The 144,179-nt window shown below is 32.3% G+C and overlaps 1 protein-coding gene across 1 annotated transcript; it reads right to left on the bottom strand.

Moving 5' to 3' along the window:
- Positions 1-49,773: 49,773 nt before the first annotated feature.
- Smp_133250 (putative discoidin domain receptor) lies at positions 49,774-138,339 on the bottom strand (the record flags this gene model as incomplete). Its single annotated transcript, XM_018793423.1, has 13 exons — positions 138,122-138,339; positions 121,655-121,772; positions 103,671-103,821; positions 92,124-92,210; positions 87,498-87,648; positions 82,974-83,312; positions 76,006-76,275; positions 61,558-61,740; positions 59,477-59,828; positions 59,118-59,266; positions 54,495-55,007; positions 51,392-52,108; positions 49,774-49,793 (listed from the first exon to the last, which is right to left on the bottom strand). The coding sequence occupies exons 1-13, from the start codon at positions 138,243-138,245 to the stop codon at positions 49,774-49,776; spliced, it is 3,174 nt and encodes a 1,057-aa protein (XP_018647937.1). The 5' UTR covers positions 138,246-138,339.
- Positions 138,340-144,179: the final 5,840 nt, after the last annotated feature.

Below are 144,179 nucleotides of genomic sequence, written 5' to 3'. Positions count from 1 at the left end.
AGTAATAAATTAATTTTAGTGAACATGTCTTATGAAATAGGTCTACCTGTTAAATATGTTCGATTAACTAGAGTGAACTTTTCAAATGAAAATAAATTCCAACACATCATAGATTAGTGACATGAAACTATTTTTTATTATTGAAAGACGTCTATTCATGAGCTTGCTACTTTAAACATACTGGTATTTTTCTTACTCAAACGGCTATTGTATCTACATTTGATCTAGTTCAGTCTTCTTTGATTCAATTTCATATGCATAGACTGATTAGGTTGTGACTAGTAGTGAAATCCTGGAGGCGCGTTTTGCTCTGCTTACAAGTATTTATTTATTTTTATTTATTTGAACACATAAATATTGGTACAAGGGGGCACCAGATATATATATGCGCCACACAAATTATGATTTCATTTTAATTGTGTGAGGGCTGTGATACTGTTCAGGTCCCCAGACCGAAGCAGGTGGTTTCCTTAGGGAGTCACACCCCGAGCCTTTGACCTAAAGGTCTGACCCACAGGGCAGTGGAGCATCGTGAGGGGATGCGGTTCCATGGTAATCGACGACCAACGATTGGTTCATACGCCATTTGTTCCCTCACGATCCTGGAGCCCATGTGCACCATTGGTTTGGAATCAAGGACTCACCATGTCCACCTACGAGAGTTAAAGCGCCGGACATCCGCTTTTCGTCTTCTCAATTTCGTAAACAACAGTAATGCCACGAGAAGGCAGTGAGTAGGACTTCCCTGGAAGAGACTGTATACACGTGGCCGTGTGAGAGCATTTCGTGAGAGAAGGCGGGTCCTTAACACTCTCGGCTGTACCAGAGCATTTAGTGGCTCTGGTTACAAGTACATACAGCCAATTAGCTTCAAGATCTCATGGCTCCATATATAAATACCATTTAATAATATTTTAATGTTTGAATAAAACTATCTACTTGTCTTCAACTTAACACAAGAATATTGACTTATAAAGTGGATATCTATTCCTATCTTTAATTTATTCTTTCTATATAAGTAAATATAACATTTTTGATAGAAGGAAAAAGTGAAATTTAAATAACTTAATTTCTTTTCTTTTTTTTCTTTCATTTTATTTATTTCCATGTGGTCGGTCGACTAATTCAAGTTGATAAATGAAAAACTAATTTTTTTTTATATTTTCAATATAATAATAATGATAACCGAAATAATCATTCAATACAAGAAACAAACAAACAAAATACCCAAACTAAATCAAATTTTGTACTAAACTATTCAGGTCAATAAAGGTCATTAAACGGATATGATAATAAGTGGAATTTATAATCAAACTAATAAGAACATCCATTTATTTTATCATTGGTAAAAGAATTTTAAAGAAAATAAATAAAAAAATAATCTTCAATACAAAATGATTACCTTATTGAATGTAAAGATGAGGAAAGAAAGAGAGAGAGGAAAAAGAAGTCAAATTTTGATTTATCAATGAAAGTTAATTATTTTTCAATTACCTATTTTATTTTTACACTGATGTATATTGGGATAAATGACTTTTCTTTGATCTATGCCATTTGTTTATCAGAAGCGGTTTTTTGTGGATATTTTAGCAATTTTAAAAGTTGAGATCATGAGTCAATTGGGGCTAGGCCATTATTGAAAATCTGAAAGCACTGGAAGGCTGTTTCGTCCTAGTACGGGACTCCTCAGAAGTGCACGTCCATGATCCCGGTTCACGGGATTCGGACCCAGGACCTTCGGTCTCTCGCGCGAACGCCAAACCTCTAGACCGCTTAGCCGACTGGCATCTAACGGTTTTAGTGTCTAGCTTCAACTAATCCACGAAATTGAGAGACAAACCCACCATTGTCTTCAGTGAGTCATTATGTCACAACGGCCATATAGTGCTTCCAGGCTTTCCACGGTGGTCTAGCTTCGATTGACTCATGATCTCAACTATTAAGATTTAGTTTAGTTTAGATATTTATCATTACTGACATTTACTGATCATTTATTATATTAATGATTATGATCTAATCTTTCACAAAACGATAGAGAAATAATGTATATAAAGACAGAGGATATCTATTGACTCATATTCATGATCTGGTAAGATTACCGATTTCATGCATCTTAAATTCCTTGTTTTAAAATATCTAGAAATTTGAATTTTTCCAAATTTTTAATTTTTTTAAATTATAATTTTTGTCTGCAGACCCTATTACTAGTTGTTGAATTTTTTATCAAGACATTTTAGACGAAGATGGGTGATAGCGAGCAGTGGAATCCAAGATGCACGTTTTGTCCTACTTAGTACTGGACAGCTGAATGTACCAGTATCCCAGAGTTAATGTTTATTCAGAGACAGTTCACTTCAAATGCCATCACCTTATCCACTTAGCTACTAAGTCCAGATCCATATTTGCCTTCATTATAAATACAAACAAACTTGTTGGTTATTCATGTGAGTTCTTTCCTCTATCGTTTTGCTTCCATTTTGTAAATTCATCATTGACTGAGTGTTTTGTATAATAGTAACTAATGATCAAAAACCAACAAAAAGCATGGTAACTATTGTGTTCCGTTAGTAATACCTTTTGTAAGTGATTTATTTATAAACATTGATTGTACTACTAAAGATTAAATGTCGTTAGCAATAGATCCCTCGATTCCACTGTATCATAATGGCTTTTTCTAGGAAATCCGTACAGAATCCACGTATGCCAAGAATGATGAGACTTAAGTTTGAAATCTCAACAAAAAGATAATCCAAATTATTACAAATTATACTCGTTACACCATTCAAGTTACTGATTGTTTTTATCGGCAAATTAATCATTTTATATTACCGTAGTTTACGCATGTTCGAATTCGTTATTAATGCTGTATTTCATCAAGTAAAGTTACTTCAACAGAACAATGCATAGAACCATAAATTATATAACCAATACTTTAATATTTTATTACATGATTTATTATTTAAGAATAATTATTAAGATGGACAACCGAGTACAGATAATTCAAATGATCAGGTTTCAATAGCAGAATAGAGTTAAACTGTAACTTTTGGCATGAATTGTCTATGGAAATCTTTCTATTTTAAATTTATGTTACTTGAATAATTATTTTCTTTTTATGTACTCTTATGTATTTAAAAATGCAAACCACATATTACCAAGACAGTCACAACGAAATTCAAACAGAACCACTACAGCCGTCGATGTGTTTTTTTATCTTTCTCTATTCTTTGAAGAAAAGAATGGAGATCGCCAAGGAATTCAGGCATCCAGTGTATGATGAAAAAACTGATATAATAAAAATAAAACCTCTGGAAAACGTCTATGGATGAAAATGAATGGCTACTTACATCAATTCAAAGTCTTTTTCACAAACTTTTCAAATGTTCATATGTTGAATTTCATTACGGCACTAAATATTCTAAGCTGAGAATTCATTTAATTTGTTCAAATACATGTTACTAAATAAACCTATAGTCATCATTATTTGTAAAAACTAGTTATTAACTTTTGAAGATAACTATTCACAACACTGTAAGAACATGAAGATCAATATTATCAAGGATGGAAATTACAAGAGTAACATTCAAAATCAATTATCATTTTAAACATTTGTTTCGTCGTAACTTCAAGCTCATTTCATACCAAATACATATATATAAATATATATATCATCAGAAAGGGGTTTTGTGGATATTTCGGTATTTTCATAGTTGAAATCGCGAGTTAATTGAAGATAATTTTGTAATTAAATATCTGTCATATGTGGTATCTAAAAAGAAAAACAGACGGAAAATGCAAAATTATGTCAAATTTGTGAAATTGAATAATAAGAATTTAGTTATATATATATATATATATATATATATATATATATATTCTTGGTCAGCCTTTATCAGATCCAAATTTTGTACATAAAATAATCTGTTGTATTAGGGTATTCTTGATAGGATTGTAAATTTGTTAATATAGGGGAAGCTTTAATTAACAGTATCTGCTAACACCTTCACTTAGGCAACCTTTTAACAAGTTGCATTACACTGTTGAATCACTGAAACTAGTAAACATATTACAATTTTATAAAATAAAATAAATTTAATTGAAGATCAACTATGGTTCAAGCAGCTTAGACGATAAATTTCAGTCAGTAGAAAAAATAATTAAAAGTTGTACAATATCCATTTATTTTGTAATATAAAGATAATTTACATCATTAGCTGTCTTCAACTAGATGGTTAGTAACAACGAGAATAGGCTTAATGATTATGTCGTTTGGAACTGACTGGAACTGACTGACCCGCGAGTGCGGGATCGTGGATGCGCGCTGCTGAGGAGTTCCATAATAGGATGAAACGGCCGTCCAATGCTTTTAGGTTTTTCCTGGTGGTCTAGCTTCAATTAACTCGCGATTTCAACTATGAAAATATGTATATACTTCAAACCAAATTATTCATCTAAATTTTAAGCCGATGAATCAATCGAGATCTAATTATAATTGATGAAACTAATTTTTCTTTTTAGTCATACAAAATCTAACAAACAATCTAATTACGATTTTCAAATGTGATAAATAACTAAATTCTTATTATTCAATTTCACAAATTTGACATAATTTTGCATTTTCCGTCTGTTTTTCTTTTTAGATACCACATATGACAGATATTTAATTACAAATTTTGTTTATCTGTAACAATCTATTCACATTAAAGTTACTCGAAATACCGTACTAAATCAAAATTCAAGAAATTCTTACACATATTTACAAAATTTCATTTATTTATTATTGATTTCATCCGAGGGAAACAATAATGTTTTTTTTAAAAAAAACATGTTTAAAAGTTGAATTGATAAGTTGATTAAAGCTGGACAACCATGGGAAACCAGGAAGCACTGGATGGCTGTTTCGTCCTAGTATGGGACTACTCAACAGTTCGCATCCACGATCCCGCCCGCGTGATTCGAACGCAGGATCTTTCGATCTCGTGCGTGAATGCCTAATCTCTAGACCACTGAGTCAGCATTCAACGGTGTTAATGTCTAACTTTGTTATATCCCCCGGTGAATTACGAATGGTAACTTTTAGGTCTATTTATGGATCAATGTAATATGCCTATTTCCTATTGTACAATTATTACGTAACTGAACTATTCATATTCGTATTTCTCTTATCATTAGCTTTATTTTGACCTTGACTTATTATCATACGACTCCTGAGTTATAATCAGTTTATTGATTACTTTGGTTTGTATAAAAACCCAATGTGTTTGTAAATAATGATTCATACCACTGAGACTGTTATTGGTGTTTTGGGCTTAACTGGTTGGGCTAGGCAGATCTCAGGACCGGTTAGCACTCTAGTCTGCTCGTACGGGTTCCGTGTCACTGTTCCAGTCGATAATTCGCTGCTCCCTAATTGGCGGTCTTATCGCGTCACACATTAACTAGGAATCCACTTGTCCACAAGTATAACAAACTTCAATCAATCCACGAAATTACGTCACCATCTACCGTTGTGTAGTGGTTAAGCATTCGCACGCGAGATCAAAAATCATGGGTTTGAAGCTCACGTGCGGCATCGTGGGTGCTCACTCCTGAGGGGTCCCATACTAGAACGAAACGGCCATGGGGGTCTAGTTTTAATCGACTCATGAATTCAACTATTAAACTACTACAATTTCCCCAAAAACTCCTTTCTGATAACAAACATTTTTAATCGGTTAGTTACTTTATCAACTAATATAAATATATGTACTTCAGTCAGTTTAATCATATCCTGTTCAAACACCAATAAATTGATGATTATTATTATGAGGAGTGGACAATAATAAAAGTAGTTTTGCATGACTTACAAAACAAATGATTGCAGTAAACTCAATACTGAAATTATTAAGGCCAAAATATTTATGAATTTAGTTGAAATCAAAGGCAGTTTAACGAATTTTTTATCTAACAGATTGTTGCAAGCCAATGAACTTTGGAGAGCTGTTTAGTCTTATTATGATTAAAAATATCTGTCTCTTGCTTCGATCTTGATGAATTTCAGTTATCGTGACCTAACACTAGAATCTTAAGAACTCTTCTTGGTCAATACTGATTGATGATTATAGAATATCTGGAACTTTTCGAGTTACAGATATGAGCCAATAGTCGATCTCTGACAATTATATGAATAAACACTTCCAGTCGGTTCCAAACGACATAATCATTAAGCCTATTCTCGTTGTTACTAACCATCTAGTTGAAGACAGCTCATGATGTAAATTATCTTTATATTACAAAATAAATGGATATTGTACAACTTTTAATTATTTTTTTTACTGACTGAAATTTATCGTCTAAGCTGCTTGAACCATAGTTGATCTTCAATTAAATTTATTTTATTTTATAAAATTGTAATATGTTTACTAGTTTCAGTGATTCAACAGTGTAATGAAACTTGTTAAAAGGTTGCCTAAGTGAAGGTGTTAGCAGATACTGTTAATTAAAGCTTCCCCTATATTAACAAATTAACAATCCTATCAAGAATAACCTAATACAACAGATTATTTTATGTACAAAATTTGGATCTGATAAAGGCTGACCAAGAATATATATATATATATATATATATATACATGTAGGTATCTTACCAAGTCTCAGCTAAACAATCTAGAAATTTACCGATCGAAAAACAAAATACGATCTCTTAGCATATTCTGATCTTTTGTTCGCAGCTGGTTTGTTTCTTTTGTCTAGGTGAATTAGAATTACATATATAACTATCCAACCTGTATTTTATTTTTTTAGCCACAACAAGTCAAACTACATATAAATAGTGATTGATGAATTGATTATGAAAACATTGAATTAAAATTCTTCTCTCAAAAATTTTAATTTAGTCAACTTTTGTTGTTTTTGTTTTCTTTCAACAACAAAAAAAATTTTTCTGATCTCTTTATTTACATATTTTGTTTTTCTGATTTTAATTAACACAATTAAAACATTGAATACTTAGTCAGACAGTTGAATAATTATGATGTTTTAAGTTGGTGTTTTTTTTCTCTTAGAAAATGGTTCCCATTTCATGAAGATTGGAAGTTTAGTTAATTTTAATTTTTTTTTCTTTTTTTTCTTTTTCTTAAATTTTAAATCAAATTAAAGAAAATAATTAAGTAGTATGTCTGTGAAGTTTTTAAAAATTTTTCATTTTTCACTTTCAAAATGTAGACATTGTTTAAATTGAATAAAGTAGTAATTAAACTTACCAAATGTTTATTATTTAATTAAAAAAATATTTATTTAACGGATTAGATGTAGACATTTTGTTTTCATAAATTACTCAGTTACTTATGCCTGTTACCCCTCTCGTGGAGGAGCATAAGCCGCCCACCATTTTCATAAATTATTTATTAATAAATGAATAGCTATGGATGAACATAAGAATCACATTTTGACATGATTAATGATTTAAAGGTCTTAGTATTTATATTAACACTTACTGATTCTCTTTTTAAGAGGAAATCATTTCATGTATTTTATTAAGTTACTTGTTTGAACAGTTTTAAATAAGTTCATACATTTGTGTTATACTTATTATAACATTTCTGAGAAATATCATATGATTTACAGAAACCGGAATCTTTGATTGTGTTTGTGAATAAGTAGATATTTAGTGAACGAACACTTAAGTGGAGACAATTAGTTTACCGTTTCATGCCAAATTACAAAGGTCTTTAGTGAAATGTGTAAACCATACATCAAATGCTTTATTTGCAAACATTTCATCAATTGTCATTAAATTATTCATGATTCTTTCAATTCTTGATTCCTTTCTATTTCTTTTAGTTCAATCTTCTCAACCTTCTTTTGACATGAATTCTACTTCTGGTTAGTGTTATATACTACTTATCAGTCAAAATAAGTAGGATACGTCACAAATATCGTGTTCAGAAAAAAAAATTGCATGATAATTGACTATGTGTTCTGTTTAAACTCTAATGCTTATACTCCCACCGACACTTTAGTGTCATAACTTCATAATTTATATTAAGTACTATTTTAGTTAAATTGATATAGACTGCTTTTGTCTCTTTTGATCTCTCATTTATGATAGCTGGCCAGTTCTGGTTAGTATATCTGAACTGAATGTACTTTTTTCTGGTTCATTGTGTCCATTACTGAGTATTCTCAACCTGGTACGACAAAGCGATTTATTCATAGGATAAATGAATGGAAAATAGAACGTTTTATTATGAAAGCAACTATCCCAGTATCTATTCCATTTTATTGCTTTATTTTATCCAGGTTACAAACATCGTATGCTAGTATGAAGATCCCTATTGATTAATTTTCAGTAACCAGTACTTAAATGATTTTATTTAACAAATTTGCAGTTAAATGTAAAATAATTTTTAAAATATAACGATTTTTCATCTAGGTCTAATCGTTGTAAAAAAAAATAGCTGACAAACAGCATACACTTAGTTATCAATACTTGTAACTAACTATTTATCTATCAAACAAAATAATCAAAGTGACTGTCAGTCTCCAATGTATAAAAATCATTAAGTGGAATTCTTTTCTTTTCTTGTAGATAAAAATGAATGGCAGTGTATTTAATTTACTTATTATCACCATCGAACTGATGAAATTCTTCTTTGTGATAAACAGATGGTCTGTTATCTAACAAAATCAGTATCAGTTTATCACCTCATTTCTCATGTATGAATAAACTAAGGTCAACAGCTGTTAATTATTTACTTGATTTAATTCAGAAAATGAAAAAAAATATAGAGCAACTCAATGAATTGCACCATTTCACAGTAAATGTTTAAAATTTTTCTGTTGATTTTCAAGACTGAGCATCGTGCTGGTTGAAATTGTTAGTGACCATTTGAACTCAATAGGTTAGTGAATGAAGCTTTAGCGTTTGAAGAGATAGGTAGTGGGTTAAAGTTCTAATATAAAAAGCAACATAGGGATGTGACCGATGAGTCGCGAATAGGATGAAACTATCGTTTTAGATTCAATTGTTTGCTACAATTCATTTATTGCAAATAAACTCATTAAATTGACCTTAACCAGTATGTCGATATTTCTTGTGAAATTTCACATCTTCTCCACTACAATATAACAAAATTTTAGAAAGCTTACCTCTGTTTCTCTCTTATAGAGAAAATATTTTCCTAATAAATAATGTGATTCTTGTTCAGTAACCCCTTATTAAACCTTTTTTCATTTTCTTGATCAGTTTCTTTCCTACAAATATATTGCGTTAATGTTGAAGATGATATGTACTCATTAGTTGTTAGTACAACAATCTGACACGTCGTTTTATGTCTTTCCACTACATATTCATGAATACTCCTGAAGTAAAACATTCTTGAAAGTGATAAATTATCCTACTTTACACTGTTTTATTCTGATTGATTTATGAATTAATGTGATCGAATCAAAGGAAAATCATGAAAAGAATCATATCGAATCATAAACCAATTTCAGTAAATGTTAAGATTTTTTCAATACTTGACTTTCAGACTACATACTATCTTATTATTCACTTCTTATATAATAAAATTATACTATTCAGGGAACAAAAGATACCGTTTCTCTCTAGCGTGTTTAATAAAGGATGATTATATGCAACAATTTCAATCTCATGAATTTAGTTTAATTATAGGGATTGTTGGAAATATTAAATGTCATGTAAATGAACAAATATCAATATTTGAACGAATAGTATGACAAAAACTAAGCAGTGATTATATAGAAGACATTATGTGTAATAATTATATGTAAAATAATCTCAGAAACTAAAATTGTTCTATTTATTACGCATATAATTACAGGCTCATATCATTGATGTATCATATCATAAAAAACTGTTACATTTTATATTACAAAACAGACTAGAAAGTCTTCATTGAAAATATTTTTTGTTATATCACGAAGAGAATAGTGAATGGTAACTGCTCGGATCCACTTATGGTCTAATACTATATATATGTCTTTATTGCATAATTGTTAAGGAACTAAACTATGTGTATTTATATTCCTCTTATTATAAGCTTTATTTTCACCTATAGACTATTATTATACGATTTACCCAGTCTAATAATTAGTCTCCTATATTCACAAACAGTTCTGGCTAGATCTTGTACAAATGTTATTTTTCTATTTTATGGTGCGATGTGGTCTGTATGTTTTGTATATAAAAACGCAGTATGTTTGAAATACATGATTCCTATCGCCGAGGTTGAGATTGGTGTTCTGGACTCAACAGGAACAGCTAGACAAGAAGGAGGACCAGTACGAACTCTAGACTGCTCGTACTGGTTTATGTGTCATTGGTCCGGTCGAAAAGTCACTATTCTCTTGTTGGCGGTATCATTACGTTATATATTGATAGGGTACATTACCACAAGTTATAACAATTTTCTTTACAAAGATTCACTGTCAAAATAACAATAGTTTTTCTTTACTGATTCTCTTAAATGATAAGCACACAAAGTGTACAGAGCATGTATTAAAAATTATTTGAGTATTAGTTCCAGTTCAGTAGGCAAACATTAATTAGCATATTTCTTTGTTCAACAATAGCATGTATATATCAGAATAATTTTGAAATATCTAACCATACTGATCCAATCTGTGTTTCAATATCACTAGTCAAAATGTTGAAACAAAATTATCTTTACTTTTTTTTATTCGTTCATGTATTTTCCTTTTCTATTTTCTTGGTTGTCACACTGTGAAATGTAAAACTTGTATTTGATTATTTTGATATTCTTACTGTTTCTATTCTGTTTGATGGGACATTTCACTTTCATTACCACTCACATGATATATAAATATATATGCACAAGATTTTGCATGGTAATTTGTTCTTTTAAACCAGTAACTGTACAAAACCGAAGGTAGAATTTAAAAGCCATTTTAATGATGACATGTTTTTCCGAAACTGCGTCATGTTTACTATTGCCATGATCTATTTCCAATGATTGTTTATCTAAAAAAATTATTTTATATACAATAAATTTTCAGTGGGTAAATATTTCATTTCTTTCAATGAACTAAAATATTAACTAACTAACTAGCTTCAATTGACTGATGATCTCAATGGTCTATCGGTTAAGTGCTCGCGCGCGAGACTGGTAGGTCCTGGGTTCGAATCTCGTGAGGCAGGATCGTGGATGCGCACTGCTGAGGAGTCCCACGATAGGACGAAATGGCCGTCCCGTGCTTCCAGGTTTTCCATTGTGGTCTAGCTTCAATCGACTCATGATCTCAACTATATAAAATTACTAAAATCTCCACAAAACCCCCTTCTGCTATTAACTAATAGTGAAGTTTTATTGAAATATATGATTAAATTTTGATTCTATCATTATAACTTGATATTTTTTTAGTAATACTTCATGAAATGTAAATGATTTTGCTTATGGGTAATAGAGAGATCCATCAAGACCCACGTTTTCTTGTATTTAATGATAATTCAGATAGATATATTTACACTTAGACTGTTGTTTTCAACAAGACTAGTATAAAGTAATTATTTTTTCAGTCATGTAAATCTTACTTTTGAAGTTACAAAGTCAAAATAGACCACATGTGTATGATCGATGGTTTAGATTTTGAGAAATTTGATGATCCTACCAATATTATCAACAAATATTTCCATCAGACTCAGGTTACAGATGAACTGTTTGGATGGATGTCTCGGTATTGTCTTCATTTACACACTGATAATATTTTGAAGACTGCATAAAAGTGGAATCAATGATAAGCATCCCTTTTTACTTGATATTTGTCAAATCCATCCAATAAATGATTGCTACATTGATTTGTACATGTTTTTATTTTACCGTTAATATTAAGGTATGCAATTTATTATTGTTGGCATGTGTGCATTCCCAAGGGACTGTCTTCATGTTATCATATATATTTACAAGGTTTAGATAAAGTTGGGTAATGATTGTCAGTGCAATCCAGGATAACCGCTTCATTCTTTTTGGGACTTGTCAGGCGTATGCACCTCCAAAACTCATAACTAGTACCTTTTACTTCGGATATCAATGCTTTGACAATTTCTTCCTCTGGGGATAGTTACATTGAGCCGATTCCATCATTGTATTTCAGAACACAGCCGTTAATCGTCCGACAAAGAACAATATGAAGCTTTAGTAATCCATATTTAATTCATACGAACCACCAAATCGAAACAAAAACAACTTTCAGTTTCATGTACTAAATCTCTTTTGACTTCCTTTGTCTCTAGGTACCACCTCCTGCACACAGAGGAAGTTATAGAAATTTAATGAAACAAACTCAATATTTTCATCTGGAAAACTTTCATTTGATCTCAGTCTTTCTCTCCCCTGCACATCTTACTAATTTCAAACCAGTCCTTTATTCTTTTTCTCTTTATTGTCATGCAATTATTTCCAACACTTAACAGTTTAATAATCCAATCTTCCGCTTATACTTGATTTTCCTCCATCTTTTTTATCTTATAATCATTTCGAATAACTAACCTAAAGTTACACTAATGATTTCATTTATCTATCTTTTTAATTTTTTACATCATTCCTATCTAATCAGTCTTAATAATCAACCAGTTTGCTTTCCATTTTATTAGTAATACTGTGTGAATTTAATTATCACCATTCTATTGGTATTGATTTTGGGATTCAAATGTAAATTTCTATATTAGTGTCGAACTAACTGAAAAAAATTCTCTCGTCCTCAGATTGTATTTTAAATATTTTTGTAGTTTGAATGCAAATGATAATCCTGGATAGGAAACCCACACTCGGAAGAAACAGCTGCTCATTGCTTACAGGTTTTCCATGTCCGTTTACCTTATGTGTTCATGACTTAAAACTATAAACATAGTACCATAAATTTGTAAAAACATGAAAAAGTCAAATTGAGGTCAACGATCGGAAAAAACAAACTATAGTGCTAGACGAGCCTCAAAGTGGCATAGATCTAAACAATGTAAGGAAGTTAGAAAAACATACTCCTTTGGCGAATTTCCATTCACCATGTAAACGACCGATAAGTCTATTTAAGTAAAACGAAAGCAGTATTAACACGATTATTTCGCTTCTTAGGCATTCATAATCTTAAACCGTTTTTCAGCTATCTGAAAAACTATGATTCTCCCTATAAAACACCAGCACATCATTTTTATTTTCCACAAACTATGTAATGGTTATATTTACGCCCGTATATGTATGTTTATATATATATATATATATATATATATATATATATATATATATATATATATATATATATATATATATCATTACTATTACTTATTCCATAATGTCAAATAATTCATTTAAGGCTTAATACAATAACACTCAATCAGTTATCAACTGTCAATGAAGAAAAACATGACAGTTAACCTATTAACATTGGTTACTAAATTAATAAGTTCTACACGAACAAAATATTGTGTAAACAATTCATAAATCTGACAAGTAGATAGATAGATATTTATTCATTTATTTATATAATAAATACGTTAAACTGTTATGTAAGAGAATATATATTCATTTACATCATATAACTAAACTCATTTTGACTTGATTGAAACTAAAAACCCTTGACGATGTAGGAGAAGAAGAGAATATGTTAAAGAATGGAAATAAATTTGTTCCATTTAGTGTAATGAAAACTTATAACCAGTTGCCATAAGAGTTTATCTCTTTAACTTAAAAATGTTCATCCCTCCATAATTCAGGTGATTTAAGAAGATGGGGTAGTTGGTATAATATGATCTGATATATCTTCATGAAGTATCAAATAATAGGTGGTCAGTTGCAAGCGGTAGTAAGCCCTTAAGCTAGATTTCTTACTTGTCAACTTTATTTACCAATACATATCTGCAATAATAAGGGGATCAATACTCTCCATACTATTCAGACTAACTTACTCCATTATTACAATCTGAGAAGTTATGATCGGATAATTAGAAGGTGGCTGATATCTTTATTGACTAGTATATTCAGAATTATGGATCGATAAGTAATCCTCAAGGTTATCCATTTTAATTCTTAGAGCTATTCAAAACTGGAAATATACCTCACTAGCAAATATAAGACATTACTTAGACTATTGACTGAATTTCAACTAGGTATATAAAATGCAATCAATACTATGAACCAAATAAGTGAGATATTGATTTAATTTGTCATGGTCTGGATTACAAATTAATTTAAATTTATTTTTATTGCACAAGTGAGTTGCTCTCTGGACTCAGTAACTAAGTGGATAACGCGTTGTAGTTCAAAGGGAACAATACTAGGTTCAAGTTCCTGAGTACTAATCAGCTCCGTGATGATTACATTCATTTGACAGGTCTCAAATAAAACAAAATACATGTCTTTTATTCCGTTACTAGCCACATTCCATCTATTTCACATAAACTATGATACTGAATTTTAGTTGGTTCAGGATAGTGGAAATCACAACAAAATTTGTAAAAAGAGTAAATATTCAATTTGAACATAAAACTATAATATTTACCCATGAAAAGTTAAAATCAGTTAAATATATGAGTATTAATTTTTAATCAACCTCCAATTATTTATTGCAGGATATCAGCTATTAATATTAACTAATGTATAATCAATAAAATACATAACAAAATATTGATTAGATTTTAAACAATCAATTTTAATCAATACATTTTAAGTAACTTTTACCCTTATTGTTTAATTTATTTACAGAATAAAATACTTTATACTACAGGCACCCATATATGAGTACATTGTGCTGTTAACATGCATACTAATTAATTAGAAAATGTATTACAATATACTCAAAGTCGTAAATTAGGTGATTAGGTCGCCATCATTGTGAATGACATTAAATCTTTCGTTAAACATGTTGTTAATATGAATATCATACAAAATAGCAAGAAACGATTTTTTTAAAACATTCAGCGTATATGAACAAGATCAAATGTTTGAACGCGTAGACATTTGAAGATTAAACGTTGATAAACATCTTTAAACCAAGAACAATATCAAATATACATTCATAAGTATAAGATGTTGAGTAAGATTTGAAGCTCAGGTGGATGATTTAGGTGTTTTTTTCTCTATTCTGAAGTTTGTACTGTTAATGTTGTACAAAAGAACAATGAAAGCTCCTAGACCAAACCATTCAACTCAGGGAACAAAACTCCATCTAAATTAACGAGTATAAATTTTTCGACGAAATTTCCCTATCAAACGAAGTAGTGATAATTTACTTAATTTTAAATTAAAATAATTAAACCATTGTATCAATTAGAACCAATTAATACAATCCACTAATTAGTAAGTTTACATATTAACACTTATATTTTGATTCATTTACAGTTTTCTTTTTAGAATCGGTCTTCAATCTGAAATGACATAAAAAGGAGAACCAATTGAATCACACAAGCTACTAGACAGATATGACTTTCAACCTAGAGATTTCCCAGTTATGCTCATCTATCACCTCAACATGATAGTTAAATCAAGACCTCAAAGAAGCAAAACTCTTTTATATAGAAAAATAACTAAGGTTATAGAGTTTCAATTACCTGTCACTGATTTGATTGATTAGTAATGGTTGTGTTGGTTAAGTGGTTTGATTGTTATTTCTTCAATCCTCTTTAAAATTGTATGTAGTGGTTTGTGGTTGAGATGTTTTAACAAAAAGCAGTTATTGAGCGCCCTGTTATTGTCGATTGTTTTCGAAATGAATTCAATCCATGATCACAACTCATTTCAAACTGAACAATTATTCACAAACATATGATTAATATAAATCTTCAAAACGTATTAAATTTGCTGGAATTTCATAAAATATTTACCTATCTGAATGGCAGTTGGTGATGATTGTTGTAATCTCAGTAGTTGAATTCATGAGTCAATCTAAGCTAGATCACCATTGCTGAGGAGTCCCATGCTAGGGTTCAAAGGCCATCCAGTGCTTCCAGGTTTTCAATGGTAGTCTAGCTTAGATCGACTCATAAATTCAACTATTGAAATTTACTTATCTATTTTGCAAAAACATTTAAGCTGAATTTCTTTTGTTCTATTTTGAAAAATAAATATTCTAATGTATTTTTCTTTAGAGCGAATGGATTACGGCTAACAGGGAAATCAATAGAGCACATTTTGCCTTACTTTGGACTCGAGAACTAAAAGTACCTGTACTCTAGTGATGATGTTCACGTTGAAACTCAATCAGAATTCATTCCTGAATATCAACAATGGAACAACTTAGACTCTTAGTAATAACGGTTTTAGAAATACTTTTTTCTAACTTATCTTTGTGTTCATTATCGTTTTCCTTATTTTATATAGTTGAGATCATGAATCAATTGAAGCTAGACCACAATGGAAAACCTGGAAGCGCTGGATGGCCGTTTCGTCCTATCGTGGGACTCCTCAGCAGTGCGCATCCACGATCCTGCCTCACGAGATTCGAACCCAGGACCTACCAGTCTCGCGCGCGAGCACTTAACCGATATACCACTGAGCCAGCATCCAACGGTGTTAATGTCTAACTTCAACCAATCCACGAATTTGTTTATCTTACTGTGATGAAATGACCAAGGAACATTGGTTCCATCAATCAATGCTTTATCGATTACCATGTCATATGAATTGTAGATATTTCCTTGCGGTTTTTTTCTTTTTGAAAATCATTTAATCATTCAAGTTTTAGTTCATTGACATATTTGATATTGGTATAATAAACAATCAACAAAATATTTATGCGATTAAATGATAAATAATAATTTTAACACTGATTATTCAAAGTTTAGTTTAGCTGATAACTTTTCACTTCGAAACAAAATCTAAAATTAGTCTCATCGATACTAAATATTTTCACAAATAATAACTGAATGCGCACTGCTGAGGAGTCCCACAATAGAACGAAACGGCCGTCCAGTGCTTCCAGGTTTTCTCTTGTGGTCTAGCTTCAATTGACTCATGATTTCAACTATATGAAAATGATTGAATGTGTTTACTTTCGTGATGTTTTTTTAAACAAAAGTCTTATTCTCTTAGATATACATTAGTGATCATTCAAATTTATAAATATGATGATTATGCATTTTTATTTTAGATAATGTTAACTATTAAATAATAAAAATTCTACCAATGAAGTAGTTTCAAATTACCACTAAACATATTGAATATATATAATCCCAGAATCTAATAATAAATCTATTCATGTGATATCCTAATGAAAGGAAAATTGTAAGTCACGAAACGTCAGAAATACAATTTTCTTCTCATTGGGATATCACAAAAATATATTTCTTATTAATTTTCTGCCCAATGCTCAATTTATTTGAAACTATCAAGTCTAACCTTGTCATTGATACCCACAATCCTAGAATCTATTATGAATATAAACTTCAGATTCATTTTGAGAAGTGTTATGAACGAAATTCAAATATATCTCATACCAATAAACAAATATTTGGTTAAAGTAAGTAATTCTCACAAGATGCATCTGAGGTATTTCGCCGTATATTTTTTTGTTCTTTAGCACTTCTGTAATGAACTAGAATTATATTGACTCATGTGGAACCATACTTAGAGTTATATCGCTCAGAATGATTAAAGACTATTTATTCTCAATAACAACCGGTCATAACCAGTTTGATCCTTGTAACTTTTTTTTCACCACACCTAAATTTTCTAGATAAAATATTGTATGAAATTTGTATAATTTCAATGTAATTGAATCAAGTTTTACCAAACGGTATAAAAGATGAAAATATATCGTCAATGATGATCCAGTGTTGCAATAAGTCGTAAACTGTCAATATGATTGTGTAAGATAAATAATTAGTTAAATAAGCATAATGAATTTGAAATATGAAGCCTTATTGCAAATGTTTTTGTTACGTCTGGCCGATTGTGAACGCTATATTCGCTTCCCTAAGCTAGTTCCGTACCCCCGAGCTAGAACTATACACCGATTTGAAGACCAGAGAAAAGGCACAAAGTGTGTGGGAAGCACTTTACTACAGGGTTCCTTCATGTACAGAAAATATAGGGATTTTATAGTAATTTAAGAGTCCTTGAGTTTTTACTGAAAGTTCTAGAATACTGCTAAACATAGTAGCAGTGTATAAATCAGCCAATCAGGATCTCCACATGTGACTTTTCCATTTTCGTTATTTTAGTAACATAACTTCACATAATTTCTAATTAATCGCTGATTGGTTGAAATGCTCCTTGATGACCCCTGAGCTTGTCATGTCGCTTGCGAGAAAAATGCAGGGTCATCCCAACAGTTTTCATGATTGAAATAAATCAGGGCCCCTAACACCGCAGTAGTCTACAAAAAGATAACAATAAAATATATATTTGCTATTATCATACATATATGAACGGATATTAATTCAGAGTCACTTATCATTTTTTCGCTTAGGAGAAGAATCATATGAGTTTAGACACTAACTTGCTTATTTATAAAAGTTTCTCAACTTAAATTTTCTTGATATAATTTTTTTCGTTTTATATTGTCAACTGGAAAATAATTCAGTAATAATTACAAATACATTATGGTATTCAATGGCAGCTAAGTATGCAATTTACGACATTAGTACGAATGTATCGGTTAGATAAGCACACACCCAAATATCATTACTTTCAATAAATGACCTTTAACAAATAATGATAAAAATATATGTACCATCGTTTTTCGAAATTATAAATATGTTACTTCTATAGATAATGGTTAGGTAGAGAATCTGAGACACGCATTTCCCCCAACATGATACTAATCAACTAGACGTAACCTAATCCTAATGGAGATGTCGTAATTGTGATTCGGATCTAAAATACTTGTGGTATAGAATCGTGTATTGATGTGCACCAGACGAGTCAGCAAAAAATAGTAACCAACTTGTTTAATAGGTATGATTTACTCTTATTTACTTGTTAGTGGTTTAATTTTCCCGTTGATTGTTTAGCTTACCCTTCAGGGTAATGAGGCAGTGTTTAAAGTAATGAATGAACATCAAGGTGATGATGTATGAACATCAAGACCATTATATAAGCATATCCAGTAGATAAATCCCATATAGGTGTAAACGTCTGTGCTATATTTCACTATCAATCATTATGCAATATATGATCAGTATTTTAGCTTGAAGTAATATTAATGGATAAATCCGCCCTCAACACTTCAAGAGTTACTGCCGTTCCCAAGCTCGGATAAAGCAGGAGATTTAAGCATAGGGTCGGCAACCCCATCTCGTAGAAAACAACCTTCCGAAAAAAACACTAACCAGATTAAACAAATTAAACTATTTGTACTCTGAGCTGGGAGTTGAAGGATCTTCTTTCAGAAGGATTATGACACCTCATAGTGAAAGCCGAGATCCTTCAGAAACCACGAAGCCGACACCCCTTTCAATAACCACAGCAACAAATAATATAGGTAAACGGAATGTCCGGACGATGTGGGAAATCGGGTGGATCAGCCAAATAGCAACGGAAAGGAAGAGATACAATTTGACGATGTTGAGAATCAGCGAAACCCACCAGCTAAACAGCATAAGCTGGATACAGGAAAGATGCTGCTGTGCTCTGGTCATGAAGAAGGAAATACTCAGCACACTCAGGGAGTTGCACCGATTCTGTCCAAAAAAACACGTAAAGAACTCGTGGGATAACAGTTTCGTGGACCAACAATTTGGTTATAGGTGGCAAAATATTACCACACAAACGCATACACAAAGCTACATGGGTTTCACAGAATCACACTACAGAGAGCCAGATAGATTACATTTGCATGAACAAAATATTAGGAAGATCCATGGAAGAGGTGAGTACCAGGAAAGGAGCTAACATAGCTTCACATCAAAACCTGGTGGTGACGAAGTTGAAACTGATTCTAAAGAAGCATTGGATAACTAGACAAACAACATTACAAAGGTTCAATATAGCTTTCCTTCAACATCCTGACAAAGTCAACGAACTCAAAATAACTCGCAACAACAGGTTTCAAACATTACAAGATCTACTGAAAGAAGAAGAAACTACTATGGAGAACAATTGGAAGGCGACCAAAGAAGCACTAACTTCAACGTATCAGGAAGTGTTGGGCTCCAAGAGGCATCATCATAAGGAATGAATCTCCATCGAAACCCTTAACAAGATTCAAGAAAGGAAGAACAAGAAGACAGCTATTAACAACAGCCGAACAAGAACAGAGAAACTCTAAGCACAAACTGAATACACAGAAGTAAACAAACAAGTGAAGAGGAACATTGGATCTCACGAATAGAAATATGTAAAAGAACTAGCAAGGAAGGTGGAAAATGCTCCAACAGAAGGAAATATCAAACAACTATATGACGCAACGAAGAAACTGTTAAGGAAATATGGTAAACCAGAGAGACCAAAAATAGACAAAGAAGAAAAGCCAAACACTGATATTCACGAACAGAGGAACAGATGAGTAGGACACTTCGAGGAACTCTTGAATAGAACAGCTCGATTGAGGCCACTGGAAACCGAAGCAGCACATACAAACTTTCCTATAGATGTCACTCCACCGATGATCGAAGGAATCAGGATGGTCATCAGACAAATCAAGAGTTGGAAAGCAGCAGGACCTGACAATATACCAGCGAAGCACTCAAGTCACATATAGAAGTAATTGCAAACATGTTCCACGTGCTATTCAGGGAGATTTGGGAGGAAGAACAAATGCCACTGACAGACTAGAATGAAGAACAATTCATCAGGATATCGAAGAAAGGAGAAAGTGTTGCTGAACCGGATGAAAGATGCAGTACACACACAACTTCAAGATCAACAGACCGGAGTCTGCAAGGATCGGTTGTGCACAGATCAAATCGTGACACTACAAATCATCTTTGAACAATCAATTGAATGGAATTCGTCACTATGTATCACCTTTGTTGACTATGAGAAGGTCTTTGACAGTGTGGATAGGAAAACATTATGGGACCTTCTTCGACACTATAGAGTACTTGAGAGAATCTTCAACATCATACGGAATTCACACGACAGACTACACTTCAAAGTGGTGCATGAAGGACAGCTGACAGATGCATTCCAAGTAAGGATCGGAATCAAACAAGGCTGCTTACTCTCCCCCTCTCTCTTTCTTCTAATGGTTAACTGGACTATGAAGACATCGACATCTGATAGGAAGCACGAAATAAAATGGACAGGCTGGATGCAACTGGACGATTTGGATTTCACATATGACCGAGCTCTTCTGTCCCATATACAACAACAAATCCAGATCAAGACATCCAGTGTACTTACAACCATAGACATTTTAAGCCTTTTCATTAGAACAATATTCTGAACAGTACTAGTTAGGTGTATAATTCACAATTCATGCCTTTTCCCATATGAGATTTGTCGGTTAGATATGTTTTTATTCTATAACTGTTATTTATACTGTTACTCAGTATCTATAAACTCAAACTCTTAGATCATTATTCACCAGATTCACTGACAAACAATAGACATCAACTTTCTTTCCCAGAGCACATGGTACTTCCTTATGACCAATAAAAAATTTTAAACGTTTTTCAAGCTAAAATTTTTATACCATTTTGAAAATTAAGTTTCCAATATGTTGATCAAAATTTTCCATTTTGAATATGAAGTTTATTTGATTAATAAGGATTTTATGAAACCTAAAAATATATTTCATCTCAGTAAAATATATTACTGTTTTTAGATTTAAATCTATGTAACACATTAAAACTAAAATTATTCACACAGAGTTACATAATTAAGTAAAGCTTTATCTCCTGGTACATATTTATCAGTAGTATGTGAAAAAAAAGTTAATTTATCATTCTACCTTCGAATCATTTTAAATACTGTCATGATCTTGATTAGAATTGATGAAAAATATTAAATATGATTTAAAATTAAAGTTCTTTTCAAAAAACGATGGATAGTGGCTAGCAGTGAAATTCAGGACGTGTGTTTCGTCCTATTTCGGACTCGTCAGCTTGATGTGCCTGCACCTCAGAGTTGATATTCACTCTAGGACTCAAACCCAGTACCGTTCGCTTCAAACGTCATCGCGTTACAATACCAAGTGGATTTAAAGTTTCTTTCTTCTCAAATAAATTGTTTTTTGTGCATTTGTTGTTAAATAGTACTATTTTTTCTCAATGAAATTATAACATGACATTTGTTTAAAAGTCAAATTACAAATAACTTTTTTTTAAAAAATGATCAAGTTTAGACATTTGGATGAATTCATAGTGTCAATTGTCAAAAAGTAAAATGTAAAAGAATATGGAATTTGTTTCAATAGAATATGACTCTTTCATTGAAGTTCACATAATTCGGGTTTTTATTTGTCAAAAATAATATCCACTTATCATTACTACTATTATTGTGTGTGTTTGTGTATTATATGAGTTTTATTTGACAAAGTGACATAACTCTTCTCATTGTCTCTTTGTAGTATTTAGTATAATTAACCAAAAGGAAAACTTGTTCAGTGTCTGTTTTCGAAAAACTAGTTAAATATTGCGATAATAGTAACATTAATCGTAGTAGCTATGTAAGGAAATTCAAGAATCTAGGTTCACGTTACTAAAGACACTGAATGATCATGGTGTGCCACGAATTGGTTGACTATGGTGCTATGAACCAATGGATGCCAACTTAGTGATATAAGTGTAATAAGTCTGTCTCAAGAACTGAATGTTTTCAGTTCAATCTCTAATGAATTATAGTCGGATCTACTAAGGAGTCCCAAAGCACGACAAAACAGCTGTTCAGTACTTCCTGATTTACAGTGGTCCCTACTTGACGAGAACTATATTTTTAAATGTTAATTTAAGTGAACACAAAATTATCTGCCAAACGCTAGTTTAGCAAGGATTCTATCACAATTCCATTCTTTTTTAGATAAGTTTTATTTTTAAAATTAAACTGGTCAACTGCAACTTGTCAAAAGTTCTTCTTGACGAGTTAGTAAACTCATATTTAATGCACGTTAATCGATGTAATTAAAATTACAATGAATAATCTTGTTAAGGATACTTCGATGAATAAGAATTTTCACCAAGCATTAACATGACTTTCCTAAAAGTATTATAATCCCATGTGCAAAATGAAATATATCATAAATAGAGTAATTTGATATCCGTTCACCCCCAGATTATCTTCAATATTTCATTCAACCATCAGGGTGTATGAGGTAGTGAAGAAAATCAGACAATATTAAGAACCGGAAGGCGGTATAATTCATACCTGTAAGCTTTACATAAACCAACTAGACTGTCAAACCTAAGAAAAAAGCATAAACAAGATATAACCATAGGGAGATTAGTTTGACAACTTCTAATGGTGGTTTTTCATAAATTATGATTTCAAACTTAAAATCCAACCAGAAATTTTTAGTTTCAAACATAATCAGTTTATCAGCATACGGTTGTGGAGAATGTTTACTTTAGTGGTGCAAAATCACAAATTCCGTTCCAGCCAACATAAACTTGTCTGTGTTCTCTCTTATCGCATTGGAAATTTGGATAGAAGAGTGTATGTTCTGGAGTTAATATTGTCTTGGCTTCAGGTCAAGGTTAATTCTACCAGTCTAAGTTTATCATCGTTCCAGACGTAAGATGTTAATCAATAGTGAAGTATTACAAGATCGTTATCGCTGAACCACATCATGTGATATCCACGAACATTCTCAATCATATTACCATATAGTCACTATTTCATAAGTTTGGTGGAAAGCTTGTCGTACTTTTTTATATAGTGAAAATATACGCACTATGAAATTGGCCGTATAAAGCGCGCATTTGTTAAATGAATATCCGAGCATTACCCCACATGTTTATCCAAGAGGGAATACAAATCAATTAGTCTCTAACTTCTGAAAAAGACGGTCGATTCCGGTCATACCCCAGTACGTGAATCTTCGTTCCGAATAATCTTCAAAGTAAAAAATAACTGGCTTCAAAAAGGTTTGGATGAGGAACTTATTCACAGCTGATGCTATAGCAATTCACCATTTCAAACCCGAAGTCTGTGTGTAGAAGAGTCACGTATAATCCCTTTTTCTCTCATGGTCTTAACACCCCTTCGAATTTTAAAAATTATAAGTGTCAATTATTATTATCTTCTTCTCTTCCTCTACTCAATAGACAATTGTCTTTATCTTTTATTCTAGAGAGCATAACTTTTTATTACTTTCAAAACTACTACATAAGATAATCTCTCGGCGATTTCTGATTACTTCGCTAAATGATGGAATTCTTTTCTATTCAATACTTTAAAACTTCAATTACGTTGAAATAACACCCTTCTAATTATAAATTATTACTTGAAATACTTGAAGACTTTCATGTTAATGACTTACACTTCGATAAGCTTGACTATCTTTGATAACTTTGTGAAACTCTTCTATTTTACTGTAGACTTCCACATGTAAAAGTTTACCCTTGAATTGATTGCCCAGCTTCAGAAAATGGTATCGTCAAGAAAAAATTTCCTTCACTGAAACGTCTTCATTGCTTTTAATTAAATAAACATTATTACTTATGTAATGGGATAGGTTTGCTCTTATCCTATATGTAGATTACATCCCAGGGGAGTATACAGAAGCAGTGTTTGTGAAAGATTCTGTAATGGGGAAAAACAAAAGAAATATTGGGTAAACAACTCAGTGAACACATAGTTTATTGATCAAATATTAACAAAAGGTTCAAGATTTCAATAATCTGATTATTGAAACTGAAAGTCAGTAAAGTAAAATTTTAAAGTGATTATACTAACTTAACTTTACAATGGAGTAAATGTCTTTTTATTAGAACAAAAATTTTGCTTTTAGTCTCAATTTATTATAAATCAAAGAAAAAATCACATCAAATTTATCCATAATGATAATAAATTAAGAAAAACATGTGCTAATGAAAGCATTCATTGCAAACTGATTCCTGGATAAATGAAATGTTATCTTGTTTTCTTTTTCTCTCTCTCTCTCTCTCACACACACACACGCAGCGTAGAAAAAATATTTAGAAGACAAGGTAACAACAAAATAAATAAAAAGGATAGACTAAATGTTAATAATTATTGAATAATCAAATAAATAGTATAGGAAAAGAATAATACAGTTCTATTTGGTTATTCCTTTATTATTTTTGTTATGATTATTAAACATACATTTTTAATTGTTGTAATAATAATAATAAGTATTATTACTATTATTATTATTATTCACATTCTGATAATTAGAAAATACACAATGCAATTATACATGTATTTCTTGAAGAGAAAGATAGGGAGAAGGGAATGGCAACATCTCGGCAACCATTACAACCTTTAACAATTAGAAATCTAATATTTGTTTAGTATAGTTTCAAATTGTTTTCAATAAATATAGTAATTAATGTGTACAAGTGAATGAATATAAAGGATAATAAGGTATAATAAAAAAGTAAGAAAAAACACGTTCATGTCAGTGTTTATTTAGTCATTGGAGTTTGTTCATATATATAGATAACACTAAAAAGTGTTCAATTCAAAATAAGACTAATTAAATCATAAAAATGTTAATAAGATGAAGAAAGCTGCATCAAAGGATTATAGTTACATTTATCCTATGCCCACTCGGGTGAAAATCACGATTAATACCATCCAGTGTTAAGTTAAGGAAATTAAATTAATTGTGCAAATGACTTATGTGTATATAAGTTTGATCAAATTTTACTATAAAGTCTCTTATGTTGGGTAGACGGCGACTTAAAGATATCAGAAACACATTAGTGCTTTTCTAAGGTTGAATGATAAACTTATAATGATTTTTTGACTAATACCCATTAGATGATTCCATACTGTAATTATAATTAACTCCCACTAGATTTTTCTTGCCTTTTTGTGAAAACGATGCGGAACTTGTTAAAAGTTCTCTTTACGAATTTATCTACTGACAAGTTATATCTCTGAATGTAATTAGACGCTAGTAGAAATGACAAGAAATCCAAACGGGAAATAATGTCTAACCAAGTAATCATACTTAGTTAAGTCATCAGTAATAGTTCAACAACCATATCTTCTTTAAATGTTATCCTTCAACATATATGTTTCTTGCTTACCATAGATTTATAGCTTCTTAACTAACTGAACAGTTTTCTAACTGTTATTGTGATGTTTGTCGTCTTCTAATTCATGTATATAAACCATAATTCTATGAATGCTATGTGTACAGTATACTACTATCGATGCTACTCATACTACCATTACGACTACTGTAAAACACAACAACAAGCAGAGGGCATGTACGTTTATTGAGTGAAGTTACAAAGTAATTACCCAATACATATTCATAGCCTTCAATCACCGATTTTCATCTTTCGGTTTGTTCTGTCATCTCAACTGTCTTGTCGTTTGGTCTCCAAGTGTTCTGCCAACGTCATGCTTATGATGCAATGAAGGTCTTCACAACTGTTACAACTTCGACTCTACTTTCAGGTACACACCACTTGCAAACATCCTTTTAAATAGCATCCACTACACTATTGCAGCACCAAGTACTACTATTACTATTACTATTTTCACGAAGCTAAAAATAAACAGGAGCAAACGCTAAATTTTTTTATGGTGTTGCATGTTATGTACCTGACGGTTTAACTATGAGGCTTTTATTGTATCTCTGGTCAATATCGCCAGCGCCTAATCCAAGCAGAAATAAACTTTTCGAAATTATGTATTGTATTAAATTCATTTCTTTCAACGATATTGTTCGTGACAGTTTGTTTCCGCTTGTTTTATTACTGTATTATTGGTTTTTTTTTCAATAACGCCTTTCCTTCTTTTTACGCTAATTTTTGAAAATATACTCATCAATCATCGAGTAGTAGTAATCTTGATTTTAAGTCACCTAATCTAGTGACCATTTTGTAAATGAAAACGAGTGAATTTCACTAATATTAACATCATGACAGTATCAAATCTATGATTATTGATAGGAAGCAATCGGTCAATGAAACTTACTTGAATAACATCAAAATCACACTTGTAGCAATCTTATACTGAATTGTATATAGTCAAAAATAAATAACTCCCAATTTTTCTTTTAAATATAAAGTTTCAAAACAACGAAAAATCACTCAATTTACATTCCATTCACAGGTAAACAATTATGGTAACAAGTATCTAAAATTGGAATAGTGATGGAGTAGAATAAAAAAAACAACAGGAAGAATGAACCAACTAAGTAAACAATTCACAATGAGTAAACGAATAAAAATAAACACGTTTTAACACAATTCATTTTTGTACGTGTGTTTTCTCTGAAATTCTTTTTTCCACAGTTTATAAATGAATAACCTAAACTGATTAGTGTATTCTTAAATATTTATGATTAATACCAATAATAATCTCCCTAGTTCCCCTTTCTTAATATTGTTAATGTATGCAAGGTAGAATACTACTACTGCTAGTACTACTATGTGTCATTTATATGACAAGATAACTGTGTACATAAATTAGTATACATCCTTTTTTATTGTATTTTCCGATTACTCTTTAATATATATATATATGTACATTTAAATAAGAAAATGGTATACTTCCACCTGAATGCATTGATTAATCAGTAAATAACAAAAAAGAACAAAAAGGACAAGTTTTAACGGAATAACAATAATAACAACAAGTCGATGAAAAAGAACCGAAATAAGAAAGAAGAATAAAGGAAAAGGTATAAAAACAAACAAATTTGATGAAATGAAATTGAAAATAATGAAAAACACTGAAATCTTTTTTATTTAATTATTTATTATTCGCTTAATTTATCTTATTTATAAAATTGTATATATCTTTTAAATCGTTTTGTTGCCAAAACATTCGATGTTATCAATTGATGATGATGATGATCCCGTGTCGACACGTGAGATGAATCTTTTATATGATGAATAGTAATCAATAGTTGTTGTAGCTGAATTGGGAGAAAACTTTCGTGATTTAAGAAGAATGATAGATACTGACTGTTATAAGCATTAATAAATTACTTTTCTGAATAATTACGACTTTAATGCACGTTAAACAGTGATTTATCGAGATTTCGCACAACTGCTGTTAAGAATCCTTTGTTGTTGCAAACTTTTTTATGTGTTGAATAGGCCGATTATTATTAAAATTATTACATAGCCTTTCTACTTTACTGGTGATACATTTTGCAAGTATTCTAGTTATCATCAGCATGAGATTTATTGGTTTCATTAGTTAATGCTGACTCGACTTTTACGTGTATTTCCATGTTATAATAGTTACAAGATTCATTTATAACTGTAGAGCATGATAATGAAGTTATTGCAAACAAATATCATAATTTTCATACTCACCCAAGTATACGTGATTACACACAACTATACATCACCTTTGACCTGACAGACATGACATTAACATGATCATACTTGTTTTATTCACTCTTAATATTTTGATTTGTTCTTCTGTACTATTTTAACGTGTATTTACTTTAAAAGGTTGATCATTTTTTGAAGAAGCTAATTAGACCAGATTATCAGATGTCAGATATTCAATTTGCAACTAAATCGAACATTACAAATATATTGTTATTTAACCATGATTATTGGAAGTATTTATTTGTTGAAATATTCTTTAGTCATTGTATATTTTTTCTAGCCAAGGACCTATGTATAACTGCGGTAATTCACTAATAGACTAATGATACTTTTCAGTTGATCATTTTATCATGACTTTAAATTTAACTGCTAAATTAATTAATATCTGAAGGGGTTTTATGGAGATTTCAGTATTTTCGTAGTTGAAATCATGAGTCAATTGAAGCTAGACCACCATGGAAAACCTGGAAGCACTGGACGACCGTTTCGTCCCATTGTGGGACTCCTCAGCAGTGTGCATCCACGACCTCGCCTCGTGAGAACCTACCAGTCTCGCGCCAGAGCACTTAACCGATAGACCACTGAGCTGGCATTCCATGGTGTTTATGTCTAACTTCAACCAATACACGAAGTTTAAGCAACTGTTCACCAATTGTCTTCAGTGAGTTGTTATCTCACAACAGACTTGGTTGAACTCCACTGATCACTGCTTCTCACTAGAACTCCAGGACATATATCTTGAAGTCAGTCACTATCTAATTATCACATAGTTTCTTTTATTATTTTCTTCTATTTATTCATAATAATTCAACAATACAATCTTATAGGATATATATATTGAATGGTTAATTAATTAACTCATTAACTATCAATATAATTGTATAGCTTAAGTAAATGAAATCATTAAAAAGAGAATTTTCTTCGTTAAAATTATCTTTAATTCATATGAAATAACTAGTAATTACAATGTTCATATTCATTGTGATTTCATAATTATAATATTTTGTTTAAATATATCTCTCTTGTTTGATTTTAGAAATAACATTTTTATTCAATGTGTTATTGAACAATCTTCTCGATAAACTGATCTAAGTTTATGACATTTGTAGTGAATGAGAGTTCAGGTAGAGAAGACTAATTTAATATTTAGTGCAGAACCATACAATGGTTTACTAAAATGTGAAAATCATACATTACGAACCTCATTTGCATATCTTCTTTGAACCGTTTCTTACAAATTTCATTATTCTTTCATCCCTGTTGTTATGTTGATTGCTTTTAGTTTTTTTGTCTCTTCTCTTCATTTCAGTCTTCTCAAACTTCTTCTTGCACGCTTTTTACTTCTTATTGATCGTACATACTACTTATGTCTGTCAACATCAGTAGCATACACCACACATTTGAATCGATAAATATTTTGGAGATACTATATATATATATATATATATATATATTCACCACATAGAAGGTAGTTTAATATTCAAAAACAATGAGTATTTAAGTGAATAGTCATTTTCAACAATTTCTCCATCAGGCTCTACAGTTATAAATCCGAAATTGTTATTATTGTTGTACTACAACAAAATATTAATTTTGAAATAATTCATGTTATAATAAGCAAAGATAGATAGTAGCTATTGGTGAAATCCAGGACACACGTTTCGTCCTATTTGGAACTCAGTGGCTAAGTGGATAACACGATGGTGTTTGAAGCGGACGGTACTGGGTTCGAGTTTCAGAGTGAATATCAACTCTGAGATGCGAATACATCCAGCGGACGAGTTCTAAATAGGACGAAATGCACGTTCTGGATTCTACTCCTAGTCACTATCCATCTTTGATTATAATGTTTCTGAATTAAGGCAATATCGAGGCATTCGCACAGGATGCACATATGCCAACAAGAGACTGATCAATTTCAGTCCTAAACATCAATGGAAAGATACAAGTAAACAATACCACGTGAATTTAATTCATGTTATGAGTTGAAAATAGTAAGTTTCATGTTGAGTGAGCTTGAAATACAACAAATTACTAACAAGACAAAATAAAAATGTGAATTTGTGGAGATTGTAGTAATTTTAATAGTTAAATTCATGAGTCGATCTAAGCTAGGCTACCGTTGAAAATCTGAAATCACTGGACAATCGTCTCGTCCTAGTATGGGACTCCCCAGCAGTGCGCATCCACGAGACTGAAGGTCCTGGGTTCGAGTCCTGAGTATGGGATACTTATTTAGAAATAAAATCATCTCAAGGTCAAATATTACTTATGGTGGCTATAACTTCAATCGTGATTGACTAAAATCTACTACGAATGATTGATAATTGACGAAAAATCCATGTTTATCGATGTTATCCCTCAGTGAACGGACATCACAAAACAGAATAACTGATCACCGTAATATGCGTAGCTTCATTTAATAAAATTATTTATATCTATATGATAAGTTACATAAAATAAACATGATTAGAATTCATTCAAAACGTAAATGATGATTGAATTGATATCTAATAGGTCATTTACCAATCCATCAAGTTCGAACCTCATCAATAAGCTTAATCATTTCTCGCCATATCAGTATTAGAAAGAAAATAAGAGGCTTTTTTAATATCTCGATGAAGTAACTATATTTCCCAATAAACAGAACAGTATGTGAACAGATTCACTCTGATCAAACGGTGACTTCGAAATAAATCGAAATAAATTGACCAATAACAAAAAAATACTCTTTTTCAAGTTGGAATCATCAGTAGTATATACATCATCGAGATATATTTGAAACCTTCGAGTGATTTTAATTGGCCGATCAAAATTAAGAAAATAAATCACCATAGAATTATCACTATAACAATAGTTTATAAATATGTTGTCAACACTTATTAATTGTAGTGTTACAGTAATTATAGGTCACGTTTATATATGTGTTGGTTACCTGTATTGAGAAAGGTTCAGAAAACGTATGTATTCTATCCTTTCCTCTCTTTCTTCCTTGAGAGTTCTTGGATAAGTACCAGTTACATGATATCCAACTTAGTTGGTTATTAGATAACTAAAAACAGATAAATCATTCTATAAACCAACAACAAGGTTAAATAATATTGGACAGATAATGAAGACGTTATTGAGAACATAGTACTATTTGAGAAGTACAATGTATTTGAAATTGCAAGTAATTCACGTATTGCATTTATGAAAAAAAATCTCAACAGTACACTTGAATAAAAATCTTCTATAGTTATCAAAAAACATTTAAAGTGAACTTTATTAAACCCCATATTTTGATTAGATTGTTTACTATTCTACAATGAATTATCAATGCTTAAATGGATTTTAACCACAACTAGTCACTGATAACATCTTTTCTTTTCTTTTTTAATTTCTAAAACCAAACTTTATATCTATTTTCAATTTATCCATATTAGTTCAAGAAAACAAAGTAAATAGTCAATATTACTTTACTACCGTATTTTGTTGCTTTTTTTCTTGTTTAAATTAAATGTTAAAGCGTTCCTTTGGATTTTATTAAATTGACAAGTCAAGAATCAATTATATATATATAAATTCATTTGACATAAAATTGGCCTCAGATATCCAACATGTCAAAACATAAAACTAAATTTAGGACACTGTCATCTAAATGTTTTTTTACACATCATCGTGTAAAAAGTACCATTCAACCATAACAGAAAAATATTGGTTTTTCTATAAGGAGAGGCCTATTTCTTTTTTTTTTTAACTAGCTTAAAAATGATCCTGGGTTAAAATAGAAATTTTTGATGTACACACTAATTAATTGTATAAAAATAACAAATGTGAATATTTATTTATGAATGAAATGGGAACAAATTAAAGAGGATTGTTTGTGCATCGAAACAATGAAATAATTGCTGACAGCATATTCGTTAACGTTGATGTTTATAGTTGAATTACATTTTAAACATAGAAATTCTTCTTTTCTAATTGTAACTAATGTTTTGGATCATTTCATGAACGAATAAATGCACAAGTTGAGTTTTTCTTTCCATTTGCACATCTAATCTTATTATTCAATCTTCACTAGTTTGTGTAAATTAAGAATATTTACTTAAGGGATTTTATTGAGTTGAATTGAAACATTGAATTGAAAAGTTGACTTGGCGAAATTCATCCATAGATCAGTTAATTTTAGATAGAGAATAAATGAATAACAATCAGCATAAGAGAATCTTTTTAATTATGACATTGATGAAGTCTAGTTTTATGCCATGGAAAAAATCATTTAGATGATGATATAGCGTAATGTTGTAGCAAATACCGATGAAAATATAAGTCTATCTTTATTCATTAGCCACAACTATCTGGATGACAGCATACACAACAAGTAGCATTCTTTACTAATTAACATTAGTTGAAAAATTATTGAAAATCAACGACTATTTAACAGTTATATTGTTCGTTTTTGTATTGGTTGTTTGAATCTTCTCACTGGTGTACATCCAGCTGACAAGTCTCAAATAGGACGAGATGCGTGTCCAGGATTCCACTGCTAGCCACCAACCATCTGTGTTTATAAAGCTATATTATCCATGTTTGAAATTATACATATGCAATACAACCTAAGACTTTTGGGTCATTTAGCAATCAAAATACTTCTTTAAATTATCAAATTCAAAAGCTGCAATTCATGCTTTAAATTTCTGTATGTTTATCAACTTTTAAATTACACTATATTTCCATCAAATTATTTCAGTTAACTCTATTAAGGTGTTATTTTATTAATTATTCCTTTTTTAATTATTTTAATGACAGTTAACACTGAATGCATAATATTTTTTTCGATGTTCTTATGTAATTTTACATTCATTAATTTAACATCGACAAATTAAATCAAAGGTTCTATATATGTATCCGAAGTTTCGGACCATGGACCAACTTTGATTAGATAACTTTTGAACACTAGAAAGCAATAGATAGTTGTTTCATCTTAGCATAGAGCCCGTCATCAGTGCGTATCCACTACCTAACCATGGAGCTTTATAGGCATCTCTCGAAAACTGCTGCGAAATAATATCATAAGCTTACAACTGTAAACTCACAAGAATAGGTTAGTGGGAAAACTGGTTAACTCAAGTATTCAAGATTTGGAACTAATAAACTTTAAAAAACGATAAGAATTGATCTGATCATCATTATGATGAAACAATTCAGTTCACACTAAAGGCATAATTCATTACAAGTAAGAAGTTAAACAAAAGTCTACTGAACTAAATTCTAATGTATTTAATAACAAATTATTTTCATTAAAAGACTAATAATCATTTTACAAGACAAAGCAATATATTTATATTGTCTACACTGACAAACGGAAGAAAATTATAGTTAAAATTTGCATTGTGATGGTTTTGAATTTTTCTGAATCTTCATGTAGAATAGTACTTGTTATTTGCTTGTATTAGCATTTCTATAACTCAAATAATTTAGTTCACTTCCTGTCAAAGTACCACTGCAACAGAACTATCTAATTTTGTTCGCCTTTATTATTTTTTTTTATTTTAACCATGCAACTCTAAATTCCGATAATATTTCTTCCATTGATTAATCACTCAGTAATGGTCAATGTTATGCTTCATTAGTCCTTAGTGTTGGTCGGATAGATTCCAGTTGCATTGTGGCCATTACATCTAGGTGACTCAATATTTCATACAGCATGTCTTGATGATAAGTGATTAGAAGTAGTCAAGTAAGAACTTTGGATGTAGATTTTGTGCTGTTCTGTATTTGGGATCACATTAATACCTGATCGATAGAACTCAATCAGCGCTAACGGCCTGACAAACATAATATTGGTCACTAATCATCGGTTAATCAGTTTAAATATCTCAGTCCTACCGGAGACCATTTACAACTCAAAGAGTTCAGTGAAACTGGGTGATCGTTTCAAATTCCAAAGAGAACACCAGCTCCCTCATACTGTAAGTATCCCTTACTGATAAGAACCAACTATCAGTACCATTCACCTTCAGCCACTTAATATCAATGTCTCTCACAACTTTTTAATTGTTTGGTTACATATATAGTCTATTAAATAACTCTTCAATAAAGAATATGCCCTTAGATAATGTCTCACATTATTTGATATTAAAATAATGTCTGAATTCGCTAGTCTGCCTTTTCATAAAATAACTCAACTAGTAATTCATACATCATTTTATACTGCATTTAGCTGACTCGTATTGATATTGTTTCTTTTTCACTAATAATTTTACTTGAAACATACGTTTTCACGAGTACAAATTTTAGCACCAATAAAACAAAGAATATATTCATGTCTGAGGCATAATGAGTAAATACTCTGCGAAACAAATAATACCTAGTTTCAAATACACGGTTGTTTACTGGCCATCAAACAACCCATTTATGCATCAGGAAGAGACAGGAATGAACAATAGTCATTATATATATTCATTGATGTATATTCCAGAAAGTATATTGAGAAAGTTTTCTTTAACAACAGTGACTATCTATCATATATTTTTCGAATGCCAATGTTTTATAACTACCTTTGTTTTCAACAACTTTTTTCATTGCTTAATCTGTATCCGAGAAAAGGCATTAAAAATAATCTGTATTTTGCCCATTGTATAACAATTCTCATGCGTCTCCACTAACTCCTCTGTTACAGAATAGATTAGAAGAATAATTTTGAGTTGTCCAATACTTTATACGCCTATAAGTTGTGACAATTGTATACAGTCACGTGAGTAGTTAGTAGTTACCAGTTAGCCAAAACAAAATGAAAATGCATAAAACACACAGTAAAATCGGCTGGTTGTTTAATCAAAATATGTTAAATTTCGAACTTGAGATTTAGTTACTGGACCTCGATTATTAAAGTAACCTTCCTACTTAGTCTCTCAATAGCACCTAGTCTTTAAACGTTTACATTAAACCCATTAAGGATATCCAAATCGAATAATGCATTACAGTAATCTAATATGTAATCACTTATTTTCCTAACTCTTCAGTATGTACGAAAACTGATAATTATTATCATTAGTTTTATACTAGATTAAACATGATTCCTTAAAAACAAAGATGGATAGTGGCTAGCAGTGGAATCCAGGACACGCGTTTCGTCCTATTTGGGATTCGTCAGCTGGATGTACCTTCATCTCAGAGTTGATATTCACTCTGGGACTCGAACCCAGTACCTTCCGCTTCAAACACCATCGCGTTATAGGACGAAACGTGCGTCCTGGATTCCACTGCTAGCCACTGTCCATCTTTGCTTATAATGCTTGTGAATTAAGGCTATATCGAGGCAATACTCACAGTATGCACATATGCCAATAAGAGACTGACCAGTTGCAATCCTAAGCATCAATCGGAAGATTCAAACAAACAATACTAAGTGAATGATTTCTTAAAGTTTGAACTTTAAATACCTTTCTAATTTCCCCTTCGGTGAATAAATATATAATAAATAATCATCATGGCATTTATAGGATCTACATTTCATTTATTCCAAGTTGAGTTCATATTACAAAAAAAGGATGTCATAATCGTTTTAGTCTTCCTGGAGTACTTCTCTTCAATAAATGAAAAGTTTTACTTACTTATCTACTTTACTTTCTCATTCTTTTTGTTAGCTTTAGAGAGATAATAAATCAATTCATTTCCTAAATGAGAATAATAATTCTTTTTTTTTGTTCTGAATAACTTTCATGGTATTTTTATTCTAATATTCAGAAATTTAAAGAAAAATTTAGGTGATAAATATACATCTATTATGACATATTGAACAAATGATGACAGTCACGCAAAATCCTCATATTCATTATGTATTTTTCTTATTTATAAATGATACCCAAAATAGTCTGTGATAAAACAAAACAAAAAAAGGTAGAAACAATGTATATTCAACATAGATCTACTTAATGGATTGTCGTGTGAAAAGACTGACACTTGTAAATGTAATTACATAAAGTAAATATTAAAAATACAGAAATAAAAACGTGTCTACTTATTTTACTGTAGATTAATTGTAGGAAAACTTCATTCGATTTATTTCATGAGAAGATTTTAAAAGATGACAAAAATTGAAATGATGTTTCGATAAGTCAGTTAATTAAGGAGTTGGAAAATTCTCATATTGTCTAAAACTTAGTGTTGATTGAATTATAGTGATTATTTTACAATATGATATCGTGACGTATGATGAATAATGTTTATTAGTCCGAAACTTTTCATAAGAATCTCTTAAGTTAGATTTCGTACTGTTTGACTTCTATCATGAAAGGGGTATTTGAATTCGTGGTGTAATTGATATCCTCCTTGTGATTCGAACATATTTGACTTAGTATTACAATCAGTGATATTAACGTTGGAAATGATTATGAGTGCCCCAAATGTCCTGGTACGGCCGAGAGTGGGGAGAGTCCGTTCTCCCTCTCGAAATGCTCTCATATGCTCACGCGTATATAGCCTCTATCAGGGAAGTCCTACTCACTGCCTTCTCGCACCAGGGGTGTTGTTTACAAAATTCAGAGAACGTAAAGCGAATGTCCAGCGCTTTAACCAGGTTGGTGGACACGGAAAGTCCACTTAGGGGAGTTGGAAAACCCTCATTCCAAATCAATGGTGCACATGGGCTCCAGTATACTGAGGGAACAAATAGTGTATGAATCAATCGTTGGTCACCGGCTACCTTGGGACTGCATCTCATCACGATGCTCCACTGCCTTGTGGATCAGACCCTTAGGTTAAAGGCTCAGGGTGTGACCCCTAAGAGAACCACCTGCTTCAGTTTTGGCACCTGGGCAGTATCCAAGCCTTCACACAAACCAAATGAGATTTGTGCGACGCATATATATCTGGTGCCCATTTGTACCAACATCTATGTGTTTAAATAAATAATAATAATAATGATTATGAGTACGTAACAAATCAGTTTAACTACATTAGTTCTACAAGTGTTTAGTAGTTGGACGAATATCATAGTTTACGGCACGGACCCACTTCAGAAAACCACCAAACACTAGACTCCTGTTTCGTCCTAATGTGAGACTCCTTATCAATAAATATCCATTACGTTACCGCCAATAAAACGGTATATTATAATTCAACTGTAAAGGTTTGAATCCTCTTGTTGTTTGTATTAAGAACTGAAATTTATCCCGTTATACAAACTGATGGTTATCTAGACTCATTAGCTAAGTGGATAACATATTTCCATCTGAAATGAAATGCCTTGAGTTCAAGTGCCGGATTAAACATCCATAATAGAATGTATTAGGTACATCCAGCTGATGAATTCCAGATAGGAAAAAACTAACATCCTGGATTCCTTTGCTAGCTACCAAACAACTCTGCCTAGAAATTAATTTGTTATTTTGAAAGAAGAATGTTATAAATTATTGACCAACCAACAGTTAACATTGTGGTACCATGTATCAAATATGTTAGTGAACAGATATTATTACATGTAACATTCAATAAATTCTCCTTCTTCTTTTTTAATAAAATAAAAAAATGATTGCATTTTCATTAGGAATTTTTATTTTATTACTCTTAAAGGTTTGATACATTTCAAATGGGATAATTTGAATCTACCTACATTATATCCTTAAAAAATTCGTTTATTAATAATACTGTATTGTTATTTTATTAGATTAAAAAGTATACTTTTGTAATTTATGTATATTGAAATAACGATGCAACTATTAACGGTTAAATGATATTGAACAATTCCTCGTTTGATATTCACACATGTTTAATAGAAAGCACAATTCACATATTTTATATTATCAAATATTCATCATTTCACTGTCTTTATATGATTATTTACAAGGGATTGATGGAGTCGAGTAAATAGTTTGACAAGCTCTGAACTCAAAAACTAACTATACTTTCCTCTGTATAACTTTGCAATAAACTAAAGGAAATTGTGAGTTCTAGAGATATTATCCTACTACCCATATTGAATTAGGTAAGATGAAATGATACCTGAGGCCACATTGATTGATAATTCAAATACTTTATTGATCAGTTGATTGACTTGATGCTGGATTGAACTAGCTGAATAAACTATCATGCGTCGATACCATTTTCCAACCTTATCATGTGAGTCTGGTGCTAATATACTCATTGCCCCTCCCCACATACACACACTTAACAAGCTAGAAAATATCGCCTTAGTATATTTCCATCTCTAAACTTGTTAACTGTTCTCTCAAGTTCAATATCGCTTTCTTTTTCATTTATGATCCTCCAAACGTATGTCAAATTTTGATGCATAACTAAATGAAAGTTTGTTATCTATTTAGTCAGATTCCGTCGAAGCTACTTCTTCATAGTTGTGTTCATATTTTAAGATGTTGATTCCTTACAATATCATGATAACAGGTAGGTTTAAAATGATCATGGAATAGATTTTATTCCAAAGATATTTCTTCAAATTGTCCTAAATGAATTCATATTTAATGATGTGATATTAAGGGAAAAACAAAATTAACTATTCATTGTATCTCATTGTAAGAAGCGGAACCAAAATTGGAAATAGGAAGTTGGTTAGTTTTGGACTAGTCAACTGAAAAATCAATAAGATGAACAAACATAACTGTTAAATAAAGCAAAACAAAAAAACACTGATTCACATAAATTTATAATGACTTCTCATTTGAATAGCTTAAGGTGATTTTAGTTCATACATTAATGATGGTCTTCATTCAGAGTTAGGAATAGTTTGAAATTGCATTAAAGAAATAAAAAAATAAGTGAACATTTATTTATTCTTGGTTTCAAACTTTTCAGTAATATCCGATCACTAACCGATGTTTAACATTGCAGAAGTAATAATGTATAATAACAGTGAGACTTTGCTTTAGAAGCCTAAGATCTACCGTTTCCAACTGCTCTCACTTTATAAATCACAGGAGATTTTCATTTAGTATTATCAGTTTCCAACTGTGTCACAAACTGTATGATAAACTTTTTTCTTCAAATAGTAATTTTTACTCAAAATCAATTAGCTATGACATTATAGCATCGATCAGTTGGATAGTCAAGAATTATATAATGTCTTTGAATAATAAGGGTTAGAAGTCAATTATCAAATAGGGATTTCATATTCGTCGTTAAAGATAAACATGTAATCCAACTTACAGTGTTACTAGCAATCTGTCAATAGTTAATACCATAACGCAGGAGGTCAAAAAGTCCAAAGGTAACGCCTGAAATTGTAAAGCTGTGTGATATGAGTTTAAATCCTATAGAGTTCATCAATTCTTTCAAGATTAAATATACGCTTTGCTGACGAGCGCCACGTAGCACAAAACCTAAGTTCACGACTTCATTACGCTTACCTCTAATCACTTAACGTTTTAACTTATTATTTAAGATGTTTTTAACATTTAGACTAGTAACTACAAAGCGACTCACATCGGCACTAAATAGCTAAACAAACATGACATTGAACACCATCCAGTGATTAATCAACTGTACACTTTGTGATTATTCGAAAGAAATTCTTAGAAAGTATAGCTGGCTTTTGTAAGTCACATATTATCTTCTATGACATTATATTCATACAGGCTTAAAGTAAATTTTTACATCATTAATTCCAACACACATTCTTTCAATTTGGTCAATAATTTAGTAAACTTGGTAATAAATAAAAACTGTCTCTTTCATCAGTTAAAGTTATTTCCCAGATAAAGAAGAAAATTTTTTAGGAAAATAATTCATTATAAACATGATATTATCTTGTAATTTATCATTATGATTTTTTGATTCATCAAAAAAATGTTTAACTTCATCCCACACATTAAACACTCCTTCTTCATATTGAGATACGGAAAAGATATGAATTTAGGAAAAACAGAATGGTTTATATGATTTTGGCTATTAACTTCTTATCATAACTTTAAACTAGTTTATATAGTTGATTAGGTTTTATTTGATAAATTTGAAAGCTTTTGTTTTTGAAGTCAGTTACATTGGATGCATAATTATGTAAATTTATCATTACATTTTTTGAACATTACGGTAATTCAGATATAAGCAATAAGGCTAATAAAAAGTTTTACTAAAGTTTATGTAAATCTAGCTTGTGAAGTTGCTATTCTAATCTGTCCTTTCCTTCGGAAATCGATCTTTCATGTTCAATGGAATTTATGAAAATTCATAAAAATAAGCCAAACTTATATATGCATAAGAAGTTTTTCCGACTTCTTTTACCCTACCCATTTGCCAGATCAAAGTGTTCTTTGTAAAGTTATGTTTACATTATTCATTCTTTATAGTTATATTCACATAATCATTTTCAATAACCAGTCGAATGACTGGTTATTTTATAGTTAACATCAAAAACTGCCCTTGTTTAGACAACTAATGAAAACCTGGAAGCACTGGACATCTGTATGGGACTCCTTACTAGTGCTTATTCATAACTTCATTGACAATCAAACATAGGACATTCATGTCTTATTGTGCGAGCTTATTCTTCAGACTACTGAGCTGTCAATTGATGGTTTACATTACTAGGTGCCTCAGCCTCGTGACTTCCGAAAAATTTCGGCTTTCATTATGAGGCATCATGATTATTCCCTCAACTCCCAGGGCAGAGTTTAAATGGTTTGAATAATTTTTTCGGGTTAGCGTTTTTTAGCGAGTTAGTTTTTCTACGGGATGGGGTCGCTAACCCCATACCCAACCCTCCTCCTTCACCCGGGCTTGGGACTGGCAGTAACTCTAGAAGAGCTACAGGCGGAGTTGGTTTACATTACTACCTTCCATCAACTTGAGATATTGAGCAGTCATCTTTCAATGGTTGATACCTGCCTTCTCATTATTTCTTCTGTAGATACCATCAAGTTAAAATCCATAAATACTGTTAATCAACTCCTAATTACTTTTGATTTACACAATCAATTATAAAGCCTATCTAGTAATTATAACGTCACAATTATCAAATAAACACTAAAACAAAATGTTATTTTGTTTTATTTACATTCACTTTTTGCGTTTTTTTCTCGAATACTACTTAATATTGTTCATTTTAAAAATCTGATTTATTTACAGATAGTTTCATTCAGCAATGATTACAAATAAAAAAGGAAGCAGTTCAACCATATCATTTGTCCTACGGTGTGGGCTACTTATATCCGCATAAGTAGTATACAATGATAGTCAGGAATAGAATGTATTTCAGTAGAAGATCGAAAAGGAAAGGACGAAAACGGAAAGAAATTGATATGGAAATGCAGGAACAATGAAATCTGAGACGATTGACTGATATTTACAAAAAGAACAGTCAAGTTAAAGACAATTGATTGATATTTTGTAAATGAAGTATTTGCTGCATGATTCTCAGATTTTTACTAAGACGTTCTGTAATTTTGAATTCAAATACATTAGACTGTCCCCACTAGTGTTCATATTCACTACAGTTCTTTGTCGTGAACGTTGAACATCCTAAAGGAAAGCATATTAACCCTCTATGGATTCTGTCAATGAAATTTACTTTCATCAACATTCTACCACTCAACAATATATCACTTTCCCCAAATTTATTCAAATATGAGTCGATAATGGAAGTTAGAAAAATTTATTCTAAATTTCACCTTAAATTATCATTCAGTATCATATTTTTTCCATATCTATTCAATGTTTTCCAACTTGGCGATTGATCCATAATTCATCTTAAATTCTTTCCTCGTTCAGTAAAATAATCATGAAATTTTTACCACTTTGACTGTAATTTTGTGATGTACAATTAAAACTCTCTTCATAAATAAAAACAATATATTAAAAATTTTATTCCTATATTTATATGACTGATATTACTTAACAAATACATGCTGAAGAGTCCAACAAGAGGACGAAACGGCCGTCCAGTGCTTTCAGGTTTTCCATGGTGTTCTACCTTCAATTGACTTATGATCTCAACCAATAAAAATACATTTTGAATGTTAATTATCATGACATGATTTAAACAAATGACCTGTACAATATTTGAATTACAGTCTTTTTGAAAACGAGATAAATTTTATTATTCACCTGAAAAAATGTCAAAAATATCTATGAAACAATTACACTCATATGAAATCGTTAATTACATAGTTACCTACTTACTAAGGCCTGTTACCCGTGAAGGAGGAGTATAGGCCACTCACCAGCATTCACCAATTAACTCTGTCCTGGAAAAATCATTAATTGTAGAGTAAATATTGATTTGCGCAATAATTTATGATTAGTTTCTTTTTACAAAAACTATACAGAAGAATTGAAAATCAATAGAATATTAGTATTCTAAACAAGTATTGATTACAGTTTCTATATTTAGATCACATTCAAATAAGTTAAAATTTTATAAAACGATAATAAATTAATTTTAAGATTTTATTCTTCATAGATTGGTATCAGATAAGGTGAGACTGAAAAGCAAGAAACACAGAACAGTTGTTTGATTTGAATACGATACTCCTTAGTAGTGTTTACTTATGGCTATAGTAGGAATCAAGCCAGGGACCCTTATGTATTGCAGAGAATCTCTAATCATTAGAGTTAATGGGTCGCTATTCATGATATTATACAGTGAAGACCATCCAGTGCCAATAGCGACAAATGTTTTACTTATAACATCATTGGATTCCATCAGCTATGGCTTTACATTCGAAATTTATTTCCACTAAAAATGTAGCAACATTAACACTATCGCCTTGTTCACTGATGTTTTTTCATCTACAATTCTGCATCGATGAACGAATAGACCTCCAGGAAACTCATTACCAGGGGAGTCTGGCTGTATTCTTACATTTTGAGATACAACTATACATCAATAATAATACCTTTTTCATTATTTCTGGTTATGTTGGATTGATTATAGAATTCGACGAATCAATTTGTTTAAATGTGTACTCACGTTGATACAGGGATATGTAAATATATATTTCTGAATCTATAAATTAACTACGGTGCAGATTTACTACTTACTTACTCACTTACGCCTGCTACCCCTCGTGGAGGAGCATACAACGCTCACCAGAAATCTCCATCCAACTCTATCCTGGACATTCCTTTCCAGTTGGTTTATAGTTGCTATTCATTCTTTTATTGTCTGACTAATTCCCAAGGCCATGTGTTACTTGATCTTCTTCTCTTCCTTTTCCATTCAGTATTCCAAGTTAGTGCTTGCCTTGTGATGCAGCTTGATGATTCCCTCAATGTGTGTCCTATCCACCTACAACATTTTTTTCTAATTTCCTCTTCAGATGGAAATAGGTTAGTTCTCTCACACAGTCGGTTGATGTTGATGGTATCCGATCAACGAATATTGAGTATCTTATGTCGAAAATTGTTTCCATTAAAATACCCGTACGTTTTTGATGATGGTTGTAGTGGTTCTCTGAATTTCAGCTCCGTACAGTAGAACTGTCTACTACTCTACAGATTTATTTATTAACCTCTGTGATCCCAAACATTAACCGTTCTACTAAAAGGATTTAATTTATATGAGTAGAATGAAGGGAATTATAAAATAAATGTTTCCAACTTAATTATAATTCGGAATTCAATAAACTAATCAGTTAAATCATCATTTCACTAATAAATTCAACTAATGAGTCTATTCTCACCACTTGTTTCAATTAATAAACATTATTCAATGTTCAACGTTTTTAATTTTAATCCTATAAAACCATTATAATAAAAACAATATGTTTTAAGCAAAATAATAAATAAAACTGCTGAACCATTTAATATTTTTAGGATGAATAGCATTGTGAGCAGAAAGCGTCTCCGAAGGATTGCTGACATGCAGTGGCAACACCATGTTAGTAATGCAGAGGTTCGGCATCGTGTGTTTGGGCACAGAGACGATAATCTGATTGGTGTCACCATTTTTAAAAACACCAACTTCGGTGGCTTGGACATGTTCTACGAATGTCGTCCCAGAAAATTCCACGTCGTGCATTATTTGCCAACGCCAGGACTGGTTGGAAAAAGCGGAGAGGTGGTCAGTGTATGACATGGTGTCGTGGTATGAAAGAAAGCTGCAAAGGGCTGGCTTCTGTTAGTCCTTCACGATTCCCTGGCTGGGGTCCAAGAGATGGTGCAACACAGTGGCTAGAGACGTTATCAGATATGGCTCAGAATAGAAGCCAGTGACGAGCCTGCTGTAACCTTCTTTTACTTTCTTCATAAAGAGTGGTCATAACCTCCTTAACCGAAAGAGTTCTTCTGGTTGTACATTTCAGTTTCCCCCATCATTACCCTTATTTTTTTATATATGGATCTTACCCCTTTTCTCTTCCCATTCTCATTGTTTTGTGTGGCGCATAAATATCTGGTGCCCTTTTGTACCGATATTTATGTGTTTAAATAAGTGAATAAAGAAATTTTAGGATGAATAAAGAAATAGTCCAATTATTTGTAATTTCAAAAATAGAAAATTTTTGTTTTTATTTGTGATAAAATTCATTTTAACTTCCTATAAGTGAAAATTTTTTTGGAAAACAGCAAACCTTTTTCCCCTTAATTTCGAAAATATCAACACAAAAGAGAAAAACAACCAAAAATATTTATAATTTAGAAAAAAAAAAGAGAACAGGAGTATGTGACAGACACGACACTCGATCATCTATTAAAATTAATTTTAAATATCACTATGTAATGTATGAGGATTTGTTACCAATTTATGTGTGCTGTGGTTACTGTTAGTGATATCATTGACGTAAATGGTGATTGTCTACTATCCATTACATACTATCTCTGACATTATTGCTGGTATGTACATATTTAACTGTATGCTAAAATAAAATGCTGAGAGAGGGGAAACAAGTATGCGCATATAAAATGGGTAAATAACCGTAAAATATTGCAATAATGGAAAAAAATATTGTAACTAGTACCAGATGGCCGTTTTCAACTCTTCCATATGACAAGTACACAAAATATGAACACGATTTGAACGAGAAAAAAAACAACTTTCGTCATACCTTTCAAATGTGTATGTGTGTGCGTCTATATTTGCATTTATGTGTATGTATATACACATTTCCTAGAAAAAATGAAAAATTATTTTCTAGTTAAAATGTGTGCACCACTATTGTTCTCAGTTTTTCTTCCAAAGATAACTCTGGTGAAAAATCATCTCACTTCACAGTTATTTCATTAGTACACAGTGTTTTTTTTTGTGAAAATTTATAATAAAAATTACCCTATTCTTATGTCGATGTCGAATACGTCGATTAATATGTTGGCACCAATACTATGTTTTACTTCTTAGACATTGAATAAAATCTGTTGATAGTAGCCATTCTACTTTATACTGTCCTAAATTCCTTGTATAAATATTGAGTAAAATAATTTCATTCTGTTAAGTTTGAACACCATTTGTTTGTAATATTTCCAGTGTGGGGCAGTCAGATATGTTGGATGAAAAACACAAATAAAATAAAATTCAGCTACTTAAAATTAAATTCTAATATTCAGTATTCATCAACTACACAAGTGGACAAATGACTGTAATCTCTAGGTATGACGCAAATAGTTTATATGGCAACATTGAGTGTTACTCAATCCATACTAAATTCTTAGATGAGTTTTAGACTTCCGACACTTAGCAAATATTGAGTATTAAATAAATAAGAAGACAGTCAAATGATAGAAGTTTTACTTCGAAGATATTTCTAGACCAGATACAAACAACCTTATAGTTCTGAAGATTTTTGGCATGGTAAAAATCAGTAGTGACTTAATGTTATTACCAAGCGAAGAGACGTAAATACGATAACTTATGTAACTTTTATGACAGCCAACCACCCATACCGTGGATCAACGCATGACCATAAACCAATCTTCATCTCGTAGACTTAAATTATCCCCCGTCAATAAGAAGGGCTCCTTCTTACTGTTGATAGCATTCCTCGTAGAGTCTCTTATTAACCAGGATTGCACTCTGACTTCGAAAAACTTCCAGTGTACCTACTACCTTATTGATATAACCATAAAGGTTGTACTTAATTATTTCCCCCTGTTATCAAACTTTCTTTTCTTTTTCAAGATTGGTAATAAACTAATGTTTATTTATGTAAATTCGTTAATTTTTATTAAATTACATTGTCTTCTATCTGTCTGATTAGCTGTTTTTTGTTAGCATCAGATAGAAATTTAATCTCATTGATATAATTAAACCATTAACCGACATAATAAACTTCATAGGTATTCTTCAATTACAGTTTACTGTATACATGTTTTATTTGTACCCCTTTATATCTAACCGTGGGTATCTGTTTTCAGAAAACTTTTTTTAAACAGAAAATAAAGGTTTATAATTAGGGAAAAAAAGACCAAAGGAAGCAAAAGTAATTCGCCGTTGATATGAGATAGAGTTGCACAATCTAGCATCCATTTTAGGTTATTTGATATTATCTTATTGGAAGAAAATTCTATATTTAATGTAAATTAACACATTCTACTGTTGTGGATGGGTGATAGTATTCTGTCTTTCTAGTTTATTTCAGTGATGCCACTAACAGGATATGTTGTATAACGACTAATAAATCTAAAAGCCAGCAGTTAGCACAAACCCAGGTTATACTGATGCTGTAAAATAATAAGTTGATTATATTTTATGATCTATAATGATAAATTAAAACGTTGTTGGAAATTCCGCATCATTAGGCCTCAACATACACAAGGCAAAACGTAAGACCCTAATATACAACACGGAGAACACCAACCAAACCAATCACATTTGATGGAGAAACTCTGGAACAGGTGGAAACACTCACGTATCTGTGTAGCATCATCGATGAACGTGGAGGATCTGATGCAAACGTAAAGGATTGGCGAAGCAAGAACAGCATTTCTACGATTGAAGAACATATGGAATTCAAAACAACTCTCAACCAATATCAAAGTGAGAATCTTCAATATAAACGTCAAGACAATTCTACTGTACAGAGCTGAAACTTGGAGAACTACCACAACCATCATCAAAAACGTACAAGTATTTATAAACAATTGTCTACTCAGGATACTCAATGTCTGTTGACCGGATACTATCAGCAACAACCTACTATGGGAGAGAATAAACCAGCTTCCAGATGAAGAGGAAATTAGGAAAAGAAGTTGTAAGTGGATAGGACACATATTGAGGAAATCATCAAACTGCATCATGAGGCAAGCACTAAGTGGGAATCCTGAAGGGAAACGGAAAAGAGGAATGCTAAAGAACATACTGCTTCAGAAATTGGAAGTGGACATGAAAACGATGAATAGCAACTGGAAAGTATTACCCAGGAGGGAATTGAATGAAGCATTCTGGTGGGCGGACTATGCTCCTTTATGAAGAGTAACAAGCTTTAGTTAAGTTAAACGACCTATATAAATGATGGATATCTTGACAGCATTGATAACTATCAAATTTATTTTGTATGTGTTCAAAGATTTATTTAAATGATATGCTCTCTATTGTTCAAATGTACTGATTATTACATGTACAAGAAAACAAATTAATTAAACTGGACATAACCTCTTGTACTTCATTCTATATGAAATGATCAGCAATAGGATAAGTCAGTACAATGTTAGTCAATGAGATAACAATTGTTCTGAGAGTTCAAGTCAACCCCTTCAAAATGGAAGTTTAACAAGTATATTTCTTTCACTTAAAGTGTTTATTAATTGACCTTAATTGATTACCCATTGTCTACTGAAGTTGTATTAGTATTTAGTGTATATGTGGTTGCTCTCAAAAACGCCGTCTTAACAAGATTAGTTTAATACAATCTTGCAGGGTAGATATTGACCCAGACAAAAAGGTTTATGTTTCATGGAAAGTCAAGTTGAATCATCATTTTATGTGATACATAAATCTCTAAAATTTATCTTAATAAATTATTTTCAAATGAACTGAAAAGCCTATTTGATTGGTCTTGCATTAGTCACATGTGATAAAAGAATCATTGAAGAACATCACATGAATTTGCATTTATTATTCAGTTGTATTTTTGGAAAAAATTTTACACTTGATGAACTGTTCACAACAACACATCTATTTGTTAGTACTAATTCCGATCAAAATGTAGTTGGACATTTTTCCTCTGTGAAGACAAATTTTCTAGTTCTGTTTACACAAAACCAATCTTATCAGCATTTATGTGGTCTCGTCAAATAGAACATACGTAACTAAAGGCTCCACATTGAAAAAGTTATATTATTCATGATTATACTGGCATCCAATTTGTGAACATATCCTTGGGTTTAATAATGAGTTGAAGCTTGCCACTAAATTGATTTTTACTTGAACAAATGTTCACGATTCAAACAGTTAAAGAATAATGAGACTTCAACAAACATTGCATAAAGAATTATTGATTTGGTGCTAAGTGGTTGTAGTTAATAACTCAAAGGGCCTGGCTGGTTGACCTAGGCCGTATCTTTGTTGACATGTGAACCTATACCAAGGAAGTTACCACCAGGAAGTCCAGGTCACAAGTGGCCCCCTATAGGATTACGATGGTTACACAGAATGATCACTGAGTAATAACCTACCAAATATTTGTTCAGTCTGTATTGTTGAGTACCAGCTTCGGTTCGGGCACCCGGGTAGTATCACAGCCCTCACACAAATCAAATGAGATTTGTGTGGCACATATATATCTGGTGCCCCTTTGTACCAATATTTATGTGTTTAAATAAATAAATAAAATTGTTGAGTGGATTCTGTCGATCTAGTTTCTTTATACTGCTATAATTCATTTGAAACAATGAAACTGGGTGACACGACTTAGTATTTTATCGACAGTATTAGTTTCATCAAGATTCCAAATACCTGTGCTTAGTTAACAAGTGTCAACTAGTACGAAAAACTACGACTAAACCTTTACCCCCGACTTCTTCAAACCACCCGAACAGTATACGGAAAATATGTCTCCTATTCATCTAATTTTCATTAAAATACATTGGAATTCATTTTACTATAAGAATTTATTTATAATGAACAATGTACAAAGGAATAATACAATACTGATCCCGATTGACTTAATCAGAATAATGATAGTAACAATAATAATTATAATAATATAAATCAATAACAGCCTTCATATTCTCGCGTACAAATAAAAAACCCGTGGACTGTTCTATGTGTGAGTGTGTGTTCGTCACAAAAAGCTAAGAAGATGATAAAACAAAGAGGACGGTGTAAGAAGAAAAGCGAAACGGGAAAAAATCTGTCAACAAGTGAATGTGTTTATTTGTTGCTTATTACCTTTGAAAAAAGAAAAGATAATATAAATAAGTAAGCATACAAATATTAAATATGAACATATGTACGTATGCATGTCTGTCTATATATAGATATATAAATTGTTTTATATAGCAAATCAAGGCGCTCAATGAGATATTTATTCATATATTTGAAATTCTATAGGGAAAAAAACATAAAGAAGACGGGTAGCAGAGAAGAAAAAACAATGATAATAACTGAATGGGACACAACAATAACCAGAGAAATAAAACAGAAAACAAAACAGATAAGACGAAGTTAACAGGAGAAATTACACAGGACGAAACTGAACAAAATGTATCAGATAACTATTTGGCATATTCTTAATGAAGAAATTATCGACAAATAACGCCCCACAATGATATTGAAAAAAAAGTGACTAGTCAAGGAAGAAAGGAGTAAAAATAACTTAGTATACAATGAGATGACTGTAAATTGGTCCATCTCACCTACCTCTTCGGTTTTTTATGCATAAAAAATGAATCTGAAATAGAAATGAATCTACAAAGAAAAAACCCAGGAGTACAATATAAGTAGTGGGAATTAATAATAGCATTAGTCGATTCAGTCTACACCTACCCTCCTCCGTGTGTAAGAAAAAAACAGAAGAGAAAAGGTAAACAAAAATCCCAGTCAGTAAGTAAGTAACACCTTCAAAAGTTCGTTGTTTTATGAAACTTAATTGGTCTGTTCACATTATAATTAAAAATTCAAAAAAAAAAGAAACTCGGTAATCGTAAATAGAACAACTCTAATTATATAAACGTATACATATACAAAGATTGTATTATTATAATAATGTAGGATAATGAATGTGATTGGATATGAAATGTACATGACCGAAACATATATATATTCAACCAGAGTTATTGTATATGAACATAAATTACATGACTATTTTTCTGAGAGGAGGGCATCATAAATACATGAGTGCACTTGTGATATGAAGATATTATTATTATTATAGCTGTTGATATTTTGATAAGATTTACACAATTACATCGATCATTGAACTAACTGATCATTCAGTAAACACGTACACATCATGAGGATCTAACAATAATTATACTTTTCTTTGCGAAAAATTTACACAAACAATAGAAAACGCAATCTACAGGACTTGATTTGTTGATTATTTTCATTATGTATCACACAAATACATTATTTATAAATTTTGATAAGAAAAAAAACAACTTCAGTAACTAAAAAGTGGTGTTTACAAATTAGAAAAGACATATTTTCTGGAGTCAAAAAGACAACAAAACGACGGTAAAGTTTAGTTTTTCTGGTAATCATTATACAAATAATAATAGGAGATCACACTTAAAATATGTATTGTGTGTTGTGACTCCTATGTGTGTGTGTGTTAAATATTTCCATAACAATAGTAACGGTAATGATAATAGAACTATAATCATCACAGGGAAAACAAATTAGAATTTTGTCAAACCAATCAAAAAAGTGGATGTATTCACAAAGAGAACAATATATTGAACCGTACATATGTATATTGACTTTTCAAATTTCATCATTCATATGCTGAATCAAACAAACGATAATTAAAATAAAAATTAAGGGAAACTCCAACCGTAATAACAACATATGATCGGTTAACAATAGAAAAAATTTCTGATCATTTAAGAAATATAGGAAGAAGAACTTTTTCTACCTATTTGGGGTGATAGTGGTTGTTTGTTGTATTGTGAAATTGTTTAAATCTTTCATATTCTCATCACCATGGTGATGATAAAAGTGATTTGGACTAGCAGGAGTAGTAGTAGTAGTCAGAGCAGATTGATAATGAATGTTGGATATTGAGTTATCTCTATTCGCCAATATAATTCCGCCACTAGCTACACTATTGCCAGATCGTAAGCCGATTGTTCGAATCGGTATTAAATGTGTTCCCAGTGGTGTTTGCAGTGTTGCTGCTGTTGTTGCTGGTGAAGTACCACCACCAGCAGTAAACGGTAAAAACACTGTAGGATTTTTATGAATTAAATTTGGAGAAATGTTGTCATTATTATTATTATCGTCGTCGCCATGTTTTTTATGCGTTAAATAATACATACCACTAGAATCTAAACTCTCTGAGAGATTTTCATTATTTATACTACTACTTTGTGTATTGTTATGAGTACTATCAGATGATGTTGCTGCCGCCATTTGTACTGTCCCTGTGATAGGAGTAGATAATTTAGGAATACCATTAAAATTTAGCTGACGCTGATTTGGATCATTATTATAATTTGATGGCCAAAAACATGAGTTCATATGTTGTGGTACACAATAAGTTTCCATTAATTGCTTATATTTATTTGTTGTATCACAACAACTATCAAAAGTAGTTTTTGAGATGACAGAATTTCTAAGATCATTTGGACCTAAACTTATTGTTCCACTTCCCGTACCACTAAATAATGAAGCACTTGCATATTCTGGCATTGGACTGTCTATAACAAAGAATATGAGAAGAGAATAGAAATTAAAATGTGTCCATGTGTGTTAAATAGTAAAAAAAGTAATTATCATGTTTTAAGCATAACTATTTAGTTAGAATAGATCGATTGTGGCTATTCGTGGAATCAGATTCCTGTTTTGTAATATATATGACTGATCAAACGGATGTATTATCGTAAAGACAGTGTTCGACTTTTAATCTCTTCCTAATTTAATTCCACAACATCGTGAGTCCTAAATTTATACAATAAAATTATTCTTATATCATATGGATAATTAGAATAAGGTGACATGGACTCGTACTTATTTACGTCAACTGTGAATACCTGAACTAATAAAACTCAGTAACAACTCAAAATATAACTTAAGAAGGTTGACATGATGAATAAACAATTCGGTCAAACTAGCCAGTTCGTCAGTAGTTATCAACAAAATAAAGCTAAAAACACAATTATATGTTCAATGAAGAAATATTTTTACAATAATACATAATACAAGAAGAAATAGTCTGCTTTTAAGTATTTTCATTTTGCCTTAGATCCGAATTTTCTAAATTCTTTGAAAATTCTTTTCATTATTTCCCTAATTTATATTTTCTTCTCGACTTGTTTCTTTGATGTCTTATATTCCCTATTCCCAATAATACAGTTACTAACTCTATTACTTCAGAATTCTCCCTGATAATTTAATTTCTCTGTGTTAATGGGTTATAGTAGCTTGAGCCAGTGTACACATATGTCAGGTTCTATGTTGCATTTGATTAACTAGATTTGAAGTTTAGAACCAATACATACATACAGAGTGAACATTATAAAATCAAACTCAATACATAATTCATGCAGATTTGATGAACCTATATGGAACCTTTTTTTACCATAACTTACCATTCATTACAGAATCGTTAAAAACTATTAAGGAATGGTAGAGCGACTGTCAACCTATTACTCTAAGTATCTGTAGAAATATAATATTATTAAGAGCATGAATCGATCGATGTTAGACCATCATTGAAAAGTTGAAAGCACTGGACTGCCCTTCGTCCCAGTTTGGGACTCCTCAACAGAGCGCATCCACGACTGCGAACGCGCCATTCGAGTCCAGGGAACTCTATCTTGCGCGCGAACTCTTAACCTTCAGAGCACTGAGACGGCAGTTACTCACTGAAGACAAAGGTGGATGGTCGCACAATATCGTGGACTGGTTGAAGTTAGACATTAACATCATTGAATGCCGGTTCAATCGTCTAGAGGCTAAGCGTTCGCGCGCGAGACCGAAGGTCCTGGGTTCAAATCCTGAGTATAGGATCGTGGATGAGCACTGCTGGGGAGTCCGGAACTGAGACGAAACCGCCGTCCAGTGCTTTCAGGTTTTCAATGGTGGTATGACATCAATCGATTCATGATCTCAATCAAAAATTTAACAACCTTCAACAACCCCATACTGATAATATTATTAGTCAATCATCTTAGAACATTCTAGGTATCATAATTACTTAATTGTTTAGACTCATTCAGCTTTCAGAAAACTTCCAGTCATAATACAGTCATTATCTAGTGTCATTGATGAGTAGCTATTTCATTCTCCACTTGATTCTCTTTCTCTCAATATATAGCTGTTTCCAGTCCCCTACCCGTATAAATAGAGAATATCCATCTCAATTATTATTTTTATCCTTATGGACCTTATTTTACCCTTCCAACTCTTATAACGTTAGTGTATTATTATGAATACTATTATCATCACCAATAAGTGAGAATCCATCTTGTGAGGATTGCTTCAACATTCCAATTAAGTCGCAAGCATTTTGAGCAGATATAGATGGTAGCTAGGAATGGAATACAGGACACGCATTTAGTCCTGTTTGGGACTTGTCAGTTAAATGCACCTGTATTCCAGGGTTGACGCTCATTCAATTGCAATTCTAAACATCAACCAATATATATGAATTATAATTCACCCCATTGCACAAACAATTGGCTATCTGGACTCAGTAGCTAAATGGATGAGCCGATGACTTTTGAAGAGAACGATACTGGGTTCCAGTCCCGGAGTGAACATCAACTCTGGAATGTAGATACATCCAGTTGATGAGTCCCAAACAGGACAAAGTGAGAATCCTGGATTCTACTGCTAGCAACTACTCATCTTTGCTTAACATTTAACGGTTGATAATTTCCACCTGAATATCTGCTATACATGTCTAGAGAATTTACTTGATAGTAATGATAATGGTGACAATCGTGATTATTCCACAGTATTCTACAAACTCAATAATTAATTTTTATGTGTAAATAAGAGGAGAGCAAATTATAGTATTACACATAACACTCATAACTAAATATATGGATAGATAGATATCAATGAATAGATATAACATACCTATGGATAGTATAAAACTATTTTCAGTTGGATATGCTTGTGAGGCAAATGAGGACGATACAGCGGCTGCGGTAGCAGCATACGGAAAAACAGACGACAATGATGTGTTAATCAATAGACGATTGTTTGCATTATTCGAATCCGATGATAAATTCGGCAAAGGCGGTAAAGGTTGATCTGGTGGAGGAGGTGGGAGTAACGATGAATGAGGGGCAACAAAAGTAGTATTCATTATACCGTTGTTAACATTATTATTACTGTTTTGTGAACAGAGTAGATTACCTTTTAGTTGAGGTGCAAAATTACAACTTGTAGGTGGTAAATTTATACCGATTACTTTATTATCTGTTCCTAGTGTAACCATTGGATGTACAGCGAAAACACCAGGACTATTGTTATTATTACTACTATTGTCAGATAATCCACGACGAGCTAATGTCAAACTATTCAATGCAGAAAAATTTGATCCAACCGTAGGACCATGTTGTAATAATTGAAAAGCTAGCAGACCATCTAGAATGTTTGTTATTTAAAAAAGAAAATATTAACATTTTGTAGTTCAAAATAATGTAAGAAATTTATAAAGTAACTCTTTTTTTAAAAAAACTTTTCACATTACGGACTGGATCTGATTAGACAACTAGAAAAACACTAGACAGCTGTTTACTCCCAGTACGGGACTCCTCAGGAGTGCGTGACCCACAGTCTCATCGAGGATTGAATCCAAAACCTTCAAGCCTCGCAACGCATATTTAACCTTCAAACGAATAGTTTATATTCTTAAAGTCATTTATTTGCTATACTAGTACAAAACAGCTGTCCAATCCCCCTCTAGTTTGCAATGTTTGTCTAACCAAAAACAGTTCGCAATATGAAATCCAACAATCTCTAAAACACCCTAAAGTTAGAAAAAAAGTGTTTAAAGTTAACCGGCAAAATAGAAAGTTGTGATTTCATGGTTGCTAATATTCCTTTTTAAAACTTTGAATGAAACCCATGCTTTCTTTCAGGTTGGATTTAAAATGCACTACTTAAAAATTTAAGTCACAGACGTTAGCTGTAAAGTATTCAGACTTCATATACATTACAGCCTCCAAATGCCCTGGTACGACCGAGAGTGGGGAGAGTCCGCTCTCCCTCTCCAAATGCTCTCACATGGCCACGCGAATATATAGCCTCTGCAAGGGAAGTTCTAATCACTGCCTTCTCGTGGCATTACTGTTGTTTACGAAATTGAGAGGACGAAAAGCGAATGTCCGGCGCTTTAACCGGGTTGGTGGGCACGGAAAGTCCACTTAGGGGAGTTGGAAAACCCTCATTCCAAACCAATGATGAACATGGGCTCCAGTATCCTGATGGAACAAATGGCGTATGAACCAATCGTTGGTCACCGGCTACCATGGGACTGCATCTCCTCACGATGCTCCACTGCCTTGTGGACTAGACCTTCAGGCCAAAGGCTCGGGGTGTGGCACCCTAAGAAAACCACCTGCTTCAGTTTGGGCACCTGAGCAGTATCACAGTCCGCACACAAATCAAATGAGATTTGTGAGGCGCATATTTATTTGGTGCTTCCTTGTACCAATATTTATGTGTTGAAATAAATAAATAAATAAATATACATTACAAGATTCATAATGTGTTAGTCATCAGTATTGATAGAATCCTATTGATTAACTTGTACAATGTAAATGGAGTAGATCATTACACGTAACACTTTCTCAAATAGATAAATAGATTTTATCTACAATCAAAGGAGAAACAACTGTCTTCTTCGGGAGTTATTATTATTAACAATAGAAATTCATTAGCACAATAAAGATTATAATCCCGATAAAACAATGTATACATGTTATCAACTAATCAAAAAACACCCACTACTGTATTATCTTGGATTACTCAACTACGCTAACAACTAAAATACTATGCCAATCCAATACAACACACACTAGGCTCTTATCACAGAAATAAATTTATAATACGCATAACTTAGGAGTAATTGAAGAAAACTACTTAAATAACACATGTTGACTTTAATTGTTATTTCCCAGTTGAAAGAGAAACATTAATGATTGTATTATCATTATTCTGTCTGCGATTGGGGCATTCCTAAGTTAAAAATCCCATCAGTTAATTGTGAACCAATACTACTGCCACTAACACAACTCACTGACTCACCATCTCTCTCTCTGTGTCTGTCTGATTGTTAGTTAATAACCCAATCCTAATTATAATTGTCATACTAACTGATAAATATTATCTTGGATACAAGAATAAATAAGTAATTGACCTACTACTACCAACATCGCCACCACCCCATGTAGGCAGAACCAAGATATTATTTTCTCACATTATCAGTAGGATTTTTTATGATTGCAAATATTTATTGAGACGTTTAAATTGCTAACAGGCCAAATAATATAATTTGTAAGGCAACCAAATTATAACTTAGACAGAATTCAAAAAGAATACATTAACACGTGTGTCTCTATGATTGTGTATACATATATAGGTAGACATGCATGTACTTAACTGGGAATGCTTTATTCATTCAACAATAAACTTATTTATGTGGAGATAAATAAATTTACAAATAACCAGACTAAAATAATCTCGGTCTCATATCATTTTAAAAATACCCCGCCCTCAATCTCCAACCCGTTTATAGTCAATCTTCTGGATGAAAAAAGAACTTCTTATGCTAATTACTAATACCACTATCAAGCTATATATATATATATCACAATAAAATGTGTTTTACTTCTTAATTAACTTGTTATTCAATGAAAGTAATAATAATAAACGATGTAATAAACTATATAGCAGTGAAAAGAGGAAAACAACCAATCATATGACAGGTTTATTATGGAGCCACAATACTTAATAAATCAACAAAGGCAGACAGAAACCAAGACGAGATAATACCAACAATAAAAACGACAACAACAGAAGAAGAAAACTCCTTCGAGTCATTTGTAAAATTCGGTCGGTGAAATAGAGTTCATCACAAACGTCGAAAATGTTCATTGGGTATGCAACAGAGTGCACAAGATATAACTATCTCTGCTAATATGTAGGGAAAAAGAGCATGGGACGAATCACGATTGATTATTGAGGAATGTAGCTCGGAAAGATTAAATGTAGCAAATACAATTTAGACCAGGATTCAACTAATCAGCACCTCATAGTAACTATATTCAAATTAACAATGTTTGTATGCCTATCATCAAAACGACTCCTATTACATGGAGTGAGAACAACTAAGTGATTTACAGGTAAATATCAAAACATGTCTTTTCGTTTTACGTAATAATTGGAGACTGTAAATTTTATGACTATAAATCAAATCATCGTAAGGTTACTTCCTTGTATGTGATTAATAATAGTAATAATAATAATAATAATAGCAATAATAATAATAATCTCAACAACTTATTTACGAAATGTGAAGGTGCCACTAAGAATTTAAAAAGTTCGTCACACGTGTCAAGTCGAAACATTTCATTTATGAGATATGATAGTAGCAGTGGTGGTAATAAAATAATCCATCAGGGAAGTTAATCAGTGTTTGCCAATAACGAAGAACCACGAAGATCATGTACTTCACTGTGACAATATGAGTTGCAATCATCCAACTTGTAATATCACGATATATTATGTGGTAATGATTTGTGACGTATTATCCAATATTGTGTATCATTAACAAAACTATCAACTACTGTACGATAATTCGTTATTATTATTACATGAATGTGGAAAGTATTAAGAACTAGGCCTGTTTAAAATTTAGGGAAAAGGGGAAATTAAACTGATTGGGTAGCTAAGATGAAATATCGATTAGGGAGAGAAAAAGAGGGGTAAATGATCTTCGTAGTTTGTCATCTTTTTTTAGACTGAGGTGGTCCGCAATGTTTTCAATGTTCAACATGTGTCTATTATCCTGTACTTTTCAGTCATCTGCCCGTCCATTTAGTGAATGAATCTTTCATACCATAGTAGTTTTTATTAAACTTCTGATGGTGTTTAAAACCGCATATAATGATTATGTCAGTGTAGCACAGACCAATATATCAGATGAAAAATACAAATAACAGTATGAAAGTCTAGATTTGAAATGAAATCCTCAGTGAAAATTAAGCTCCAACATGAACCGTTCATTCATTAAATGAACGGTAAAATAGCTGAATGGCTTACTTGACCTACCTAGACCATGTTTATTGAGCACTAAAAACATGACTCATAATGTCACCATATAGAGGAAGGAAATCCTAATGAAATGGCTTAGACACATACAAAAAGGACTAGGATTTGAAGCTGACTAAAGTTATTTTTTATATCAAGACTGATTAAGATAAACGCAAAAATACCATTTAGTCGGATGTGTGTCATTATGAGTCATTAAAAAAAATGCATCAAATCAGTGACAAGAGTAGAACACGCGATTTGTAGAATAAATGAGTCAGTCACAAAACAAATGACAAACTAATCACAATGCGTCATTATCTATTGTAAATTGAACAAAAATAAGTGTGACAATGACAGTAATGTATAAACAACCTGAACCCATATGGGAATGAAGTTAACAGTTAAACAACCACAACTTAATTGTCGTTATCAGATTACCTTGATCAATTCCATTAGTTGAGTATGGAGCACAAATTGTTCCAGCTGGTTGATGATGAGTCAACATTTCAGAATAACCTTGAGATAAGGCTCCAGTCAAATGATTATAATTATTATGCATATCCATAATCGTTGGAGTTTGTAAGAGGCTGACAACATTGGGATGCACCATCTTATTACTATTATTGTTATTACTATGAATATCAGTAGTATAATGATTCCCATTAGACAATTTTAACTGGTTATATTGATGTAATGATGATGTGTTGTTTAAGGCAGGAATAATGCTAGGAATAGAAGTTGGTGCTGATGTAGATGATGATAAACAAGAAGAAGAAGGAGGAGTAGACAGGGTAGACGACAAAGAATTTTGATTTTGTCCCGCTGTTGTAAGAAGTAAATGTTGATGGTGCATAGATGATTGTTTATCTAAAGTATGTGGGAGTTTTTGTTGTTTCTGTAATTTTTTTAAACGTCTTCTTCGATAACGCTTCAACCGAAATATCATAAATGCAAAAAAGCATGCAAATGCAAATGAGCCTAAACAACAACATATAATTGCAATGATATATGGTACATTTGATCCTCTCAATTTGAATGTTGCGCTAATCGGTGTGTCAAGTGGTGAAGACGATGTTGTTGATGACGCAGCTGTGGACAATGTAACTTGTGCTAATAATACTGATGATGGTGGCTTCTCAATGTCAAGATCTGTGAACAAGTCAAAAAAGTAATAGAAAATAATAACTGAGACGACATATAACATTTTCACTGAGTACCTCTGTAAAGATATAAAATAACACTGAAAGTATAGTCCTAATGAAGAAATAGATACGATCTGTGTTGGGATCGCACAGTTATAGTCAATCAATGAAATGTTCAATGTATTTGTCACAACGAACGAACAGTTAGAAATGTATTTGTATCGTTATAGGTAAGCATCATAGAGGTCAGGAAGTAAATTTATGTGGCCCTATATCTGACTTCAGTTAAATCGTATGTTGATTATCATCGAAATATAAATGTCACCAACCCTCGTATATTTTTCGTCGACTCAAATCGTGATAGTGAATAACGGGATTAATTAAGTCAAATACGAGAATGGATTTTGAATACGCATATTTCATACAATCGTTGATCTGAACAGACAATCACAGAGAAGGGGTGAAGGGAGAGAAGCGGGACGAAACGAAGTGACGCTCAGTGGAGAAGGCGAGTAAGCCAACTAGTTTCGATCAAGCGTGACTCAATATTTATAGTCAAACCAAAAATAAGTTACAGACACAATGAATATGATAAGCAATAAACACATACAATCATATAAAAACAGGGTTAATAAGTGACGAGGTCAAAATGTGGCTTGAGAAGAATGAATAGATTGGTCTGTCCATAAGCTAGAATACTCTATGTGGGTTTGATATAAAAACAGCCGCTACAAAATCTCTGCGTGAAATACTTGTGTTAGTCAGAATACACATTGGTACTGATTTCTAGTTTTAGCCTATTTACCAATTACAGGTCTTATGTTAGGCCGTTGCAGGAAGTTGACAGAAAATCTTGGTACTAAGTTTCGTGTTTGTTAGCACTCTTCAGATAGGCGTACCCATGCAATCATGCGGGGATTGATACTTCTTGTGAGATTCAAACACGCGTCATCATCCAGTTTTACATTTTCAGACATTGCCACTAAGATTTTCGGGTTACAAGTGACCCCCAGTAAGACCAAAATGTCTCTACATGTAGTTAATTTCTGAGTAGTAATTAAAGTAGTGTCTAATCATTTAGTGTTAATCGAATTCTATCGATAAAGTTGGAATGTGACCACGAATGCGAGAGAGTATAATGCTTAGGTCCAGAGTCTTTTGTTAACTACATCCACCTTCTAATATCTCAAAATAGTGCACTTAATGCCAAATCAATTAGATGTAATGGCCTACTGTAACTTGGTCGACTGAATTCGATTAACACTAAATGATTAGAAGGGGTTTTGTGGAGAATTTAGTATTTTCATAGTTGAAATCATGATTCAATTGAAGCTAGACCACCATGGAAAACCTGGAAGCACTGGACGGCCGTTCCGCCCTATTATGGGACTCCTCAGCAGTGCGACATGACATTGATTACTACTTGGTGATCAGTTATTTATACATGGTTATATACACGGTTTTGAGGCACACTATATATGTGAAGGTGTTAATAATACTCGATTGTCTAAATTGATTTAAATAGAGAGGGGTTTTAACCTATGATTTACTTACTACCATTAGTTGACGGTCGACTGCTTTACACACGCAACGATTCATTGATAAACTGTAAGTAAATGATCATAATTCTTGAAGTAGAAAACAACTACCACATTTATCAAACATACATCGGTGCAACTGCTACACACCACACATGAGACATCTCACTAAATATTATGCTATTTTAAACATCTTACCTTTTTGTACCGAAAGTGAATTCTTCACTGATAAACTTTGTGCTTGATCAGATGATGATGGTTTCGACATAATCGATAGTCTTTCCGCTTCTGAGTCAATATCACTTGAATCAAAATCAGCAGTCTTTTGAATAGGATCATCAGATTGTTCTGTATGTAAAACAACTTCATTTGATAAATAAGCTGAAATAGGTAAAAAGTTATATATATAGGGAAATTATCCCAATACGCAAAATATGATTGGATGTTAATTAAATAAACAAATTGTGTAAAAATGTATATGTTTTATTACTTAATCAGTGATATCTTTCTGCAAATGATTATACTCATGTGTATATGATATGGCGAACAGTGAGTAAATCAGTCAGTTAGTCTACAAACCCAGAACCTGGAGCATTTATTTACTGCCTCGAGTTGCCTCACCACATTAGCACAACAATATGAAATTATCAAGATAAATGCCAGAATGTTGGGAGCAGTAACAGTAGGAAAGATTAGGTATAGGCAATAATTAAAGAATAAATTCGTCGGATAAAAAGTCTAGTTTTTACAGTTCAAGATCTAAAGGAAGATAAAAATGAACGAATCACGAGGGCCCTGACCAGATTAGTTTGCATATACTTACATAACCAAGTTCGATAGTCAATAACTACGTGGACGGGTTTTGTTTTGACCACCGCTAGCTTTCTTCCAAACTAGCCTTACATCAGTAACATCGTGCATCAAGGTAAGAGTTTTTAGGGCATACATGATACATATCTCAACCAGTTCAGTCGATGGAGATCCATCTTTGTCTATTATCCTGTACCTAACTTCAAAGTTTTTCATTCCATATTTTCAACCTACGCAGAAAATGCTTCGACTGGATTAAGTGAGTATTGTTCATTTGAAGAGTATAGTCCCGAATGTGTTTAGAGATGTGTAGTGACAACATATATTCATATTCAAGCCATAACACATCTCGCATTACCTTGATGACTGAATTTTGTGCATAATAAACGCTGATATAATAGACGTAATTATTTGAAAAGATGATAATTGTCAACTCATTAAAATACATATAAATAAACAATTCAATTAATAATCACACCACGACTTAAGGAATAAATGGCTTTTTTTGAATAAAAAAGAATTGAAATCTGTTCATTTCTATATAGATAGATATGTTTATTTACAAAATCGAAAATGTGGTCACGTACGACCATCCTGTATGCAAAACAACAAACTACTTACCTACCTATATGTGTATACATTTAGACAAATACAAATATACACATACACATAAGTGTATACATATATTAGCAATTAGACAATCAAACAAACAGTACTAGTATTAGTCAACTCGCTAGACAATAGGAGACAATTTTGTACATGAAGAAGAAAAAAGTAGAATGTATTCTTTTTTGTCACAATTTGAGAATAACTTCTTATTCTTGTTATTAAACAAGAAATAAAGAAGACAAAACAAAGGAGTCAACATGATTTGACATTAACAAAACGAAGACAAACACCCATATATGGCGATAACAAAGTAAACAAATAAATAAATAAACATTAACATTATATATTGCTTTGAGTTGAAACATGTTTTCGTCTTAGAGATTATGTTTACAAAACTCTTAATTATTATCATCACCATCAGTAAAATTATTGTTGTGTTTATCATTTTTGTTATCGGTACATATGTTCTTGGTGTCTATTTCTATCAGATATTTTAACTTTTCATAAAAAATACTACTAGTTTAACTTCCTCTTATTGATGATCACAAATAAAATGACCGTTTTTGGCAGCATGCTTGAATATCTGGGTTACCTGTTCCTGTCATCTAGATATTTCAACAAGTTATCTTATTTTTGTTTGTTTTAACACATCCTTACGTCTATTAATCGCATAACCTATTCAGGCGCGTTTATGAAAAGTTTACGACCTTTCGCTGTACAAGTTACAAAAAAGTTCAATCAGAGACATCGTGGTTGTTGGCAATATACATTGAAAAGAATGAACATTATTTATAAGTCCATTCCTGAACTGCTAACATCTAACTGGCGAACACCCAATATTTATTGTCAGGATCAATCAAGAAATAAGAAATGTATTAAATCTAACCATTTGTTACGATTACAAAAAATGTATATCTATGATGATTAGCCTGATACGCATATTATTGACTGTTTAATAACTTAGTCAAGGCACTACATGTGAATAATGACGAACTATCACTCATGAAAAAGACGATTTCACTTCCATATCCTTATTTGTTATATTAGTGGTTTTGACAAAAGTTATTTGTGTGTTTCATATGAAATTCAGCAAGAACTCGAGTAAAGCTTATGGGAATTCATGAATAATACTTATGAATATGTTGCTATCACTCAATAAAAATAATTCACAAATCAGAATCCAGTAGATTAACACTCACAACAGTAGATACAGTCAATGACAGGTGATCAATATCTAATGTCGTTGATGAATTTTATTTTCCGATTAACTAACACCTATAGTGAGAAACTGTTCTCCGTTTATAGAACAGATGGAATGTGTCTCGTTGTAAAATCGAAGAAGCGCACTTCATCTTATATGGGGCTTATCACCTGGATATACCCGAAGCCCAGACTTGACTCTCACTCCGGGACTAGAACAGAATACAATTCGTTTTAAACACCATCCGGTTATCAGTGAACCTATATATGCATATATGTGTATAGATGATGTGAATAACATATAAACGCAAGAGTAATTGACACATACAGTTTATTAAATCAGTGCTGAAAATTATATCTTTCTCCAACTCCAACTATTAGCGCCGTAATCAATAATATGCAAATACATAATTGGCTACACAAAAAACAACTGGACAATCAAGAAAGTTTTTCTTTGATTTTTCATTTCAATTAAAATCATTTGCATGTGATTTTCCTCTGTCGCACTGGTTATGTATAAATACACATGAGTGGATAAGGTCAATGTTAATAGTAGTGATAGTAATAATAGTGAGCAAATTCTTGGTAAAAGAATGATTTCGTGCACACAAATTATATATTTATACATAGATTTGCATTTATCTTATACGATGACGAATTATTCATGCCTCTAGACAATTTATTCTTCATGTAGATTTGTTTTCTGTTTGTCTGTGTTTGTAGAGAAGGGTGAGGAAGAAATCAACTAATACTATTAGGATTGATATTAATTTACATGCCATGAGTAGAAAATCAATCCCTTTCATCATTACCCTTTTCTCATACTTCATAAGCAAACAATAACAAATAGAAGTGACGTGGACGAGAAATATGAAATATCTCTCCTCATTTTAAACGAGACCAGTGGCTAAATAAAAAGTAGAATTTGGTATTAGGTCATTATCACCACTGTACATGGCCACCACCATTACCACTCTACTTGAGGTCATCAAACAGAAACGTTCACATTGATGAAGTAAAATTATAATTTATTACGACCTTAATATTATCAAGAAAAAACCATAAAAATAAGCAATTAAGTACTAGATGATGATTGAATTAAGGTCAGCACACACACACATGTTCATTGGACGAATGTCGAATATGATAAAGGAATAACACTGAACAATCTAGTTATGATTACGTAATCCCGTTCATCCGTACATCTTATAACAAAATAGATTGATTCAAACTATAGTCCCCCAAATAGTATAACCGATGTGGCACAATAATATATCAGTAGGCATGACAACAATTCAACGGTAATTCAATTGTTATGAAATATTGAGTATAGAAGAACGCAGTCGAATAATTCAATATTAGCTAGATAAAAAAAACTCGTGCGTAGAGGAAAGTATTGACAATCCATCGATTCAAATCTGATTTTTGTGCTCAGAAGTAGTATATTCAACCCCTTAGTTTGCTATAGTCTTAACACTTCGTTATTTAATTTGTAGGTTGTTCCTTTGATGCATGTTTATTCATTTTCTGTATCTTAGCTATTGTCGTCAACTAGACAACTTTGTATCTCACTTTTATCTGTTGATTTCATTTTTATTGGACTTCGACTATACTATAAATTTGAACCTTGATCCTCTGTTAATGATACAACAATTACTCTTTTTCTTATTACAAACCATTGTATGTAAGAAAATAACCATAAATATGATTGCACAATTCTAGTAAATGACATAGTTGAGAACGAAATTCTGGTTGAAGGTGGTCGATAAGAAAACCTGGACCTATCATGTTTGTATTCTCCTTAGACCTGGTAGAATTCCATTCAATAGGTATGTCTTGATGATGAGTGCCAACTAGCATGAAACTTGGGTTCATAGATTCCTCCTGACTATCTCTTAATATCAAAACATAGTGGTATTTGATATCGAGTCACGTCGATTGGTGGTGAAATTGCGGCTAGAACGTTATAGGATTGAAATTCCAACTACTTGCAGACAGATGATGTCTTCGCTGAGATATGTGCATCTCTTGCAATCCCCACCCTGGATTCCATTGTTAACACAATCCATCTATTCCAAATTATCCAAGGTGTTAGGATAACTACTTTTGTTTCCATACGATAACTTTTATTCGTTCATTCCAAATTGGCTATATCTATGACTGGTCATAATGAGACAGAGGAAGAGAGAACCATAAATTTTGTGACAACGCAACCGATCGGTTATTTGATTAGTTCAATCTAATTCACCTTTGATACTTTTGGGATGTGAGCTACTTATGCCGACAGACATAAGTAGTATGTGGCAGGAATTGGAATGCATGCCAACAGAAGATTGAGATAAGAGAAGAGGAAAGAAAACAGAGATCAATCAGAATAACGGAACTAGAAGAATAATGAAGCATGTAAAGGACAATACAAGGAAGATGTGCAGATGGTGTATTTTAATGTATGGTTTTCGTATTTTACAAAGGCGCTGTGTAATTTTGCATAAAAAAATAAATTGACTTTTCGCACCAAGTCTTCGTTCACTACACTACTACTGCTACTATCTTTCAGACCATCGAAGTTTACTGTTATGAACATTGACAATAACAGATTTATAGATTTATGGATTATTACGTGTATCGTCAAAAACCTGGAAGCACCGAACAGGGAGCGAGACCGAAGGTCCTGGGTTTGAGTCTTGTGAGCGGGATCATGAATGCGTGCTTCTGGGGAGTCCTATACTAGGACGAAACGGCCTTCCAGTGCCTCCAGGTTTTCAACGGTGGTTTAGCTTAGATTGATTCGTGACTTCAACTGTGTAAAAGATATTCTTTATTCACAAGTCTATACTGAAAATGCAATGTGTAACATGTTATAAGAAGCCTTAGAAAGCTATTACACGACTCTAAGGTTTAGAATTCAAATTAGGTCTATAAGAATATACTAAGAAAAAATTGAGGATACTCAAATACGCCAGGAAAAACAGCTTTTATTGCTTACTTCTAGGTTCACAAACAACGATCGAAAATTGTTGTTTTCAACTAGGCATATAAAGTATGAAGGGATTTTTACAGAATTTGAGAGATAACAGTTCTCGAACACAACAGTTAAGGTAGGCTGAAAAGCTATTGGAGAAACATAACTACTGACTGACGGAAGTGTTTGAAGAGTTTAGACAAAATCGAAGTTGATATGTGTTTGTTTACTTGTTTTTTTAAACATTATTATTATGATAATGTGTAAAACAAGAACGACAAATCATTATGTACAGAGAATTCTCCTAATAAAGTATATTATAACTATAAAGAGTTTACTACTCAGCAGTTCGCTCTATCATATTTTATGGATGTAAAACATAGCCATCAAGAATACAGAATATTCTCAAGTTACTAGTATTCGATCATAGGTGTCTTGGAAGCATTACTCGTATATTTTGGGCCCACCGAGTAATGAATGCCTGGGTTAATATGGCACCAGGTAAAGATGGTAAATGGATAGACGAGACATTAAATCTTCAACTGAGGTGGTTGAGATGTGTGTTATGCACGACCATCCACCGCTTACTTCGAGGGGCGATGTTGTCTGGTATAGGAGTAGGTTGGAAAAAAGTTAATGGCAACGAAACCAGAACATGTCATCAGTCCATGAAGTCACTAGAAATTGGACGGAACCATGTTTATAGTTGCAGACTATCTTCAGGTTGAGTTCCACGTGATTATCATAACCACTAGTCACAAACTTTGAGATGGTGGAGAGAATTTTTTAGAAGTTTGGCACTCAGGTCAATCAGAGATCAACAAATATATAGAAATCAATCCAACTTATCAAACAACCAGAAAAAATATGGATAAATATAGGACCAAAAATCAAATCAATGGAAGATACAACCGAAATAAAAAAGTAAACAATGACAGGCTAAGGTTCAGCAATAACCAATCAAGATCGAGGTCTACAGGACAAGCTGTGAACCATATTAGGAGAAATTCGAACACTTCACTTCTACTTAAATTCTTTGCTGATGATGTCGTTCAGAATAACAATGAAAGTTCCAAGACCAGACCATCCAGCTCAGAGAACAAAACTCCATCAAAAAGGCTTCAAACTTTACAAGACATGGCTCAAAATCATTTGCAGTGGTGTAAATAGATCCAATTATTTCCCTCTGAAATCTAAGCTTCTGAATTCTCCATAATTCTCTCGGCTTTTATTTCACCAATTTATATTTTCTTGAAACATACCTTTGGTCCCTAATCTTTTGTATTACCACCAATACTGTTACTACAACTACTACTCCTGGATTTGGCCTGAAAATTACATCTATCCATGTTAATGCAACATGGAAACTTCAACCGATGTACACAAGGATAAGGATCTACGTTACAACTGACTGACTGATTATTACCACTAAATGTCAAGTTCAGTAAAGTGTGAACTTATTAAGTCGTTTGTTTATAATAATTAATTATTATTACCGCTGTGGTGTATGTTACTTATGTTGACAGATATAAGTAGTATGTAGCACCAATCAGAAGTGGAATGCCTACCAACAGAAGATTGAATTAAAGAGAACAGCAAGGGAAAGAGAGAGCAGTTATAACAATAATAGAATTGGAAGAATCATAAAGCATGTAAAAGACAACTGAAGGGAGATGTGCAAATAATGTATTTAATGTATAGTTTCCACAAAATACCAAGACAGTGTAATTTTGAATGGAATAACAAATTAGTTTTCCCCACCATGTCTTCATTCACAACACTACCATTGCTACTGTGCAGTTTCTCTCTATTATTATTATTATTTTATTATTATTATTCACAACCATGGTGTCATATGGTAAATTCGTTTTTTGAATTTCGCAAGTCATAACCTACAAAATGCATGGATTACAAATACAATACGAATAATAATAGTCATAATAATGAAGTTTTTACTGTTTACATACGCACATACACAACAACTTAAAATAAGGTTAAACCTCTATAAACAAAAACCCAAAAAAAATCAACAAACCTAGCTAGTCTCAAATAAATATCACACACACACACACATAAATGCATACATATAAAGAGTTAGGCAGATGATAGACAAGAGAAATGAACTAATTTGATGTGGAAAAACACTTTTTTTATCAGCACACTGAACAATTTTTTTTAAAAAAAAAACACCAGGATAAACATACACACGCACGATGGAATAAAAAAAGAGCAATTTTACCAATAAACAGTATCCAAAACAATTAATCCTTTTAAAAATGTCAAAATTATGAACACAATATAGAGTTAGACTTGTTCCAATTCTATTAAGTTGTAAGCGACCATATCTACGATATTGTATACATATATATGTATTTTTTTTAAAAAAAAAAACATGATTTCATTCAGTCTAACAACTGAATATAGAAAACAATGTACTTGAATTCCAGTGTTTGTTCGTTTTGGAAAAAAAACAATTATGTATAAACAAACAAAATTGGTAATACACATACACATACATACATTTACGCGAAAATGCATCGTTTAACCTTTGCTGTGTTTGACAAGTTTTGGAAACATAAACACTAGGATAGAATAGTGTAGTATTTGTATGCGTGACTGTTGTCATATAAAATAAATGTATAAATAGCAGTGGAGAAAACTGAGAGGTAATCCATCATTGTTCAACAACTCATAGGTTCATGTTAGACAGTAGTAAGTTTAATGAGAAAAAAAGCCCTATTAAAATAGCTGTTAATGTAAAATGAGAAACATTTACCACAAAAAAAAACGCCAGTGAAGCATCTCAAAGCAGTAGTAATTAACAGAAAGTAGTTCTGACAAAATTAGACTCTTTCGTAAAAGTTCTTACTCGAATTTTTTGCAAAACAAATATATTTTTTAGTAACAGCTCTAATATCCAACACTAGTGTATGTAACCATTATCATATATTGTTTAGTTCTAGTGAGTAAAGTCTAATTAGAATGCTGGACTTCAACGACTTCCAAACTGACCCCGAGAGAATTTCAATCAATCAAAAAGCAGAAAATATGAATGAATAAATCATAAACTAAAAAGAATTTACTTAGAATACATTGTTTTTACATGATTAATGAACTTGTCAAAGTAGGCTGTAGGTCCTCAGCCGTCAAATTTTACGGTTAGGATTTGGGGTCATGTTACATATACAACACCCCCAATCATGAACTTTAAATCATTCATTCCTAACCCTAACCTTAGTTCTAACTCAATTTTAATCCTAACCTTAACAAACAGTGTAGCAAAACATCAATCTCATATTCCCTTCAACTCGTTCAAAATCATTTCATTCCTGTATTTATCAGTTACAATTTTTCTCAGCAATTTGACAGCTAAAAACTACTAAATATTATTTTATTTGGTTTAATATTTGCGCCATAACAATAAAACCCGTTTCTCCATTCTAACTGATTCATAATATCACTCAAACATAACTGTTCTAGTTACTAAATAAATAATCTAAGGGATGTATCTGTCACGACCTCTCTGTAGTTACACGATTCCGAAGAACAATCCAATAGTAGACATAAAGTAAAATAATCTTCAACCGAACTTTCACCATAGAAATCTTGATCCAGACCATAGCTATTGAGAAGACAGGAAATTCACAAGGTTTATTACTATTTTAACTCGGTAATAAAGCGAGGAAAGTGTCTGGAAAGATAAAGAGTTTTTCAGGACACCAAATTCAGCTACACATGCATTGTTTAAAAATTAAAGATGGTCATTTAAAAAACAACCATTTTCGGACTAAATTAAAGGCAGACTTTTAGGAAATAATACAATTCCCAATATTTCGTCATCATGATACTAAATAACTATGGTTTGAAACCTAAAGGAAGTATAAAATCGGAAGTATTCCAACTAGTATGGTACTACGACCAAAGGGTTCCTAAAGATGTTATTCGGTCATTTAATGATGTCAAAGATCGAATTCAATAAGGTTGTATTAATACAAAATTTCGTTGTATGGAGAAAAAACCGAAGTCAACAGGATTAGCTAAAATATGTGTGAAATGATAGTAGAATAGCAAAATGAACTTTATAAAAACCGAATAAATAAACAGAAATTCTATCTTCGACAGCCTAGACAAACTTTTGAAGTCAGTCAGTCACAATGTAGAACCTGTACGTATATACATCGGTTCAAGTTGTCATACCCCATCAGCACAGAGAGATGTTGTAAGACCAAATCCCAGAACAGTAGACGTATTAAAAGCATCAGTGGTAATAGGAAAGATTACGCATCGAAGATATGACTTGAAAAAATATAAATTAGCGAAATAAAAAATAGTTTAGTGGAAACTTAATTGCATATAAACAAAGATGGATAGTGGCCAGCAGTGGAATCCAGGACGCACATTTCGTCCTATTAGGGACTCGTCATCTGGATGCACCTGCATCTCAGAGTTGATGTTCACTCTGGAACTCGAACCTAGTACTTTTCGCCCCAAACGCTATCGCGTTATCCACTCAGCTACTGAGTCCTGAGAGCCACTTGATTGCACAATAGGGTGAAGTTTAAATTCACTTGGTATTGTTTTACTTAAATCTTCCCATTGATGTTTAGGACTGCAATTGATCAGTCTCTTATTGGCATATGTGCATCACGTGCGGATTGCCTCGATATAGCCTTAATTCACAAGCATTATAAACAAAGATAGATAGTGGCTAGCAGTGGGATCCAGGACGCGCGTGGATAACGCGATGGCGTTTGAAGCAGAGGTATTGGGTTCGAGTCCCAGAGTGAACATCAACTCTGAGACGCAGGTACATCCAGCTGACGAGTCCCAAATAAGACGAAACGCGCGTCCTGGATTCTACTCCTAGCCACCGTGCATCTTTGCATATATTGCTTGTGAATTAAGGCTATATCGAGGCAATCCGCACATGATGCATATATACCAATAAGAGACTGATCAATTCCGGTCCTAAACATCAATGGGAAGATTCAAGTAAAACAATACCAAGCGAATTTAATTCCATATAGTTTATTAACAAAAGAATTCAACATTATCGTACCGACCAACACTTAGTTTTACACCTGATGTACAGTTTTAATTTGATTTATTCTCCCGCCACACACATACATACACATATTATTTGGTATTGGTTTAATATTATTCCAAGTATACTTGAAACAAGTGAATAACAGTTAACCGATAACAATAATAATAGACTTATAATAATGACAATACTAATGAAGCTGGTAGTCAGTGACTCTTAATGTAACGAATTAAGAGAAGAATAAAATGACAAGTTGACATTTCCCGATCACCAACGGCTTTTTATAACCATCTCATCAATGTACAAGTAAATATTGATATGATTAATTTCTTTAGTCCAGATAATGACAAGAAAATGCTTCTCGCCCAAGTTTCACAAAATACAACTTGTCATTTGTAGTGACTATAGTTTCCGGATTTAAGTAAAAACTAGTTTAGACCTTGATGTCCATTTACACTGTTCATAATCAAGATATATGTGCCTTCGTATGTATGTGTATGTTTACATGGTGAAGCGGTAGGGGATAAACTAGACAAATCAACCATTCTCATTTGTACTGGGTTTTTTTTAAAGAGAAAAACATACTGGTTGCAAACACTAATTTATAGGAGCATGTCAATGCTGAAAATGATGTGTACAAAAAAATATCCGTTAACTAATATTTAAAAAATTGCAAATTGACTACTATATCCATCATACGTTCAACATAGCAGTAACACAGACACAAATAAATAATAAGTGGATAATATGAACATTAAAGTTGACTGTCAACCCTAAGATTTATTTATTTAAGAAATAAAAATGAATATTTTACTATCTACGGTAAATTACAAAGTCATAACACGCATATACAATCACAGGATGATATTTTGGGTGTTTGAAGTAAAAGGTACTTTGTTCGATTCCCAATGTGAACGTCAACACTGGAATTCAGGTATACCCGACTGAAAAGTATTAGACGGGACGAAACGTGAATTATAAATTCAAAATATACTGAGTGACGATGTTTTGTTTCCCAAAAAATACAATGAAGCAAGTAACCAGAATCTACACATCCGTATTCCTACATTTTGACAGGTAAAATAACAATAAACACAGAACGACAACATAATCTGAATAACTAATAATAATGCTAATTATATTTATAGTAATATGTATAGATGTTGTTCAGCTTTTCAAATTCTCTCCAGGATGTCTATCTATTATTTCATCACAAGCCATTAAAAAGGAAAAAAAATGTTATTTTCAGTATGGTATGGAGATTGTTAAATTTCTTTGAAATCATGTACCGATCGAGTGGTAATTTTTGGAGTTCCAGTGAGGTGTGACTAGTGGAGTTAAACCGTGTTAGGTGTGAGGCAGTCACCCATCGAATACAGTGGAAGTGGTTGCGCAATGTCGTGGATTGACTGATATTAGAAATTAACACCGTTGAATGCCAGCTCACTGGTCTACAGGTTAAGCGATAGCGCGCGAGACCGCGGACCATGAGTTCGGGCCCCGCGTGAGGGATCGTCGTTTCGCACTGTTGATGAGTCTCATAATAAAATAAGATGGCCGTCCGGTGCATCCAGGCTTTCAATGGTGGTCTAACTTGAATCTATTCATATCAATCAAAAACGTTACTGATTCAAATATAGTAGCAACAAATAAACTCATGAACATTTTTACTTTCAACAGATAGTGCATATATAAGGTGATATCTTGAAAATCTCTTCTTTTTTGAACATGGTAAATTTATTCTGAATAAGTTTGATGAAAACAATTCAGTAAGTATTTGATTTACAAAATGATAATATAACTTTGTGGTAACGAATATCTACCGATGATGACTACCGTATGCTGTAATTCAGCTCTCAGTCATTTGAGTCAGGAATGAGTTTCGACACAAATACAGATGTATATCTTCTGGCTAATAAGAGTTACGGTAAAAACTCTTATTTATTACATGACCATAAACATTACAAAATTACACTTGCCCAAATTAAACTGTGAGAAAAAACATAAAACTAGATAACAAGTCTTACATTTGAAATGAAATAGTAGAATATACATGTACTGATTCAAGCTTATTGAATAAACGAAGAATACATTCTAACAAAGTTGAAATCCTATCATGTAGAGAGATATACACGAGTGAAACTTGCCACTAATAAAAAAACTGGAAGAATAAACTGAATTCTAGGGTTAGAATAATAACAGTAATAAATCACACGGCTAACTAGGACATCAATAGTACACTCGTAAAATATGATAGCTAGTTATAATTTGTTACATAAAACAAATAAATATACACAAGGAAGATGGAAAATGTTTTCATTTAATGAGAAGTTGTTCTTTTGGAGACCCTATATAGCTACTTCACTCTCACAACCACATACATGTACAGATACACACACATACACACACTAAGGTACCACCTTTTCTATAGAGGATTTCATCATCACAAATAATGCATTTAGACAATATGTGTGCAGACGCCATATTTGCGTGTGTGAGAGATTGAGTTAACAAGTAACTGTTTTATTTATATCGAAATATGTTCGGACAATATAAAATATGTCATTAATTAATTAACTAATTACTTAATGGAAGAATGATTAACGAATTAATAAACAATATTAAAACCAGAATGTCATTTGACAAATAATAAGTAGGTTACATGGTATCCTGCCTTATGTACATGTATGTACAAAATCAGTGCGCATATAGCTAAAATTTTCAAAACAGTTCTCACGATTTCCAATTGACAATCGAATGATACTTGGCATTAATTAGCCCTGGTTACAAATGATTAATCATTAATAAACATGTGAACGCACACAACAAGTATTTATGAGAGAATTTATAATGTTTACACTAAAATAAACAAAATGGGAGACATGTAATCGATTACTTCAGTATTAGAAGTATTAATTACTAGTTATTAACTACTACTAATAAGTAGTAGTGTTTTCAAAGACAAGGAAATAAAGAAATGCAATATCAATAATAGTCAGAATACTGTATTTGAAATACGAGTACTAGGTATTTGCATCCAGTATTATTTCGTACATAAGTGATTCCCTACAGACAAAACATATTTTCATCAGAAGAAGTTAGGTATTGTATATTGGTAATATTGAAGTGTCAAAGTAAGCTGATAACAAATTTGTAGCGTTTGATATTTGGTTGATGGAAGAGGAAAAATTCATCTCGTTCAGTAATACTTATTCAGCAGAAGTAGGTATGTACTATTTCAATTATCTAGAATAGCTGTTAGTCGACGATCAGTGGTTCAGTTTGGAAAGCATATAAGCAATAATTACTATATACTGTAAAACCGTGTTGTTTAATAAGATACATTTAAGTTTACTCAACTAAATAACGCTGGAATCTCTTTCTATAGACACAATATATGTATCAAGTTCTACAGAAGAGTAGGTCGATGACTATACGTATACATAAATGTTAAATGATCAAAAAAGTGCTAGTCTGTCCTCAATATAGACTTCAGTTAAAGGAGAATCAAATAGCAGAGATAACTTGTCTAAGAAGATACTAACAAATTCGAAATGAAGCCATTAATCTATCAAAACGCTAGGCATATCCTGACAGCTTTCAAGAGTATAGAGAACTTTGGTCGTGGAGTTTTCATGGTTTTTCTGAACAACGTCATAATCACAAACTTTAGGTAGAAGTAAATTATTCGAATTTCTCCAAATATGACTAACAGCTTGTCCTGTCGACCTCGATCTTGACCAGAAATATGGAGAACTAACAACATAAAATTAAAGTAAACCGGTGTACTTTTTTTAATTCATCCCATTGTGAATTAAGAACGATAACCTTGACAGCTAGCAGAATAATCAATGACCTCATAAGTTTGTTTACATTAAAAACACACACGCACATAAAATAATGACATGATAATTTGTATAAACAACAATACAAACCATTAAATGCATACGAATCAGTTCAGAAAACAAATCTAAGAATCAATTAAATACACAAATGAACAGCATAACATGAAATGACTTACATGATTCAAAAGTAACTTCTGAAATAACAATCCAATCATAATCAAACCATAGTGTAATCCGTAGATAACGACCTATACGAAATCCTAAATCAATAGGGACCCAACGAGGTTTAGAGTTATAAATATCACGATGTATATCTACAACAACCGGTGGATAAATTCGATCAAAATAACGACCACCATTACTGAATTGAACAGAGATTCGACGAAAAAGAGCAATATAGTCTAATGAATTCAAAGTATGGATACGGATTTGTGAAAAGTTACGAGCTGTAAAAGAATTGGATATATGAGAAAACAATGATGTAATATTATTGTAAACATTCATTTTTATTTTCAAATATGTCAAGTAAATTCTAAAGCGTTAACGAACAAATTTATGTTAACGAAGAAACAAAATTAACGCGAATATACAGTGAATAACAAGAATATTTCTTCTAAATGGCAGATTCATTTAAAAGTTGAATCGATTCCCATCGCAGAAAACTACCAGAATAAACACGATTATGTGAATTTCGAACTTGAAGGTTCTGAGTTTCGATCCTGAGAGGAGTTGCGGGTACACGTGCTACCCAGGAGATCTCAAAAACAAGGACGAAATAGCTGATCAGTGGTTCTTAATTTTAAATAATTATCTAACCTTACAGAAAAACATAAAAATATGCATTTCACTGGATATATATGTAAATGGTAAATCAGTAAAAACTAAGAATCACTGAAAAATTGTCTGATTTTAACACAAAATAGTGCAGGATTGAACATAAAATTTTCAAGTTTTGCAGGGTATGATACCATCCTAGCCTGATTGTTAAAAAAAAGCTGAAATCTAACATCTCAAAATTATATGGAGACTGGAGAGAATGAGGAAATTCATTATTAAACAGCATGACCAATCTTGATTAAAGAAACTTAACATGAGTTCCTTTGACTTTACGTAAAGGCCAGTAACACACCATACAACATCTCTAGCAACAGTATGAATATCTGAACACAATTGCTAGCATTCGATAATGAGAAACGAATGAGGCCAGTGTTCCACAGATGAGGAAGATAAAAGAATACTTAAATATTTGAATACTTGAAAGCATTACAAATGGCACTCGATAAAATTGTCTATCCTGTTATTATCAATATTTTGAAAACATGAAAAGTTAGGTCTCACTAAAGCAAATATAATATGAAAAACTAGCTGGAGAAAACGTGAGAAGGAAAAAACATTAAATATTGAGCACAGTGCAAAGATTAAAGCCAATACTCTGCCTTTTTGTATAAGGTAGGAAAGCTAAATAAAAGGTACTACAAAACTTCGAAAAAAGTGATTGAATGTCTGCACTTCAAAAGTAATTATAGTAATTATACGCGTCTTTCACTAGTCATAAATAAAATTGTGCAAATCAGGGTCCTGAACTTCAATCCTAATTTGTCTTTTCTGCTCCATCCTGTTAGTAAAGAACCTTTAATAGTACTTAAGAACATCTTGTTCACAATCTGATCCCTTCTTCACTTCACCTCTAGATTGATGTGATTAACGTATTATCACAGTAAAGAAACTTCGTTAGTTCGATGACAGTTTCTGGGTGACAATTTACCAAATACTCATACAACTAACCAAATAAAGTGAAATACCCTAGACAGATTTACATGGTATTTTAAAAACCATCTATACTTGAAAGGGAACATAGTTAGATTACAACATGATCCGCCTCGTTTGAACCGAAGTTTATCTTTAGAGAGATTTAAGGTTAACAAAAGATGGCAGATTGTTTATTCTTCGGTAAACAATTGATTGACAGTTACCATAATGAAATGATGCAATAAAGAGACGAATCGCGAACCTTTTACATGGTGATGACTCACAAGTAAGTTAACATCCAAATGAGCATTACTCAATCAATCACACTTTTGGACTGGGTTTTTTTTCAGGCAAAAGAGTTATACCAGACAGATTAGATAACGTAATTTTAAAGAAGATTAATCATGCTCGCCCAGTTCCCTCTACCTTTGTTCATCATTTTAATGTTAACCTTGCAACTAGAATATTCAGGTCAAGGTGACTGAACTGTCTGAGTTTGATTAAGATAAATTAAACCTGTCTGTCAGTCTCTACTCACGAAAAAATTATCATTATTACAATTATGATCATATGATCACACGTAGTAGTGGGATGTCATGCATCATGTACCACTAATGTAGTGTATATGTCAATATACACATGCCTTTCTTCATAAAAGCTAACAGAAACGCAAGTTTCGTTCAAAGTTTTAGAAATAATTTAATAGTTGAATTCATGAGCTGATTAAAGCTAGACCATCATGGAAAAGCTGGAAGCAATGGATGGCTGCTTTGTCCTAGTATGGGACTCCTTAGTAGTGCGCATCAACTTCAGAAACCTATTTTAGAAATACTTCATAAGCAATCATAGTTGAGTAATGTATAAAGCCTATGAGAACGTATAATGATAAGGGGATTTCAGAGAAATTCATACTCTCCTATAGATTATAAAGTTAGATGATGATAAACGATATACTACAAAGTTTCTTCATATGACTGATCAGAGATCTAGTAATGAGAAGTCTATTTGTTTTCAACTTGTCAAATACAGACTTATGTATTTGACTTCAAACTGTATTCTAAATGTGAGGGACTAGCGATATTACCCAGTTGCCTAACCCGAACTAATTGGAGAGTGGGTCAAACCTACGACTTAATGGCTGATAATAGAACTTCACTGATCCAGATTGAAAAGCCTAGTAACAAACCGGAACAGCTATTAAGCATTTTCTAGAATTGAAATGTTATTCATTTGGTATCTATTTATTTCAACTTTACATTTAATTTACATATAACCAGAAAAACGATAATCGCATTCATCATTTGATTATTAACAGTGGTATAAAAAATATGTTTACTGAACAACTAAATTCGTGTTGTTAGAATGTACAGTGTTTGTATGAACTGCAGTACAATCATATATATATATATATATATATATATATATATATATATATATATATATATATATATCGAGGATGTGCACTGCTGAAGAGTCCCACACTAGGACGAAACGGCTGTCCAGTGCTTCCAGGTTTTCTATAGTGGTCTGGCTTCAATTGACTCATGATTTCAACTGTAAAATTACTATAAATCTCCACTAACCCCCCCTTCTGATGTATATCCGACTAAATTCAAAAATTTATTTCCCACTCTTAATTACTAATTAAGAAAGCAGGCAAAACTTAAAATATTGAAACTAACATGAAGGAAATATTTTTAAAATGTACGTAGAGTACTGATTTGGAATTTCAAGGCAGAAAAAACCACCCAACAAAGATAATAATAATAATCTAATTTCGAGAAAATCTCGGAATAAAATTATTAAACATGCACACATACATGACACATCAGTCAGTTTATCATCTATATAGTTTACAAAAAAGGTTATAAATTACAGTCTAATCCATAATTACTAAAACAGTTACAGTACAGGATACAAAGAGAGAGGGAGATGAATATTCATGAGGCAAGGGACAACATAATATAAGAAAAGCTGTTATTACATATGGGTAAAAACATATTCACTTGATATATTTACACGCAGAATGTCACAAGAGCTAGCTGTTAAATGTTAAATGTTATTTTGTAATTAAACCTAGGGAATACAAATAAAGGATAAACCATACATTGATCCATTATTGGTCGTTCTATTGTAAACTAATCAATGAAGTTTTAAATAATAACTGACACGAACAAATTGAAAAAAGACTAAATTATTAACAGTTTCTATAGTCTTTCTTGAATATTTATTTACAATATGCAATTGAGAGCTTTTTAACTATTGGGTAAAGCCTTTTGCTTATGGGGAGTGATAGTAATGTTATTTCACTGTTTGAACTAGTACTAGCCTCCGTTTACATGGTTCGAACATGTTACATGATGAACAGTTCGATTAATTTGTAGTGATATCCCAGTTGAACGTTTCACTGAACGCTTGAATAATAAACTTTATTTTTGTCTAACATGTAGATTGAATATGCGCATTTTTTCGCGGTCTTTGAATTTGGTCTGTTAGTGTCTGAAATAAATCCTCGCATATAACCTCGTATCTGGATTTCTGATATCACACTGTCAATAGTAATCAATTTAACATTAGGTTTGGACCAGGAAAGTGCAAGAAGCTGGTAGAAACCTTGAATATTTTTTAGTTAGACTGTATTCAGAAAGATCTCCAACTGATTAATAAAATGTAAAACATCAAATTTACGATTTTTGTCCTCTTGAATTACAGTAAGCTGCTGATAAAAAGTACTAAATTATTTTGCAACACCACAAATATAAAAAGAGGTTGCAGACTATTTTACTATCGAATTTGTTATTGTATTTTGAATAATAAAGAAAGACTTTTACAGAAAGCCGCCAACTTAATTCATTAAACAATACACACAGTGAATTCATAGTGAGATAAAACTCGATACCGTTTAAGCGTTGCTGTTTAGAAAGATACTACAATTATAATTCGTTAAATAGATTTGTGAGGGGTTTATATTTTCTCAGTGTTGTTGTGAAGGTTTATACTTGATCAGTCTATATTGGCATATTCGTATCCCGAGAGGGTTGGCTTGAGAATGATATTTAGTCACAAGTGACTTGTAGCAGAATTCAAATACAAACCCTTATAAATAAAATGAATACTTAATACACAAGCTAATACTTATATGGACTCAGCAGCTCAGCGGATAAAAAACATCTTAGCGTTTGAAGCGAAAAGTACTGAGGTGCTATTCTCAGTATGAACACCAACACTAGAATGCAAGTATATCAAGCTGACAAGTCCTAAATAGAACGAAATGCCCCTCCTGGATTCCACTGGTAGACACTACGAAACTGATAAAAATTGGTAATGGAAACCATTTTTCATTAAAGCAGTGTTATGCATTTGTTCAATATAAACAATGAGATAAAAACTTAATATCCCACAAAATCCCTGATTTGAGTAAATTTCCAAGAAAAAATAGACAGATGTTTTCATTTAAGGTCAGATTAAGGTTGTAGTGACAAAATATGTGCATCCATAACAATGAAAATCATGTAAACAGAAAACATTGATATGTGCCTTTTCTGAACACAGTATTTGGGTGAAATGGTCATCGAGTCATTATTCTAATCAAATTTGTTTTAGTATTTATCTGAGAAAATTTTATATTCCATGTACTCAACTTAGTGATCAACATTCTAGATTTATAATAGGTCTATAGTACAAAAAATTAATTTGAAAGTCTTAAACCGTTAAACGAACATCTCATAATCCATGTCACAAACTTACCTTAGTCGGACATCTAATGAGAACTAAGAAAGAATCAGATAGTTGTTTCACTGAGATACATGAATGTTATGAGTTTGACCCCAGGAGAAATTGTCGATGCGCCTATTTGAGAGGACTCTATACTAAGATGAAACAGTTTTCCAGTCCTTTCTGGCTTTCAACGTTTTCCTTTATCTAAAGTTAGCTCGAAATGTGAAGTATGAAACGTAACTGTCTCCACAAATCTTTACCGCTAAATATTTTTTTAAAGTTATTACATGAGTAATGTATGTTATATATACTTAATTAAGAGATAATATCTTTGTACTTTATCGCTCTCTTAGAATGTCAAAATAAATAATATTTATTTCGGTCAGACATGTGTTTATGATAAGTAAGAAAAGAATTATAAAACGATTAAAAAAAATTGTCCTTTGGATTTAACGAAGCTATTTAAGAGTGGAAGTATCATACAAGAATATAAAATATATATTATTTGACATTTACGTAAACTTATTATATATACTTTCATTAGATGCAACCTTGACTGATTACGTGCAAATTATTGAACACATTTCCATAGTGTTATGTCCCGATAACGATAGTGAATGGTAACTTTGGGATCCATTTATGGACCGATATTATGCATACATTTTCTATCATATACTCGCTAAATAACTAAACTATTCATATTCATGTTCCCTTTATTATAAGCTTTATTTTGACTTATAGACTATTATTATACGCTTTACTACTCTTGAGTTATCCCTAGTCTATTAATTGCTGTCTCCCACATTCACAGCCACATTTGGCTAAATTTTGTACAAATGTTATTTTCTATTTTATGGTACAATGTGGTCAGTTTGATTGGTATATAAACTCAGTATGTTTGAAATACAAGAGTTCATACCACAGAGGCTATTCTGGACTTAAATGACTGGGCTAGGCAGAAGCAGGGCCGATACGTACTCTAGACTGTTCGTACGGTTTTCGTGTGTCACTGTTCCAATCGATAATTCGCTGCTCTCTGATTGGCGGTCTTATCACGTCATATATTAACTGGGCATTCACTAGGACACAAGTTATAACACATAGATAAAGAAACTTTGAAGTTTTAAAGCAAGTTTCACTGCGTAATAGCATTATAATTGGAGAATCCAATGACAAGCTAAAAAAGACTTAGAAAACTATTTTATACTAGTGTTTTGAACTTATCGCCAGTTGACTTAAATACGCAACTGAACACACAAAGTTGAGCATTAGGGACTTAAAAGTTCCACGATAACTACAATATTACTACCCACAGCAATCACTGATTGTTACTAATACAGATGTGAAAACTCAGAGTATTATTATAAATATGTGCACAACACTTGATTTTTTAGTTCAGGAAATTTGGTACAAAACCCCAACCGATTTCTGTTCATGATGAAAACGATCGTTAGTTTACTTTTTTATTTTAAAAATCTTCCCAAACCTCCTAAATTTGATGAAAAAACGTCAAACTGCTGGTAAGTATGGGGAAATACTCAAAATAGACAACAGTCCCTTACATAGTAGTACATAAGGAAAAAAGATGATTTTCAGCTAAGAATATTGCTCATCCACCTGGATTAGATAATACTACTACAAAGCTATAAAATATCATTACACAGGAATATCAACTAACCTTGATCAAATTTAAACAACATAGTAATACGACCATATGGATTGGTAGTAGGTTTTCGTCGAAACCAACCAACAACAACAGGACTACTACTGCCGCTGTCTATTTTTTCAGGTAGATTTCCCTCAAAATATTGTTTATCCATTAATAAACCAAGACCGCCAGTAAGATAGGAGGTACGTTGTTGTTGTTTATCCATGTTCTCCTTAGTGTTTGTATTCATTAGAGACGATTCAGGAGAGATTAATACACCATCATAATTGGTATCGTTTAAAACAAACTCACCACGAGGATCAAGTCGATAGACATCACCTTCGGGGATAGAATATTCAACAACTCCATCTATTTTATTAGACAAAAAAAAGCAATAATAACTTCAGCAAATCAATAGTAAATAAAATGATAAACAAAGATGATAAAAATGATTGAATTCTGATTTCTAGAAGAAATAAATTGTTCCTGGGTCAGTAGTAGTGAACATTGTGAATGAATGACATTGTCAAGTTTTTTTTAAGTATAATTTGATGAAGTTAGCATTACCCTACCATATGAAATGAAAATTTTGATGGATTTAATTTCATTAAAGAAAAATAAATACGAAAAATGCGAACGAGAGATAAATTAATGGGAAGAAAGGTGAACAGATCAATACAAACAACTGTGTAGCATTACATCTCAATCTGTGTTAGGATGCATTTAAATCTAAGCAAGATAAAAGTGTATATTAGGATTAGTATTTGGAGATTATGATACACAATCATGATTAAATAAAAAGATACATTATATTTAACTATAGAAATTAATATGAATGAATATAGATATTCTAACTTGAAATAACGATTCATTATATTACGATATCATGCTATTGAACTAATAGTCTTTCTAATCAATCTTCTACCATGTATATTTGTATATTCGGGAAAAATCTTCTCTATGTGGCAGTATACATAAGGAATACATATACCAAAATTATTAAAGATTATATAGTATGCTTTGCGAAGGAGTAGTGAAAGTCTATAACATATGCATTCTCATACAGTTACAATGTTAACTGATTGCGTTATTTATCATCCCGCGATGACTAAATATTGTCACAACATACACTTGGTTGTCAAAAGTAATTTCTAGGCTATGGATTCAGATAATTACTATCAGTAGTTTTTTTAAAGAAAGTTATTTCGAAAGCTTTATGGATAGTAAATTTTCCTTTAGAAAAATAAAATATAGAAACTTAAAACCATTAATCGAACCTAGTGTTTTCCAATAAAAAAAACAGAAATAGAGAGCCAAGATGAAGTATTTATAGTCAACGTATAATACATTGTCCAGGAGATATTGATATTAGTTTACTAATGATTACAATTCCAGATTACTGGAGAATTGCTCTTCTACTAAAATGCATTCTTTCTGTTCCATGATGGACAATTTAGCACTTATTTAATGTGTAATTCAGTATGAAACCAAACATAATAAATATCATAGGTAAGTAGTGGGTAACAAGGTCATTCAATAATTCCTAATTTCTAACAACTATTTAATTGGTATTAGCTCAGTTATGTAAACTACCTCGAATATCAAGAATACCGGTAAAAAAGATGACAGAACACCTTGGTTGACGTTAGTTTCAAACCGATGAAATCAAAATTACCAGTGTAAATAATTCTGGACGAAAAATATCCCTTCCCATAGAGATATTTCGCTACAATAATTTCTTAAATATGGTCATCTAAAAATATTTAGCGAAAAGGTTAATTCATTACTCACCTAGCTGTTCAAATGTAACTGAAATCTATGTTTAAGATTGAAGTAGACTAGATTTATTACTTAAAGTTATGGATATGGAGAATAAAAAGAGGAATAATTGCTTATTTCACATTAACATAAGTAAATAGGTAAGTGCACTGAAACTAGCAAGTATATTGATCACTGGAAGTGTGTTCAGAAGATCAACTTTATAAATTTGGGTGAATAACCTGCAACTTACATATCAAGTAGTTTCAGCCACCTAGTTAGGATGTAAAATTATAGGCTTCTGTTGTAATCTACTTGATCACTATCGATAACTGTTGTCTTTGAATCAAATATCGAAAATTAACCGTTGAGAATACTTTATGCCTTGTGAAATGACTAAAATTAGAAATCTAAACTAATAAATATCAACTCAGAGGTCTGAAGTTTGAGTTCGCGCTGTGTAGCTTGAAAGTCTCTGGTGCGGTCCCAGATGAGTACTGTTAAAGAGTACCATACTAGGACGAAATAACCGTTCAATGCTTCGACGTTTTTAATAATTGTCTAACCAAAGTCGTTACGTGATGCAAAACTACAAATTCAATAATCTCCACGCACACACACACCCTCTATACTAGTATTGTGAACTATTGAGACTTTCCAAAACACTGGTTTCACACAATATCATATCCATCATATATATATACCATCAGCTTCGACAATAAGTATATGATGGTACTGAAAATTCCAACTTATTTAATAATATAACTGACTGACAACCGAAACAAAATCTCTCTATTTTGTAAGAGAAAAAATAAATAAATAAACAATTCACAATTAATATCCAGGTATCCAGACCAAAAATGACAAAACATGAAGAGTAGATGGTGGACATTGAGTGTATTATATAATATTGAGAAAAGAATAAAAAGTAGTTCAGAGAAAATTTTTAAAATATTTTTGTCCACCCATTAAAATTTAATTAATATACTAATTATATATACACTAAACAATATACACTATTTGTATTGTAAATCAGAAATAAATAAATAAATAATTTGTCAAACATGTCATCATATCAAAATTATGATGGTTACACATAGAAATGATTATTTAATTAGGAGTTAAGTTGTGAGGTAAACATACACAATACAGAGTGACACGTTGGGCCAATGTTCATTTTAACAAACATCTTCATACCATACATAGAGACAGACATCATCATCATCATCTATACAATACAACTGCTGATCATCAACTTAGTCTATACTATAATAATATTCACAATAACAATAATAATGACAATATTCAGTATTATTAATATGATGATTATCGTTAGTATCAATGATAAATTCTTTATAAATATGCATAGGATAGAGTGAAAACCAAACGATAGACAGTAAATTTACAAAATCAAGTGTTGACGATGCTGACAAGACGATCGCTGTTCAAATAATTAGTGACGGTGTACTTATATTAATGAATAATAATTATGACAATACTAGAAATGACATATATATATAATGTGATGAATAGAAGTGAAAGATTGTTGGAGTGTTTTATGGCCAATATTTTCATCTATAAAAAATTAATTTCTTTGAAATCACGAATCGATCTATCTGAATTAAACAATTCCCGATATGGGCAACTTAAAGTCGTGTGAACTTGCTCGAATAAGTGTCACAGCTTTAACTGTGTAATAATATTACTATGTACATACGACACTGAACAGTTTGTAAATGGGTGAATAGAATATAATAGTAAAATTTATTTAGCAAGTACTATGTAGATAGATGCTCTTGATGTTGTTGTGTTGCCTGAGCTGTCACTGTCGTTCTAGACAGTAACATCAGTGCCTAATTTATGCAGAAATGAGCATCTTAATTATTCGACTGTAATAAACATTGCAGTACACAAAGTAGACAACTCCATCACCTCTAACATATCGGTAAACGAATAAAGACTTTCAGTCAAATAACACTATATTATCACTGATATCAATGCATGTGGGCAACCACAGATATAAATTCAACTGAGAAAACGCTAAAATTCTGCATTAGAGAAATTCTAAGAATGTCAGAGTTTCTAAATGCATGGTATTCAGGACAGTCGGGAACCAAATGATTCATTGAGATGAACTCGTATCAACTCATATGATAAAAGTCAATCAATGATATGGTCAGAGGTCAACTGAACAAGAGAGTCAATCTCAACAGAAGGACAAATGAAGATGAAGAAGCCCACGAAGACAATTAAAACCGATAGGAGGAAGTGATTTAGCACTTGTGGAATCACTAAGAATCTCATTTCTACACGAAGTAGGCGCCAATGATTTTGTCCAGAACGACGATGAAAACTGCGCAGTTAAACCATTTAGGTGAGGGAATTTAACAATACCAGAAACATTTTAATGTATTCAGCTGTAAGACACAATCGTTACATGAGAACTGTTGATATCAGTTGGCTGACTATGCATGTAAATACACAGTATTAGTTAAAACAATCAGCTTTCATATCGTCAACATCTATTTAGTTCTCGTCAGGTGAGCAGTATTACACATAGTGCAACATCTAGAACTAAGTACACATAAGTACCTGATTAGGAAGCAAATGAGTTCACATTACACTTAATTCTACTGATTTCCTAAACGTACTTGTCGATCTATTCATCTCAATCATTCTAATATTTGTATCAATCAATACAAACGTCCAAGTAAGAATTGTAAACATATCTGCCAAATTAATTAATAAATAACTCTGATTATATGTAAAAAAAAAACAATAATTCAAATCACTGACCATTGAAAACAGATCCATAAATAGCCAATCGAAGGCACATTAATTTTGGATTGGATTCCATAGTATAAGGCAATATTCGTAATCGTTTTGCTATAATTGGTGGGTCTAATTGAATTACGATAGTTTGACTATTTCGGTTTGCGTGAAGTAACTAAATAGAAAACAAAACAAAAAGAAACATGAAATAAAGAAAACAAAACGTGAATAACCTGTTTGTTTCTTTTTAATACCTCGTAAAAAGACAAAACAAATCAGATAAATGTGTAAATAAATAAATAATTCATAAATGAGAAAAATACAAGTTATTATCATCAACTTAGTAAAGTTGCATGTTTCCACTTAACTTACCAATATGCAACCTCAAGAGATAAACGACAGAGAGAGAGTGATAACGAAAAAAAAAGAGATTGAACACATAGAAAGATAAAAAAAATGTATCGAGACTTTGTGTGTATGTGTGCGAGAGGGAGACAGAGAAATATTGAAAAAAATCAATCCCGTAAGACGAAACGATTATTCGGTCTTAATATTTTTTTACCTCCCACTCTTCCTTAAATTAGGCCATATTATGATTTATGAGTTGGGTTGACGCTGTTGTTATTGCTTTATTTTAGCAACACAACCTATCTATTCCTTGATGGAGTTCATTAAAAACGGTCAACGAAATCGAAAGAGGAATGGAAGGAGGGTAGGAAGGAGAACTGTTGTTCAAAATCATGAATTCATAAATTAATCGTTTCTGTCAAAATTACAATTTATACATATATAAATATACACCTTCGTAAGTCTACAATGCACACTAATAAATGTATGTGTGTGTACTTGTAGGTCGACGATAAATACATATACATGAAGATTTAAATAAGATAAATGAAGTTATGAATACAAAAAATGGGGGAAAAGAGTTAGGGACAGATTCGATGAAGGTGTATACACAGAATATACTTCTCTTGCTTGGTAGGTCACGTTTGTGTGTGTATGAGTGCGTACATGCGCATGTGTATGTGATGTGCGTATATTTCGGCGCACAATGAATATGAAATCTGATATTCATTCAAATCATTACAGTTATATTCTATACTGATAAACATGATGAATTCAAATTAGAAGTGTCAAATCACATGTAAACACAAAACTGTGCACGTACTAGATTAGATTCATTTTTTTGCTATTAAGAGTTATCATTACTCATTTGGGAATAGACATTGATGCGATTAACATTACTGCACGGATTTGGTTGTTGTTTTTTTTTTTTAAATTATGTGAATGATGTTGACGTTGGAGATAATTTTGTACCAGACGAGATGATACAAACTAACACAAGACCTGTTTACGAGTTAGGCGCAAGCGTTAAAAAAACTGAAATTACTGAAGAAAATGAAGTAATAATAAAATCCATTATATTCTCATAAGAAAAGAAGATCGCCTCCAAACGACTGAATATAATCCATAAAATGATTGAAACATAAACAAACTATTTCAGTGGGCTCCAACTATCTGGTCTATTCGGTTACAGTTAAATTTATGAAAGTTAATCTTACTTTTAGAAAAAAAATTATGAAGTGAAGGCCTTTTTTCATTTAGGAGAAATTTATGATCGAGTTTAAAACTGCTTCGATCACTGAGTAGTGATCAATGTCCTGTGTGTCAAGCTTTTCTTTAGTGATAGTCAAATCCCATTGATCAACCTGGAATGTGGCCACTAGTCTACGTGACTCGACATCCTGTAGCACTACATTGAGATAAATGTATGATTGTTCTTTACCGAATTTCAGATACTAACTCCAACCTCTTTACTACTAACCCGGTAAGTTAGTCGGTCAGAGTAGAAAAAAATAGGATCGGGTAACAATTATGTCACAATATGAGTTAACATGCCTTATATTAATACAGCCAGAGAGAAAATGAACGAAGTAAGAAATGGGTGATGAAGTGGAATAACAATATCCATTTTAATGTGAAGCCAAACATAAAAAAGTTTCCATCACGGACTGAATGTACCTAAACAAACATTGAAAGCTATCAAGCATTGAAAAACTGTTTAATTCTAATACGGGACTTTTCAGCAGACGGGTGAAAAACACCACCATGGAAAAAGTTAGAGATCAAAATAAAATATTTAGTGAAGATTACACTCCAATTCGCAGAAATCATTCACTAAAGTAATAGAAAGCTAGTCAAAGCTATTAGATACAGTATACTTATTGAACATTGAAAATATTGTGAATCATTTCAATCTAACAAAAACTACAGCCATAATCATCAATCATGAAAGTACTAAAACTTTCTCTTCCATTCATAAAACGATAATTTGAATGAAATAATGTAATGATCAAGAAAAATATTTGATTATTCATAATTTACTAGTTATTTATTATAATTTAATGTATCTTGTTTAGTAAAGTCATGCTTATAGCAATTGTTAAACTTATTACTAGGTAAATGACCCATCATTGTACACATACATATAGATAAACCATTTATGAGTATAATTGCAGAAAAAAACAAACTTCATTCCTAAATGAATACTACTACTACTACTACCACTACTGTGACTACTCAGTTAGCATTGAGATAACAAGTAAAGAAGTTATTTTTACAATTTTAATTCAACTTGTTCATAAGAGTTCATCATATTTTTTCTCTCTATAAATAAATAAAATATCTATGAAAGGTGTTGACGAAAACAGTTAGGTAGAACGATAAAAAAGAAAGAGTAGCTTATTATTACTTATCTTTACATTTTGAGTAATCGATAGATGTTCTGTATACATACATTGGACAATAAACTGTTCAATTGTAGTTGTTAGACAGGTAAAAATAAGTAAATTATAAGGTCAATGACTTATTGATTAGTGAGTAGTTATGGCACTACAACAACTACTACTACTCTTATATAAATTCATTTGACATGTAAACGTATACATGCAACACTATCGATACTAATGAATATAAATCAATGTACGATGTTATTGACAAATATGACTTGAAATGAAGAGAAACAGATAATTCGACCTGTGAAGAATACATATGAAATACATTAGAAATTTAACTAAAATGAAAGAGTTCAATAGTATATGGTCTTGAAGATTGTTGAGTTTTACTGCGATCATCAACCGATGAATGTTAGACTACCATTGAGAACCTGGAAGCATTGGACAGCCGTCTCGTCATAGTATGGGACTCCTCAATGATGGTCTAACATTGATCAGTTAATGGTCTCAATAAAACTCAACAATCTCCATAACCCTATATTGGTAATTATTATGTGTTCACTAGTGACTAGTTTCGAGAGGTAATTATCGGAGTTCTAGTGAGAAGACGTGACTAGTGGAGCTTAACCGTGTCGAGTTTGGGGCAACCACCCGCTAATATAATGGGAGATAGTCACGTAATGTCGTGGATTGATTGAGGTTAGATATTAACATCACTGGATGCCTGCTCAGTGGTCTAAAGCTTAAGTGTTCGCGTGGGAGACCGAAGGTCCTGGGTTCAAGTCCCACGCTAGAACGAAACAGCCGTCCAGTGCTCCTGGGTCCCCAATGGTGGTCTATTATTGATCGCTCCATGATCTCAATAAAAGAGTTCAGTTTATGATAGGTGAATTCCCAAATTGGTTGAATGATCTTTTCATCAAAGGTAGTTCACTTCGACACCTTACCTGGAAATATGACATCAGTACAAATTCTCAGGTAATTAGAACTGCATAATGAGTGACGTTCATGGTGTTCTACTTTATGACTGTGTTAAAAGTGGTCCTTAAAAATAAAGACAATTCGTGCGTTACAAGTATCAGTTCGTGGATGGCTTCGAAGCATTGAGTATGTATGTCGGAACTATCGAGTGAACAACACCGAGATTTGACGCATCATAACAAGTAAATATAACAAATAAGCTGATAAGGTAGTAAATTTTTATCGACTGAAGTGCTTGTGAACTGTATCATACATACCCAACTGCTGTCCAATGTATGCTGACGTATAAGTAGGTTGAAAGAAAGTTAGGGCCGTCTAAAGCAAAATGCAGCATCGATTCACAAAATTATTCACAACTGAAGTGAGCCATATAGGTAGGTTTACATTAACTGATTGGAGTCTGTGTGGCTATCGTAACTACCGGTTGGAGACGTTAGGAGACATGGTTCAGAATCAGTTAAAAACGTACAGATGTATTCACTCATCCCGTCATAAAATACCCATACATTTTGTTTTACAAATCTATTCTTTTTTCTTGAATGAAATAGTATATGCCTAATGTTTTCTAAAATAACTGCTACTGCTATTACTTCTACAACATTCATTTTGATAATTTAATCTCCACTTAGTGACGTGGTATGACAGTTTGGAACTGATGTATATATGTGCCAGGAGGCTCTACGTTGCTTATGACTGACTGACTAAGAAAAGAATAGTTGAAATGTAACCGTAGGCATGAAATGAAAATTAACTAACACTACTGTTTGCTAGTAATTACTAATAAATTCATGGAAAATACTTAGGAATATGTATCATCATTTTTTTAAACTGAAAAGAAGCGCATAACAGGCAATTCTTTTAAATAAGAAATTGATTACCAGGAAACCATACATCATAAATTTCATCCTAGTTGCTTTTGTCTTTTACTTACCTTGCTTCCATTTCTCATTCGATACTCATACCATTTCGCGTTATCCTCTCGTTGATACTTTATGATAAACATTGGAACAAATGCATTCTACGAACGAGAAAAAGAGAGAAGAAAACACTGGGGATATTAAATAGTTTCATAATAACTTGAACACATTTATTTTTAGGGATAAAAGGAAATATTTTCGTCTGATTTAATCAATTGGGGTTATTCGCAACATATAAGTGGTTGGTTTATCATCATCTGTACCTGATAATGATAGATCACAATCTGAAAAATTTACTGTTAAACAACAGATTCTGAAAATAATCTTTCTTTTTGTAAACAAAGTCAATCACGAATAGAATGATTGACGAAATCAATCTAGTGTGCAGTATATATCAGTTTATTGACACGTGCGGAGAAAAGTCAAAACGAGATCACTAGTTCAATAACAGTTTCAGCAATAAGTAAGAATCGATAGTAGACTGGGTTGCAGATCATGTTCAATTTATGCAATACCTATTTGAAATAGTGAAGTCAGCTAAATTAAGAATACCAATAAACATCGTTGTAAAGGGCCAAAAAAATATATGCAAATAATTTAGGATGACACAGCGATCTAACTTCAATGACTAATAAAAAATTATTGAGATAGAAAATTTATGAAGATTGTTCATTTGCCCGATAATAACTAATTTTGAGACGTAAATGCTGGATTTTTGGTGAGAAGCTGTGACCAATGGAGTTCAAAAATGTAAGGTATGAAGAAATTACCGACAGTGAAATAGAATGATGGTGGTACAATATTAAGAATTGATTGAAGTAAGAAATATCAAGCATTGAACGCCTACTCAGTGATCTGAAGGTTATCCACTGGCTGTGACATTTGAGGATCCTGGATTCAACCTCTCCTTAGATCATAGAGGCGTACTTCTGAGGAGTCCCATACTAAGAGTAAACAACTGATCAAGGCTCCCTGATCTCCAATGGTTACTCAACTAAGGTCGATCCATGATGCAAACTATGAAATCCATTAAAATAAATCATCTAAAAAGCGTTGAGAATTCACTTATGTTTCGCATGATGCGGACTAGGCAAGAATAATGACATTATTAATTATCTGAATTTGGTGAAATATGTTCAAAATCATTGTTGTAAACACTAAAACTATGATGAAAACATTTATCAACGATTAATGAAAACAAAACTTCGAGTAAACTGTAATAGAAAACTAAGTTTTTGATGAAGGTATTAGTGGAGTGGACATAGTAGTGTAAAGCACAGTACCATAATATGTAAGAGGAATGTATGTATTGTGAGAAGTTGTTAAGTACTCATATAATATATTATACACAGTCGTCAATCTCCCATTTTTGCATCTCTCAGTGTTCTACCATCTGAACTGCATTCTCGTCTGATCTTCAAATGTTCCACCAACGCCGTGCTTTCGATAAGATGAAACTCTTCACTTCATCTGACTATTGTAGTAACTTCGACTCACGTTCCGCTACACACTACTTACAAACAATCTAATGAGTAGCGTCCACCATAGTAGTGAAAAGGTGTGGTGATAAACAATAATTAAAGCTTTTAGCTACCGGGATCATATCTTACGAATCATAAATCGATCTGATTCAACATGAAGTCTAAATGTACTGAACCTACTACAATTACTACCTGAAAAAAAAACCCAAGGAAGATCATTTTTACGAGTTGTACAGTGAAATAAAATAACTTTCAACACTGTTAGATGCTTTTCAACATCCGAAGTATTTACCTATTCAAAAAAAAGTACTACCATAACTTATTTACTTCTAATTCTAACAAATTCAATGGGAAAACTAAAATGCTTTCAAATGTATGCATTTCAAAACTACATACATAAGTTTATGCACGATGATTAGAGTTATTGAACACAACTATACCACATATTATTATCATTATTATAACTGTATATATTCCAAGATTTATAGACAGGAAAAGTTAAACTAATATGAAAATAAACGAATTGTTGCCAGCCATGGTTCAGATTTCTTTTGAAGACAAAAATGTTTCATTTACCCTGAGCGCATGCACACACATATATCTACAGTCAGACAGTTGAAGAACAGTGTTCCGATGCAAAGAAAAGTCAAGAACTTGGAAAAAAGGGGAAAAACAGAAAGTATTTATTCAAAGAAACAGTTAAATTAAACAACACACAAAAAAGATTAATATCCCTCTTAGACTTATTGTATCGCAAGCATTGTGAACAAGGAGGAACATGTGTGGTATAAGTGGTACAGTTGTTATCTCTTATCATCATCAACAGCACTGAGAAATTCATATATATATATATAGATCATGTCAAATTTTTTAATATTTTGATGAAATAGAGGAAAGACAAATAAGAAGCGAGAGATAACAACTGATGAAAATCGGAACATTGAACAGAATAGCTTTTGTTTAAAAGAAATTTAGTAATAAATAAAACATTTATTTTACTCTTTAAATACGAAAAAACGACTTATATGTTGAATATATATTCATCCCTAATAGCGTACCTTATTTCTTTTAAGAAATCATCGCTTGTTATCACGGATACTGTGCAACTAAGCATACATGTAGCCCTAACCCCCTTCAGTAGAGAGAATAGAGGAAGTGATAAAGAAGACTTTTCATCTGTTTATATAAGAGTATAGCAGCAATTGCTTAATAACCATCCTATTAACTAAACACCTTATCTTCTACTTTGCTATTCCTTTCTTTGAGCGCGGAAAGGGGAATTAAGGAGGAACAAATGTTATATACACTGAAAATTACCTCAAGCACATGGATGGTACCGAAAATGTTCAATATATTCACATATATTGTAAAGAGTCCATCAATTAATGTAATTTAGTGTGATAGACATAGATATTAACATCAGGACTTTTCATTTGACTTATTATTACCCGTCAATTGAATACACAACTCACTCTCACTCACTAATCAGCATAAAAACTTATGAAAACTAACTACTACTACTATTAAGATGCTACTTATTTGCTGATTTTGTATCTTGATTAAAGTCAGTTAATTAAATTTGGAACAGTAACTTGTTCATTAGTTGCATTAAGTTACTAGGCCAAAGGTTACACAAACAACATGTTGGTTTCATTGCACACTGTTTACATATTACATAACATGATAATGTTAACTAAGTGTATTCCCGTTAATTTACATACAACATCTAAATAAGAATGATTAATTATATAAATTGTAGTTTACTTTAAAACCAGCGGTACTACATGCACACTACACGGCTACAACAACACTACAATTGACGAGGTCAACTGTCATACAAGGGAATTCATTAGCATATTGAAATGAATTTGTTAAATATCCGACGAACAAAACAACTTTACCAAACAAAATGATGACATGAGGAAAGAAATTTGATTAAGAGATTATTTTGCAATGCAGACGTATCTACTGACAGAATCATAGTGATTGGATTTATTAATAACTAACTATTTGTAAACAGTCAATAATTAAGTAGTATGAAGATTGATGAGAGTAGTGAATACAAATGAATATGAAAGAAAATCGTCGATCGATAAGTACTTTTTCGATGTTATAAAGCTATGCCTGGAGCTTAAAAAAAGATGTTACCACGTGAACTACTATTACGACTACCACCGCTCTTGCTATCAATAATAATATGTAAATTGGGGGCGCCAATAGCTTAACAGTAAATTGTGAGATAATATCATCACCATTAAACCTTTTACAAGAATTTTGATTAACTGATGTAGTGAAAATGTAAAATCTAATGTTTAAGTAAATACAAAATACTCGATTCTATAGTTCTGAAAGTGTGAAGTTATCATTTCAATGACAGATATTATCTTTTGTTGATTACCATGATCAAATAAAAGAACTTCTAGTATTCAGACAAACATTTTACTAACCAATTAATTAGCTGTTGCTACACGGTTAGATATTCCCTTTCGTTATAGATCAACATGAAATAAAACAGAACACTTGATGAAAAAGGACATATTTAAGCACTAATTATCCATGTGAAATATACACTAAATAACGATGTACAAGTCAATCACACGCAATGTGGAATCTGATATAAATATATATCGACTCAAATGATTGTGTCTTACGTCAGCAAAATAAGAAGGAATTTAAAAAGATGGAAAGCAGATGAGAAAAGAAATTAGCCATTGAAAAACGTACAAGTTATCCAAAAAATTGCAAGTGTCGAATACATTACGACAAAAAAGTGAAGAGGATGAGAATTGGATACTACTGAAGTGAAAACAGAAGGAGATCCCCACAGTATTTGAAGGATTTCATGATATGATATTCAAGATCTACCATTAGTAGGGGTTAATAGAAGCTCACTTGTGAAAAAAAAACTAGAGAAACATAATAGATATATTTGGCGAAAGAAGTAGGGGTCAAGAGATAAATAGAGATAATAGCTAACTAATTTTAAGGGAGTTTACACTATGAAGGGTTCAGTTTGAAAATTAATTGTAAAAAGAATTCAGAAGCAGTGAACAGATAGTTCGACTTGAGATATCATTATCATTACTGAAGATGATTAACGGATGTTTATTTCTACTCGTCTTCGACTTAGTGTGTGAGAGCGAACCTTAAAACTTGGCAAATTTCTTAGAGGGTGACTTGTATTAGGTGGCTGTAAGTAGTCAATAAGAAACACAGAACTTGGGTTTAATGTTAATTCATACTTGTCAACACAGCATGCCTGTCATCGTGAGGGAACTGATATTCTTTAGTGGATTGGGACCTGGATTATCCAGTTTTACAATCTGAGACACTACGATTGAGCTATTCGGACCACGACTGAACTCATTTAGGAATGAGATAGTTACAATTAACTAATCACTGAGTAGTGATCAGTATTACATTTGCCCAGTCTTTTAACACTGATTGAATTTGTACAACGGAAATATTCGCGTACAAAGCTTTCAGAAATGTGACATTTTTAAAAAAACTTAGCATCCCATAAAGATTATGGAGTTTGGGAGAGGTTGAACTGGTAAAGAGAGATAAGCAACAATATACATATTAAGAATCTACTAGTAAAGTGCATAGAATTCGATAAAGGAATAAAACTCAACAAAATTATATACTTTATTAGTTCCCTACGGATAGTTTTCACGTGACTCTACTCATCCATCATGCACAGGTTCACGTATTCGGGATTTTGAGCTATATATTTATTTATTGTGTGATGGCATTTAGTGATACTACCCAGGTGTTCAGACAAGGTAAAATGGAGCAGTGTGAGAGTTTATGACTTACAAATAGGACTCCGAGTATGTCTGAATACGCAAAGACACAGCAATCCCCTTACATATATCATTCAAATAAACAGAGATAACAACTTTAGAAAAAGCCTATTAGAAACGAAAACAATCGTAAGGTGTCAATGTATTAAAAAAACAAAAGAAAAATATTCTGGTATCAAAAATTGTAATCAATAACAAATGATTGTAAATGTTACATAGATAACAGAACGAGAGATTAATTAATTATTGCAGTCAGTCGAAAAAACACTTTGAAATGTATAAAACTACTGTCTCTTTAATTTGTTGCTGTTTCCATTTTAATCCAGTTAGATGGAATGATGGTCGAGCGAAGGCGTTGTTTACATAAAGACAAGGCAACAATAAATGATGGCTATAACGATGACGATGATGATGAATAACGATAAATAAATTACACATTTGACCTTAAAAAAATTGGGCCAGGACAGGCTAGTTGGCATCTGACCTGATAGTATAACCAACCCCTTACTAACTTATAATACACATCATAATTCATTCAAAAAGCTATGAAAAGTGAAATAAACAAAAAAAACAACTAACTAAACTAGACAATATGACAGGTTTGACAATAAAGGATAAGTTTATTAGTATTGATATAAGCAGCTTATGAAGTAGAAATATTCACCTGGTATAAATATTGTTTTGTTTTGAGATGATATTATTGAAAGAGGCTAAACAAAATTTAATGAGCATCACTAACATTCAACTATTTTCTTTTTAAATCAGATTTGATTAAATATCGTTGATATGAGGTTAATCCTCTAAGTATCTCCAATTAGACTATGATGGTGGCGGTTAAAAGAGAGGAATATGCGAAGATAAGGCATTTTATATTTTTATCTTATTTTCATGTCACAAATTAAATTGATCACTAGACAAACTGTTGCTATAGGTTACGTCATAAAACTAGAATCCGTTGTTCTCTTCACTGCACTCTCTATCTACTTAACTGCATTTTAGTTTCAGTTACTCAGATTCTACATTACATACAGGTTACTGTTTTAGTGGTCTGATCAGATGTCTAGGTCATTATCGATTTCCTAACTATGGAGATGTTGTAATAAGTCTTCCCGGTTTTAGATTTATTTGAACTAAATAATTGTGAATCTTGACTATGTACTTGCATGTAGGTATTATGAAAGACCTACAGCCTGTCGCAATGTTAAACACAAGAAAACTCAAATAGAAACACGGATACTATTGTTGGCATATTTTCCTTTTAATCTATCCATTGAAGAAACGAGAAACGGTGACATGTAATCTCATATATGATAGATAGAATAAAGTATTTGTAGCAGATGGACTGATGGAAAATTTCCATGAATCAAGATGGAAGACAGATACTGATTGTCAATATGATTTATAAGATATGTCTTCGAGTAATTACTGGTTGAATGTTTGTTGCAATACTGCACAATTGCTGTCGAGAAGTCTTTACTGTAACAAAACTTATCGCATTGAATAAAGCTATTATTATTGTCACTATTATTATTATTAATATTATTATTATAGTAAAATAACTGATCAGTATGAAGTGGTATTCGATTGGGAAACAAAACAAATCGATTAACGAGGAACGAGTATCAATAACCAATATCAAATGATAAGCTGACACAAGATGATGTAAACGAGATGGATTATTAAGATAAAATCTTTTGAAAGCAGATATGAACGAGTCTGTATGTCTATGTGGATGTATGTGTACATAAATGACCAGGTGAACACAGAATCTAATAGTTTAAATTTCTTATTTTTTATATTACTATTCAAGGATAGAAGAAATAAAACAAGACTAAGACGAATATGGATGGAAATAATCACAACCCTTAAGTAGTTAAATAAACCCTAAATGTTTGTTTAGAACAATCGACTAAAGACAATACAAATTGTTTCCAGTCCCATGGGGTTATGGATGATTTATAAATAGATCAAATTTCAAGACAAGACGGAGAAATGAGACAACAATATACAAAAACAAAAAAACACATTTAAAGCGGTCTTTAATTGGAATAAATAACAGAATAGTTAAAATTTTTATATTAAAAAGGAACAATACAACAACTCAATTTGTCCCACCATACATAACTATCTTTCTTAATCGCTGAAAATTCATTCCACATAAATGATAGATGCAATGAATGGGAAATGGTCACTAGTGTTCAATGAATAAAGCATTTTAACCTTGGGTCAATTATTTATATTTTTCAAAGATAAATTAATATTTAAGATATGTTTGTTTGCTAGCTGAAACACAAATAGATTGAAAAGGAGGAAAGGACAAAACAGGAAAATATTTCCTTACTCCCAGTATGATTCGATTATAGAAGTATGAAATAATGAATGTTCACTGTTTTCAAGATAAATAAATAAAGAAGTGGAATAACTTGAATAAAAATGAGACATAATATAATATAGAAGTGACAGTGAAGCAGAAGATATATATATATATATATATATTGAGTATTCCGCATACATCATGTTTATTATTTTGCCCCGAATAAATTTAATAATCATCATGTCCGCAGGTAATGCTTTTTATATTTTATATATAAGACAGACAAATGACAGTTGAACTAAGCTTACAAAATAAAGTTTACCTAATGGACAAAGGACTTATAACTTATGGGACGGAACAATGAAAATTCAAAGTTCTGAAGAAAAAAATAAGACTGGAGAGAGAGAGCAGTTAATATTAGTGTTTGATGATTAGATAGCAAGTATGTGGGATTTACGCGTAGTTCACAATTGATGATGGCTCGCTCAATAGTTACAGTTGTAAAATAATAAATTGTAATTACAGTGCACTGAAAAGATAGATGTATCCTTTATCTTGGTAGATACGTTTACTTTCAGTTTATACGTTCGAAATGTATTTGGAAATTCAAGAGCTAAACAAATCACCGGCCTAATGAATTGAGTTTCTGGTAAAATTTCATCAACGATTTAATCACGTTGATTGATATTAGCAAAAACATGTCATTCCCAGCGATGTGACGATTATACCCATAGGACATGGAATAGACAGTATATTATAATCTACTATTTTGAAACATAAGCTTCTGACAAACAGATGTGGCGACTATGCTACATGTTTGACAGATGAGATCATGGACATGTGATTAACCGATCAGAGGTAGTCGTCAAGATACCCTCAACCTACGTTTCTTACTAGTTAATACTCGTCCGTAAAAGGTATTTGTGACCGTGAGGGAACTCATAAACCCTGAAGCACTAGAACCTGTGTTACATGGCTGTACAGACTTAGATATCAAATGGAGTTATTCAAATCATGAAAGACAATCAAAATATAATCGCCTCAATTCATACGATCATTTCACAGCTCATATATTCCAGCTTACTAAAAATAAATGATAAACATGTTTATTTCTAATTGGAGTTTAAAAATATTATTAAAATTACTACCTCTTCGTATAAATAATTTTAGTCGAATAATCGTAAATGTACAATTAAAACAATAAAATGAACTCAAATATGAGATGATCAGATGGAATCAGAGAATATTACGCCAATTATTTTATTTTTATTAATATTGGATTGTGAATAACAGTATAACTAAGTATGCTATTGATGTAGACCGTTCAGGGTGTATATACACCAATGGAACCTTAATTAATGTTGACATTAGTAGGGCAGTCTATGCTCCTCCACGAGGATTAACAGACGTAAGTAACATATTAATATAATTTCTGTTTTCATATTTTCATCTTTCTTGGATGAACCGTTCACTTTAATGATTACAAGTGTCTGTCTAGTAAAATGCGTAGTTGTTACACATAAAATGCACAATCTAATGTTGTCTACATATCCAGATATATGGATAAGATCGACATTGGGTTTTTCATAGACCTTATAAAAAAGAGCACTCATTTATTTTTGTTGTGTAGGTATGTTCTGTTTGTCCGTAAAAAGAGAAAAGATTCTTTTCAAAGTAGAACAAGTTAGAATTGTTATATTTTATATGCGACATATGAAGTAACACACGGACAAAGTGTTACAGATAATCAAGATCTATATAAATAAGAAGGCATATATAAAAGAATGCTCTTGGAAATCAATGAGTATGTGTATTGTGAAATACTTAACATTGCTTATTCTATTATCCAAAAAAATCCACACCGAGATCAATAATGAAGGGGATGGGAACAAAAGAAATTTATTCCTTACTTGATCACTTTGACTAATAGTTATAAACTACATGAATTCAGTAAAATGATGGGCTTTGGAAAAAATAAGGAAGAAAACTTTGAACAACTTTGGAGGAGGAAAAAAAGAGAAAGAGACAAAACAATGAAAGGTTTTCATTGCCAGATAGAATTTTTAACTTCATTCCCTAACATTTACGATAGATAGGATGTTTTTTGTTAAAAACAAAATACCAAGTTCGTTCAACACAAGGAGTATAATTATTATCATCAAATTTTTTCACTTGACGACAACAACCAACCAAAAAGTGACGATCGTAGGAAAAAGTTAGATTACATACATATGAGAAGTGATTTGCTTATCTGCTAAAAATAGATGTTCTTGTCACGAACACCGATATTAACTGAAAACAATTGCTAGAAAACCTAGGAAGCATTTTACATCCTCTATTTGTCAATCAATAGTGACTTGTTTTAGGAAGGATAGTTGGAACTTCGAGTCGTATGTTGCGTATGATCTGTGAAATTATCTCATTCATAAAGCAAGATGTGTACCGGATGATGATATAAGATGATAGTTATGTTACTACCGAGAATGGAGTGATAGTGGAAGACTTGAATGATTAGATATTAATTCGGTGGGGTTGGAGATAAACTGCACGTTTCCAAGTCATTTAAGTGTAACATAGTCAGTAATTACGGTTATGTTTTCGTTTATTTAATCACTCAGTTGTAGATATTTTGGAATAATTTCTACTACAGAATTAATTGGAAGTATGAATTCCATTATTTTATAATTTCTCATCCATTATGACTGACTGCGCTAGACTTGACACGTCCGTAGCATGATGGAGTGATATTTTCGTCGTAGAAAACTATACATTTTTCATGTAAGCCAACAAAAATGACAAAGAACGGAATACACTTTCCTTCATGGATTACGACAGTGTAAATGTAAAACGCATTTTGGCTGATTGGTTTTGTGACGTTCAATTTCACCTACGACCAACTGCTTGTAGTAGTGATGATGACACAGCAACAGTAATGAGGAAACTCCCTTTGTTTAAAATGTCACATACATATCAGTATGACAGTCTCTAACCAAAACATTCTTTCAGTTACCTTGACCTTGATTCGATCAAGACAGTTGAGTCGGTTTAATTAGCAAAGGCTTTAGATCAGAATCTCAATCCACATGTTTTATCAAACTAATAAATCCCATTATAATAAAGGTAATAAAAATAGGATTTCCAGTTGAAACATTTGTGTGTAAATTAGGGCTTGTCGAGAGTTAAGATATGCACAAATCATGACATTAAAAAAAATCAACATATTAGTATGAGTGCGAACAGGCCTGTCAGTGTTATGTCACTACTGTGTTTAAAAAAAACTGTTCATATTGTTGAGAAAAGTGGCTACTAAAATTGATACATATAAGACCGGCTAAAATAATGAACTGATTCCTTTGTCGCATTCACATATAAATTGATCTGGCAAACAACGCATAGTATTACTATGGGACCTTTAGGATTTTAATTAAAAGATACGAAACATATGCTTAATTCATCACCAGAATTTTGATCACACGAACTAGTTAGATCACCATTTGTTTCCCATATAGAACAAATTATTTTGTATAAATATTTAAATTACCCGACATAAAAGAAAATGAGGAAGTATAGATTATATATTGTTTATTGAATGCAATACCAAGCACCAATGAATAATTGTTAGTCCTCACGAATTTAAAACTTAAATATAGAAAATTCTACGACAATCACTCTTCATGGGTTCTCTCTTTAAATCAGTATGTAGGGAAAATGCTCTGGTGAACAGGAGTAAAGCCTCATTAATCATTTTTGACCGGTTGAGTTATCGAAGTTATGAACGATATTAATGTTTACAGCTTAGTTTTGGATTTTAGTGAGGGGCAGAAAAGTCCTTAAAAAAGAAATCTCTTAGACCATAGAACAAGATTGGTTATAGATCCACATAAATGTACACACATTTTAAATGATCTTATCCAAAGAGCAACGAAAAAAACACGATCATATTGGTAGTAATATACTTACTTGATTCAAACCCCCACCTTCAGAGAAGAGAACTTTAATAAGTTTCAATGCACCAAAATCAATTTGAAGCCATTCATCTAATTCTTTATGAATTAATTTAGCTGGACACCAAGCACCAGAAATTTCTTCTTTCGAAGCAAACACTACAAAACTAAACATGAACAACAAAATACAATGAAAATGAGAGAAAAAAGATTTACGAAATGAGTTTTACTTCCAAACATAACCCTTCTTCACGTTAACCAAATGATAGTCAATTATAATAATGAATTATTAAAAGATTATTACAGTTAATCACCGTTAAAACATTCTTGAAAGATAAATGAACTGAAAGTTAGTTTTATTTGAACTGTAGCTCGAACAAAAATGAGAGCATACGTATTATATTACCTCGTTATATATTAAAATGATTACGGGTCAATTGGCAATTATTATAAGCTAGTTATTATCAAATACATCCGTTTGATTTATGTTCTCGTCAAAGATGGATTTATTCATACATTTGTCCAAGACATTCAAATTACGAAGAAAATAAACAGAATAAAAATTATTTCTCTATGACACAGTAACCTATTTATGATATATCATAATAATGTAATAAACACTTATATTCTGACTAGCATAAGACAATTCGAAATACTTAAAATAGAATTTGTGGAAATTGTAGTGATTTTAATAGTTGAATTCATGAGTTGATATGAGATAGACCAAAATTAAAAACCTGGAAGCACTGGACGGCCATTTCGTCCTAGTATGGGACTCCTCGGCAGTGGGTATTCACGATCCCACACGCCAGAAAAATTCGAGGTGTTGTATTATATAATGTGAGAATTCGATAAATACCTTGGTAAATAATTAAATTTTAGGTTGGTCATATCTTTTAAATAATAACTGGTTTCCCGCTGTTGTCTCATTCCTGTTTAACAGATTCATTTTTTAGTCAACTAAGAGAAGTTCCCTTAAGAGTGGTTCAAAAAAGTATTTAAAATTGTTACGAAAAGAGATGATACATGAAGCGCTACAAAATAGATCAAGTATTAATAATACTATGGATAAATAGAAGATTAAACACATACTATTTATATGTCAATTATTTTAGTAATGGAAATTTTTCCAATAAACTAGTATACTGTATAGATGGAAAGTGCACCTTAGAAAAATGACACTCGTCAGATTTTAATTGAACGATATCTCCTCTATAAAACATGATTACAAGGCATTACTAAATACATCGTTTTCGGTTTCATTGGTACACTACTGAATTCTTAAACTTAATTGAATCACACGACATTTTGATATCTAGTATAATCGTGAGACAGTTATTCAATGGGTCTATAAATGACGGTCGTTGAAATCCTTGTCACTAATACAGTGTCAAAAGTACAGAAAATGTTTTGTATCATACTTCCTCACACTAAATAAACACGACTAATAAACAAACATCATATTACTTTTCACAATCCAAATTACATTTACGTAGAGGATAGAAAGCACGACAAACTACTTAGTACTGGTGTTACTTACTGCAATTTTCAAACATTTTTAATATTCTGCTATTTCCACATAAACAGAAGCCTAACAAGCATCTTAGTAAAACTGTTGTCATACTGTCAACCATGATAATTTTGTACTTATAAACTATCCTTTTTCATACATTCAATTGACAACTGAATAATCCATGTTGAGCACTAGTAACAAATTGAATGTGCTTTACACAAAATAGATCTCTTGATGTATTTTAGCATCTTTCAGCTGTTACATTCCCGATGGCAAAAAGTTGTCTGGAGAAAAAAAAACTTTGTTGTCTACGCATACTAGTATTTGTTATTACAATAAAAAGTATTCTCAGCACATATGAAAATTGACAACTGTAGATACTCCTCCATAGTTATTAGTAAAAGTAATCGTGTTGCGTAACAGTTAGATAGCTGAAGATGACTGTGTTAATGATGAGAGGAAACCTCAAGAACAACTTAGAAATCACTTTGAAAATTTCAAATTATTTTTACAAGTTAACAGTTTCATACCGATGCCCACTGTCTAAGATTTGCAGAAAGATTTAGCTCATCCAACTCTATTTAAAAGGTAGTCTCTTGCGCACGCCTACCTTCATAGTGAAACTAATAGTTGTGCCATGAAGTTACTTGTTTTCTGTACGCGTATACGCATCCAAAAACTATTAACCTAGTTTTGGTTGGATGTAAAGTTCATATGAATTTCATACACATACACGCAAACCCTCAGAACGATATTTTTAGACAGTGGAAGTCTGAACAACAACAATATGGACTAATTGACAGTGAGGAGTCATCATCAGACATCGTAATCTGGACCAACAAAATTAAAATAATACGATATAGATATAAAATGATAAGAAAGCGTGGAGGGCAAGGAGATAAATAAAAGTGTGAATAACACCACTATTAACAAGTGAATTTTTAAAAAAAATTTAGATAAACATCAGCATACATTGTAACTTTCCTTTCTAAAAATAACGAAGCACAAGGTGGATAGGGAAAAACACAAGAGAATAACCACATCAACACTTTTTAAGTTACCATCGCCCTACCACTTACTCTGGGGTTTTACATACATTTTAATTCACTGGTATAACTATCATAGTTTCATACTAATGAAGAGTAAGTGGGATAGTATTGAATAAGAAAATAATTACTAATGCGTAGAAATTGATACGTTGCTTAGATAGAGTAAGCAATAACTGTTGTAACGCAAACATCCGGAGGAGACTAAAATTACTATTTTGTTGTTCACATTTTTTCTTATTCTCTGAAATACAATGTGTGTGTGAAGGCGTGAAACAAATTAAATAGTATTTCATTATATGACATATTTATCAGATGCTATACATCTTACGTATATAGGCTAAAAGGCAAACATATATATATATATATATATATATATATATATATACATAAACAGATAGACAGAAAGTGCAAATAAGCTGAGCACCAGAATGAAGAACAATGGATGGCAAAGATAAGAAACTTACAAAGTGAAAATCATTTTTGTCTGAAGAAGAGCAGTGTAAACAGGATCTTATATTGTGTTGTCAGTCAGATGGCCACACCTAATAACCATCGAGGTTAACTTTTGTGACCTATGTCTCATAATTATGACTAGTAGATCCACTCACAACAATTAAACAAGTATCTATTTTAGGTGAGAAAGAATATAATCAACTTGGATAAATATGAAGAATATTTTAAAAGAAATGTAACTATCATGAACAGGTGCTTATGTACTCAATTTTAAAATCTTAAGGTGAGGCAGTATTTATAATACAGACTGCACTAACAGTGGTCTTATATAAACAAATACGACGATACGATGTTTGATGAAAATGATTTTATAGTTTACATCACTGACTGACCTGAGTTAGGTAGCCAGGTTATGAGTTCGATTCCCGATGACGTCACAAATGTGAACTGATATGTTCCAAACTGATATAAAGCACCTGTTCATCACTTTTCCGTTTTTAATGATTCTCTAACTAAGGTCAGTTCGTGATGCTAACTATGAAATCCAAACATGAGGCCATCAAAGCATTGAAGGATGGTTGTGCAGTATCGTCAACTGAAGCTATAAAATATAAATAATTAGATTTTGACTCAGCGGTCCGAAGGATAAGCCATCGGCTTGAAGCCTGGAGGTTTTAGGTTCTATTCCCCGTATGGTCGTGGAAATCTATTGAGAAAGATTTCAATACAAGATCGAAACAGCTCTCCAGTGCTTCCTTGTTTTAAATAGTTGTCTAACTAAAGTCAATTTGTGATGTAAACGGTAGACTCAGATTGTTTAAGAAGCAAGGAAACCTGCCAATCGACCAAAAGCATTGACAACAGACGTACTCATTTTAAGGAGAGATTATTTCCTTAGCAAAAACATTAAAACCCCATAAAACTTAGATATCTGTATAAGTGAAAACTAGTTAGAAATCAGGAGATTTGAAGTTTTCTCGATCAAGAATTTAACAATCATAATAACACAAGTGCTGAGTTCAAACAATTACTGGAAGGTCAATGACCTCACTTGATTTTATGAAGGCCAAATATACATTGTGGCTATATACCAGCTCTTTAATGGAGATCATGGCTAGTCAGCCATCTTGTAAAACCACCTTCAGTCGAAAGTTAGGAAACATTTTATCCCAATGTAACACATGAGATCAAGGAAGAACGACTCAGGCGAGATGTCTACAATGGTCTATGAAATTATAAGATATATGTGTACATTTCAATCGCATACCTACTTAATGATCAACGATTTACATGTACAATATCAATCATATAACATGTTTAATTGAATAAACATTAATATAAATCATGAAAACAGATGAACAGGTTCTCAATAGGCAATGTGCAGTGTTTCACTGGACAAAAATGTCGAGACTGTTTATTACTATTCAAGAGAAACAAACTTGTAACGATTAATTTACTACTCTCAAAAATAGAACCATTACTATCAACAAAATACATCCATAAATAAGTTTTACATGAAGAAAACATCGACTTATAGTGTTTTAACTAACAATTCAGATATCAATTAATCTTTTCAAGAACCCAGTTAAATACTTTGTACTCTATTGTTTCCTAATATTTGAAAAACAAACAAAACAGAAAAGAAATGGTTCACAAGAAAATGTGACTACTTGACAAAACCTTAGGAGAATGCACGCATAAGGAATAGATCATATGATGATATTGAATGGCGCCCATTTCACTTTAGAGTCGGAAACAATGAAAAAATATAAATGTTCATTTATCATCATCAATATTGCGACAGTAAATTTTAAAAAAAAACGCGCTATTATGATTAAGTATGTATATACATATTGACATTTGAATAACAAGAATTGAACAATAATGTTTATTTAGATGAATTAAAGGCTTATTATTTTTTGTTGAGTAGAAATAGGATGTGAACGCATGTCTCAGATGAAAAATGACAAAAGTTATTGGACTATATAAAAAATTTAGGATACAATAAAGGATATGGTTACAATGTGTACAAAATTATACTTACCGAACGACTAGGCGTATCAATATACATACTTCTGATCATAAATAGGTAGATAATATCATTGAACAATTAACTAATGAAGTGGAAGGGACAACGCCGACATCAATTCTAACTTCTATGGATTTCCTTCATCATATATATATATATATATATATAATTGGTATTTAAGTAGTATTAAACATTATATACTGTGTATTTGGGGAACGACAATGTAAAATATTCGCAGTAGATTTATTTAGACAGTACTAAATACTCAAATATGATAGATTTACTTCTCTTACAAAAATAAAATCAGGAAAAGTCAAAGAATAATGAGACATCAATAAATCAGAGCGTATAATTGTTTTATAGTGAAATAGTTACTTTTACACATTAATGATTTGTATGATTTCAAAAATTATACATTTCTATATGTTGTCACATGTCTAACATGATCGTCATTATACTAACTCACAAATATGTGGATTAATCTATTATATATAGGGATAATTCCACATTTGAAATGCTGTCTCGAAATCATTGCCCTAGGAATATTCGGCGAGACCATAATTTATGAACGAACCAATCAAATATAAGATAACAGGTCATGAATTTTGGCGCGAAATTAATTCATCCATTTAGCCTAATAACCTTTTGGCATTTTAGCTTATGTCAGTTCTTGATGAAAACCCTAAATTTAATTCCTCACACTGGTTTATAGCCCTCATTTAATCCTAGTTAGTAGGTGAGCATTCTGAGGGTCACTTTAGCGTCGCTCAAAGGTCGTCCACGAATTATAGTCTCATCGAATATTCAAACTGATAGTCCACTTCTATTCATCACCCCCGACCGTAGAGCTGCTACTTTAACGTAGTGGTCGAGTTTGTCTGTCAGAATGACCTAATCGAACTATGTTGGCTGGAACATTGGTTTCTTTAGGTCAAATCATTGTCAGATATAATTGTTAACTAGATACAAAGCTTAACTGTTAATAAGGAAAGTATGGGTATATTGGACAAGCAATTGTAGAAAATGTTAGAATAGAAAATGAAGATCATGATTGTTGGTAATTTATGAAGATAAAGTGCTGTGTATGACTAATCTGTTTTTCTACAAAATTTTTGGTTAGATTTTCATGTTTAAAGTGCTTGTAAAGCTGAGTGTGTAACAAACCCTCATGCTTTAGTCGATACTATCTGATAGGAATTACTGATAAACTCTATAACGTCGATGACAGATCTGAGTGGAAAATTTAACTTTACAGTAATTAATAAAACAATATTTAATTATTGCTCGTTGTCTGTTACTAAGACGCTAACTTTTTCCGTGATACCTACTGACTAAACCAAGTTTGTACGATGTTCCTGGATAAAGTTGATTTATTTGCTTGTATGACGTAGACATCAGAGATAATGAAAATTTCAAGACCGATGATACAAGATTAATTTTAAAGGAGATTATGGAACTTCCATAGACAGTTCTGCATATCGATCAGAAAATAAAAATAAAAACGCAATTAGGACACATTTAATTTTGGTGAGATCAACTAATCAGAACAAATTAACCAGACAATTGACAACTATGTATACATTTCATTGCCAATATTGTATTTTCGCTAACAAATAAAGGTCAAACTCCATTATTATCAGAATACATACCAATTTTTTTTACAGAAAAGTTAACACAAAGTGTAAAACAGTTCCAATAATTGCGTTAGGCCAATTTGATCCGAAACATTCAAACACTATAAATAAGTAAATAACCGTGATAAGTGACTTATTATTTTGGGTGTATGTACACCTTTAGCCAAAATTAGAAAGACATACTTAAATTATACAGTGGTATCTAAATGCTCTAGGTTAGCTGAAACCCAATTGTCAATATGTGTGTTATAGAGTCAAACAAGAATTTAATTCAGTCATTTTTTTCAAGTAATCCTGGATGATAAATGTAGTTCATTGCATTTCTTCGTATCCTCCTCTTACACCAATCTATTTTTAAGGTTTCAGTATTATAAATTCATTAAAAATACATAAAACTAACTAGTATAAATACTATTAGTATTATACAGTAAAATATTCAAAAGAGGAGAAAGTCAACAGTTCATCAGAAAGGATAAGTATGTAATAAATGCAACAATTAATGACTGTCGCTGGTTACTACTGATTAGATAAATATTCTTCCAGATTGCTTCCAACCACTTAAAAGTAAATAATAATACAAAGTAATCCCAAGCCATGCAATTTACTGGATCATTGTATAAATGCATATATAAACATACAGAATCATTCATCAAAAGTCAATATATTTTTAATAGTAATAACAATAGCCACCTTTTTTATCATTGAACTAAACTGATAAAATTAACGGATTATCCATTTGACTATAATAAACTTTTACGATGATGATAATGATGGGAATGAGTTTTGTTATTTAACATCACAGATTGTTACCCAATGAAAATGTATCCAAAACAGATCTGTCATAGAGTAATAACCAATACCATAATGACACTTAGTTGAAACTGATTGATCGAGTTACAATGGGATCACTAGTCCACGTAAGTCGATTATTTGTTGTACTATTTGATGGTGAGTTGTTGGAGGCTTTAGACAAGGATTTTACGCTAGTTAGCATTCATTGAAACATTTGTCTGCGATCGTCAGAGGACCGGTAATTTCGATGGTGTTTGGACCAATGTCAAACATTGTTATGGTCAGATAGGATACTATTGAACTATTAGACTCCTCAAATGTATTTTTGATAGGACGGGAGAGTCTAGACATATTACGTACCCATTCTCGCACACCATCTTAAGATCAGAAACTACATGTGAAATGTGACATCGGGAGAACTTTATTATGCACGCATTCAACATCGCAGCCTACATGATAATGTCTAGATCAGAATGACAAATGTATATATGCCAATGGTTTACACACTTAACTACTTAGTTTTCCAATGGAAGCTTTCCAGTCATTTCTCATTTGCATACCTGGTTTAACAGGATATACAAAGGCGTGTAAATCTGAGTTGGACGTCGCATATCGTTAAGACTAATGGTACGTATTGGATACTTATTAATAAATATGTGAACTCTATATAAAAAGAATCGTAAATCAGTAATATGAAAGCAAGAAATACTATAGAAATACTAAATTAAAATTTGTGTGAAAAGACAAATTTTACTAGAAGTACTGTAGTTGATTAAGATTGAACATGAATATTTTCACCGCAGAATACTACTTATAGTATGAAAATTTTCTAAAAAGGGTTCGTACATACTGTTATGTGTGGTAATTAGAGTCTGATACTGATTTACAAGCTTCCTATATCCAAAAAAACTTGTTACGTGGATGATAAAACCAATGGTGAATTGGGAACTTTTATAGGCTAAACCAAATAGAATGTATATGCAGGACTCATTTATGAGTATAGGTTCCTTAAAAAACCAAGCCACATTTCCAACCAATAGTATAAATCTATTACTTCAAAAAGTTAAGTCAAATCTTGACTAATAACATGTATTCGTCAGCATCTCTTGTTTATCGTTTGGTTAATGACCAATTTATTCGGTGTATGATCGTCCTCTCCTGGAAAATAAGTCCACTTCTTTAGATTCAACTAGACGAACTGAGATGGAGCTACATTACATGCACTAAGTGATTTTTTACAGAATTGAAGAAATTCAATTTCCTATATATATATATATATATATATATATATATTCATTACAGTGTTAATTATTATTGTATGATAATTATCGGTATTTACAACTGATTAAGTTCGGGAAAACGATAAATTCATTATTCGGTCAAGATCAATACTTATCACAGTAGAATTTAATGTTCATTTTTATTTTATCAGTTCATTTACAAGATCCAAAGTAGTACATTTGATTTCCAGTCACACTATAAGTTCGATGGCTAGGAATACTACTTAATTGCCGGAGGCGGCCTTGAACCTGCAGCTTCGTAGTCGAAAGTAAAAAGCCCTAACCATTGAGCCAAAAACTTCTATGTGGTCTAGCCTGTAATCAACTAATGTGAATAAGTAGTTAGAAATGAAAAATCCCAATTACCATAAGTTATGCAAAGTAGTAATAGTTTGATGATATAGCTAAGACATTCACAATAAAAACAAACTAAATAAAATGTGGACAACAATAGCAATTTATACAATCACAATACAATTTAGATTTATATCATTTTTCCACTAATGAGAACCGAACTTGTAAGTGAACAGATCCATATTTAGAAATCGCACATATAACTTCCCAATTACCGGGCGGTAGTACGTGATTCAAATAAACTAAATAAAATGGCTTTGTATAGTTTTCTTTTATTTGAACGTACTTTATAATCAACATACGCCATACTGTCATGATATAATTTATGACTAAGAAGCGTTTATATTATCAATTAGTGAAAACCGTGAACCGTAGCTTGACAATCTCCCCAATTGAATCAAATCAATTCGGATTAGAGTAGTTAAATAATAATTTTATTGGCAAACTATGATCGTGAATTGAAGTTTTGCAAACTATCCTATAAATAGTTTCTAAGCCTGTTACTAGTGTCAAAACTTTGAAGAATAACCTTCAGAGTTCTTTCGAGAAACCCTGACCAGTGGGAATCAATAGCGTCAGATATGAGACAAGTATCACCAATGATAACGGGTGATGATCGCGCAACTGGGTAGTAACACTAACCATACACATACAAATCGTTTAGATCAGAAGTGAAGTAGACATAAGCCTTTAGTAAGAAAGTGAGTTACATAAAAACTTTTCGAATGGTAAGTGGTGTTGCCTCATGTTTGGTATTACTTATTAGGAAGTATAATCACACTGACTGAAGTTTTGACAGTGACGTCTCTTTTACGAAAACAATCAAAAAATGTATGAAAACATTTTCTTACTTTTTACATAAATTAAAGTGGATAGCCGACAACAACAATCCTATGTGACTAAATGATTTAATCATTTACAAGCAGTGGTATTAAAAACAGGAAAGGATTAAAATTCTCTCTACTTGTGACAAAAACAATAAAACAAATTAGCATGAAGTGACAGTAATACAATCTTATGGATAAAGAATAGACGAATATACCGAGAGAAGAAAATAAATAAATAAGAGTATCAAATGTCAAACGAAGAAATTTTCAGTAAAATAAACGACGGTTAGGGATGAAGTGAGATAGTTAATGGAATTGTATTCTTACATAGTCATGATTTCTATATTACACAATATATGATATGTATTAAAAAAAGCGATTATGAAGAACAATAAAGTAATTAATAATCCAAATGTGGAGCTGTTGAGGTGAAGTTTCAACCCTCCTTCATAATTCATTGTACACAACATCAATTATAATCCCATATTAGATGATTATCAGAATGTTTAAACAATATATTTGGTAAGCCGATTAGTGATTAGATCGGTAATAGAGACTATGACAGTTTAGGAGAATGATTTTATCGAGGAAGTAAAGTATCATTTAAAAAACTTCAAAGCAAAAAACAATTTTATACGATTGGTTAATATGGACATAGTCAAAAAGGTCTGACAACCTGATAGTATTTGTATTGTAAATATGCCATGAAGTGGAAGTGTATGCATCTCAGAAGTCTAAATACTTAATTGCCACACCAGAAACTTAAATTCACTTTATTCGTGTTTGTTAAATCTTTTTGAGCGACAACGATTGGATCCGAGGTAAAATATATGGTTTATAGGTCAATATAACTAATATAGCTAGTAGAGCATACTACTCTTGGTATTTCACAAAAATCCTCAAGTAGAACGAAGATGTGCAAATTCTACGACGCCCAGCATCGAATTTCATTCAGCCAGCGAGATGTAGAATTATGAGTTAAAACAATGAGAGTTGAGATAATTTGAACATAACACTTAACAAGAAAATCTTAGAAAATGCTCTGTTAAATATATCATATAGTAGTTTAAACCAGTTTCCACTGGCTAGATTTTTTTGTTTAATAGAAAAAACGTTTGCCCAATTTTAGATTAGATTATTCCATCAGACTACTTTACGTACATCAAAGTCTAACCTACTGAATATACATGAAATGTCATAGCACACACACACAACTTTAAAGTAAGCGATTAGAATTCAATCACATTAATAAGTTACAATACACTAAACAAACATTAACAAACAACCATACTAACAATATATACGTATTACACTGTAATCATCAGAGCAATTAAAGACTTGTGCTTCCTTTTAAATGCAACATTATTTTGGAGCTTTTGGTGACTTCAGATTGATTGCTAAGGTAACCAAGGCGCTATATATATATATATATATATATATATATATATATATATATATATATAATGGCATTCTATATGGATATCCGGATGGTAATATGTCAAATGACAGAAGCGTTTTAATAGTGTTCAATCTGGGTTGTTTTCTAAAGAAACGCTAAAAATCATAATCATAACAAACACTAATGGAGAGGAACAGGATATATCTATGTCAAACCTTACTTATCTATACAGCTTATATTTAAAGCAATCATTTTTATTCGAGACAAAATATTTCCAGAGTGAAAGATGATTTTTAAAAAAATATTTCTCCCATTTCTACAAAATACACTATTCAAGTATAACAGTATATAAGAATTTGGTTGTTCTTTTAATATTCGTAGATCAGAAAAGTAACTAGTGGTGCAGTTGATTATTTTACTAGCCTTTTTATGATTGGTTGAACATTGAACAATGATCAATCAATTGTAAATACCCTAGTCTTACAAACGGGTTAGTCAAAACCAGAATACCTCACTGATGTCTGAAAAATGTGAAGCTGGATGATATGGGTTCACACACTCCACACACGTACACAGAGTAATTAGCTCCCTCAAGATTCTAGATATGCCTTCATGATTAGTGCTAACTAGCAAGAAACCTAGATCCAGGGTTTTCGGCCAGGTACCTTCGACCAGCCAACAAATCAGGCTATTTTATTAAGCTTTATAAGTACAAAGTTGTGCCAGTGGTAACAACAAAATTGTACAATTTTCCTCCAACCATTTTTAGATCAAAATTAAATAAAGCGGTTAGTAAATAAGTATAATTTATTGAAATGTGCCTTCAATTTCTTTCATGTTCAACAACAACAAAAAGAAGTGGGACAAACAAAATCATGGATTATTCCGTTTGATTACACAAAGAGGTGAACATAGAGGCGACAATACTATCTTGGCAACACTCAAATCAAGACAACTAACTAGGTGTAAAATATGAGAAAATCCGGGTCAGTGTTAAGAAAAGGTGAGAAAATGAAAACACATGTTGTTACGAAAACCCTTCCATGAGAAAGATATCGCTGTTGCGCATTCCCCCACTCCCTTTTTATACTGTCTCCCATCTCCAGTGGTCTATTTATCATTAAAGAAAATTAGAGTAAAAAATACTTGCGCAAATATGAAACAAGAAAAGCTTACTTGTCTAATATGTGAAACAATCCAGAAAATTGTTTGACGCCATAAAAACATGAAGACAATTTATGATTTATAGGATATGAGTAGAGAGAAGAATGTCGATTATTTTTCGGATGTATATTTGTTTTTTTCTTATTTCCATGATACAGGAGACTGATTATTAGTCGACCGATATTCACTAAACATTGTTCATGAGCATATTAGTAAGTGAATAACACTAATCTATTCCTTTTAAACAAAGAAACCCGATATTCAGACTACTTACTAAGCAAATGAGTTGAGGACAAGGAATACATAAATATCTAGATTAAAGCTACAGCATAGAGCACTGACTGTGCTAGTAACGGTGTGGCGTGTACTACTGATGTCGACAGATATAAGTAGTATGTATCGTCATAGAAAGTGAAATATCTGGAGGCAGAAGGTTAGGAAGATCGAAGAAAAGAGAACGGGAACAGAGAATGATCGGTTTGGAAACAAAGGAACAATGAAGTCTGAGACGATTGACTGATATTTTGCAAATGGAGTATTTACTGTATGGTTCTCAGGTTTCACTAAGAGATTCTGTAATTTTGTGTTGAAACACATTTGGTTGTCCCGCACTTATGTTCTCATTCACTACAACGGAATCAAGTGACACACTTTGACTCTTTCATTCTATGTCTTTCGACATAGTAGTCGACATAGAAGTCTGCAAGAAACTTTAAGCATAGATGTAATTTCTGTCTCGTTTCAGACCGAAGTATCGTACCCCCCACTTTGGTTACGAGAATACAACGAAATTCTCCCTCTTTTAACCCAGCTGAAAAGCAGCTTTTGTTACGTGATCAAAACACTTTAACCGTAGCCACTCCCATGTCATAATATGAGACAGAGAGAGAAAGCGATTCGTAATAGACAAGAGAGCTTTTATTATTCTCAGAATATATATATATATATATATATATATATATATATATATATAATTTACAACAGTGAAATAATACTCATTAAGTAGTTACGTTACGTAATAGTTATTTAATGACACATTGGTTGTAAAATAATATCGAGTAACCGCAAGAAACAGGATCATAGTAATCAAACTATTGTTGATTTGCCTAAATAGTATTCCTACAAAATATTAATATAGGGAAAAAAGATAATTTGAGGCTTTCCAATTAACGATTGCTCTATTAGCTAACAACAACCACTGGTGAGAAATGAATGTGATTAATTTTAAGGCATACTCCCACTTGGGGTCTTCAACTATACAACTTAACGATTATTCTGTGGACCACAGACAGAACATATGCACCCAAATGTACTAGTTGATAACTTCATAAACACTGATGCCCTGCATTCCTTTTACCAATAGATTGCACTGGATGCCAGAGATAGAGTAAGAGGAAGAATATTTATCCATCTTAACTAATAAGGACTAATTAACAAGTTAAACAGAACTTGTTTTGAGGTTACAGTTACTTTATTCAATAGTTTTATATAACACCTATATACAACATGAAAAATCATTCAAACTAGCCCAGTGAATATGTCATTACGGGAAAAATGCAATATATTATTGACTAGTTACCAAACTCCTTTCAGTTGACTATAATAGTTGATTATCAGTGCAGGACTAATCACAAACACTTACCACTGATGGATGAGAAGTTTAAACAAAATGGATCAATAAGATTGATAGGATTATCGTTATTAAACTATCAAAATTTAAGTAAAAAATACCAATACAGAGAAGAAAAAAGTGACTGGATATAAAACAATTAAGTATTACACACACAACTATTCAATGGTATAATTAGTGGGTCGATCATGGCCTCCTGTTCATATACGTATATATATGAGATGATTGATGTGTGAAATTAGGGATGTTATTTTGACTTTGGTGAGATTTCTTGGACAACAGGCGAATATTCTTATCATATTCACGTCATAAATCTATGTGAATGGTACGTACAACAATACAGTGTATGAAGTTATTTGAATTACTGAATAAAAGTTAAGCTTTCTTTCGGACTAGTGAAACAGATGGTAGATTCAATATAAAGCTACGAAATCTAAAGTGTTAAACTACTCCATCGTGATGAGTTTCACATTGTTTTTCATATTATTTTCTTTATTATCTTTATTTCCTCTTACCCTCCATTTGTCTAGTTGACCTTTTATTTATATATATATAAATGTTCTTAACAAATGTATGTGTGATCAGATTGTTAGAAATGTATTGCGCTAACATATCACATAGTTCTGATAATCTTCGTCTCCTCATTACACTATCCAAATACATCAATCGGACTAAGTGCATTAAACTACTCCAGTTGTTTTTAAGCAAAGATGGATAGTGGATAGTAATGGGATCGTGCTGTCCAGGAAGCATCAGTTGGACACACTGCATACCACAGTTCATGTTCCCCCCACGACTCGAACCCAGCACCGTTCACTTCAAACACTATAGTGTCATCCACTTAGCTACTGAGTCCAGATGGACTCTGGCTTGTCCAATGAGCCTGTACAATACTCCAACTGTATTCCAGAATGTACAGTTAAGCCGTATAACCAGTCGAAAAGATAAAAAAAGTGGCTGCATGTTGTAATCAAAGTAGCTTGCGGTATGAAATAAAATTATCAACTAGTTGAGGAAAAGAGAGTTTAGTGATATCAATTTTGCTTTCAGATTAGATAAAGGAGATAACAAGAATAAGTATTGGGAATTTTTTCCTTAACTAGCCTAATGTATCGTATCCCGAGCTAGAAAAAAACCAGATATAAAATAATTAATTTATAATAAAGTATTAAGTTTATTGTCTTAATGATATCAACACTAATACATTAAAGAAAACCTCGAACTTATGAATTCGAGTATCCCGACACCTTAAGACAGAGCCTTAGTTTCTAGTGGCTCCAAGTAGACCGTTGGCTGCTTGTTATTGAATGATTGCTGTCGAAATATACATCCTGGCTATCCTCATGTATATTCATGGACTTAAATCGCATTAGTGAATAACAGAATTAAATAAGTCAAATACGAGAATGGATTTCGAACACGTATATTTTGTACAATCGTTGATCGGAAGTGAAGAAAAACAAAATGACGCGCAACGGAGATGGGGAATGAGCCAACTCCATTTAACCAAGCGTGAACCGATATTTATAGTGACAGAAAATAAGTTACAGACATGGGATGAATAAGATAAAAAATGAACACATACGCTTACATAAAAACAGTCAAGGTTGATAAGCGGATAAGCGATAGGGTAAAAATGTGGCCTCAGAAGAATGTATAAATCGATCTGTTCAAAGGTTAGAATAAACTATGTGGGCTTGACATAGTATCAGCCGCTACAAGATCTCCGGATTTACAGATAAATAACCAAAAATATCACACCATACAAAGATCCGCAAGCCACGCCACCGAAATTTTGACCATTTAGGTCAGTCAGACTGTGTTTTAAGGATACTGGCTTGATAATAATATCAGTTACACCGACTATGAACGACGGGTCTGAATAATACGAATGGAGAAAACTAGAGAGAATTATAATTCGAATCTAACATGCAAAAGAATATCACAAAAACATCAAACTTGGTGTAAGCTAGAAAATCTCACAACCAAATGGTTCGAGTTGCTATACAGATATCAACTTAATAGTGGTTAATCTATCCGAGATAATAAAAGTAAATATTAAAGGATGGGTAAGGGTTTAAATAGTTAACAATTTTTATGGATAACATGAAAATGTTAACTTAATCAAATAGATAAATTGTGACTAGCAATGGAATTCAGGATGAGTGTTTTGTTCTATCAAATTCATACCCGTTGCACAAGCTAGAAGTTATATCTGAACTTAGCAGTTCAGTGGATAAAACGTTGGGTGTTATGTGAACATCAATATTGGGACACAGGTACACCATAAATAGGAAGTGAGCATCCTGGGTTCCACTATTACCCATAATCGATCTATCCTATAAAAACTTATGACAATATGGCCATATCAACGCAATTTGCACGGGATCAACCTATGCCAACTAAAACTGAACAAAAATTCAGATAAAAATATCAAGAACGAGAGTTTTAATCGTTTACAAGTTAAGTGGTAGCTTAATTGTCTGAAGCGGTTGAGTTTCAATAATTTATTTACTGGTACAAGTCTCACCTCGCATATTCCAATTTGAACAACCAAATCATATCACATTAACCCTTAACGTAGAAAAATATGATTCAAAGGCAAGTGTAAATGAACTTCTAGGAACAACTAGGTAAGTTAAATGGTTAAATTAAAATTATATAGAATTATTAGAGATGAAACTGCTGCTTATAGTAACCAATTTTTGAAGAGCATGGGATGTAGAATTAACTGTGTGGTACAAAGAACTTAAATTAATGGTGAGAACACTTTGTATTTATTAGAAAAATGACGATTAGATTGAAACTTACAAATGCTCAGCTTCAGAATAACTGTTCAGTACAACTTACCCTATAAGTGTCAGTTATCTACAGTAAACAGTAACACTCCAAACTGTGCAAATGAATTACTTTATGGTTACTATGAGAGACAATTACTATCAATCGAAATACATAACGAAAAATACAGTATATACCATGTTACCGATTATATTATTTCACGTTACACATGGGAGATGTTAAACTGAGCTAAAATTATTTAGTTTTTGTCAGTACATGTCAATTCTTACTCTGAAAGATAACCTTGATGACATTTTTAAAAATCATATTTCCCCAATGGTCTTTGCTATTACCTGATTGACTGTTGTTTTTTTCAGTTTGTTAATTTTCTTATGTCCCATGTTATGATAATGACGAGGTTGATATAATTTAGTTTCTGACCATTTACAAAATATAAAACTATCTTGGAAGTCCTATCTTCTCTACCTCATATTAGCGTATGGATTACTAATGTTAAAGTATTATTGTTTAGTAATTGCCGTTCTATCGAATATGCCACAGAACAAGTTCGTATAAGGATAAACTCAATCGATCCGTAATTAGCAAGTAACAGGCTCCAAGTAACAGAATCCACCTATGGAAGTTAGAAAACCCTAATTTCAAACCAGTGGTGAACATAAGCTCCAGGATCCTGAGGGGAAAAAGTGGGGTATGAACTTACTTGTGGTCACCGGCTTTCATGGGACCACATCTAATGTTGCTTAAATTCATTATGGATTAGACCTCTGGGTCAAATGCTCGGGGAGTGGTCCCCTAAGAAAACCGTCTGCTTCGGTTTAGGGGCTCGGGCAATATCCCAGCCGATATATAAAATCTATCATTTATGTGGCACATATATATTTTGGTGCCCCTTTGTATCAATGTTTGTGTTCAAATGAAATAGTTGTCAATGAAAATATACCATAAACTGAATGTACAGTGGATATTTAATTCTAGAATATTATATGACAAACAAAATTTATCTGAAAAATAAAAACGGAAACAGCATGTAGATACAACAGGATCTTTCAGGAATGGATGAAATAAAAAAACACTTACTTCGCTTTATGTGGTTGATATTCCGGTTTATTCTGATACACGGAACTTGCGGAAAATGCCGATGGTGGCAAAGTTAACGGTCCCAAATCTTTATTGACTGACTTGACTCCATTTGGGACTACATAAAATCAATAAAACAAGCAAACAAACAAAAACGATGTGAAAAGATGTGAAAGTCATTCTTTCACTAAAATATCATCAATGTCACATAAGCATATTAATTAACTTGTCTTAGTTCTAGCAAAGCTGATTGATATGTACGTAGAAAGAAAGCACAAACATAATGGTTGATGGTTGCTATGCCTACACAGAATGGACAGAGAGAGGATTACACTTAAAAATCAAATAGCGTATTATATATGATGCGAAAATAGTTGATCCTATAAAGACATACATGTTATATTGTAAATCTTACGTTGCATTGATTAGGCCATAATTACACATAGAATACTAATACCAATACTGATAATATTAATAACAGGATCAACTACTTAAGTAGTTAGTTGCTAAGACAACTGCGAAGAAACAGAACTTTGCTGAATAGACTGATTAATAATTCTAGCAAGGAAACTCAAGAATAAAAAAATATCGTAAACTGTTTTGCATAAACTAAGCATACAAATGAATGTTGTAAAGATCGAATTATTTCCGAAGTGATTTTGCATTTTATACCTTTTAAAACACCAGTAAAGGGAGATCCATTTAGAAGTGTAATTGACGAGCGTGTATCTATATGTATCATTAATTACATCATGCAAAATCCTGTCATAAAAAACGAAACAATAACCGGAGTATAAAAGAAAAATGAAAATTCAAGAACTTAAGTTTGTGCATTTAATCATGCATTTCACTGATGGTTATTTTGTCATAACTATGACAATATTAATTTCAAATTGATTACTAACAAAAAAGACATAACCTTGCATCATACAGTTAAAAAGAAAGCAGTCAGAATTTAAAAGTTAATGTGAAGACTGCATTACAAATTGATATTGAAAATCAAAATAGAATTCAGATAACTATATCGGACCTTCTAAGCATTAAAAACATATCAGCGATGTAGTCAAAAGATAAGACCGTCTAGTGAATTTTGGGATCTAGTCTGGTAGCTTTATCCAATATCCAATACAGGTGGGAGGGGGATATCATCCATTGTCTTCTATGAGGACGGTCTAGCCTTAATGCAAAGCTGGTTTGCTAAGAAAACTCAACCTCTAAAGTAAGAACTTATGGGGATAAACATATAGATGTCTGAAGCTTTTCTCGCTTGTGAACTGCACCTTATAAATTAGTTGGAAGAAGTCAAACAGATATATAATGTTTCTTCATCTTTCAAAGTTTTCCAACTTATAGTAAAGCTGTACTGTTGAATGTATAATGGAAGAAATGGGTTAGAAGCCTCAGTTCACCCTAAGGACTTGTCACTGGTGGTAATTAGTTCAGGGTGGGTTTGATTTCCATGTGTTTTTCTTTATTACAAACTATACCTTAACTGCCATTCGTTGAGCGAATAATTAGACAAATGATGCAAAATACTTTGATTTTGAAGACTATAACTAATTATTTCACATTAAGAAGGATAAATCGGCACAAAATACATCATTTACCAGTAGATAAAGAAACTCGATCTTCACTTTTTGGAAATAGACTATGGAAAACGGTAGTGTTGATATACACATAAATAACATAACTGAGATGTGCTATACTATATCGATTCAAGTAATATTTTAACAAGATCAACTGTAAAGTAAAAACATCGTTCATTTGTGATGGTAAAAGTTTGGTCACAATTGATGACTATTTTTTTTATATTTATTTCAACAATTTCAGTCAGGTTATGAGTCATATAAACTAGGTAATCGAAACTCAGACAGGTTAACTTTAAATAAAAACATAAATTTGCATCATGATTTATGCTCAGATCAAAGGTGTTCAAGATAAATCTTTTTTTTTCTTTTAAACATTAGCTAACACCTAACATCATTGAATCCTGTTCAAAGATTAATCTATTGTACAACATGATACAATATAAAAGATGATGAGTCATTAGAGATCGAATTCTAATCGGGTATATAATTAATTTATAAATGATATATTTGAGTAAACAATATCAATTCATTGATTCATCGAAAAAGAAATAAACTATACAGGAAATCTATTATTAAACGAGTCATGACGTAATTGTTTATTGATCAATTCCCACTTCTTTTTCTTTTCAATTTTCTAATCATTTGTACTTTTAGAATTTTGGTCTAACAATTACATCAGTAAAAATAAAGTATGAAGTAGTATATCGATAAAACGAATAACAATGTTACATAATCTTTCATACATTATCAGTTTTGATTATGTAACTGTGATCTAGTAACTGTAACAATAGTCTAGTGGTTAAACACTTGCGCGCGAAACGGATAGGTTCTGGGTTCGAATCTCGTGAGGCGGGATCGTGGATACGCACTGCTGAGGAGTTCCACAATAAAACGAAACGGCTGTCCAGTGCTTCCAGGTTTTCCATGGTGGTCTAGCTTCAAATGAATTATAATCTGAACTATTAAAATTACTATTATATCCACAAAATCCCTTCTGATAATAATTACTGTGATATTTGTTAATAGGGGTTTTAGGCTATATCTTAACTTTTCGCTATAATTTTAGCATATTTCAATTAGAAAGCAATTAAGTAATAAATCAAATAGAATAAAAAACAATGACAAAAATCAATATACACTATTCAGTTTCATGTATATGACCATGTTTTATTTTATGCTTGTAATTATTTCATGAGTGATAATCAAAACTTTTAAAATGAAAAAGTTGGATAACAATTTGACATTTAAATTATTAATTAAATTTGTAAAATAAATAAATAAATAAATTTGGAAGCAGTGGGCATCCACAACTCCGCACGCGAGACACTAGTGACTGGTTTCATGAGGTATTTCCTGGAGTTCTAGTGAGAAGCCGTGACCAGCGGAGTTCAACCATGTCTGTTGTAAAGGCAACTATCTACTGAAGACAATAGTGGATGGTCGCGCAATATCGTGGATTGGTTGGAGCTAGATATTAACACCGTTGGATGCCGGCTCAGTGGTCTAGAGGTTAAGTGTTAGCGTGTGGAACCGAAGGTCCTGGTTTCGAGTCCCTCGTGCGTGATCGTGGGTGAACACTGTTGAGAAGTCCCATACTGGGACGAAACGGCCGTCCGGTGCTTCCAGGTTTTCAGTGGTGGTCTAACCCTAATCGACTCATGAATTCAACTACTAAAAATTGCTAAAATACCCACGAAACCCCATTTTAATAGAAAAAAATAAATCATTAAATTTCAGGTTAAAAAAGATAAGGAGTATTATTTGACAATTACAAAAAGAAAATAGATTTAAAATTTTGTTTATCTGAAAATGTAATCTGCAGTGATGTACCCACCAATAAACATAATAAAATGAAATCCACTAGCTATCGATAATGTTGTATTTTGTTCATGATTGAAACTGTACTAGATATTAATACATGGTGAAATTACAAAGAATATGAAGTTTTATTGGTAGAGTTGTGTACTCTAAGATGAATAGTTTTATTGTGAAACTTTTTCAGCAGGACAAGAGGTGAACTATTTAACAAATTTCATTTCATTAGAGAGCGTTCAAAGGACATTCATCCTACTAAAACCTTATCTGATTTTTGCATTATAGAAAAAATAAACAGAAACATAACCAAGTTGAAATTAGCTAGATTGTACTTGAAGCAGAGCGATTCAAATCTATATGAACTTGAAAATATTCCACACATTCATCTTTCATTACTGTTACTATTAGTTTACCGACATTTCGATGAAGTCAGTTGAAATAGATGAACTTGGAGATTAGTGAAAATATAGATATAGTTACCTTATGATAAAAAAAATACTTCGAATGGAAGTGATATTGCTAAAAGAAAACAGACAACGAAACCTAATCAATATAGAGAAAAAGTGTATACAAGTTCATGTAGCATCGAAGAGGTGATCATAGTATTTGTATTTCCTTTCCATTGTATGACTTCTTTAAACAAATCTTAAAAATAATTCTAATGTAAACAAAAATCAACTTGTTTTTTTTAAAGGCTAAAAACTCAATAAAAATGAAATACTTATAGGCATCGACCATATATATAGTGATTCATCCCTGGAAATTGTTTACTACACACGATAACAATACTTTCATGTAAAATACTAGCTCTTAAGTGAAGTATGTAAAAAGTACAAGCAGAAAAAAGAACAACTATTTGATAGGCAAAAAATAAAAGTTTGATTACAGTAATAAGGATGCAACCTATGTGGCAAGTACAATTTTATGTAGTCGACACTTTAGGCTTAATGGTTAAGGTCACTAAGTCCTACGTTCCAACCCCACTCAACCTAAACACTTAAAGTGTGGCTCATACCCAAGTACTCGGTAAATAAGTTACTTTGAGGGCTAATGCTATTACCCCAGACTGCTCAAAACCAAAGTGGATAGAGGAGTGAAATTTAAACTTAACTCTAATAAAAACAGCAGGATATTGTAAGACAAAATTAATCTTGTTAGAAAGATTTCAGTCTAAAGAGATTTGAATATAGAATTATTGAAATATCTGGTAACAATTTTGAGTAGTATCTCTGGAGACGAATAACAATGTAGTGCAAATGTATGCATACTTCACAATATGAGTGTTCTATGCATTATCCAACAAACATTTTTTGGGCTTATTCTTCATTTTCACTAATTTTCTATTTTAAATATTTTCTATGATTTGTCCTACAGAATGAATTGTTTAGCAACTAGGATCAGTGAATCACGATAAAATATTAGATCACATGTTTTCTTCCACTGATAGACATTAGGCAACTGTTATTCATAGTTCCATATAGTGTGAACCACATTGAATATTTGAAAAGTTAGTTACTCCATACAATTAGTAAGATTGAAATGAATATAGTGAGGAGTTAAAATACATAAACATAAGTTCAGAAAATACTGGTTATATCAATTAAACCACTACTTACAGATGTAGTTAAACTAGTTTCATAGAATATGATGAGTATTAGAGAAATTACTTATTTAATATACATTTTGCCCTATTTTTACATAAATAATAACGAGTTTATACAGTGAAAACATTAAGATGTCAAAAAAGGATGAAAATTTCACATTCCATAAAGAAACCTGGGAATCAAGGTGTACAATACTGTTGAAATAAAGGCGAAACTGTACTAAAACTTCAGAAACAAAATCAACTGTTCAAGTATATAGAGGAGAGCCAATGAGAATCGAGGACGCATCTTTCAGGCTTTTGCGAAGAATTCAAATACCACCTAATTTGATGAGTAGAAATGTATTTGTATACTGGTGAAAACGATTAAATTAATGGTGAAAAAATCTTTTTGCCATGGAGTTAAAATAATGGTGTAAAACGCAACAAATGTTCAGCTTTGCCTCTCTAGATTGCATATAACTGGCAAATTGACACTACCCCTGAATCAGTAATCATCAAGAAAAAAAACAACCTGGTGGCACTGCATTTTATTGACGAACTAACCACATAGTGTATCATTCATTTTTTGCGTGAAAGCCATCCATCCGTATTGCTACAAAGCAATTTTCCAACATAGATGATGTCAGTGCGTGATGAAAACCCTAACCCTAAACACCTAGTTTTAACCTTAAATATCTAATCTTAACCAAGAACACTGACGACTCTAATATTAATTTCAATCCCCAAGAGTTCATGAAAGCGGATATTCTTTGCTCATAAGGACGAATTAAGTGTGGTTTTTCTATCATTAACTGGCAGAATAAGTTTTAGAAGCTTTAAACAGACGCATTACATGCGTAAAATCTGTTTACATTTTATAGTACTATTGTTTACTTTCCTATAAACTATTCTTTTGCATAAGCTATTTTCTGATTGGGTAGGAACTAGTAGGAAATTGATTGAGGTTGTTTTAAGCTCGTCCCTATACTATACTGTTGCTAAAATCGGCAACACATTCACCATAACAAACAGTTGCTAATATTTGGAACTACAATTGATCAGTCACTGAAAACATATGTCATAGCGTAATTGTCGTACTGTATAGTAGGTTGAGAGAGACAAGTAAGACCGTAGGCCTCAGGAATCTGAAGGCCTGAGATCGATCATTGGGATAGTCTTTGTTCCACACAGATAAGTATTCCCATACTAAGACTAAACAACTATCAATTCCTCTACTGATTTTAATGGTACCCTTAAATGACGTTAATCTGTGACAAAAACTCACCATTGAATTAGTTTAATTTCCACAAAATCAACTTATGACACAAAAATATGGGTAGCACAGTAGAGCATCGAGAAAATTGACGATATAGCACAGTCGAAATTATTTTACTCATAGTGAATGGTTATGAACAATATTCGCATTACGGATTTATCATGTAAGGGTTACCTATAAAAGTGTTGGAGATTGAGAATGACTATACTTCAAAAAGAGGTATATATAGTCGCCAAAGTAAATTTCTTTTACACACAACAATACAGTAAAATAAGAAATCAAAATATTGATATATTTTCACATAAAAGTTTTAGGCTCAGTTTTTGAAATTTCTATGAGTAGAAACTTATTCTTATCTGTCAATAAGTCGGATATTATTTCTAATTAATTTTTTAATGTCCTTGACTAACTAAATAGTATGATAGTCGTTTCTAGATCTGACAAAACTTTTTATCATTCATAGTTGACGTATTTCCCAAATAAGTGTTATCGATTTAACCCAACAGAAAAAAATGGAGCAACAAAAACATACACACGCACATATCTATCATATTTCTGTACATTCAAAGAATAGTTCCAAAAACCATTTCAAACGTAAAGACAAATTTTACAATTTCTTGTTTTGAAATTAAGAGCTACTCCATAAGAAATAAAGATTGTGTATTGACTCGAAAATAAATAAATGATTATTATACCAGAGATGGGGGAATTGTGAAGATTGCTATATTTCATGGTTTACATAACTGGTCAGTTGTTAAGCGCTCGCTGAGAAACTTGCAGGTCTTACGCTCGAGCACAGCCTCAGAGTTATCGGTGCGCAATACTGAGGTGTTCCATGGTAGGAAGAAACAGTTGTCTAGTGATTCCAAGTCTTTAATGGTTGTCTAACTAGAACCAATCCGTGATGTAAACTATAAAATAAATAACTACTTCTAATCTTTCTCATCTTTTGGAAAATAAACTGAGAACAAAAGTGAATAAGAAGAAATTGAGTGAACTAAAATAGTTTCTAACTTATACGATTAGTAGTTATGATGTATTTTTCATAGTTAGTCTGTTCACAACGCAGAGATTGTTTTTTGCTATAAAAAAATAATGATAAGCCTTGTTCAATTTAAGGTTGGACAATAATCGTGACTGGTACATCCACCTACAGATTAAAATTAATAATAATCGAATGTTTATCTGACCTATAGAAGAGTGACTACAAATTCAGAATTTATAAAAAAGACAACAACAATGAATAGATCAAATTTTGTAGACTAATCATTATGTATGTGAATTAATCAAACGACAACAGTAATAGTAAAATGGTAAAATGTTTGAATATGCAAAACAGAAAAAAATTTAATTCCTAAGGTGTGTATATGTGAGAGAAGAGACTATTAGTTGAATGTTTCAATGATTTTCAATGATCAAAAATCAATCTACTGTGCTAATTGTTTTTTTTTCTAAATTGCTATAGTTATTGTTATTTTTGGATCACAGTAAACAAAATTAATGATTGTCATTTTTCAAAATAAAGCCTTTCCGATTTTATTTACTAGGCAAGCAAAGTAACGATAATAGATAGTGACAAGATTAAAATGTAGAAACATGAGAATATAATTTAAGTGATGTAGATTGGTTCATTTTACTTCGGATAAATTAGTATGTGTCTTATTCAGTTTATACAAGTGAATAAATCTTGCCTGAGGCAGTCGACATTCATTGACGGATATGGCTGGGAGATATTATGCATATCTACCTACTTGCCTATCTGATCATAGCTACCATGAAATGCATTTCTAGGCAATATAGAAACGTAAAGGGTGAACAGATTAAGGATACGGTAACAATTCATTTCATTGAATTGAGCTGTAATATGGAAGTGTAAATACGTTGCTTTAGTCCCAAGATTGAAAACGTCAGATGATTATGATTTAAATCTGCCTCAGTAATGCAGATGAATCCATATATCTAATAACTTTCTTCAAATTTCGAGTTTTAATATTATTATTATCATATGGGCTACACTGTGATTTAATTTGTTCACTTCCAACCACTTTTTATATGCATAACTTATTGAATTCGATATAATCATTACAATTCAAGGTTATATTGAGTACATTGTTCCACAGAAACAATTCAACTAACAAAAGCATAACGAATTGACTAAAAGTGGTATTTTATACTTAATTTATTGTTGATAATAATAATCTAATACAAATTGTTATTTTCAGGTTAAATGATCAATACAGTTGACGAAATGTCTTCAGATATGGTGTTAAAATCATTCTAAATGACATTTTTTACTTTACAGATAGAGTTTTTCATTTAACAAGTGAGTAGACACTCTAAAATGGGTTTTCTGTTGAAGTTCATGAACTGTAAGGATAAGTTGGGATTTTAATACTTGTATTTGATTTAGATACAATAGCCTATGAATTATCTGTACAAGCTGAAGACATTTTTTGTGATGTACCCATCAGATTAGATCTATTGAAAATGAGAGAAAACTGAACAGTGGACTTCATCCCACGATTTTATACAAAATAATAAACGAGGAAAATAAACCTTAAGGTGGTTCCTAAACAATTCACTCGATGATTAAAGAAACAACGCACATTTTGAAATTCAATAGATTCAAGCAACGCTATGAAGGACATTCAATTCCGTCTATGATATCCGTTCGTCTCTCATACCCGATATGGTTGGACTTCACACATTATAACTTCTATACAAAACCTTCAAGATTGTTGACACCTAAGAACAGAATGAAATTCTATCTGTTAAATGATGTATAAGTTACAGTTTCTGAGATTTAATGAATTGTCGAACATATGTTGAACTTTCGTGCACTGATCTCAAAATAAAGTTTTCTTGCTTTTACTCATCTGAAAAACAGAATCACCTGGACGATTGTTAATTTTTCTTAAGTAGATATTTTAATTGAAGATGGAAATCCTATATTCATTCAATTGAATAAAATGCAAAACAAATTAAAAATAATTATGATTCTCGATTTTATTTTAAATGTTATAATGATTAGTCAGACACTACTAACTAACTGAACTAGTGAGAGATTAATCATTTTATTAGTTTAATAAAGGTTGATTAAGACAAGTGAATAGAGACCATGTACAAATATACAATGTATACACATATATATACATATCAAAAATAGATTTAGATAAGTATTATAATAGCAATAACAATCATAATGAAAAATTTGATCAGAAGAAAGTAGTAACTGACGCGTATACATCTATATACATATATTGCGTACAACTTTTTACGTGTGTGGTACATTGTAAACATAAGTCAAATCTGATAAGAACTACAATAGAGGTGTCATAATTATTAAACTAGAAATATGATTTATTTAGTTAATATATTTTTAATTACAAGCAGCATATCAGTCAAAAAAAGTATTCTTATACTTTGAGGTGTGTTGCATGCTTTTACTATCTTTTTTTCTCGCTCTTCTCTAGATTTGAACTGATGAATAGAATCAACCAACTTTATGTCTTATTCACTCACCTACATGTCTGAATAGAAAAAAAGTTGAACTTGTTGTTGTTTAATTAAAGGAACATGAACGTTTGTCTACACAAATATATACATACATACACACACACACACGCACAGATTAAACATGGAAGGATCAGTGTGATAGTTTACTTTCCGAAGCTTTAATTAACATTTGTTAGAAATCAGAAGTTTGTAGTTTCATGAAAGGAGAGAAGTAGATTTATAATTTGTGAAGAAAACGATTAGTTGTATTAATTAATCCGTTAAGCATGATATTTCTTACACGAAAAAGAGTAACAATGTACTAACAAGATGAACAACTGAATTATTAAAGTATATGCTAATGACAAATTCAAGAGTATTCAGCCATTTAACACTACACAAACAAATTACAATCAATATTGGACTAAAAAATGAATAATATCTAAGATGTTTGTGTGTTCTTTAATTTCCCGGGTCAATACTACTAAAATTTTCGCTGAAATTCAAGGCGTTTTTTTTCGTACATAACGATTAGTGATGATACTTATGTGAATGTCTAATCTACAGTAGCTTGAGTGAAACCCGAATACTGTAACTATTAGGCCACTTACTGCTCACTATATAAACCTTACTATGATTATCATAAAGAAAATCTTAAATAGACAAACTTGGAAATTTATTATGTTCTACCACAGCATATTAGAAATAAGACAAAAAATGTTCATATCAGGTTTACATCGGCATAGAAATCCCTGAATAAATTGAGCGAATATCATATCGACCATGTAATGCACTGTCAAAATCTGTAAACTGATGAAAACAAAGAAAGCCTTCCAATAAAGGATAGAAACAGTAATGCTAGTCTTATGTTTTGAAAAAGGGGGAATAACAAACTTTTTAAACAGAGATGGATGGTTGTCAGTAGTGTAATCCAGGATAAGCGTTCCATCCTATTTGAGACTTGTCAGACGAATGTACCTGTATCATAGAGCTGGTGTTCAGCCAGGGAATCGAATTCGAATAACAAACAATTCACAATAAAACTCAAAATAGTGTCCTAAATACATTGGTTTCAATAAAATCAGGCACAAGAAGTCTTTTGAGAGGGATGCTTCGAACTGATATCAACACATAAATTTTGTGAATTTTATGAGATCATGAAATGCAAATGAGACGAGGAAGACTGAGGCCTCAATAGATCAAAAGTCTATACGTAAAGTAGTTCAAACTAAAAAAATTTATCAAGAAACAGTTTAAAGCTTTAAATTCAGTCCAATCAAGATATATATAGTGATGTCATTTACAAACATTAAGAATTACACAACAAGGTTTTGTTATTAGTTTACAAGTAGACAAAATTATGAGTATGTAATAAATGAAATCATGACTGCATAATCGATGTTAACTTGAATGTTTAACTATTCTGTCACTGATTGATGACTGAACATTAAGATACAGTGACTGAAGTGGAAGCAATATACTAGGAGCTTCTAAATTTTCAATTTTTTTAGTTGATTGAAAACAAACAACTGATACGAATCTTTTGATAATTTACGAATTAGAAGTAAACCTTTAAGAAGTAATATGCTCAAGAGAAGGAATTACTTATGAGTAAGGGAGGGTACTGAACAAAATGTTACTTAGACAACACTATGAAAATGGGCTATAAAGAGTTAAGAATATGCCTAGATATTGAACGATGAGAGTGGTAAAATAGTGGTTTTCATGTATATTTGTTTATTATTCACAATACAGATGAATAATATTTTAAACACTCGAAATATCACTAGCTTTCCGATTTTATCTTAGCTAAACCCACTAAGGGCATAACTACAGTTACGTCTACTGGTACTACCGGTATCCCGAATTGAAGTAGGTGAAGTAGGGTTGGAAACCTCAGTCTAGTGATTTAATTAAAAAACCATCAACAACATCCTGGATACAAACAAAACGCGAGGAGCAGATGTGGAAGAGTATGGCGACTTTAACATGTATTGAACATAGTGGAGCTTTGATTAATTAACTTACAGACTTAAACAAAAATCAAATTATCTACTCATTTACATTTGAAATAGGTGCTGACGATGTAGTCGATTATGATAACGCAAGCTTCGCTATTGAGCTATTCATCTTAGAAAACATGAATATTAACCAAAATATTAAATTAACGTGTACTTTTTTAGAAACCGGATAGTTATAGCCCAAAACAATAAGTATTGCTTCTGGCCTATGAAGATTTTATGTGAATAATATGGTAACTATGCCTCTCCTTCCAAAAACAAAATCTGACATTTTATAGATTACAGAAGAAGAATAATGTGATTTTAAAACAATAGAAAATCAAAGCCATTCAGGAGTTAAGTGAAAAATCCACCACAATATCTATAACAGTTCTTAAAATATGTCAGAGAACTATTTTCAAAATTTATTACATCTCCCTATAAAAAGATGGTCACATAAAAGTTGGAGTACTATTGAAAACCATGGAAAATAGGATAGCTGTTTTCCCCTTAACGATTTAACTTATTTACCCAGTACCCGGTTATTTACTCAGCTTTGAAAGTGTTCAAGAGAGCTAGTGATATACTATGGCTAACTAAACTGAATTATGTGCTGCAGGCTTGGGCCTGAGACCTAATGGTTAAAAATAAGGACTTATAACTAGCACACCGCTGCTGTTTCGCATAGGATTTACCGGAAGTATCCACCGGTAGCCTAACCAGGGATCAAACGTAGGGCAATCAGTTCTTACGGGAAGCGCTTAACCTTTAGAATGATAATCATCAATAATGAGATTGATTGAAGTCAGTGATGAGGATCATCAAATACTAACTTAGTGGTTTACACGTTAAGCGTTCGCCTCGAAGCCTGAAGGTCTAAATTTGAACCCTATCAGGAGTTTTTGATGCGCACAACTGAGTTTCATACTAAGACGAAACAACTATCTAATGCACCTTGGTTTCCAATAGCACTGGAAGTAGTACCAATATGTAACGAAAATTCTTTACAAATTATACCGATTTTAAAGAGGCTTTTAGCAAAAAGTTAGTTTTATTTAACAATTTTTATGCAGACTGAAGAATATAGCTTTAACATTAATCCATATAAACTTTGTAAAATTATTCAAAATAAAGATTACATATAGGAAGACAGAAATATATTTGAAAGCAAAAGTTGAATTGTTACATCAGATCAGGTAAAATATACAATATTTGTGAATTAGTAAAACAATACATATGTCCTAAAATGAATACAATCAACCTTAATCGTAAAAAATGTCAAATCATAGTTTTCCAAGTAAAATTATGGGGCATATAGTACCTAAACAAACGCAATCATCTGTTTTCTTTTTTAAAAAGATTAATTTTGCTGTTTTTTAAAAAAGTATACAGAGAATTTCATGGAATTTAATGTAATAATGTACAGAAAATATTTTAATCTTGTTTTAACCCATTAATAAAACCCGTTTACACAAAGTTATAACCATAAGTAACAATGCTTAATCAACTGAAGTAATAATACCGATCTATCCCATAATAAAATTATATCAAGAAGTACCGTAAGATGATTTAAAATTTGTTACAGACAAACTTATTGCTCATTATCAATGGTAAGTTTTCGTTTTCTAGGTATATTTCAATTAATCAGACAATGGGTTGTATACTAGGTGTTTTGAAACAAATAATATAATGGCTAGCTATACTTCACTACATAAGTTCCAATGTCGTAATAACATCAGTAATATTTAGATATATCAATCAATAATTGGAATTCTAGTTTTTAAACCACAGTAGTAAATAAAGTATTTTCATAAGAGGGTGATCTAAAGTTAAATGAATAGACGATATTTGAAAAGTACAATAATTATTAAAATGTTTGTTAGGCTGACTAAGGTGAATAGTTAAAAGTGGTTTTAAAGATTTAGCAACTCCTTGATATATTCACCGCATAAAAATAACGCAAACGTTAGCCTAAAATGTAAATGTTTTGCTAAAGTAACCCATGACAGGATATATATGATAATGTTGACATTGATTTGCATGTTTATCTCAAGTATATTTGCAAATTTATATGATTGAATTAGTTTTTTAATTAAGTGATAAAGTACTACACATAAAATAAAGACCAACTAACTGTTTTTAAACAGAAAATAAACCAACATTTTTAAAATACATACCACACACATATGTATACTGACTAAACGATTATTTTAACAAGTAATTATAACACAATATTCATTTACATGTAAGACCAAAGTACGATGCACTAAATCCTGTTACAATTTTATTCTATAGTAGAATCATACTTAAATGTTTCATGTGTACACGTTTATCCAAAACATTTACACACCTAAGAAAAACTTATAGTTTTTGAATACAATTGACTTTTTTAAACGCTCCTTACAACTTGAACTACAGTGGAAAAATTGGTACATTGATGACGTATAATCACCAGATGTCTTAGACATTTAACTCAATAACTGTCATGGGTGAAAACATTGTAAAATTGAAAAAATTCACTTAAGTATTTAGGCAATATAATATAGGCCCCCAAATGCCCTGGTATGGCTGAGAGTGGGGAAAGTCCGCTCTCCCTCTCGAAATGCTCTCACATGACCACGCGTATATAGCCTTTGCAAGGGAAGTCCTACTCACTGCCTTCTCGTGACATTACTGCTGTTTACGAAATTGAGAGGACGAAAAGCGAATGTCCGGCACTTTAGCCGGATCGATGGACACGGAGGGTCCACTTAAGAGAGTTGGAAAACTCTGATTCCAAACCAATGATGCACGTGGGACCCAGTATCCCGAAGGAACAAATGGCGTATGAATCAGTCGTTGGTCACCGGCTACCATAGGACTGCATCTCCTCACGATGCTCCACTACCTTGTGGATCAGACCTTTGGGTCAAAGGCTCCGGGTATGGCCCCCTAAGGAAACCTCGTGGCGGGGGTGTTGTTCACAAAAGTGAGAGGACGAAAAGCGAATGTCCGGCACTTTAACCGGGTTGGTGGATGTGGAGGATCCACCTAGGGGAGTTGGAAAACCCCGATTCCAAACCAATGGTACACATGGGCTCCAGTATCCTGAAGGAACAAATGGCGTATGAACCAACTGTTGGTCACCGGCTACCATGGGACTACATCTCCTCACGATGCTCCACTGCCTTGTGGACTAGACTTTTAGGTCAAAGGCTCCGGGTGTGGCCCCCTAAGAAAACCACCTGCTTCAGTCTGGGCGCCTGGGCAGTATCACAGCCCTCACACAAATCAAATGAGATTTGTGAGGCGCATATTTATCTGGTGCCGCTTCGTACCAATATTTGTGTTTAAATAAATAAATAAATAAATAAACAACTATGGACCAGTGATAGCACACATTCAACTAAAATTACTAGGGATTTATACTTGTATGTATAAAAGAAGTCAAAAAATAGATTTAGTGTTAAATTGCTTCTCCATGGCCTCATACCAACTGATATATGCATATATATATGCTGCAATAAATTTTTCCACGTATTACATCGACAATCGAACATAAGAACGAAGTTATTTTATAGGACTACAGACAAAAATCCTACTTTTTCATCAATATGCAAATTACTTGGCTAGCGATACAAAAAAGTGAGAAGTGAAATAAATTTAATTAGGATTTTACATTAACTGAATGATGTTCTGTTTACTAAACACGTTGATAAACAAGATTAGAAACGTAAACGGCAAATAAACGTATACGACTACTCGAAAAAGCAGCCTGTATTAGGCTGACTCACAAGTTAAGCATAAAAACATGGTAAATAAATTTACAATTACTCTAAAAATACGTAGGTTATGGATATTATGTTCTAAGAGGCTGTTAAAAGTAAAAAGGAAAACAGATCAAAGTAAATGATGGTATATCATTAAATCTTTTAACTATGTTACTTTACATGACTAGGAAATCATAAAGTTATTGAAAATCAGTCTGATAGCATGATGCCAATGAAACCAGTAATTTTCTAAAATGAAAAATTTTCCGTTTTGCCATTATTCATATTTTTAGATATACTGGCATAATGAAGACCAAGTTAATGATATCAATGTCGGTAATGCTCAAGTTAGTTTTGACTCGTTGCAGCGGTGTGTAGATATTCAGAACTTAAGTGGAGGTATGAGGGTGGTTTTCACTTTTCGGTTGCCTACACTGTGGAAGGGTTCTTTCACGGCACTTCGTATTGAATCAAGAAGTCGCAGCTTCTTTACCTAATTCAGTTTGGAGTGCCATATATTCTGAACAGAATAATAAACTTCTCTTTACAAAGAATTGGAAAAACAAAAGATAAATTCGCTGTACAAAACTAATGATAACCTTAGTTTTTATATATGCTTTACTTTAATGTCATGAAATGGGAGACATACATTATCGAAACGTTATGTAGTTGGTTCCCCTAACAAGTTCAAATGATAAAACATATCAGCATAAACATCCTATAATTTAAAAGACCTGATAAGGTTATACAGTTATAAATTTATATACATAGAAAAACTATACAGTGACGGATACTGTAGTCAATCTAAAGTGTAACGATCGACAACATAAAGCACAATAACTTTTAAATATAAGGCCAAGATATCTACCTATAAATAACTGGCAAACTGAGTAAATATACTAAATCTGGGGTAGATTGGACTAAAAAGTGGAAAAGTAAGAATTAAAATGGTGCTTACCTTGTGAACAATATGCTTTAGGAACAACAGAAAAATATGCAACGATACACAGGAATCTGCATAAATTACTTATGTAAAGAGTCAAGCGTTGTTTTGTATATAAGAATTTAAAACTAATCCACATGGTTAGTTTGACAAAATGAAATTAAATCCAAGTAATATTATTGGGAATATCTTATGAATTATTGTCATCTACATCAGCTTCCGTGCGAAACAAGGGTAATGCTTCGTATGTCCCTAAAAAAGATAAATAAAAATAGCCATGACTTAGAAATATTGCTAACAAAGTCGAGATTATTCAAAATTTCGATTTCAGGATTTTAAGTAAATATTATCAGGCAGATAAGTGATCGGATAAATAGACGACATAACGGTTAATAGAATTAACCACTGACATAAAAAAATTTTTTCATGCTCTACAGGATCAAGTGTATTGTCATTAACAGAAACTCGGTAGATTGTCTACAGTTAATGAATATTGCCGGTGTACTGAGAATTCCCCGTCTTATAAACCCCAGTTTTTATAAGAAATATAAAATAAATATTACAAAAGAGGACAAAAGTCTGACGAAATATTGGGGAACGATGCACAATGGTGCTAAGACGATATGCTTACTTAAATACCTAACAGTAACTAAACGCGTGTACTTACATTGCAGTCAAAAGTGCTAACAAGGTCAACTACTCGAATATTTGAAGCGTTAAAACAAAATTGGACATCGATAAGTTCAATAATTATGCATCCCAAACTGAAATTAAAACAAGCTCCCTCGATTGGAAACCAATAGTGTGATTTGCATTCACAGTTTTGTTCTCGAATAAGCGTTTTCTGCGCTCTATTTAAAAGTACAGTGGTATTTTTCCTCTCTGAGTAAATTCTGTTATCTTGATCGTTAATAACGTGTCAAGGCTACTGTTTATACTTTTATTGAATTTCTTCCAGTTGAAGTATTCGATTGGCTTATCATCTCGGTTTCTAAAGCACCTTAACGTCAGTACTTTAGAGTTCTTTGCTTTTTCTATTGTGTCTGTTAGTACTTTGTTCCTAACTATTTGTAGTTTTCCACATTTTAGTCAAAGATCACAGTGCGACAAGTTCAAAGGTTGATACCATGAAGTCTGCACAAATCCAACGCTTGCGGCTTTCAAACGATCCAGTAAGAATGGTTGCGTATGGCTCTGTCGACAGTGCTGTCTGGTTGCAAATAGCTAACCGAGGCCATCTCAATGGCCAATGCTGAGAAAAAGTGTCGTAACAAGCGCGGTCGGGACATATCGGACAGAACTCAATCTGTCGACATGCAGATTGATGTGAGGCAAGCTGAGGTGAGTTCGAAAAGTGCTGACTCACATCAACCAAAGGAGGAAGAACAGCCTCCAAAGAGGTTTGTCCCAAAAACTCGAGGAAAGACGTTTCTTCTGTCTCCCGTCTTCAAAACGTATCCAGCAGGAAGCCGCAATCGCAAGGCTCGGTCGGCGAACCATGAACCGACCTCTCAAGTCGTCGACAACCCCCCGTAATCCCATAGTATGCCTGACGCGACTGTGGGCACTACTCCAACCTACGTCGATGATTGGGCACAGATTGTAAGCAAAAAACGGCATAACGACGAAAAAGAGAATCCTGCCCCATCAGAGTAGTCGAGAAATCGAAGACTGATCACAGCGACAGATCAGTTATTTTTCATAGAATCGAGGAGAGTGAAAGCTCTGGACCGAAAGCACGTTTCGAACATGACATTGTGTTGATAAAACAGCTGCTCAATCAAGTTATGCCTCAAAATATCTCGGGAGTCACCTTGCTAAAGATGTATAGACTAGGTAACCTGGCGAATTTGAAGCCTAATCAATCCAGACTACTTAAAGTAGTATTGAAATCTCTAAATGAACACGACCTCATTTTATCAAGTGAACATAAATTGAAGGGTTCGGGAGTTTTTCTCCGTAAGGACTTACCGCTGACGGACCGTGTGAAAAGATGGGAAGCCAAAAAAGAACTACAGCTTAGATTAGATGCTGGCGAAAAAGACCTAAAAATTGTGAATTTTCGGGTTGTGAGGCTTCGGCAGAGAATGATGCCGAAGCCAATCTGGGTGAAGCACGAGGTCACTTAAATAGGCTTCGGGTCTGTTACAGCAATGCCCGGAGCTTGATCGATAAGCGATCGGAACTAGCTGTACGGATTGACTCTACTAAGCCAGACATAATCACAGTCACAGAAACTTGTCTGACGCAGTCTATAGATAGTAGGGAACTTGACCTCTAGGGTTTTACATCAGTAAGGGCCGACAGAATACAGAAACGTAAAGGAAAGGAAGTAGCTCTATTCTTTAGGAATACTATCCCATTCACCATTATCGACAGTGTATCCCATGAGAGTGGGAAGTGTGAACTAGTTAGTTGCCGCTTGAAATGCAAGGGACAAGAACTGCTGCTTGGTTTGATCCTTCGTAGTCCAGGCTGTGAGGTAAATTAGGTCCTGCTAAGCAGTCTCAACACTTTATCACGAAGTGATCGATGTCTAATCCTAAGGGACTTTAATGCACCCATGGTGGACTGGGGAAATCTGCGAACTGAACCGTCAGCGAATTCCTTCGGACAGGAACTAGTTGATGCGGTAATCACATGTGCCCTAGTGCAACATGTGAAAGAAGCAAATAGGTACGACCCAGGCTCTGCATCATCCTTACTAGATCTTATATCGACTCACTATGAGGATGACGTTGCGAACCTGGATTATATGCCACTCCTGGGCAAAGTGATCATGCGGTTTTAGACTTTGGCTTCCATATAACTATCGATCAAGAGCACGAGTCAACTCAATCTAGACCTAACGTCTGGAATGCAAACATACAAGACATCATGCACTCAGCATCATCAGTTGATTGGACAAGAGACCCAGAGTCCTCGATCGAAACGGCTTGAGACGTATTTCGAAGTTTACACTTAAAAGTTACAGGCCCCCACATCCCTTGGACTACACCTAGGGGGCCGAGAAACTGCCCACCATGGTTCAGTAGGGAGGTTCGCATCCTTCTCCGTAAAAGAAGGAAAATGTGGGATAGATTTAGGTTACTGGGAACTGATGAGGCAAAATCTCAGTATCAAAAAGCTCGGGATACCTGTGCCTCGACCCTCCGTAAGTCCAGAAGGCTGTACGAAGAGAAATTTTTTTTACGGAATCCATAGAATGCCCTAAACGCTTGTATTCGTCTATATACCAAAGGGCAAAAAGAAGAAGAAATGTTCCTTCATTATAGGGAAACAGTACTGCCTCATTATTGTTGGAGGACGACTTCGGCAAAGCTCAAGTATTCTGAAAATCTTTAGCAATGTGTATACCATAGAAACAACCTTCCCACCAGTCCATGAAAATCCCCCCACACAAACACTGGACAGCGCGACCATTAAAGAACTCGATGTCTTTGGTCTGCTAATTAAGCTTGACATAGGCCGGGCCCGATGAACTGCATCCTAGGTTACTAAAGGAATTAGCTAGCTTTGTTGCGATCCCTTTAAGTATATGTTTTAATCTATCCGCAACCCAGAGTCGTCTACCAAAAGACAGGCACAAAACATAAGCCTGAAAATTACCAATCCATTAGCCTAACTAGTGTGATTGTTAAAATCTTAGAAAAGATTATTCGGAAGGAGCTGTTTAAGCATCTCGATGAAAACCAGATCCTCTCGGAAAAGCAACATGGTTTTAGAACAGGTTACTCTTGTCTCACAAACTTATTAGTCGCTCGTGAAACCTGGTGCTCTCTTAAGGACCAAAAGTTACCTGTAAACGTAGCCTACATCGACTTCAGCAAAGCTTTAGACAAAGTTCCGCACAACCGTCTGTTATATAAGCTAAGGAATGTCGGGATTGGAGGCAATCTATTGATGTGGATAAAAGACTTCCTAGTTGGGCGTCAACAAAGAGTAAGGGTGAACTCCAAGTTGTCTAGCTTGGAAACTGTACTCAGTGGAGTCCCACAGGGTACTGTTTTGGGGCCAGTGTTATTCCTCTTGTACGTAAACAACCTCCCTAATCTACTACCGTCATCAGTCTTGATCTGTGCTGACGATGTCAAGATATGGAGAGCGATACAAAGTAAGGGTGATAGCTTAGAACTCCAAAACGACCTGAAGAAATTATCTGAATGGTCCCAGACCTGGCAGCTGCCGATAAATACTTCCAAGTGTGTTGTGATGCATATTGGTCATAAAGGTACAGATACATACACGATGAATGACACTGAGCTACCTATTGTCCAGACACACAATGACTTAGGAGTCATCGTTAGCCAAGACTTAAAGACTACTGCGCACTGTCGTGCAATAGCCGCCAAAGGTTTTAGGGCTTTATGGTCCATACGTAGGGTTTCTAGTCACATCGACGCTTAAACGGATTTGACTTTTTATACAGTGTTCGTGCGTCCTAAAATTGAGTACTGAATATAAGCGGCTAGCCCTTGCCTAAAAATAGACAGTAAGCTCTTGGAAAGGGTTCAAAGAACAGCAACTAAGCTGATTCTCGGAACAGCAAAGCTCCCGAATGTTACTAGACTGACCAAGCTAGACCTATTCCCGCTGTCATATCGAAGAATCAGAGGCTATCTGATTACAGTTTTCAAATTGCTTAGTGATAAATTTGCAACTGATATGCCCTCATTTTTCTTGTCTTCCAAAACAGAAAATTTACGAGGGCACTTCAAAAAAGTTCACAAGCCCAGAACGAATTACTTGTCAGCTGACTATCGACTTTTCCATCGAATAATCAACGAGTGGAATTTATTACCCCAGCACGTGGTTGAGACTCCATCCGTCGACCCTTTCAAAAGAAAGTTGGATCAACTGAAAGACCATCAATATCAGGACTAACACAGGCCACCTAGCCTCCTGTCCTTTCCAAACTGAAACTGAAACTGAACTGAGATATGATGGAATAATAAATTCCTAGTAATATCAGTCTTCACTCTTCTGTGGTAAGAATAGGTCTATAGTCCTATATCATTCCTTTCAATTTGTTGCACTCTAGAAGTTCAGTCTCATGTGGAGTGTGTTAACAGAAGGTACAGACATTGCATGTTCTTGTACAAAATTCCATTAATTCACTTCTCGGTGCAAGAAACAGAACTCGTGACATAAAGTGTTTGATCTTGATTTTTGAACTTGCTTAGGACGCCTTCTCAGATGATCACTTCTAGATGGAAGAAAAAGACGAGACATGTCAATACTAAGGCCATTGCCTAATCTAAGATAAACCAATATTAGATCACCCCGTATTCTACTGTAAGGTAACGGAAATAAGTTGGCGTCTTAGTCTGTCTTTATAGAATAGACCAGAGAGACCGTTCACCATTTTGATCCCCAGATGTTAGACTATTCCTAGCATATCCACCTCATATTTTAAACAAGGACTTACTGCTTGAACCCCATATCCCGAATGCGATTTCACAGAAGTCGGGTGTATTATCGTAAATATTTCTTCCTCCACGTATTAAAAATACTTACGAATATCCCATCAGACCCTAAAGCTATTGGAAACGGCCTTTAATAGTTACTCACAGTTTTAAGGGCGATGCTTATTATGACTCCTAGATCTTTATAGTTCATTACTTAAAATAACACGACACCAAGTCCTGCGTAATGATATGAATAGTCATAGTTGTTTAACTGCACCACCACACTTGTTAAAATTTACTTCTAATGACCACCTGCACGTCCATGAAACCAGTGGAATAAAGTTATCCTGAAGTATTATTATATCTGACATACGCGTATGGATCTACAAATCTCTATGTCATCGGCGAAGAGTAAAACGAATGACTTTGCTACGGCTGGTAATTTATTGACATAAAATAGAAAAGGAAAAGAACCAAGAATTGTATCTTGGGAAACTACATTTTCTGAAGATTCCCACATTAATAGATCTCCACTTACTTTTACTCGCTGTCCTCTATCATTGAGAAAGTCACTTACCAAGTTTATGATTTCATAATGGATTTCAAAACTTTCTGGTTATAATTGAAGACCGAGATGAAATACCTTGTCAAGGGCTTTATTTAGG

This window comes from Schistosoma mansoni, chromosome 1, assembly GCF_000237925.1.
Source record: "Schistosoma mansoni strain Puerto Rico chromosome 1, complete genome".
NCBI lineage: Eukaryota > Metazoa > Platyhelminthes > Trematoda > Strigeidida > Schistosomatidae > Schistosoma > Schistosoma mansoni.
This window is presented reverse-complemented; position numbering and strand designations above follow the sequence as displayed.